The 115,614-nt window shown below is 41.8% G+C and overlaps 1 protein-coding gene across 1 annotated transcript; it reads right to left on the reverse strand.

The window, feature by feature from the left end:
- Nucleotides 1-55,921: 55,921 nt before the first annotated feature.
- On the reverse strand, nucleotides 55,922-99,469 carry SUSD1 (sushi domain containing 1). Its single transcript, XM_065656700.1, has 16 exons — nucleotides 99,394-99,469; nucleotides 97,619-97,750; nucleotides 96,238-96,393; nucleotides 95,462-95,614; nucleotides 93,978-94,154; nucleotides 91,367-91,546; nucleotides 89,291-89,470; nucleotides 80,817-80,911; nucleotides 79,030-79,219; nucleotides 77,948-78,042; nucleotides 76,632-76,818; nucleotides 68,475-68,568; nucleotides 67,127-67,382; nucleotides 62,508-62,547; nucleotides 59,552-59,645; nucleotides 55,922-56,907 (listed from the first exon to the last, which is right to left on the reverse strand). The coding sequence occupies exons 1-16, from the start codon at nucleotides 99,467-99,469 to the stop codon at nucleotides 56,769-56,771; spliced, it is 2,244 nt and encodes a 747-aa protein (XP_065512772.1). The 3' UTR covers nucleotides 55,922-56,768.
- Between the last annotated feature and the right edge of the window lie 16,145 nt (nucleotides 99,470-115,614).

Raw genomic sequence — 115,614 nt, forward strand, 5'->3', positions numbered from 1 at the left:
TTGCCCATGACCTTCTGGAGCTTCAGGAGGGAGGGCTTTTTAGTTGAGGGCAAAATGCTAAGCGAAAATATCCCTATGCATCTAAAGCAAATGGTCATGAATTCAAACTCTGTAGTGCTGGAGATATGTCTTCTGAGGTGAACTGAGACTAAAATAGCTAATATTTATAAAGCTCTCAAGAATGAATTATTGATTGAAATTATAAGAGACCATTATCAGTCTGAACAAGGTAGAATTTTACCTCACCTGTTTTGACATCAAATGAGCACAAAGTGAAATTATTGCCATATCAAACCAACACCATCCTCTGAGCATTTCCCGTACCTGGGAAAACAAACTTGCTCTTTTGGGCTAATGGAAGTCTTGCTCCAAAACCAGCTTTTGCTTAGATAGCAGTTTTTCACAACTCTTCTTCCACTTCTCAAACCTCCAGCCAGACCAGACCTGAGACAGTCCTTGAGATGAACTTGACTCAATCCACTGGCTGTTTCAACAAAATCTCAGATAGTAGACAGGAGCCATTGTGAAAATGCAGCCAAGTCTGCAGCTGTGGTAGCTCTGGACAAGGGCACACAGACCAGATCTAGGAGGGAGAGACTCAGACTACTGCAGTGGCTGTGTACAACATAAGACTGTCTTGTCAGGCTACTCTGGACCTCCGGGATCTCTGGTGGGTTTTGTTTGAGACTTCTGCCCTGTGCAATAATCCCTATTTTTTTCCTAGGATGTCCCGTGACTTCAGAGAAACTCCAGCTGGATAGACCTTTACTGTATTATCAGCAGGCATAACCTTGTGTTGCTCTGGATAAACAGTTCTTTTCTGCCTCTCTAGACCTCAGTGCCTGCTGCTTTATTTCTCCCACTTTTGGACAACCCTAAGTACACTTCATTCTGCAGATCCTCTCTTCCACTATAGCATTTCCCTGCTATCTTTTCACTTTGATGTGTTTTGGAGGCAGGATACATCTATTACTTCATGGCTGTATCACAGGTGGCACACTTTAGAGCATTTTGTGCCTAACTTAATGGTGTTGTCCTTACAAAAGTAATGCTTTTACTAATAAGAACAGCCATGCCAGGAGCCGGGATAGCATGAACCTGGACCCTGTACAAGTTCATCAAGCCCTCTTGCTGTTTCTGAGACTGAGGACAAGAATGAAAGATGTTAATTACCAACATTTGTATGAAACTGCGGAGCATAAGCCAAGCCGCTGTGAATGTCAGAGAACACACTCTGATTGTGATAAGAACAACATTGTGTAATGTCCTTTTATTACAGGCCAAGCTAATAACAGATTATCTCACATTTCCATCAGCTAAACACATGCTCACAGACTGCTACTGCCCTGCAGTGTGATCCCATCTGGCCTTCAGTCTAAACAACTGCTCTCTGGAGGTGGAGAGCAGCTTTCACAGCAGCTCTACCTGATTTGACTTGGCCTTACAGGAGGAAGTACCAAACCTATTGTGCTCTCCTGGCAACACTGTGTTACTTACAAACAGCTTAATGGGCTTTGAAATTAGGAGTACTTACAGCACAACATTAAAATCGGTTTCAGATCAGCTTCTGCCTCATTCTGCCTAGCAGGCAGGAGAAGCTGTAAACAGAGTATTTTAAAGTATTAATTCTCTGCTCTTTGATTTCTTAGATCTGTTTTAGTGGCCTGACATCTCACCATGCCAGGGTGCACATGGGTGTGGGAGAAGATCTGAGCCTGAGGAAATCTGGAGAAAAATGTCTTTCATTTTTGTTTCCAAGACTGCCCTTTTGCACAGCCAGAGACCTCCACAAATGGAGGAAGACCGCTCACCCCAAACCACCTCTGAGCTAACGACCAAGGATGAGCCTTTTCCACTGGAAACAGGGCCACCACGTTTAGGGTGAGAATTTTATACCCACTGGTATAAAAAACATTGGCACTTGCCCTGGGAAGCAAGGTGCAGTCTTTGGAGCAGTCTGACTTTTTCTTTCCTCTCTGACAAAACTCCAGAGGTGAGTGAAGACAAATTAGGTTATCCTTTTATTTTTTCATTTTTGATCAAGGAGTTAGTGCATTGATCAGTCCACATAGCTTCTGCCACAGTGCAAGCTGTGAATGAATCTTGGAGCTTATAAACCTTATTTATGTGCCTATTTCTACCACTTCGACAGCATAAGGACATGGCAAACTGGGCATGTACGTGATGAATATCCACAGGAAAAAAATGTACATGCAGACAAAATGGCTTTGAGTATACTTAATGCAAATGAAAATTGGACTTACAGCATCTAGGAGTTATTCACAGCTCATGATACCTCTCAGCTGCAACAATGATGAATCTCAGCAATTCAGGAGCTCATCAGTTCTTCCTCTTCTCACACTGCGTACTTGTTTGCATAAGGAGCTCCTTGGAACTGAAGAAAAGGGACCACTGAGAAAATAAATGAGTTTTTTCTCCTGTTTTCTTTTTTCAGCATGCAGAAGCAATCTAAGGACCTCTAAAGCGCAGGCTTTTTTTTTTTTTTTTTTTAATGAACAAAAAGGTTTCCTTCTAAGCAGTAAGGCAGTGGAAATAAACAGTAGAAATAAAACAGAAGAGAAAATAGATCCCTGAGTCTGGGTGTTTGTAGCCAGAAGACCCACTTCATCTTAGCTGTTAAAGCACCTGGAGCTGGGTGGAAGAGGAGCACCCACAAGCTGGTGGCACTCAGGGAAGGGCTGCGGTGCCCCATGCCCTGGCATCTGTGGCAGAGGAGGAAGGTGAGTGATAGCAATGGGCTTGGGTGACCACATCCACGGAGGTGGAAAGGAAAGGCTTGTCCCCACCTCCACCCCAGCCGTGGTTCCTCTGTGTCACAGCATCCTCACTTTCCCCCTGTTGGTCTCCATACAAACCAGGACCCTGCTGTAGATCTCACTGCTCCCCTGCCCTTCTTGCACACTGTACCTCCTTCCACCTTTCCAACCTCACACAGGATCCCCTTGTCCAGCTCTTCCCCTTAATGCCATGTCCTTCTCCTTCTTGGCCTGATTCTACATCTTGGTTGGGAAACAGGGCTGGAGCTCTGCAGCAGGGGCTGTGAGAGTGATGGTCACCCTGTAAGTCATGCAAGTGATTTTTGTACCAACAAGTGTCTTTAGCATTACAGGTTCCTGGTGGCATAGGAGCATCTGTCCCTGAACACATCTCTCAGCCAAAGTCCAGCCTCCGCAGGACCCATACGGACCCAGAGGGCTGAGCAACATCCGTAGATTTCCCCTAGTCCCTCTCCCTGAGAGGCCCCACCATCTCTGTTTCACCAGTGCCGTGGTGAGACGAACAGGGACTCTGAAACTGAGGTGGATTTGCTTTGAGGAGGTTCTGTGGGACCACCGTTACACTTGCATGAGCATCCATTCCTCCTTCTGCTACTTGTCTGGTCCATGTTCACCCACAGTGGATATTCACCACGTACATGCCCAGTTTGCCATGTCCTTATGCTGTCAAAGTGGTGGAAATAGGCACATAAATAAGGTTTATAAGCTCCAAGATTCATTCACAGCTTGCACTGTGGCAGAAGCAGGCAAAACATTTAAAACCAGTCTGAAAATATGTATAAATCCCTATTTCTTCTATCCAGACAACATCACTTAACTTCCTACCATGGATAACGATTTTGCCTAAAACTCCTGATAACAATACTTTTTTTCTGTTACTTTGGTAGAACCCTTTGTAGACACCCATGTCCCCACTGCTTGAACTGACGCCACTCAGTAGACGCACAGTTACTTGTTGGTACACTGCAGGAAAGTCCCACCTGGAAAAAGGACTTACCTGGCTCAAACTAGTCGACTTAATTGAAAAGGGGGTTGCTGCACTTTGACAATACCCCTTCCTCCTCACTTGGTTTTTTTTCAGTATCAGCATTTTGCGTGTGCCCCTGGATACCTCTCTCACAAGAAGAGATTATCAGTGGCACAACCTCTGTACTGGTTTAACACCTCCCCAGCATGGCTCAATATGATGGAAGTGGGATGATGCAGCCTTGGCAGAAGCAAGACAGGTATTGCCACCCATTTTTAGTCCTTGGTGTCTACAGCACAAGAAATACTCTGTTTTGCTGCCAGCACTGGGTCACCAAAGAAAGAATGACAGCTTGAAGATCCCTTCAGGAACAGCAGCAAAAATTAATCCTTTGAGATTCCCTGAGATAGCCATGATATTGTGCACATTTCCAGGTGGGCCCTGGTGTACTGGATGGATGGGGGAGACTGGAGGTCAGCAGAGTCTCTTTCAGCACTAAGAAATAAGGACTGTTACTGGCCACACCGCTCATACAGCATCACCAATCTGCAATGGCCAATGGCAATGCTGGGGTCCCATGCTGCCTTCATTTCGACTCTTGTGGAAGACCATCAATGCTCAGATGATTTCCTTTGGGGATCAGACTGCAGGAGGCTAAGCAGCAGGGAACACCCGTGCCATGCTTTGAAGGCATATGGCACTTGGCTGTACGATGCATCGATGCATTCCTCCCCAACCCCAGTCTTCAGCAACCATTTTTGCCATGTCTGGGCTTTGGGCACTGTGCATGAACAGTTTTCCCCAATGACCTCCCTTCCACACACGGGAAACTCGTGTCACTGCAGTGATGTGGAAGCACGAGAAGCAGATGATCAGGGAGAAAAGCCACAGGGTACAATGGGGTTTTGGCTGTTTGCAGGGGGGCAGCTCACTGCACCAGAGGTGGGTGTGGGCTGTCTCTCAGCAGCCTCCTGCACCCACCCCTGCAGCCCCCTTGCAACTGGGACCAAAGCCAGAGTGTGCCCAACCTGTGTTCCAGCGTTGCTGCTGGGGGGGACAACATGCATCCTTTCCCATACATCCTTTCCCATCCTTACCAATAAACCATTTGAGAAGCAGTAACAAGAGCAAGCTTCCCCGTAAAAACGATGCCTCCTTTGCCTGTCCTTTGGCGACAAATCTTCTTGGAGTCTCACCTGCCTGTTTGTTTTGGGTCTGCTCACCGGAGGGCTCCCTGCCTCAGGCAAACCATAAGCTCCGGCTTTGGTGCCTGTGCAGGGACAGAAACCTGTCCCTTGCATAAGTGCAGCACCCTGGGCTTGTAGCCAGTTCCTACAAAAAAGCATGGCAGATCCAAGTCTAGAGGCCTGTGTGTGGTTGTCAGTAAAACGGCTTAATTAAAAATCACAGAATCACAGAATCACAGAATGTTAGGGATTAGAAGGGACCTCAAAAGATCATCTAGTCCAATCCCCCTGCCGGAGCAGGAACACCCAGATGAGGTTACACAGGAGGCGTCCAGGCGGGTTTTGAATGTCTCCAGAGAAGAAGACTCCACAACCCCCCTGGGCAGCCTGTTCCAGTGTCTGTCACCCTCACTGAGAAGAAGTTTCTTCTCAAATTTAAGTGGAACCTCTTGTGTTCCAGCTTGAACCCATTACCCCTTGTCTTACTGTTGGTTGTCACCGAGAAGAGCCTAAAAAATGCTCCCTAAATCAATCCTGGAGGCCTTACCATGGCTTTGTTTAGTCTTCTCATGAGGCAAATATTTCCTAGTATCCGTTGTGAAACGTTGATGTTCACATGGTGAATTTTTTGCAGATTTTGGTGGGTTTTTTGTTAGACTTCCCCTTTTGTGTGCTTAAGTACTGGAGGCTTAAGAGAAGTGTGGTGCAGAGGGAAAGTGTCTGGAAGTGGTTTTAAGTATCAAGGCAGGAATTTGCTGGTGTTTCAGCATTCTCAAAGGCTCCCGATACATCGCTGTGGGTTGTCTGCCTCTTCTCCCTGACCATCCTGCTGTTTGTGTCCTGGGGCCAGGCAGGGCTGTGTGCCCCAGCAGCGCAGTGCATTTTGGTGGGATGCTTTCACCAGTGTGAGTTAGAGCGACCACAGGGCTGCTCCAGCTTGTGCTTTGAGCTGGTGTGGCGCCTGCAGTCTGCAAAAGGATGAAGAATGCAGGACGGTTATGGCACGCCACAAGATAAAGGCCTCATGACTCAAATCAGCTCAGAGGCAGCAGCTGAAATCACAGTAGCTCTGCTGAAGCAGGAATATCACATGTCAGCAGGAGTGTGAGGGAGAGAAAAAAAAAGGCACATTGTAAGAAAAAAGGACAATTTTGTAGATGAAATAAGAAAGACTAATTGCACTGACACTCTTGTCCAAGCAAGGAGTTTTCCTGGCTCTCTCTGTCACGCTCTTTGCTCATCTTTCCTGTCATGCTGGCTGAACAAACATAGCTCTTTTTTCAGTTCCTTCCCTAAAATGGGCTTAAGTGCTTTTCCAGCAAAGCCACGAACAGCAGCAATCCTGAAAAATCATCACCTTGGCAGGCAGATAGCACCATGTCAGAGTTGCGCAGTAACTCCCACGCTGGAACAGCGTCAGATGAGCACCGGCGTTTTATCACATACACGGATATTTCTGTGTCAGTAGGAAAACCCCTTACCTGCCCCTTACTACTGTGAAGTGCAGACTTCAAACACCTACTCAGCTGGTGATCGGGTTGGGAAGAGTCAGGGCTCGGGGCTCTGGCAATCGGGACAGAGGCTTGTCCTGGCTCCCATTAGTGAGCTCCCAGGTGTTGCCCTTCTTTCCCAAGAGAGATACTGGTAGTTTTGGATGGATGGGCAGGGCTTTCTCTGATACAGCAAATCCTAGAAAAGGAGGTACACCGATTCCTGCACCCCTGTGCCTACTCTCACACCACTGCTTCCTTGCTAGCACCAGGGCACCGAGCACTTACCTTGTGGCCTCCACTTGTCTTCATTCAAAATCTTTTTGGAAACCTTTTTCTTTTGACCCACAAAGTGTCTTCTGAACGTATGACAGAATCCTACTGCTGGGCTTTTTGCTCAGCGTGATTATATTAAAGAACTAAAATCACGCTTGGAAACAGGGACTTTGGCCAACAAGAACTTCAGTGTTGACTTTGTGCATAAAGCAGTGCCAAGAACATAGTAAGTCTCAGCGGTTACCACTTAGAAAAATAAGTACTAGACCGTGCGGTCTTGTTGCAGGAACACTCTATGTTACTGTTGCTTCAAAACCAGGAGCTTGAAATAAAACAGAGAGACAAATTTCTCCACATAAGTCAAGCCTGTCTTTGATTCAAAGTACTAGGAGAAAAAAGAGAAAGAAGGAAAGAAAAAAAAGAAAAACAACCAACAAAACAAAAACCAAACAGGCCACTCTCTTGTTTTGTTGGAGATTTACTGAGCTGGAGGGACCCATCCCAGCCTGGCTTCTGATCTTCCCATTTGTGATTGCTTCTTCTGTCAATCCTTTGATTAGTCACTGAGGATATTTTCCACCTCTTTGGTGCCTGCAGTGGCAGTGATGGAGACCAGAAGTTTCTCTGCCAGGACTGGTTCAGATTTTGGTTGTTTTCACCTAGCAGGTTCCTGCAAGTTGGGAAAAATGGAAGGAGGGAGAGGCAGAGGAAGGAAAAAAGCTCAATAACCTTTGTCATTCCTAACTATGACTATTGCATTGTACCCTCCTCCTTCTCTGATGTCAGTAGTAAGCTGAGTTTTAGATTGAGGGGCAGAATGCTCACTGACAGCTCACCACAAATACAGTTATTTAGACAACCCTGATGGAGTGTGTTCAGAAAACAATTACTTGCAAATCTTCCACCCCTCCCCATTGTTCAATGATTTTGTTAAAATACACAAACATTGCATACATAGGAGATCTCAAAATGATACCTAAATCTTAGGAGAAGCGTCAGGCCCTTTAATAAACAACTCAGGGTCTGCCCCATTAATCTTCCTCAGCATTTCACAGAAGTAACAGCATAGCTGCTTCTATGAAGCACTAGGATTTTGCAGAGCTGCTTTCTGTACCAACACAGTAGAGGTGAGGATGTTTAAAATTTATCTTAAAGAAGCAGCTAAAATAAAAATGGCTGTCCAGTCATAGCAAGGGTTATGGACATGCCATGACAGCGTGCAACACTTGTATGTTTAGCAGTTGCACAGTGTAAGCTATAGTGAGCTTGACTCACTACACTTGTCCACACATGTTCGTTGGTGCTGGCAAACAGAGGCATGGGATGTCCATTGCCCCTGTCCCCATTCTGCCACCTGTAACATTTTTAGGAGTGGGCTGAAATATAAGAATTTCACATGTATGAAAGAGAAAGCCTCTCCCTGCCTGTATTTGTCAGCAGTTTTGTCAGAAAATATGTCAAAATAAGCACGAGCATCTTCCACTGGCAAACAATGTTTTCAGCAAGGATTTCAGTGAATGTGTATTCAGAACTGTGGAAAAGAAATGCAAACTGCAGCAGCTGATGCAGAGTAAGCAAGCACATTGCCACCAACCAGCTCTGCTGTTGGCTGCCTGGCATGGGGCAGCATCCCTGAGATGGGCAGATCTCTGCGGGGAAAGCTCCACCATGCAGCAGGGCAGAAGTGCCCCACGGTAGTGTCCCGAGAGGATGGAACTGTTCAAGGGGAGAGAGGAAAGATGAGCTTCCCCATCTGGGGCAAAGCCACCTGATAAGGAGAGCATGACTGGTCCAGCAGGAAGCATCCCCCAGAGAGCATAGCAAAACTGTCAGCCTGGCTTGATGGTGACAGCAAGGAGTTGCGTGAAGTTATTTACACAGACATGTAAGCATAGGCTGTGCAACATAGACTCATAGAACAGTTTAACAAGCCCTGCTAAAAAGTCTGTCCCCATCTTTCTTACAAGTCCCCTTTAAGTATTTAAAGGCTGCAATAAGATCTCCCCAGAGTCTTCTCTTCGCCAGCTGAACAACCCCAACTCTCCCAGCCTGTCCTCACAGCAGAGCTGCTCCAGCCCTCTGATCATGTTGGTGGCTCCTCTGGCCCCTCTCCAACAGGTCCATGTCTGTCCTGTACCGAGGGCTCCAGAGCTGGACACAGGACTCCAGGTGGGGTCTCACCAGAGCGGAGCAGAGGGGCAGAATCACCTCCTTCGACCTTCTGGCCATGCTCCTTTTGACGCAGCCCAAGATACGTGGTCTGCTGCACTTGGTCCATCCCTGATGCTGCCAGAAACCTAGGACTTCATGCTCCATACCAAGGAGAACAGCCTTGGGCCTCTGGATTTGCAGTGTGTGCTGGGCACATCGGTGACATTCACGGTTTCCTGGTACCAGCTTCCTAGGCTGCCTCTGTTGTGTGCATCATCTTTCCAAAGTGAGACATGAGCTTTATCTGCCAGATTGCTGCTGAAAAATTGTTTCTAGTGCTGTCCATCAGCCAGCTACCTTGTTTGGGGAGCACCAAGTTGTCCATACCTTTGCTGAAGAGCATTCAAAGAGGGGGAGAAAAAAATACGTATTACTACTTGGTAATCAATTCTATTTATATAAAATGACAAGTGTTATGAAATGAAACTATGTGACTTTCAAACACATGAGGAGTCTTGCTCAAATCATTCTGATGTGGTATGTAAACACTGCCCCAGGCAGTTTGAGGAAATTAGCTGTGTTGCCGTGTGTGGAGCTCCCAAGAACTGGAACCTCCACAGGGAGGTTATCAGGCAGCCTTTGCCAGCACTGAACAGCAAGGTAGCAGTTTTACAGATGCGAAGGGGCAATGCCACATCCCCACAAGGTTTTTGACACCACACAGTCTGCCAGGGAAGCGTTTGAGCTGCAGAGAGGGACTGTGGCTGGAGTTTTGAAAAGAAGACCCCAGCGGGACAATGTTTGGGGGTTTGGGACGAGGGTGCACCCGCTCTGCTCCACCGGGCTGTGACCGCCCTGTCCCCACATCGCCTTCATGCACAGCACTCGCCAGGCACCGGAGAACGAGCAGGGATTTCTTGCAGTGAGGTCAAACAGCTCTGGTACATCCACAGGGATTTCAAAGCACCCTGTGAGCTTACCCTTCAGAGAATAGACCGTTTTCCATGTCGATGCTGGTGGCCATGCTTCATCGGTAATTCTTCTTCTGAGTTATTTATTTTTATTGCTGTGATTCATGAGCAGGTAGATGCTTCCCTGTGAGTTGTGGGCATAACTCAAAGGAAACATAAGTGCTGACAAAAACAGGGAGAGGCTTACAAGCTTAGCAACCGTGTCATTTTCCGTAGTTACTCAGTCAGGGGTTAGCTTGCACCAGGTTTCTAATTTCTTTTAGGGTAGCAAATGCCCTTTCATTCTTTAAAGCACACAAGTTTTATTGCAGCTGGTCTAGACAGTGCTAAGTATTTAGAACTCCATCCTGAGGTATACCCTGGATTGGCAAGCAAACCTTTGTGCCTGCAATATTTCTGATTTTCCTACCCATATGTTTTTGCCAAAATTTTAAATTCTATTTATAAGTAATTCAGTACGAAACAGATTTTGATGCCAAAAGTTTGGGAGTTTATTAGCCCCAGAAATGTGAACTATTGTCTTAAGAGGAAAGATCTGATCTGTCTAAAAGGGCTTATTGTTTCTTGAAATGCCCCTTTTCTTGACTAAGCTCCAATTCATTATTGTGATGACATTTTTCAAATTATAAGGGACAGAAAAATAAAAAAGAAAGGACTTGTGAGGGAACTGAGAGGAAACAGCTTACCACACATTTTCCTGCCTCCTGCTCTCTCTCCTTTTGTACTTATTTGCTTTGCTTGTCACCCACAGACACCTCCCTTCACAAACATATGTCTCAGGACAAACACAAGAGATTTTTTTTTTTTTTTTTCATTATGATGTTGTGTTTGAAAACTGGGTTGGGAGGGTAAGATCAGGCTTTTTCTTCAGAAGTACAAATATAAAGTGCCTGATTTACACTAGTGAGGGAGCAAGGTTAAAAAAATAAAGGGAGAGAAACCTGGAAATAAATCTTCATGATTTCAGGATTCACTTGAGCTATTTCATGTACATACTTAAGCACTTTTTGGACCTCCGTTTCTCATTGTGCATTTCCTCCCTGATGGCTGGAGGGTGGGGAATGGGATCCAGGGAGGGTGACAGGCTTTGCTGGCTGGGATTCCCAACCAGTGGAGGAGGAGGAAGGTGAAAGGGATGGCAGGAGCAACGCCAGCTCCCCGAGGTTCCCTTGTGACACTACCAGAAGACAGCAGCTCCCTGGTATCCTGGCCCTGATCCTCAGCAATGCTCCAAGGCAATGGAGATGGTGGTTTTGCAGGTGAGTTTGGTGGAATGGGGGATGCAGCATCTCAGGAAACATGCACCTTCCTATCCTCAGTGAGGCAGGATGCCCTCCCTCCCACAGAGCACAGACTAGAACAAAAACTTTTATTTTCCTTGTGAGGATACCAGCCCAGACTCTGCTGTGTGATAGTAAGCCTGCAGAGCCCAACACTGTTATCCCTGTCGAGCATTTGGTGGCTGCTAGTACAGGACAGCAGTACCTGGTCACCATGGTATGCATGGCACAGGGAAAACTATGTCAGTCTGAGCCCTGAGGCTCTTTACAGCCCACAGCACAGGCACAAATAGCTGCCTTTGGGAATCACAGAACCATAGAACAGTTTGGGTTGTAAGGGACCTTCAAAGCTCATCTAGTCAAACCCCTGCCATGAGCAGGGACATCTTCACCCAGATCAGGTTGCTCAGAGCCCCGTCCAGCCTGGCCTGGGATGTCTCCAGGGATGGGGCATCCACCACCTCTCTGGCCAACCTGGGCCAGTATTTCACCACCCTCACTGTAAAAAATTTCCTCTTCACGTCTGGCCCGAATCTCTCCTCTTTTAGTTTAAACCATCACCCCTTGTCCTATAACAACATGCTCTGCTAAAAAGTATGTCCCTATTTTCTTATAGGCCCATTTTGAGTACTGAAATGCCACAATAAGGTCTCCCTGGGTGAAGGGCGTGTTTGGATTTCTCCATCTCTGCTGCGCCTGTTGGGCTCAGCCGTTTGCCTGGCAGGGCTGCTTTCTGGTGAGACTTTCCCTCTCTCAGGTAGCAATGTGGTACAGAACCTCATTGCTCTCTCCTGACAGTAAGCAAAGTTCTGCAGGGAGCCCAGAGCACAAATACAGCTGGAAACCCCCTCCCATGGCTGCTCGCAGAGGTGCACGGATACACACGGGTGGGGGCACATGTGCAGCCCCTGGACAACCTTGCCCACCCAAACGGCCCCTTCTCCTGCCTGGCACACAGCCTTGGTGCCCTTGCCCACCTGAAGCAAAGCAGCAGCCTTCTCTGCACCCATATTTCTCACTGAGCATGTGCTTTCCCCATTCCCAGCAAGCCACTAGGGCATGCTCCTGCAATGCAAGGCTCAGTCTGGGACCAAGGTCTGTCAAAGGCATCTTTGTATTTAGTTAGACCTGCTGTGAACTTCAGGTGGAGACCACCTCCATGAAAAATGCCCCATGGGCTTCCACACAGCCCGCCTTTTGCTGGGGTGGTATGGCGTTTTGTATGTAAAGGGTATCACTTTCTGAACAGCTTGAGCAACAGCTGAATAAACCCAGTCCCTGTAAACACTAGAGATCCATTTCCATTATCAGTGCTGGACAACAAAAAAAGGAGTTAATGGCTGAACCATTTTAATCAAAAGGAATTCGGCAGGACTCACTTCTGCTTTCATCTGCTGCATGAAAACCCCGGGGAACTCCAGATCCTGCCTTTCCTTAACTTGCCTGTGTAAGCAGGTTACCTTGCATGGCTTTTGAAATACTTTATGCCAAATTATGTCGAGCTGAGCAAAGCAGAGCAGTGACCAGGAGTATCTGTGGTCCTCACAAACGGTCATGTTGATTTATTTTGAGTGCTCTTTCATGCTTACAGCAGCTAATGTGTGTTACATCTGTGTATTACTGCTTATTGCAGCTGCTGGCCCTGCAGGAGGGAAGTCCCTACTTCAGCCACAGAACTAATATATCACAGGAAGGGACAGAACAGTCATCTCCAAACTGCCTACACTGCTGTGGCTGAGACCTCACTAGAGGTAACAGCCATCTCTGTGCAGGGGGAGAGGTTAGCACTGGTCTCAGTTCAGCAAAACATCTGACCACACGCTCAACATTGAATCCATAAATTGCTCTGCTAAGCCAGCTGCCATTACCAAGATCTGTCTTTTATTTAAATGTGCCAGTAAACAAGGTTTTCATCGTCTTGGGACTTCCACTCTCAGTTACTTTTCTAGACCTGCCAATAACGTTGCTTTTTTTGAGGCTGGAAGCCAACCTTTGCAGCCGACGCACCCTGGCCTGGGAGGCTGTGAGCACCAGCATGTGGTTGCTGCAGTTTTCCGATCGCTGATTTGCTTCTCTCACTTTCTTTTCTCCCTGATGACTTTGCTCACTTGGCTGCTTCTTTTAATTGCTCTGTTACTACTTTCTGTTTCTCTGAAGACTTTCCGCACAGTGAGCACGATGGGGAGGTGTCCTGCCTGCTCCCTTCCCCGCCACCAACACCCGAGGACATGGGTACGTCTCACCCACAGGCTTGCAGGGACCTGCCTCCAGTGGAGACAAGCACCCAGGGGTTCTCTTGCAATGTTTTTCTTTTCGATTCCCCCGAAAAGCTGCTGCTTTTAGTACTGGAGGAGAAGCTCATCATTTTGAAACTTGGGATGAAGGATAACAACAGTGACCTGCCAAATACAGTGGGTGTTTGTGGAAGTATGAGGAATGCAACCAATGGGTTCAGTTCATCTTACTAACTGGCAAGCCAAACCGCATAAACAAGCAGAGGACACTCCTGTCCTCGGACATTATGATTGCAGTTAATTTTCTTTGTCTTATAATACTTCAAGATTTCAGGCTTTGAAGCCCAGCATGGACAACAGAGTTCATGAGAGCTGCATTAGTGTGCTGCTACCTTAGTCATCCTCTTGATTTTAAGTTGGTACTTAAATATTTAGAAATAAAACCAAATGTGCTGGCGTAAAAAAAGTATTTTTTTTTCTTTGTCCCCCCCAGCATATCTGCAGCTGGCTGATTGCTGAAAAATAGCAATGGAGGAAGGCAAAAGTAATGTGCTCCATGAGCACACGCTTGTTCCTCCCACAGGACTGTACTGCAAGAAGGAGGTTCACAGCTGGGTGATTGTGGGATCGGAGGGGAATGAAAGGCTCAGAGAAGTGGGAATGGCCCTGTCAGCTCCAGAGCAGCGCTCTTCATCCAGCCCAGAGCAAGCCAGGGCTCCATACTGAGGTTCTCTCCCCTGGGCTGGGAAGACCATTGCTGGATGTGGCCACAGCCACAGGGAGATGCAACTGGGCAGCGGCTGCAGGCAACCCAAGGAGGCAGCAAGCCCAGTTTTCCTGCTGAAAACAGACCCAGCACTCCCAGTATTCCAGTAGCATCCAAACTGGTCAGCCCTGTGCAGCATCTTTCTGGTGAAATCTGTAAGGCAAACAAGTGCAAAGAGCAGGGCCACTTGGCACATGGGGCTCCACAGGCTCACACTGGCTGCCTTAGAGAGGCTCCTGCCTTTCTTCTGGATGGTTTTGAGATGCGCATTTTACTTCTCATGTTTCCAGTAGAACCTGCAAGAGCCTGAGGATCAGTCAGAGCATGGACAGGTCTGGAAGCCCACCCACATTGTCCATCTGCTTCTAATATTTCCAGCACGGAGAAACGGAGAGAACAGCAACAATTAACCTCACCATCCTGATGGCCTGTGACTGCTGCTCAGGGAGCACAGGCCTGACAGAGACCCGGTTTCTGCCACCCCTTCGCTGTGTGGCATGGCATTAAACTCATCCGGTGCTGTCTGGGGCTGGACAGGGCTGCAGAAAACCCACCTCCACTTGGGCAGCATGAAGAAGAGTGGTTAGCAGGTCTCTGGAGCATGAGGCAACCTGGCAGAGCAGGGAATCCCCTGTGCTGAGCAAAGGCTGTGTGAAATCCAGCTCTGTTTTAGCCCAGACTACACAAAAAGTGCTTGTGTGACGCTGGGTTACAGCCCTCCTGGAAGTGAGAGCCCGCCAGGACCACACTGGAATTTGTTTATGCTCAGCCAGGTCACAGAGGAACACTATTGCTGTGTTGTGAGGATTTCCCAAGCCGAATTGCCCTGTGAGCCTGTGATCTGCCTCTTCCAAAGAAACCTGCGCGCTGGAACATGCCGCTTTAAGTCCACCCTGCATTCACGTCATGCACTGGTGTGTGCAGTGCACCCGCTGGAGAGGTAGCAGTGCAAGGGGTGAAACACAAAAGGGCCTCATGGAAGCTGTGTTCAGCCTTCTTGCCTGTTTTCTGAGAGCCGATCCAACAACACAGGGCAAGCCTTTGATTTACAGGGAAAGGGCAAACTCTAGCAGTCTGCTGGTGGAGGTCATTTATGTCCACTGAAGTGATGGGGCAACACCAAATTGTAACAGGTCACGGTTTGGCCAAACGTGACAGCTGGTGTCAGGCACCATGGGACAACGGCAATGGCCAGAGGACTCCAGCTGACCTTATCACACTCATGAGAGATCTTATTAGCAAACCCTAGTAAGGTTTATATTTCTAAAAAAATCAGCAAGAAAACTGTTCCTGTTTTCCATATTCAACTCTTCCAACCCAACCTATTCTATGATTCCTTGCCTGGACAGGTGTCTTCCAGACCCACCTACCCACCCATGAGAGAAAAGCTCATCAAAAGTTCAAGAACTGGACACGGGTTGTTTTCTGTGACCTCAGTGAGGATTTTTTTGTGGTCTGTGCCCTATCTCCACATTATTCACCAGATATAAACAAGATAAATAAACCAACCGAATTCGTATGAGACACAAACACGTGCAGGATGATGCCCAAGTTGTGTACTTCAGGTTTTTTTCGGTTGAAGGAAGGATTGCGACAGTAGTCATGCCGCCATTGCAGCGTTCGGCAGTTTTGCGTCACTATTTACAGGTGCCAGATTCGATCCAATCTGACAAGAACTGGGGCAGGTTAAACAGCTTTATTGCAGAGCCTCCGTTACCCTCTGCACGGGGCTGCCGCTGTGCCAAGGTAACACAAGCTCAGGGGTGCCTGGGCCAAAATTAGAGGACGACGATCAAAAATGCAGAAATACGCGGAAGGAGCACAAAACCACAGAAAAGCTATGCAATTTCCGGTGCCGAGAAATCATAGCAAGGAGATTTGTAAGACCTGAATTTTAAGTCTGAATCATTTTTGATTTGGGTTATGAGAAAGGAAGCAAGTGAAAAAAACCAAAGGTAGTGACACCTCTCTGATAAAAGCATAGAATACACATTATTTCCCCAGTCTTAGTCGGTTAATCTTCCCTCAGAAATGGCTACAGTTAGCAGGCCCTTGCAATGGCTTTGTGCACAGACAGTAAACCTCAAGCACTTCCCTAACTACTACACTACAAAACAAAATATTTCTTTGCAAAAGAAAAACATGATGGAACCCGAATATATGCATTTGTACATTTATTTTGCATAAAAACACTGGTTTAGTATGTACACACTGGCGCAAAGATGAATATTTATGTGCTTGTACATTAAGTTTTCAGCTGTCTTTGTTGAAAACATTTGCAACTTAGCACTCTTTTGCTATGTATTGGACCAGGCTTTTCCGAAAGGAAACAATTTCCTAAATTACATTAAAGAAACACTTTGTCAATGTAAGGAATTAAACTGCTTCCAGTGTCTGATGTAGGTGCTTTCCATTCTTGACACACACTTTCACAGCTGAAACAACAATTTGACAAAAACGAATTTCCAAATAGCACTGTGGAGGTGCATGAAAGTGATTAACAAATAGAATGGAGCCGGACTGATTTAGATCTCTTAGGCTATATTTACAGTAAGTTAAGTCAGGATTGATTTGTGCACTGATTCTATCCTTTCCCCTCTGGAAGCCAGAACACCTTGAAGACTTCTATCTCAAGGCAAAACTGGGTATCTTTTTCTGCTGAAGATCTGAAGCCTGGGTCCTGAGGTTAGGTAGCTTAGCAAGTATTTACCGATTTCCTTCTGCAGGCTAGAAAAAGTCCAGCCCAGTGGGAAACATCATCATCATCATATGTAATGTTTAATTACAGTCAGGGGTTAAGTAACACGGGATTTTGTTAAAATGTAAATGGATCTCAACCTGTACATATATTTTTTTAATACGAAACATACCAATCTGAATGCTTACAATTCTTTTTTGATGCTTTAGCACTGTACTCTCAAGTAATTTTTAGTTTGACTGGTTTTCACTCCATGCAGAGCCTGTTTTGCCCAGGTTCAGTGCAAATTCAGTGCTGCTCTTCCCAGTGCCGCTCTTCCCAGTGCCTGCATTTACAACAACGTGCAAATTAAAAGAGGGGCTTCACCTGCAACTGGCAACTGTGGGCACAGGTGGGTGCTAAGCACAAAAAGCAGGACGAGCAAAGGTTTTCTGGAGCACAGCTGGAAGAACCAGTCCAGCACGCACCTCCAAGGTGCTCTCATTCGCTCACCCATCCTCTCCCCATGAGAGCTGGTTTCTGCCCAGCTTCCCAGGAACCAGCTCATCTTCCATCTCTGGTTTCCTTCCCTGGTTTGGTTGTTGCTCCCTCTGAGACCTCCTGTGAAATGCATTCCAGAAACGGATTTATCTCCTGTGTTCAAAGAAGGAATGCCTCAAGCGAGGACACTGCATAATCTAGCACAGGAATGCGGTAAAGCCAACATAACAGCTTGTTTCAAGAGCATGCAATGCAAGGTGACAATGTGTCATCTACACTGGTCTGACCTCCAGAGCAGTTCTGCTGGCTTTGACAGGATTGCTCTTCAAGTATGCTCACATGCTGGTGACCAGGATTAAGCTGCAGTGTGGCTTGATGTTAGCATGGATGAGGACTGCCTCTGAACAGTTAAATATAAAGGGATTGAGAAATTCTCACTCATCTTGGCACTCTGTTTCAGGATATGCTTTTTTCCCCAAAGCTGCAGGCATTTTCTGCAGTGTGCTGCAAGATGCCCGCTATTTGTTTGCACCATCCCTTCAGCAGAAGCAAGTCCTCAGCCAAGGTGACACTTAGAGGGATCATATTCAGCCTGCTGTCGAAGAGAGCAGCAGATTTCTGTAGCATTGATTAGAGTCTCCCAGGGTATCTGGCCTTAGAAAGCAGGGATTCATTCAACTGAACATGAGCTTCTGTTCTGGGAAGGGGGCAGGTGTGGGTTGGTCCCCTGTGGGATTAAAGACTTGGGGAAAAGCCTTTTCTGCTGTCTCCGTCTTCCTTATTGCTTTGATTTATTGCAAGGGAGTGTTCAGCAGTCCCTCGTCATTCGCAGATCACCGATGTTGGGGCTTCCCCTCAAAAGGCAAATGCAGGTGTACCTTCTCAGGGCAGGCAGCCAGGGTTTATGAGGACTGAGGACATCCTTCCACCGCATGGAGAAAGCTCTGCGGTGCGGCGCTTGCGCACGCAGGGACTGGGACCATCCTTCACAGGCGCTGGCATCAGAGCCCAGATGCACGGCACAGGGAAGGAAAAAGCCTGCGGGCAACAGCTCCTCAAACACTCCCTCATGCTGGGCAAGCCCCTTCTGCCTATTTTTTTATTCAATAAAAGTGCTTGTGATTAGAGACCAGACTTCATAACAATGCTCTCCTTTCTCATTTTCAGCTAGGGCCAATGCAATCGTAGGAATATATGGCTGGACAAGACAATAAAAAAAAAGGTCAGCATTGAGCAGAAATGCAACATCCTTAGACCGCATCAGACAGAAGTTGATCTAAACGCACACAAAAGCTGCCAGAGAAGGAGATTCCTTGGTGGCCTGGGCAGCTCTCGGCAGTACTTGCCTGCCATGCTGTTGCAGAAGGCATTTCTACGCTTGCTATCACGGGTCTCGCAGCAAATGAGGCTGGTTACTTGTCTGATTTCTAACAGGCCCTGGGAAAAACAGATCTGTGTTCTCATATGTAACTGAAAGCCAAGTGAAAATGGTGCTGATCTTCTCTCTCCTTGGCAAATGATGACTTCTTTCAGCCTTTCTGTCTGAAAGCCTACCTGTATGCTTCTAAAGCTTCTGTATAGTGTTTCTGCTTTCAGCTAGCTGCTTCTGTTAAGTGCCACATCTCTCATATGTGCATGTCTCACTGCATCTGAGACCTACACACTTCTAAAGTGAAAATGACCTTGCTTGGCTGGGGCATGCCTTTTATCATCCACTCCTCAACCCCTTTTTGCAGCAGCACCACCCTGCTAATACCTTCAGTGTCTGTTGCTTTCCCTCCACCCACTGCTCCCATGCTGCTATGTGAATACTCTCTGCTCAGTTCCCATAGGTGTGTTTGGTTTCTTTTCCAGGCACCATGCAGTTTTGCTTCTCTTGCTTTTCATCCTGCTGACTGTGGCTATGGTCCTAGTGACACTGTTGGTGCAGTTCGTCTGCTGAGATGAAGACAAGCCAGTCAATAAGACATTGACTGACTGATTGCACTGGCCTTCCACAGCCTGTGCCCTTTTTATCCATTTCCAAGCACCTGCAAGCCCCTCCATTTTTTTTTTCTCCTCAGCCCCCTTTGATTAATGGCTCGCACCTTCCGTGGGGTTTGAATAGTTTGAGGGAAACTTTCCCCTTGCATCTGCTCATGAGTTTAGAGGTTAGAAAATAGCTTATAGGGGACAAGCAGGGTCAGCAACTAAATGTGCTGGCTCTACAATGTTGTTGAACCACTCTGTGATGATAGCTGGAGCCTCTGGACAAGAAATAAAGCTGTATAGCACCAAGCAGCAGTCAGCCCTCACCCAAGCAAGACCACCGCCTCCTATATGTGACAGGAGACAAGCAGAACTGGAGGAAGGTTGGGGAAAGCAGAAATAGCAACCATTTGTTCAATGTTCCCCTACAGTGCTGGGGACATGGGACAAGAGAAGCTGGCTGCTACTGGCCACCAGGCATTCCCATTGCTGTCCTGAGCACATCGTCTCAAAATGTACGTCCCAAAGGTGTTGGAGAAACCCAGCTGCAAACAGACTGAGTTTGGTGGCCTCCTGGGGAGCTCCAGGGAAGGGTAGTAAGCTCTCTGCCATGCTTAGGGCACGATCCTCCCACGGAGAAGAAACAGCTTCCAGAAAATTGGTCCTCTGTTCCCCGAACTCAGCTATTTATAGACCTGCACTTTCACTACGAATGAATTTCTCTTTTGCTTCTGTAGCTGCTGGGAAAAAAAAAAAAAAAATTGACTCAGCAGCCAAAGACTGTTTACTGTGGCGTGGAGCAAATGGTTTGTTTGGAGGTGTGCTTTCCTTTTTAAGTGGTTACCAGTGAAGCAGAGAGGAAAGCAGACGAGATTCCCATGTGGGTAACTGACAGGCAAGGGAGGTCAGTACCATGACAGGAGCAGCTGGACCATCCATCCCCCACATTGCGCTCTGATGCCCGCCACAGTTCTGTGGTTTGCCAGGAGACGCCGGTGGGAGCTGCAGAAGCTTTGTAAGACCAGGGAGATGGCTGGGATGGGGCTCAGGAAAGGGTCCTGTCACAGGGCGGGTTTTGGTACAAACTGTCTTTCGACTCTCCCTGTGTTGGAAACCCAACCGATATGTCAAAGGTGCCAGGACCAGGAGGGTCTGCAGGGCAACAGCTTTCAGATTGTTCCCCTAAGGTCATCATTTCTCTATGATTTATTCCTGTTTATTTTGTTCTGAAGGAGCTTCTGTTTTCCCAGCAAGCACTTGAACGCCAGAATGTATTCCAGTCTGCCCTTTGATTCCTGTGCATTTCAAAACCCAGGAAAACCCCCAAAATGGAGAAAGCATGGCCTACATCACAAAGTCTCTGCCACCACACACAGAGTTTTTCTGAGAAAAACACAAGACAGCCCACACCTCCTCCTATGTGGAAACCTACAAAAAAGAATCACCCGACCTACTGATCATTGCAGAACAGTCTTTTGCAAGCATATCATCCCGACACTTTTGTTTCAGCAACTCATTAGAGGAGATCCTGCGATTACTTTGCCCATAAAAGCAAGAAGAGAGAGGGTATTGCTCAGCACCCACCCTCTCAGCAGTCACGGTATTTGCAGAAGTACATGGAGCACGTGCTGCTCAACCTGCTCTACACGAAGGTGATCTGGCCACAAATGGGAAGCAAACCCACCTCCTGGCCAGCATTTCTCTTCTTGTCTGGTACAGGCTTGGGAAGGGACTCGTGATGAGTCAGATGTAGTTAAAGTTATGAATACTCTGTAGATAAATCATGCCAGAGAGACAGTCCCACTTGCCTGTGCAAGAAAAGCGATGCAAACCTGTACAGATAATCTCATCCAAATGCCCTGGGGGGTTGTTAATGGCTCCAGGCACACCAGGGAGTAAACCTGCAATTAAGAGCATGAAAAGCAAAATAATTCTGTTAGCTTCCCATTTGGGGAAGGGGGAGCGAAAAGAGGAGAGTGTTAATTTTATTATCTACCATTGGATGAACCAAACAGCAAAGATCTATTGATGCTTCTCCCTTCTCAAACACATTTTGCCAGTGTTAACTGCATTTGATCAAGACGCTGAGGTCCCAAGCACTACCAGTTATTACCATTTCCATGAAAAGAAACACTTTAATAGGGTACTTCTTCTCCACACAGTCCCCACTTTACAATCTGTTCAGCCCATCTTAGCTGTCACAACATTCACAGAGCAGCTCAGCCACTAGACAGATTAACGAGTTAAAACAGGCTTCATTGATTCAACTTGCTAATTATTGTGAAGCCAGGGAGACATCTGTCCTGCCACCTGGGCTGTGTTACTTGGGCTCAAGTACAGGAAGCAGGGCAAAATTACATCCTAACTGTGAATTGTCCCAGCCTGCTAATTAAGTTATAGGAGGGCTGTGCAAACACATTGCATGCTGTTGCACTGGGAAAGACAATGGGTTCATGGAGAGTCAAGGAAAAGTCAGCAGCCGTCGTTCAGCATCCGTCACCGACACCTGCTGTCAGTGAGACCCCCTGTCAACAGAGGAAAGGCGAGAGATCCCAGAGGACGCTGATGGTGCATGTTGGCACCCTGGTGAGTTACCATCACAGCGAGTGAATTCTCAGGGGCTCTCCTTCTATCTGCATTTGTTTGCCCTTGCTTGCCCCAGAGAGAAGTGCATGCAGGGCACTCACTGTGCATGCATTGCTCTTGTGGGCGACCCACAAAAAATTTGTTCCCAAACCATATCATCACTGTCCTATGGCTATTAGCTCTCCAGATGTTCAATATAGGAGAAGGGGAAGCTCAGACCATCCCACCTTCCCTGAAAGCACCAGGTCTTAACTGCATAACATCCATGTGGTTGTGCATGTCCCAAAATAATCATGAACTCCAACAGCATATACTTCCCATCACTCAAAACTGTTTTGTTTGAAAAGTAAGGCAGTAAGATGACCAGAATAAAAGTGAGAAGGCACTTATCTAAACAAATTAAAGCTTTTTTTTTCCCCCACTCAAAACAAAGCTTCTGCATGTTCCTAAAAAGACATTCCTGCCCCAGAGCTGGTCTTGTCAGGGAAGATGTTTGATCTTTGCTTGCTGGGTACTCCTGAAGGACACTAAGCCACAAGTGGGTAGTTTTCTGCAGTGTTAGCAGGACGAATGGGCTCTGTGCACCGGAACTGGTGCAGGGAGGCAGCAGCACCCCTGGTAAGTGTGGAGGGGAGGTGTGTCCTCAGAGCCCCTGCTTTCAGCTGCAGCCTGGGACCACCTGAAGGGTGTCGTAGAGCTGAAGCCAGGCATTAGGGACAGCCGAGCTCCCCTTGAGTGGAAATTGCTTGCCCCGTTCTCTGAGGGCCCTTGAGCCCTTACACTGTTTAAATGGACCTCTGCAGCTGGGTTGCTGTCCCTTGGTCACAATGTTAGTTAGAAAACCTTTTTAACACTCGCCTCACCCCTGCCCCAAAATCCCTTTCCAGACACTGGGGTTTTGCTCTCTGTTATCTCATTGCAGTGTCTTCCTTGCCGCTGGTCCTGTTACAGCTGTGTTTTGTAACCCAGCCAGGTCAGACAATCACAGGATGGTTGGGGTTGGAAGGGACCTCTGGAGACCATCTAGTCCAACCCACCTGCTAAAGCAGGTTCACCAGAGCAGATTGCACTTAGAGTAAATCCCAGGCTCTCGTGCACAAAGACAGCAAAGAAATCCTTCTGGGGAGAAATATCTTGGTCTTCTTTTAATCTTTCCATGTTGAAATATAGCTGATCCTGTCTCCGTGTACAGACACAGCACATATACCAGGTCTCCGACAGCTCAGCCCCGGGAAGTGGCTAACTCCCTGGGTGAAAAAGGAGCAAACAGCCTTCCAGCAGCTCCAGAGATATGCTGCAAGAGAAAGGCGGGTTGCGTGTAATGGCTTTCAAAATCTGAGCTTTTGTGGTTGCTAGCTGCAAGAAATACCTTTCAGTCCAGGTGCAATTACCTGAGTGCAGAGGTGTTTGTGCTGTGGGAGCTGGAGGAGCTGAGCAGCCTGTGACTGCCCTGCAGCCCTCACAGCCCTGGTAGGCATGGGGAGAAAGGAGCAGGCGAGGAGGGACCCCTGTGAATATGTAGAAATCCCCCAGGAGACCCTTCTTAAACTTTGTTAGGTAAAAAAAGCAAATGCCACCTCGAGAAGGATTATGCTATCGGACAAAATTAAATGCTTCCCACTTCACCACAATTATTAGTGTGGTGCTTCGGAACAGAAAGCAGGAGCGAGTTGCAATGCCATGAAGTGAACAACACCATTTCCTTTCAGAAGCGTCGGTGAGACTTTGGACCTTCCCCGCCCACAGCATCCTTTTGCTCAGAGGTTCCTTTCCAGTTCACACCAGGGCATCACTGCACCGCTGAACCTTGGTGTTGGTGTCACCTCCATAAGTCAGTGGCACAGTAAGATCTTGTACTCTAGCAAGGAAAAATGAATCTCTGGGGAGCTGATACTGATTGAGCTGGGGAAATCGAGTCTTTTGCTCTCTCAGAATAATTTTCTTGTGCACAGGAGGAGAGAAAACAAACAGGCAACTGTGAAAAAGGTTGGGGGAAAGGTCATAGCAGCCAGCATTTGGGTAGTGGAATTACATTAATATGGCAAGCAGAAATTTGTTTATTCTCTTATTTGCTGTCAAATAAAACCCCAAACAGGCAAACAAAAAATAATAGAGAGGAGAGAAAAAGATGAAGGGAGAAAGAATGTAATGTTTCTGACTCACTTGACAAGAACAGTGAGGAAGTTAGTAAAAAGCTTTGATGTTTAAGAAGCGAGGCTTGGCTACGTGGTAAGACTGGAAAATAGCCAGAATGTAACAATTTTCTTTTTGCCACGGAGTCCAAAAAAGGGTTTTGGTCATAACTTGGCATCGAAAGCAGAACAAATGGCAGATGGGATTTTGGTCCTCATCTGCCTGCTTTTAAGATTCAGTGATCCTTCTTACATCTGAACCAAAGGCAGAGTGAGCTTTGGCTTCAAGAAGAGCTGATTTTCATGGCTTGTTCTGATTGTCCACAATCATATCTTTTATTGTTGTTTTTGTTATCTATTCGTTAAGACCAGGCCTTTCTACACCAAACAGTGCCTGTATGTAGTGCCTCACTGTTTCTTATTCCCAGCTCCAAGGATACATGCACTGTCCCCAGCTCAATGTCACCACAGCCTGCCCCCAGGGACACTGAAAGCAGAGAGGTGCAGACAGACACGACCAAATCTACAGCCTGCTTTGGATCTGCCTCAAAACTGATCAGAAGTGAATACTTCTTAACAGGTGGTCTCCCTTGGATTTTGGGCCAGCAATTTTGTTCTCTGATACATTTCCTGCTGCTAACGTGCCAAATGCAAGTGGCTAGGAAAATACGCTGGCTGTGACACCTATGTTCAGATGTCCCTGGTCATGACACTTTGCTCCTTTTCCTCTATCAGCCTGGCTCTTTTGAGCAGTGATCATATGTACAGTAACTTGCCCAGGGCAGAGGCAGGGAAACATGGCATCTCCAGTTTGGACTGAAGTGTGACTACTCCACCATAAAATGTGCCTGTAATAACTTAAAACCAAACCAGTTTACTGCAGTGCTGCTGATCAACAAGGCCAAGTTGCGCTTTTGAAGGGAGCATGCCTGAGGCAAAATCAGTTCAGAGGGCAAAGCACTCAAACAGCGAGAGATATTTCTTTTGCAGTTTTCTACATCTGGACCTCCCACTAAGAGATAGTTCGATGTCTGAGGAGCTTTAAGTAAAAGAAGGAAAGAAATAATATGTATTATTTAACATGCTGAAAACAGAAACAAAGTAAGACTGGAATATTGCTTTGCATGCATATTTTTTAAGATAGTTTAATTCTCCATAAAACAGCTCATAAGGGCCTTAAAAAAACCCCCTCATCTGCATGGTGCACATAGGACAGTAGGAAAATTGATCAGATTTGGCAAATGTATACACAGTTTGCATCCAGTGATTGTCTGATTAGTACCAAGGGTAATTTTGTGCACCAAGCATGAATGATGTCCATCTGACAACATGTATTATAATTTTCCTGGGGATATAAGGTCAAACATAAAAGCTTTTTCCATTAAAGATAAGCACTGTCACTGATCTATAGGCACCAGATTTCTTTTTGTTAGCTAAGTCCTGGCACCAAGGATTGGTATGGCTATACGCAAAACACTGATTGATCTGTTTGAAAAACAAGGTGAGAATAGGGCTGGGGGTCATTTCATGAAAGCTCAGACAAAAAGCCTTTGGAGGATTTGCTCAAATACACTTGCTGATTCAAGAGAAAGCACAGCAGTTCAACTGACAGAATTTTGGCAAGTAAGAGTGATGAAGTAAAAGAGAAACATGAAGAGACGGGTGAAAAAATTTTTTCCTTATTTTCCAAATAACACAAAAGGCAGCACAGACAGACGGAGCTGACTGCTAACACAAATGCTGAAGGGGATGTCTGGGACCTCCTGTGAATCCATTTTTGCAGGTAAATCATCAAGATATATAAATGAAAACCACAATGGGCACCACCATTTGAACAAAAAATCAGGGAACATGAACACACTCACATGCAACAACTTTCTGGTAAGGTGTTTAGTATGTTGCCTTTAAGAAGAATACTCACCCACCTCAGAGGAAGCAAAATGTGCCGGGAGCTAATATTCGAGGTGTATTTGCATTAATCTAATATGCCTTTATAGGCACACAGGTATCACCGAACTGTGGGTGCTCATTCTGCACCAGCATATTATAATTCTGTATTAATTCTGGTAGTCACTGGATGAGCTCCTAGCAAAGTGATCAGGGCTGGGACAGCTCAGAGGACTGAAACACACTGTCCCCTCATGGGGTGCACCCAAACACCATGATTTTCCCTCCCTGGTAGAACTGCAGGGAAATCCTCCCCACCTCTGGCTGTTGCAGCATTAGGAGTTTGCATTCATCTAGCTGTGCCTCTGGTAAGGTCTGCTTGGGGTGGGTGCTTGGTTTTCTTTACAAAATCCTGAGGAAATTCTACCTGGGGCCAAGTTCATCCCTAGTGATGTAAATTCCCCTAACTTAGAGATGTTGCCCTACTACTGAGACTGGCCCCAAATTCCTCCACAGCCAGATTTACTTTGGTCTAAGTTAGTACTCAAGTTATACAGTGCAGTAGAAGAACACCCTCTTCCCCACTCCCAAACCTTCACTAAGTTGTTTTTTTAAGGGAGGAAAACTAACCAAAAAAAGCCTATGGGAAGGGTAGGCTTATTTACAAGCATTAGTAAACACTTTCGGGAAAGACGGGATTTTTATAGCTCAGGCTTTTTATTGTAAATATAAAAATGGGATATTTTTTTTCAAGAGAATACTCTACATACCCAATGTGTGTTTGGATTTCCTGGTCACTCAGGTCATCCCATGCAGCTGAAACCAACATCCAAAGCTTTGCATCAGCCTCATAAATGGAAGCAGAGCAAGTCTTTGCTGCCTGAGACAGGGTTTTCAGCCCCATGTCTCTCTTGCCTATTTACCCTCAGCTGGAGCTCAGCTAGTTGCATCGCCACACAGTGTGACCACCAGCCAACAGCTGATACCCCTGGGGCTTCACATCCTTGTGTGCGAACTGAGGCTAACGCAGGTTCCTCACCTGTATTACAATCTAGCAATTCACCTTGGCAAGTCAGGAGCAAGACAGAGGTGTCAGCTGAGGTAAGGACCACTGCTTTCCAGGGCACCATGTGCTACTGCCTTTGAAATAGGGCAATTTCACCCATAACACCACAACAGTGGGTAGCTCCCTTAGTAATTCCCTCAGAAAACCTTTGGGAAACAGCTGTTCATCTCAAGTACACACCTTCAAGAGATCTGTATGTCTCTGCTGGTGCTACTAGTAGTAAATGGGGTGGTGTGGTGGCTGGGGTTTGTAAACTGGTAGTCTCAGTTCTATTCCTCAGTTATTCTAGTCGATCTGTGGCTTTGTTCAAGTTGTTCAGTTTCTGTATTTCCATTTTTACTTTTGGAAAAGCTCACTGTCCTGGTTTTGTTAAAAACAAGTTTCTCTTTTAGTGAATTTCCCTGTCAGCTAAAGTATTTTTACTAACTGCAGTTTTCTGAAAAGCTAGATACATGTTTTGGTGGACATAGCAATGGAATGCAAGGTCATTTGATAACGATGCATCCCGCGAGATGTGCGAGCAGGAGGTGAACTGAAAATTGACCAACTAAGTATTCCGTCCCATTCATGTGATACTTCATATAAAAGCAGGAGATCACGAGGATCTCATCGCTTTTCCTTATGGGTGGCATTGGGAGAGGACCTTGCGAGTTGTCCCTGCGAACTGAGGCCTGGTGACAGACTGACTCCAGTTCCGGTTGGCTGCAGAGTCCAGTCCAGGACTTCGGGTGCCGGCCCTACATCTGCCGGAGCAGCTGCCGGGACTTTCAAGATTGGTTTTGTATATTGTGTATGGTTTTCTCTATTTTTATTAGTAGCATTAGTAAAACATTTTTAATTTTTCCAACTCTCTTCTCTCTGTCCTTCTTTCCCTCCCAATCGCCTGTCCTTAGTGGGAAGGGGGGAGAGGGAGGGGCTGAAGGGGGAGAGTGGGGAAGAGTGGGCTAACAAGACATCTGCCACGGTTTTATTGTCACCCTGCAATCAAACCTGGACACTCACCCTCCTCTGGGAAGATGCTGCCCCAGGCTACCCAACACAGCCAAGCAGAGGAGGTGTCTCCTCGAAGGGTGCGTGAACGCTTCCTCGCAGGTTGTCTCGGATATGACCAGTGCAAGGGGAAACCATGACCACCGTATGGCATCTTCCCTTCCCTCTCACTAGTGCCTTCACCTGAGGGCCATCGCCACATCAGTGCAAGAGCTTTGCCTGCCATAGGTAGCTGTAATGGCAAGGGCTGCACAACAGGGTGATGCCCGCAGTGCCACGATTACCTTACAAATTGAAATCACAGCTGGCTGAGGACAAAAATACCTGAATAAGGTACGTAACAAGATGAACTCAAGTACCTGAAATGGAAAAAAGAACAACGCTTCTATCAACCTAACACCACCTTCCTTGATGACATTGCTTGCTTGAAAGCGGACCACTCCTGCTGAGAATTTGGTTAATCCCCAACAAAGCCTGTCAGCCTTATTTATCATACATTTGGCATGGAGCTAGTGTAGCTGAGCTGCTGTACTACTTCCTCCAAAGACCCAACCAAGTTCAATCCGCATGAGCGGTCGCTTCTGAATAGCAGAAGGGTACCCACCTTACACAGGCATCACCAAGTGGATGTTCACACCTGGAATGTTAAAGCTGTAAAAAAAGCCATTTTGTCCTGGGATAACAATGATAGACGGGATATCCTCCCAGACATACTAGATCACAGCACATAGGTATGGACTCATGGAGTCCATGGAGTCCATGGTGGTCCTTGGATCATGGAGACAGAGGTCCTTTGATGTTGCCTCTGTTTGTGGCTTTGAGGAAAACTCAAAAACTGTGTGAAATGCAAGGGAATGCATGGATTTCTATGCTTCTTGCTAGTCAAAAATTGAAGGTACTGAGCCTCCTTTCTCTGGCACAGAAACAGCACTAACAAATGCCCTGTGCTGCATTCCTTCCCTAGGAACAAACCCTTCCTGAGCTCTAAAGGAGTTTTGTCCAAGAGCTGACCATACGACTGAACCCCAGCTTCCAGCAATTGCAAAGCACTGTGGCCAGTTCCCAAACCTGCTCTAACAGGAGCACAGTGATGAAAGAAGTGAGGCACCTGAGCTGGGACTGCCAACGATTTGAGGGCTTTTTCCTCCTGTTCTGTGTGAAACCTCTTGCATTTGCCGGGCAGGAGTGATTTCTGTATGCATAATGTTGCTACCTGGACTTTCAGCTGAGCTTTCCCTTGAGTATCTTCAACAGTTCTGTGGCTGTGTGAGGGCTGTACAGGCAGGAATACAGCCAGAGGGCCAAGGGCAGTGATTAAAGCCTTTTCTGCTAAACCTGAAGGAGGATTATGAAGAAGATGGAGCCAGACTCTTCAGCAGAGCACAGCAAAGGCAACTCTAAAAAGACACAGTAAAGGAAGTTCTGGGTAGACACAAAGGCAAAACAATTTGCCATGGGGACAGTGAAGCAGCGGAGCACAATGCTGAGAGAGGCAGTGTGATTTCCCTCCTTGGGAGCTTTCAAAACTGGGCTGAATGAAGCCTTGGTCAACCTGACCTTTCACTGAAGGTAACCCAGCCTTGTACAGGAGGCTGGATGAGAGGTTTCTGGTGATCACTTTCTGCCCAGACTAGTCTGTGCCTGCATTTTTTTCCCTCCTGAAATTCTAAATAGCTGCAATAACTCCTCTCATTAGATCTCTCAGACTGGGAGAGAGGCTTGTCAGGAATGATGATTTTAAACTGGAAATGTCAGCTTACAGCAAGCAGATTTGTTTGTTTAGAAGAAGAAAAAAAATGTCCAAAATTTATCAGAGTTCTTGGGGCAATTTCCATAGCATCTACAATTTCAACATAACCCAGCTGCCTTTAGTTTATTGGGGGTAGAGATCTGGCCCCTCGGGCTTTTTTGCAAGATGGCTTGCCTATATTCTGTCCAAAACACACAAGGTTTCAGAAGTCCTCCACCACAGTCGTTATCAGCCAACTGGTCCTGCACAAAGTTTTAAAGGGAGCGATTATCTTTTTCTCCTCTCCCCTCCCCTCCCCTTCCCTCCCTTCCCTTCCCTTCCCTTCCCTTCCCTTCCCTTCCCTTCTTTCCATCCCACACGCCCTTTTTTCCTTTTTTTTTCCTTTCCTCCCCTTTTTGCCTTTTTTTTTCTTTTTCTTTTCTTATTTCCTTTCAAATTTCCAAATAAGAGCCACAGCAGCGATGCCGGTGGGGCTGCAGGCAGCTCTGTGTCCTGGCATGCAGTGAGCTCAGCAGTGCCAGAAGGGCTGGCAGTAAGTGAAAGGCTTTTTCCCCACACAGACAGCACAGGGAGGTGATGCCACCTGTGTCCTTGGAGATTTCCAGATCTCTGCTGGATAAAACCCTGAGCAACCTCACCTGATCTCATGTCTGACCCTGCTTGGAGCGTTACATTGTTCTAGAGACCTCTCAAGGTCCCTTCTCCTCCCTGATACTTTTGTTTTGTTTGTTCTCTTCTTTGCAAGTCTCCGGAGAGGATCATTACAAAGATACAGAACACATGTAAGCCTTATCGTCAGGCTGTGGTCGGCAGTTTTTTTCAAAGACCTTGTTCTCCCAAGGCTTTGTCAGATGCTCTCAAAGAAGAATAAATTGAGAAAAAAGAGCCTGGAAAGTGTGGTGTCCTTCCCCTTTCAAGTCCGCTTCTCCTTTTCATATCATTCTATTCCAGTACTGCTAGTTCACTCGACATCTGGAAGATGCTAGAAGCAATGGAGCACACGGATTGAATTCTACCCTTTTCCCAGAAACACACAAAAAGTTCCACATATAAGAAAAAAAAAAACAATTTCCTTCTTCCTGCAGGAGTTCTTTAGCAGCTGCATCTGGACTTCTGTAGCTTTTATGGATAGTGCTTTTCTCCAAGAGAAGGATGTTATTTTCACCTTTCTATTTAAAATTAAAATTGTTTTTGCCTTGTCTCCCTTAGGATTTTATGCAGAAAATCCATCTTGCTGTAAATCCACTCTTACACACAGTTTTTTGCACAACAACTAAAGATGCAACAGCAAGTTGCTGGAGCTCTGTAAGTATTTTAATATTATTTTCAGGAGGTGATCACATTATTATCATGGCCTCTGTCAAAGGGATCTTTGGGAAGTTTTCAGAGCTTTATTCGAAAGAGGGAGGGAGAATATCCCAACTCGCTGCTGCCCTGGCAGCTGCTCTTCCCATCTGAAAAGTAATAACTAGCTATTTTTCTGTTGTGGTGGCTTTTTGTTTGTTTTGTTTGTTTGGTGTGGGGGGTTTTTTAAATTGTTTTGGTTGGTTGTTTGGGTTTCTGTTCGGTTTTGTTTGTTTGGGGGGGTTGGGGTGTTTGTTTGTTCATTTTTAAGGAGTTTGTTTTGCATGGCTTAGAGGCTGAATCAGAGAAAAGACCAAGGCATGTTTCTGCCTGGCCATGATGCTGTATCAGTGTTCCAAGGGCACCTCCTGCTCCGTCCCATGCACTGCCTCTGTTTCCAGCACCACAAACCCACCTCCTGCAGCCTGGTTGGCAGGGACAAAACCACTGTTATCTTCCAGGAATGCACATACTTTGCAGCCACCAAGACACAGTGACTTTGCCTCCTCTTGTGGGTGCTCAGAGCTGCACGTGCCCTCTCGTGAAATATTTAGCAACGTCACCACGTGCTGCCCTGGTTCAGTCCTCCTTAGTCCTTTCTACAAGTCACAGCTTTTACTCCTAATATAAGTACGAGTGCATGCAGTCCCCAAATAGCAAAACGTGATCGAGCTAGAAGTGGATACACAGCTTGTGTCAGGAGGAGAGAAAAACTGAAGTGATGGCTAGAAAAGTGGAAATATCAGCTGGGAACCAGCAGGGTAAGGCAACATCTGCTGTGCTACCGGGTGCTGGGAATAACACTGCTGAAATAAACCCAGCACAGCAGATCAGCTGGTGTAAGATGGAAGCAGACAAGGACTGAAATAACAGGATGCATCACTGGCAGGCAAGATGTTGAGCCAACACTTTTCAATGGTGCAGGCGTCACAATCTTGCATTCCTGTCAGGAAATGAAAAAAGAAAAGGCTATTTAATGTGGAAGCATCAAAAATGCTGAGACACCTCGGTCCCACACTGCAGGAACCAATACCAGCAGCGCTGAGATGCTGGCGGGACACAGGAACGTAGGCAGTCATAGGAAAGCCAGAGTGGAAAAACCAAAACCATCCCTCCAAGCCAAGGCTCCTCCTCGATTAACAGCTCGCATGCTGTGGCTGCACACTGCAGCTGAACCGGCACTGAATAGTTCTTATATTAAATACACACTTGGGGACATCGTCCCACCAGGAACATGAGAGTATCTTCAGCCAACGAGCTGGATGTTGACAGCACACAAGGGCTGCTGAGCCACTGCCAGGGTTGCTGCCTTGCCACGCTGAAATTCCTATTTTATTCTTACACAATGTAATACTTAGAAATGAAGGTTAAACAGCAGATCTGCTGACTTTTCCCTTCAGGCAGTTCAATGAAATAGGAAACCCTGGGCATTTTTCAGCTGTTTACAGAGCTGAAATCTCATATCCATCATAGATGCTTCACAAAGTAAATTATATACTTCACATATTCTATGCTAATGCTTGGTCTGCTGATGGCTATGAGGTGATAATTTGTTAGTCTTTTAATATAAACAGCACTGAAAAGACATCACAAGGAGTATTATAACTGCCTCAGCAATTATTTATGCTTTAAATCTCTATTATTTCTGCAGAGGGGAATTTTTTTGTTTTACCTTGATTATTCAGTGGGTGCCTTAAGGTTTGTCTGGTCCCCATATTAAACCAAATTCTTATAAGACAGGATTTATATTTTTTTAATTCTAAATCTAATGTAGGGACAGCAGCTGAGGGTTGGAACAGCTTCTTTGATTTTGCTGGGAGTATTGATTCTCTACGTGAGATAACATGTGAGCTTGGCTGCTAACACTGCGTTTTAAAGCAAAAAAAAAATGTTACGGGACTCTTAACAGCTTGTTCTAGCGTAAGAAGTTACTTTCTGTTAGCAGCCACAGACCTCAAGCTGTCCTGAACATAAGCGACTTTCTCTTTTTCTCAGCACATTTCTCTCTTTATCCTCAGAAGACACGTGGGTGGTTGAATCACTTGACTGTCTGCAGACAGGGAAGCCTGCCCAAAATACAGCATGGTGCACTGCAGGGATGCCCCTCCTGGGAGAAAACTGCTGATCCTGAGGTCATTCTATGCTCAATGTTGTTTGGAAACCTGCTAGCAAAGGCAGGCCAGCTTTGGAGCTGGGGCTGCTGCCTCCTCCGTGACCAGTGCATTGCAGAACTTAGGAATTTATAAGCACCCCAGTGCCCAGCTTGAGCCTGAGCTTGAGCCTGAGCTTGAGCTGCCTGGAAACCTGCTGGGTTTTGCCTGGGGCTGCTCCCTAAACTGACATCCAGCAAATTTTGTCCATTGTTTTCTAGAATTTACCTCCAAAGAGAATGGAAATCAAGTCATTGATTTATTTTATGCTGGTTATCATTAAGTTACTTAGCAAATGGTTGGATATTAAATACAGAAACATTTTTCTCGAGCTATTATTTCTGTTCCTGAAGTTATGAGATTTACTAATTTGTTCGTATCTCCTTGTTAATCAGGAGCTTTCCAGCTCTGCATGGGGTTTTCCCCAATGTCCTCTTCACTTGCATTTCATTTCTGCATTTTCTGTCAGAAGAAAATACCTCAATAACCTTTGAAATAAATCCACCTTGATGTCCTTACAATAAGGAAAAATATCGATGGTCTAGTGAATGTGAATTTAGAATAACGGAGGAAAAAAAAATTCTTTATTAAAACTGCAGAAAAAGGAGTGAAAATCAAATCTGTTTTATTTGTTTATAAATATGTACTTATTTATAGGCTTGGGTGATATATGTCTTCACTTGGCAAATCTTGTATTTACCTTAAGGCCTAGATGCAGACTTTTAGAAATGGAAACTGTATTTGGTGCAGGTTTCGTATCTGTACTTAATAATCAAAAATAATAAAATTTTAAGTAAACACGATCTAATATATAAGAGGGAATTAATTTTTCCAACACAATTGTTTTAAGAAATTATTTGATTTAAAGGTGCACTTTTTTCTCTGAGTTCTGTATCTTCCTGTTAACAAAGTAACAGAGGCAAGGTTTGGTCCTTTCTAATATAACATTTTAATAAGTAATATTTTGTTTCAGTAAGAAGGAATGCAAAATAATGTTACCATTCCAGGAACTAATCAAGTTTTCGTTTGAGCTGTGTGTTTTTCCTTATGATTAAGAGCTTTCCTTCTAAGGACGAATATGTTTAAGAAAAGATGTAGGAAAATACTTCTATTTTTATTTACCATAAGCTAGAGCATTATGTGATGAGAAGCAGCTGGTGACACCATGGCTTTTGCCTAATTCCTGATGCAGGGAGGAAGCGCGTTGCTGTCTCAGCCAGGCACTGTGCCCAGGGGACGTGGGAGCTACACACTGGACTTTCTTCCCTTGGTTCCATCTCTATGTGCTCATGCATTATCTGCCTTTCAGCCTCTCCAACGACAGAGCAAACTGGAGCAGATGGAAGGTTGTCAAATGGAGGAGGTTAGGGGGGAAAAATGCAGAAGTAATAATGGTGTGGGAATTAAGCAAAAAGTGCTCCTGCTCCTGAGCTAGGGCTTGAACTTCATAGCTTGGTCAAGCCACGTGCGATGGCACTAGAGCTAGCAAAATAATAGAAATTAGGAACAGGATCTGAAAGTCGAAAGATGTGTGACTTGCTTGTGAGCTGCAATGGTAGCTGTCCTCACTTAGGGCCACATTGCTTCATCCCCTAAAGGGACATTTTAGGTCTTCTGATGGCACAGTATCTTTAGGGTCAACCTCCTACTTTTTCTGAGGATGTCTCAGAGCCCTTTTTTTTAATAATGTTTCAGACAGAGTAAATTTCAGGTGAAAAACACATAGTTTCTCTTTATATCTGTTTGCTGTACCTGAACTCCTGTATTATTCTCAAGGGGAAAGGAAAAAAAAAAAAAGCACTCTTTACTCTGCTAGCAACATCCACGGTACAGGTTTCCTAACACCAAGGAAATCTTATTAGCAGAAAAAGGCTGAGTGTTTTGAAGAAAATTGCTAAAAGAGTCTTAACACTTTGAGTTGGATCTTCTTGCTTTCAGAAACAGTCTAGAATCTTTAAATAGCCAAAATCTGACTCGAGTGCCTACTAGGTTTTTTTTAATTATTATTTCAGAAGAGTTAAGGTTCTACCACCTCTCTGGACAATCTGGGCAGGTGTTCTACCAACCTCACAAAAAAAATTCTCCCTTATATCTAGTCTAAGTCTTCCCTCTTTTAGTTCAAAACCACCAACCCTTGTCCTGTCACAACACTCCCTGCTAAATGTCTGTCCCCATCTTTCTTACAGGCCCCTTTTAAGTACTGAAAGGTCGCAATAAGGTCTCCCCGGAGCCTTCTCTTCTCCAGGCTGAACAACCCCAACTCTCCCAGCCTGTCCTCCCAGCAGAGCTGCTCCAGCCCTCTGATCATCTTGGTGGCTCCTCTGGCCCCTCTCCAACAGGTCCATGTCTGTCCTGTGCTGAGGGCTCCAGAGCTGGACACAGGACTCCAGGTGGGGTCTCACCAGAGCGGAGCAGAGGGGCAGAATCACCTCCCTGCACCTGCTGGCCACGCTGCTTTTGGTGCAGCCCAAGATATATCTGGCCTTCTGGGCTGCAAGCACACATTGCTGGCTCATGTCCAATCCACCAGTTCCCCCAAGTGCTTCTCAGCAGGGCTGCTCTCAGTCCCTCCATCCCCAGCCCGTATTGATAGCAGGGGTTGCCCTGACCCAGGTGCAGGACTTTGTACTTGGCCTTGTTGAACCTCATGAGGTTCGCATGGACCCACTTCTTGAGCTTGTCCAGGTCTCTCTGGATGGCATCCCGTCCCTCAGGTGTGTCAGCTGCACCACTCAGCTGGGCGTCATCAAGCTGATGACTTACATCCCAAGGGTTTACTAAAGCTAAGTTGCTTACAGTTACACTTTCTGCTTTGCTAAGCTGCTGATAGTGCTGTCTTGCGTTGTTTTTAATGTTACCTGTGTAATACAGTAAGGCTTATTAAAGCAGTGAATAATACTAATACCTCTAAAAAACATGTTCCTTTGTGAGGAAGCAGGGAAACACTTTCTGTTTACACTCTGCCTTGCTATAAAAACTGATATTCACTCAGGAAGCTTTGAAACGTGTTGTTTCTCACCACGGAGGAGCAGAGATGGGATTTGAGTCCTCAGCAGGGAAGGAGCAAAACGGCCGGACAGTTGTTGCCGTTCCCATGTGGTAGATGTCGCCGGCCTGCTCGCCCTCATGACCTGCCCGCCCCATTGTGGAGCAGTGCACTGTGTTTTTTCCCCCCTGCAGCCTACTCCCAGGTGCAAGGCGCACTCCTTGCTCCTTGTCCCAGCGTCACTGTGCTTGGAGCTCCAGGTCTTGCAGCTCTTGCTCTATGAAAAAGCTCACGCCGGTGAGTGCCTCTCTGTCGGCGTTAAAGCTGCAGCCAGCCAGATCTTCCACAACTTGCTATGACAAGGAATTAAATTGATTTCCATAGTGTTTACTTTGGGTGGATGTTTCACAGAAAAAACAAAAAAGAAACAAAAACCCGCCCCCCCACACAAAAAAACCCCAACCAAACAAAAAAAAACCAACAACCAAAAAAAACCCCCAAACGAACAAATGAAACACAAAAAAACCACACAACCAAACAAAAAACCCCAACAACAACAACAACAAAACCAAAGCAAAATAAAAAACAAACAAACAAACCAACCAAAAAACACCCCAAAAGTTGCCACAGGAAGAATCAGAGGACATGACAGCAAATGACAAGCCATAGAAATGTTCAGGTAGAGATGAGCTAGGAGATATGGATCAAACTGGCTCACATAAACACATAGCAGCAAATTTAGATTAAAAAATCAGGTGTAGAGTGAACAGAAACGGGATGACAAGCTAGCCATGCACCTGCTTTCCAGTCCTGTCCTGGGACTGCCCTGTCCTGTGCCTCTCTGTCACAGACCAGGTGTTTCTGTGGGCTGGGCAGGACACTCTACATTTTCCTATTTTTTCTGTTTCGCAGCTGAATGTCAAAAGCAGGAGCCAGACTTATCCCTGCCTCGCCATCTGTTAGTGTTTCTTATCACCTTGGGGCAGTCGGTGGCTGGTGCAGTCTGGCTCTTGATCTTGTTCTGCTTTTCCCAGGCTCGCTGCAAAACCCCTCCTCCCTTGGAAACCTCGAAGCATTGCTGTGCCTGCTCCTCTTCTGCCTCAAGGGCGACACACAACCGTAACGCAACCTACAAATGGCCTGTGCAAGAAAAAGCAAGATGCAGGCAGATTTACTTTGTAAGGGAGGAGTCTTTGGAAGGCTAAGCAATGTTAGCAGACTCCAGAGAGCTGCTTAAATTCGTGACACGGTCAGCAGCGGTACTGTGGCAGCTGAACGCTCTCTGACTCATCCTCCCCCATGTGCTAGGCACAAGCTTTCAAGGCTTGCTGCAACACAGGCCCTCAGGCTCTGTGCAGGACTTGGGTCCGATGAGGCACCCACGGGCTCCTCTGCGACCCTGTCCCCAGCCTCGCATCCCACCCAGCTGCCCCCTACACCTGCCCACCATCTGAAGCTGTCCCGTAGCTCCCTGGTTAAGAGTTGGGGGATGAAAATCCACGTGTGGCCAAGGGGGTTTGTCCCCTCGAGGGATGCGCTAGTTTTCGGCAGTTCCGGGTGACCCCCCCCATGCTGGCCGTGATCTGGGACCTCACGGCTGCAAAGCTGCAGCTGTGGCCGCCCGGTGTCTGCTCCCCTGGGGAAACTCTGGGGAGGCTCAGCAAGTCACACTGTTTTTAGAGAAACTGCTAAGGAGGTTCTAACGCCTTCGTGTAATTATTGTGACATGAACAATTCAGCAGTTCATTTATCTTCTCTTTCTTTTTTTTTTTTTTTTTCCTCATACGCTCATATATTCTCACTGTTCAATACTGTCAGACTTCCTTTCACAGGAAAGCTCATCCCCTTGCTGCCTGCTAGCACACACCAAGTGTAGTAAGTGCACAGACATTTGGGTTTTGAAAGGTTCCCAGAAAATACACGTTTAAAGGCTTGCTGCTGAGACATGCCGACCAGCTCCGTCTCTGAGTAATTTTAGGTTATTCCTAACCTCTTGGGACACCACCTGCATTAGCCCATGACCTTCTGTGTTAATAAACCCCAAACAATATACACCAATCAATATACGCTGCTGCAGGCAGGGTCAGCTTCTGTGTGCAAAGCACCTTGTACCCTGTGCAATCCCTTTCCCTGACACAAGCCAGCCCAGCCAGGTGGCTACAGCTGATGGTCCCCCGGTCCCCCCTCTGCCAAGCCCTAACACTGCCCTGGCTCTGCCTGCCCATGGCAAACCCCGACCGCAGGTGGACACCAGGTATTTTGGTATCCTGGACACATAAACATCCACATGAAGCTGTGGGCCCAGCTTCAGTTTTGCAGATGTAAATCAAAAGTTCTTGCATTACAGGCACAGGGGTTAGCCTTGACTTGGAAACTGGACTAAATGTAGCTGCTCTTACCATAATCTAGATTGCTTTTTCCTCAGATGGTTAAATAAATGTTCTTTTCAGTTGCATCATGCCTGCAGGTGCTCCCATTAATTCAGCCTGGTGACGTAGGAGTTAAACTAGGCTGAAGAAGAACACGATTTGACAGGGCACTGATGCTGCCCTGGGATTTCCCTGGGACACAGAGTTTACTTCTACCAATGGACCCAAAGAGGCTCCGTTCTGCTTCGCCTTACGAGAGCCACGCATGAAAATGTTGTCTTTGCACAAATCGGGAAAACACCTTTGGCAAATACCGCACAAAATTACTGTGATGGGATTTCTGAGGAACATCTTCCCAGAGCTTATTAATGTTGCTGCAGGTCAGAAAATGAAAACGGAGCTGCTGAGGGGTACATGAAACCGAGGCATCTGCAAGATGCTTTTGCTGTGGCTCGTTTTTTTACTTCAAAACATTTCTCAGTCCTCACAATCTGAGCAAGGGAGACACTGCAGCCCCAAAATGAACCCCCTGTTTATGCTACCTGTGATGCTATGCAGGAGTCTCCACCCTTGTCAGCCTTACTGCAGCCTCTGGGACTTTGCAGAGGAAAGAGCCCACAAAGCTGTTCTCAGAGAGCTTCCCTGTCCAGCACCCTTTCTTATTTCTCCTTGATGCCCAGATGTGGTTTGCAGCTTGAATCAATACCATTTCAGATCCTTGCTCTGACACAGAAAATATGTGATGGTGCACAAACTGGCTTCACGTTTGTCACGTGGCTGTGATTTACACTAACCTGTGAGCATGGTGGCAGGTCACTTGACAGTATGTTAAAGACAGAGAGGCCCCAGTCACGGTCCCCTGAACCACATCTCCCTGCTTTCGTCTTTCCCTCCTTCCCTAGGACCATTTTACTTCAAAGACATCCTGGCCTGAGGAGTATTTTCCCCAAGAGAAAGGACTTTTTGTAAAGGAGAGCTCAGTCTGACACAGCACAGGAGCCAAACCCGAGGACGCAAAGCCCACCACTGCCAGCAGAGCTGGTGGCGCAGCACCGGGTGCTGGTTCCCTTTCCATTTTCACTGTCTGCCACATTGAATTCATACCTTTCCTGTGATGAACGGGGTGGTGTGACATTCAGCTGCAGATCAGGAGAACAAAGGCCGCAGTCAGCAGAGTGAATCACATGAGTGGGATTTCCAGAGATGACCGGTTCTGTTGCCAGATAAAACCGAATGTGGGCTGAGCTCTAAAAAAATTAAACAAAAAGGCCCAAGCAAGCCAAACTCATACTGGGTTTTGTTTTCAGATTACTGAAAAGGAGTTAGCAACTTCTACGTTATGCTGGATGAACTGATGAAGATGAGACAAGTGTGCCCTTAGCCCTGATGCTGTAAAGAGACTGGCTGCAGTTTGGAGAGGACCAAGTCTCCTCCTGTCTTGATGGCTTTAGCTAAAACCCTTTTTCATCTGTACTCAGGATTAAGCAGTCAGTCTGTCTGCAGATCCCTTGGATATTGTCACCCGGTGGTATTTCCTGAACCAAATGAAATAATAATAGAATTTTTAAAAGGCAGAATAGAAATCTCAAAGATATCGATTTTTAATTTTATGGAAAATTTGCTGGTCCTGGGATAAAACTACAGGCAGTGTAAGCGAGAACGCGAATTCAGCTTCCTACAGCTTCAAAAGAGCTTGGAACATGTGTGCACATTTGTTGGAAAACTGTTTCTGCCAGACCAAACCATAAAGATGTGCCTGGTCCCTGACAGTTCAGGGGGAGCAGCTGGAATGAGCAGGGAGCCCAGCTACAAGACGTGAGGGCCATGTGGAAGAACTGACCCTCTTCTAGTACAGCTACTTTGCAGCAAGGCTGACAGGGGTGATCAGGCTCCACCAGTCTTCACAGGTATTTCCAGGCATTCTTACCATGTGAAGAAAATGTAGGACTCTCCTGTGAGCCTGCTGGGATGCATTTTTTGGACCTGAACTTTCACTAGGGTCAAAAGAAAAAATGCATTTTAAAAAGAAAAAATACATTTCTCAAAAGAAAAATTTCTTGGGCATTTCTTTGGCAAGGGTCTGTTTCAGAAAAAAGGCTTCGATAGTCTTAACATGTGTACAGCATAGCTTGTTACTACTAATAGGGTTTTCCTAAAAAAATCTTCACTTTGCTGGGTGCAGAAAATTCAATGGTCTCTCTGTGTTTCTAAATGGCAAAACATGCGCCTATGTGATAAGGCTGTGTATCCTAATCCAGAGGGTCTGCAGTGCTGTGTTTGACAGAGGTTTTCTCCACATACCCCACCTCAAGCTGTGTCCTATTTTAGAGTTGGTCCACCACAGGCAGTGGGTTGGTCCACCTGCTTGTATTGTTGCCAGACCAATAGCACTGAAACAATGAAGATGATGTTAATGTTCTCAGGCTAGCATTTAGTCTGTGAAAAAAGCTACGTATATGGGGATGCCTTAACCCTGCCAGGGTCTCAGTGCAATAACAGCCACTTTTGCCCACATTGCACAGAGGGGGAACAGGGACAGGACATATATAAATGCATATTTATATAAGGAGGTGAAAGCTGAAGACTCGTGGAACAGCTCTGTGACTGCTCTGCTGGCATGGGACTCACAATTACCTCTCTCTACTATGTGCTTTAACAATGCCTGTCCTCTTCGGTTCACCCTTTTTAGTGGTCACTTGTGAGACAATAGCTAAAAGTATCTCAGCAACTAAGCTCCTGTATTCACTCTACCATCCTCCCTGTAGTAAGAGAGCATTACTAAGTGCAGTTCTGCATCATACAGAGGTGTTGCAATGAAAATTAAACTACAGGTGCTGTGCAATCAAACACAAGGCAAACAAAGTCATATAAATACATTACATGCAAGCCTAATGCAGGACACAGGTCTGTGATTGTATTCACCATTCAATCCTTCTCCATGTGGATGGATGTATATTAAAGGGACACCGGAAGGCTAATCGTCAAGAAACAAATTTTTTTTAAAAAAATTGCCCCTGAGCAAATATTTCTGTGGTTTCAGCACCATTCCATCTGAGCTAAAGGGAATTGCACTTTTTATGAATGTCCTTTGGTTCACACACTTTGGGCTGTTCTTGCTTTGCTTTGCCCTTTCCTGCTCGAGAGTAAGTAGTAAGTCACTCACTTGTAATGCCAGAACTTTCTAGGCTTTCAATTTTATGCCTTGGCTGCAGTGGCTGTACCAGTCACTGTTGTTTCCAGTTCCTGTAAGTCTTTCTCATCTTCGTAAATACCATTGCGACTTTCACAACTGCATTGGGAAAAGCAGACTCCAAAGTGGTCCAGAGGTGATCAAGCAAAGGCTGTGCCATGGCAAACTGGAGTGGAAAGGCCTCGTTTTCCTCAGCAAGTGCTATATCAAACAAGGGGCGGGCTTTGAATTTGCAGGGGGCACCTTCAGGGATTTTCTGGCAAGACACAAAGTCTCCCCTTGACAACCCTTGGTGGGGCAGAACAAAACATGAAGTATCTCCCACCTCTCTGAGAAATTTGCATTGAAGGACATCGGATCGGTTCAGCAGGCAATGACCCGGAGGCATATGGAACCCGGAGCTCTCCTGGCTACAACTGCACCTCCTTGGCAGCACGGGTACGCACCCAGCCCTCTCAATGGGCTTCCCGCAGCGCAGCTCTGTTCTTAGGGGTGTGGTGATGTGACGTGCTGGTAAAAACACCAATGGAGGAGTTAAGAAAGCAAAACTGCCCCTTCTTTTGCTACAATTTAGATGATGTTAGGGGTGGAAAGTATTTTATGCAGTCAAAAGCCTGTTTTTGCAACAGGAAAGCCTTTTATCAAAATCGAGGAAATGCAGCATCAATATATATATACAAATGTATATTTATATATGCAACTCACAGAGGCTGTCAAACACCCATTTTCTCAGTGCCTGTGGCTATAAAGGATTACTCATCTGCCAGCACAAACGCTCATTAATCAAATATTCCTCAACCACTTCCCTGCATCTCACAGTTTGATGCTGGTGAAACCTGAACTCTTGGTTGGCTTAGTCCAGCTTTTCACCACCTCCACATAGAATCATAGAATCATTTCGGTTGGAAGAGACTCTCAAGATCATAGAGTCCAACCGTTAATGCAACACTGGCACTAAACCATGTCCCTAAGAACCTCGTCTTCTCGTCTTTTAAACACCTCCAGGGATGGTGACTCCCCAGCTGCCCTGGGCAGCCTGTTCCAATGCCTGACAACCCTTTTCGTGAAGAAATTTTCCCTCCTATCCAATCTGAACCTTTCCTGGCGCAACTTGAGGCCATTTCCTCTTGCCCTACCACTTGTTACCTGGGAGAAGAGACCAACCCCCTCCATGCTACAACCTCCTTTCAGGTGGTTGCAGACAGCAATCAGGTCTCCCCTCAGCCTGCTTTTCCCCAGGCTGAACAGCCCCAGTTCCCTCAGCTGCTCCTCATCAGACTTGTGCTCCAGACCCCTCACCAGCTTCATTGCCCTTCTCTGAACTTCCTAGGGCGAGTGTTACTGGAGCGTCACCCCAGACCAGAAGTGCCTCTCCAATTACTGTTACATTCACTTTTACTGGTGGGGCTCCAGCAGTGACAGATGCCACTGATGCCACTCTGCTGTTTCTCACCAGAACCACCTTTGTCTCATCCACAGGTCACAGTCAGCAAGAGCATCTATTGCCCTTGCCTCTCCATCCAGAACAGCTCCAGACACCTCCATCTGCAGGAAACCTAATTTTGTAAGGGTGTAGGTACCCAATTAGATGCTTATGGGCATTTGCCTATCCCCCCGAAGAACTGCTAGCACCTTAGAGAATATCTCGCAGATAAAAAGCCCAACAGAGCAGCTCGTGCTGAGGGCTTGCCTTTGGATGTGAAGATTAAAGCTCAGGTGAACACAGAGATGGAAGGGGTACTATGAAGTTCTGGAGAGACACCTTCCTCTCTCCAGCTGTTCCCTTACAAGGGAACCCTGTGAAAAGGTGGTTTTAAATAACTGGACTTCCATAAAGTTCATACCTGACAAAATGTCTGTTTAATTATTTCAGCAACCTTTCTGTAAAACTGTGTTCCTCCCTAAGAAAAGGAGTATTTTTGCTTACAAAATTACCACCATGCTTGACAAAAATTCCAAAGCCAGTAGAAGCCCTTGGGTATGTAACTACCAACAACAGTTTAAAAGCTGGGAAAATAACATGAGGCTGTGAAACCCAGCTTTACCAGATTTCAATAATCCACATTTCTCACTTAGGGCAGCACTTGGATAAATCAAAGTCACGGTCTCAGGGAGAACCTGTGTGATGGGAGCAAGGCTGCTACAGGTCAGTAGTGCCAAACAGGAGCTGCTTTTTCAGTTCACTGGCATCTCTCAAACAAAGCAAAACAAAACAACCAACCAACCAAACAAACAAAACCCAACAACAACAACAAAAAGGAGATACTTTATTTTAACTTTCAATGTTTTGAACCTCTTTTTTACTGAAAAAAATGTAAGTTGTGAAAGGGAGGGGGGCTACAGTGCCAGACACAAAAGGGATGAGGCATGGTGGAGTTCCATATGGAAACACAATGAGACACTGGTCCCATGAGCATCTGAGGTTGCGGCCAGTCCTCCCGCGCTACACAGCACAGACCCAACCATGCAGCTGGGGTGCAGCTTCTGCCCCAGTTCAGATCGTGAATGTGTTTATACCTGCAGGCTGCTGAAGCATAAGGACTGGCTGTATGCTTGGGTGTAAAAACGGTACAAACACGCTACTCTTGAAAGGAAAAAGGATGGAGCAGAGGGAAGAGAAGAGACGGAGAAGAGAAGGAGAAGAGAAGGAGAAGAGAAGGAGAAGAGAAGGAGAAAAGAAAGAGGGGAGGGGAGGGGAGAGGGGAGAGGGGAGGGGAGAGGAGAAAAAAAGGAAAAAAGAAAGAAGAAAATAAGAAAAAAAAAGAAAGAAGAAAAAGGAAAAAAAAAATTGGAAAAAAAAAATTTGGAAAAAAAAAATACAAAAAAAAAGATAAAAAAAGGAAAGCAGCGGAAAGCCTTGTTTCCTTGAAGGGATGGCAGGAAGCTTAGCATGGAAAGCATTGGAACATGATTTTCTGGCTGGATGGGGATGCACTTTCTACAGTTACTATGCAAGTGTCTAGGATTACGGTATTCAGGGCCTTCTGCAAGGGGACAGATTCAAGTAGAAGCTCCTCCTCTCAATGGGACAAGGAGAAGATGTGACTTCTGATGGATGCCTGAACAACCAGGCTACAAATGGTGCCCGCTTCCCCTTGAGCTTTGCAAACTTTAAGTCAGGGGGAAACTTTCCATACTTCTGGAAGGGAAAAAAAATCCCAGTGTTTCCAGGGAAAACTATGATCTGATGTCTAACCCTGCAGCTTCAGCTGTCCCCACTCCTCCTATTGCACCATTTTTTTCTCCACAGGTAAACATTTTGTTGAGGAAATACAATTTCTCTTGCTTCCCCCCACCAGCACACCCAGAGTGACCATGATGTTGCAATTGCTATGTGCATGCTGCTGACTTGCAAATGTCCTGTCTGGTTGCCCCCCCAAATTGTCTTGGCTGGCAAGTCACTCCCCTCCTTACTCATGTTCTTGTGACTGAGTTGCTTTTCCCTGGCCTCTCTCCAAAGTTTCATGCAGTGGTAACAGTCCTTTCCCCTAGAAAATGTCTGTGTGTTCCACCAGCGACTTTAGTGTGAACCGAAAAGAAAGGTGAGGTGCTAGATGAAAGTTCATTGAGGTTGTGGAGCAAGTTCAGAGAAGGGCAACGAAGCTGGTGAGGGGCCTGGAGCACAAGTCTGATGAGGAGCAGCTGAGGGAACTGGGGCTGTTCAGCCTGGGGAAAAGGAGGCTGAGGGGAGACCTGATCGCTGTCTGCAACTGCCTGAAAGGAGGTTGTAGCATGGAGGGGGTTGGTCTCTTCTCCCAGGTAACAAGTGATAGGACAAGAGGAAATGGCCTCAAGTTGCACCAGGAAAGGTTCAGAGTGGATATGAGGGAAAATTTCTTCACGAAAAGGGTTGTCAGGCATTGGAACAGGCTGCCCAGGGCAGTGGTGCAGTCACCATCACTGGAGGGGTTTAAAAGATGCGTAGATGAGGTTCTTAGGGACATGGTTTAGTGCCAGAGTTAGGTTATGGTTGGACTCTATGATCTTGAGAGTATCTTCCAACCAAAATAGTTCTGTGACTCTGATTGCCAGCCACAGCTTAGCACTGTTCTGCAGTTGTCAATGAGGTGTTTCTCATAAAGTGGGAGAAAGGAAAAATTAAAGTTTTACTAAAGTTGGCTGCATTTATTGTTCTAACTCCTCCTCAGGCCCAAAGGAGTTTCAGATGTTTGTCATGCAGTAGCCAGTGTTCAGATCAGAACCGAATGCTCGAAGCCCAAGCCCCTGCTATTACAGTAGCTGCTTCTGATGTTTCCAGTCTCTGCATCTGTCAGCCTGGACCAGACACTGGCAGACGAAGAGTATCCGAGAGAGCAGATAACCCCACTGCAGCCCCACAACAAGTCCTGTCCTGTCTGTCACCACCCTTTTGGAGCTGAGGAAACCAGGACACTGTGGGTTTAGCTGGTATCTGACGTAAAGCAGCAGAAACTGCGAAGACCACGTCGTGGCTGAGGGGAACTGCACGGGTAACACTGCCCGCTGCTGACAGCGCAGTTACAGAACAGACAGGTTGCTCTACTCGTAGTTTCTTTATGTGAGTAAGCTAACAAACAGATCTAGCAGAGGCCTATGGCTCCCTCGTCTTACCCAGAACCAGTATCAGGCACATAGCTACAGAGTATACAATATTTCAATATTTTTTAATAGATACAATATCCCTCAGTGTAGCATTCACACATATCATTTTCACCAAACACATAAAAAATAAATAATGCATGCATTCCTACAGCATGGAATATTATTTTCCACCTACTTTAAAAATGTATTGCTCTACTCAGAAGCACAAGGTGGCTAAAAATCCATATGAAATACCCCTACTTTAGCAAGCACCGTGTGTAACATTCTCATTCACCAAAGTAATGTAAACCAAATGAAAAACAGGTCATGACCACAGACAGGTACGTGTGGCAGAACCGCCTTCAAAGCCATAAAAGATGGTTATCAGAAGAGAAAGGGATAGCATTGTCTAAATCAGTATTCACGATACAAACCTGACAGTCAAACTACAGTAGTCCTAGGTTTATGTTTTCACCAATTCACTCTGTGGCGGACAGTACAACCCCCAACTTCTCTGTTGCGCACGCTTTCTTATGGTAAAGTGCTTTGAGTTCTTCAGGAAAAAAGATGTATAAAGAAGAGGTAATGAAGGCAGGAACTGACAGGCAGGGGGTGAGATGATCTACATTCAGAATGAGAGGCAAGGTTCTTCATCCCAGTGAGATGCATTCTAAGATAATTTACCCCAGCTAGCCAGCAGAGGAAACATTATAAATGTTCTGTTGTACAAAGGGAAGAAAGAGCATTGGGTACTGACAAGATTTTTCCCAAGTACAAAGGAGAGGCAGCAGTTTAAAAAAAAATAAAGAAGTGAATACAGCAATGCCTAAAAATGCAGTTTGTCCATAACATCTACTTGTTTTGGTTTAGTTTGATTTGGTTTTAAGCAAAACTGAGTTATTTAATAATGTTTTTAAACAGATCTGCATATTGGTTTTTAAAAAAACTCTCACAATATGTGTTTTTTATCAATATTTTTCAAGTGGCTGAATCCATAAATGATTCAAAGGGGCGACAGTGCCCCAGTCACCCAGAGCAGCATAAGCAAATCGGAGTGAATAGAGTGGTTCTGTCATTTGCTCCACATTTCATTTGCTGACCCCTTGATTTAAAATCTATTGGTAAAGATTATCTCAAAAGCAAGTGTCTAGTAACTGCCAAACATGATAGAAAGATCGACAGCCACAAGTCCCAGTCTTGAGTCAAAAACGGTCTGTTAAGGAGTGCCATGGAGAAATGCAAAGGCTACATAAGCAGCAGATCCTGTGAGTCTGAAAAATATGGTGGCAAGCATCCCAAGAGTCTGCACAGAACCACGATAAAGGCAGCTCCAGTGACTGGTAGCAGAGGAAGCAATGCCTTCGCAAAATTCCAGCAGCAAAATAGGCAATTCCTCTCGGTATGGTGTTCCCAGGCAGCTTGGGACAGTTTGCCTCTTTACTGTACTTTTAAAATATTAACTCCCCCTAGCATTTTTTTCTTACATCAGTCATTTATCGTGAAGAATCAGCAAAGTTTTGTCGGTGTCAGATTGCAAGGCAAGGATTGAAATTATAATAAGTTAACATGCACTTCTTCCTCTCTCCCTGGTTTTCCTGCTGCTGGACAGAGAGTTCCAAGTGTACCCATGTACCCTTTCTGCCTTGATTTGGAATCTGAAAGGAACAGTGCGAAAGAGTCACAGCAAGAACATTTGAAATCCTCATCTCTCCCTCAGGCTGGAAGACCTTTTAAATACAATGTTATTTCCTAGGGGTTTAACTGCTGTGATTTGTTTTGTGGGGGTTTTTTTTTGTTTCTTTGTTTTTTGTTTGGTTGGTTGGGTTTGTTTGGTTTGTTGTGGTTTCTGTTTTCTTTTGGTTATGTTTTTGTTTGGTTTTGTTTGGTTTTGTTTTTCCCCCAACAGAAAAGAGCCATCACTGTCCCCTCCCTACAAAGAGGGAAAAAAATGCAGTCATATGCTCCCACGGGATGTTGACTCCATTGGGAAAAAAGACAAAGGGAAACGAATGTAACTTACAATGTAGGAGAAAATGAATACAAGATAAAAAGGTAACAAAGTGAAAATCAAAGAACAGTATGTTTGCTTAAGGATGTCAAGGGCAGGAAAAGAAAGATTCATATTGGTTTTGAAAGCTGCTCATTTACTTGGAAAAACAAGGACTTACTGTAGTGATTTGCACTCGAGGATGGCTGGAAAGAAACCTGCTGCTTCTGCAGCTTCAAGACTCTTATCCGTAGCCTGTGATTTCCCAGCAGCCGGTAGCTGGATTTCTATGGCTTTGAGAAAGACTGAGACTGAAGTGGACACTTCTCCCAGATTACTCATTTCTCACTAAAAATCACAGAATCACAGAATGTTAGGGATTGGAAGGGACCTCGAAAGATCATCTAGTCCAATCCCCCTGCCAGAGCAGGAACACCCAGATGAGGTTACACAGGAAGGTGTCCAGGCGGGTTTTGAATGTCTCCAGAGAAGGAGACTCCACAACCTCCCTGGGCAGCCTGTTCCAGTGTTCCGTCACCCTCACTGAGAAGAAGTTTCTTCTCACATTTAAGTGGAACCTCTTGTGTTCCAGCTTGAACCCATTACCCCTTGTCTTACTGTTGGTTGTCACCGAGAAGAGCCTGGCTCCATCCTCGTGACACCCACCCTTTATATATTTATAAACATTGATGAGGTCACCCCTCAGTCTCCTCTTCTCCAAGCTAAAGAGCCCCAGCTCCCTCAGCCTTTCCTCATAAGGGAGATGCTCCACTCCCTTAATCATCTTTGTGGCCCTGCACTGGACTCTCTCCAGCAGTTCCCTGTCCTTCTGGAACTGAGGGGCCCAGAACTGGACACAATATTCCAGATGAGGTCTCACCAGGGCAGAGTAGAGGGGAAGGAGAACCTCTCTGGACCTACTAACCACCCCCCTTCTAATACACCCCAGGATGCCATTGGCCTTCTTGGCCACAAGGGCACAGTGCTGGCTCGTGGTCATCCTGCTGCCCACCAGGACCCCCAGGTCCCTTTCCCCTACACTGCTCTCTAATAGGTCATTCCCCAACCTGTACTGGAACCTGGGGTTGTTCCTGCCCAGATGCAAGACTCTACATTTCCCCTTGTTATATTTCATTAAATTTCATTAAAAAGCAGCAAACTTTTGCAGAGCCAGGCAATAGGAGAATTAGCACATAAACTACAAGCTGCAAAAATCATAATAAGTTGGAGCTAACACACACAAGGACCTATGGTCAGTAGCCTCTAATACAGAGTCTGAGACGTAGGTACCTGCAAATTCAGCATAGCTCCCAGAAAGAACCTAAATGTGTAAGAACATGAATATGCCATGAAGAGAATGGTTTTAGAGGCCACCATTAAAAGACCTCTGTAGAAGTCTGAGACTCAGAAGACTGAGAAGCCTTTGTTACTTGAATGAATCTAATAATTTCCTCGCTTCACATTTAAAGCCTTCTACACTTTGCTTCCTCTACTCATACAAACACCAAGATTTCGCTTGTAAACCTTCTTCTATGCACTGCACGTTCCCTGGATATTGTTTGTGCTGCATCCACCTTTCCCAGAACACCGGAGCACTTGGAAAACCTGTTCCTTGAGGAAGCCCGAGTCTGCCTGTAATCTCCGTCTTCTGCTTACGTGTCATCATTCTGGACCAGCAGCTACTGGATAAGACCTGCTTAAGGAAGCCTGCACTCACATTGGTTTTTTCTTCAATTCAGAGACACAAGTTTAGACAATGCCACTGCTCTTTTCTAGTAAAAAACACATGATTCTCTATGACAGCTGCCTTCAGCTCCACTGATTTTCAGATTCTCATAATAGGTTTTAAGAATTAACAGACTGCAAATGAGTATTGAAAAAAACCAGTGCTCTATAATTGGTTGCAGAAAACAGCCTGCAGGCATGCTGAAAGAGTTCAGATAACAAGCAGATCTGTGAACACTGGGCCCAGCCAAGCCTGGGTTTCCTTGTATTTGTATCTTGTGATTGACCTGAATTTCTAACAGAACTTGAGCATGCTGTTAAATGAGCTCGGCTCTTAGCAGCACAGGAGACTAATCATATACTAAGCAGTAAAGTCATTTCCACTGCATGCAAGAGACAGAGAGATTTGACTGTATCGTACGTTTCCTTAAGCACAGATAGAACACTTGTAACATCGTTTACTTGTACAGTGGATTCTCTGGTATCTGACAAAAATTTAACTGGATTCTAGTGGATTCTGTGAAGGAGCATATCCTGACTGCAGAGGCTTTAACCTTACAGAAAGAGCATTTTAAGATATGACTAAACACAGGAAGCAATTACTCAATACCCAAGGCAGACTTATGAGGAAAATATCTGGAAAGGGAAATTCCAGGTACCAGATAAGATGACTGGAGACAAATGTATTTCACTATCACACTGATTTACTATCATCTGCTGGGACACGTTTATGGATAAACGCAAACCAGAGTGACATCTAAATGGGATTAAATTGGATCATTTCTCGTATTAAGGCAGAATTCTTGCTTGCTGGTACTCTACCAAGTACTTTGGTTCATCTCTCCTGTGATTACAAAGTCACTGTCACTTAAGCCTTACTTTGTCACTCTAAATGCAATCCCGTTTCAATGCACAAACTCTGCCTTTTATTTTGGAGGGTGAACCTGAGCAAAGCCAGAACGGATGCTTGCATTAAGTCAAATTATCACATAAGAAATACTTGTTATACCTTGTCAAAGACAGCATGGCTTTTCATTGCAAAAGACCAAAGCCACTACATGAAAATTTGTCCAGTCAATGTAGTCTGTTTGAAAAATACACATCAGTTCTGCTGTGGTGATTATTAGGATGGAGGATGAGAAAACAAACTCCCAGGAGTCCCAGCAGAAAGCAGAACAGATCAACAGGATCCTAAACGAACTCAAACGATCCTGTTTAATCTCAAATGTTGCTGAACTGACCAACAGAAAAATCTTTTAAGAAGGAAAAAAAAAAATAGGATGAAATTGCATCTTCAAACAACAAATGGAATAGCCACAAAAGCAAAGTGCAGCTGGAAATTCCCCTCTACCTTGCTTCACACTGACCTCCTGTGCAGAAAAGCAGTGGATAAATAACATTACTGCTGAAGATTCTTAAAGTACTGCTGTGGCCATACTAGGAAACATTCTTACAGCTACTGCTTTCAATCTTCTCGTGAAAACGCACAGTGTACTCATCTGTCTGGTCTCCTCTGTCTGTCTTGAGTTAAAACATAAGAGTAGATTCTAAACTAATGTAAATATGTATCATTGCCCTAAATTTAGAAAGACCAATGTCAAATGGCATGAAGTGAGAGCCTGGATAATTCCATAATTTCAAGGGAATTTCATGAAAATCTGGGGAAGAAAGTTGAATTCCACAGAATAGCTGGATGTCTGTCCAATTTTGAGTCTGTTTTGTTGTAGTAAAAATTAACATCTGGCAGCTTAAAGCCATGAGAAATAAATGGAGCAAGGTAATATTTAACAGAACTGGAAGGAGACATTTCATTTAGCCACAAAACATTCTGAAACATGCTGCATAATCCCACAATAATCATCTTATTCTTTTGCCAGTAACACACTGGTATACTGCAAACACGCAGAACTGCTGTTGAAGCACTATTTATCTGCCTCTCAGCAGATATTTACAATTGCTAGTCATCTGGAAATTCCACATTCACCTGCCTCTGTGTGCCTGAATGAACATCCCAGGTTACAGGAAAGAACTGGCCAACTGTACACATGGAAATAAAATACCTAGAATGGGTCAGAATTCAGAGGAATGCAAAACAAAATGGAACTTCTGGACATCTTCATTAGCCGAGAGCAAAATTGATTAAGCAATTTTACATAGCTGAAAGGTAAAGCCGGGAACCGGCTTGTACCGCCTCTACATTTTTGTTACATCAGGCTTTTTCCAATACAGTGGCACAGCTGATTTCTGCCCGTTATCTTGAAACATCTTCAACAAACTACTCCAATCCATTTTGCTCTCTTTTCACTTCTCCCAGGATGGCTGCAGGAGAGACTCTTACAGGAACTGTCATCAAAGTCAAGCTAAAACATTCCAGCCTAAAAGCTGCTTAGGAAATTCTGGGCCTGTGGAAATTGCCTACTATTAAGAACTGACATTATTTCTGTCATCCTTCCTCTGTTGCTCCCCACTACTATTAATATTTTTCATACTCCTGGGGGCAGAAACTGAACTTCCCCAACCTTGCTGCAAAATTCTGACTATATCTTCAGTTACTTCTTAAATGAATGGAAAAAACAGAACAAACTACATATATATATATATATATATATACACATACGTATATATTGCACATGTATAATGTATACAGTTTTCCACTAAGTGGTGACCCAACGAGGACACCAGGGAACATAAAACATTAACTGCAACTGAAATACATCAATTGTGCTGCCTCAAGGTGGGAAAACACCAATAAAAGGTCACTCTTCCTTATTCAGCTGTGAGGCTGCAGGAACAAAGGTAGTATTTCTAGGAAAAAATACACATAGACATTTGAGGAAAGGGAAGATGCGGAATAACAACTTCAGAGCAAGTCTCCCTTTTTTTGTGACCATAAAGGTACCATTTTTGTTAACCTCAAAGTGGAAATAGCTCCATAATAACCATACCACGAACACTGTCATGACCCTCTGCCTCCTCAGACCTCACCTCTGTCAGAGCCAAAAGAAACAAGCGTCTGAGCTGTCCATAGAGACATTTCTTCTGCTGCCAGGAACGGCAGCCGTGGAGGTGCTGTGGCAATTCTGACACTTGTTCCTTTCCGCTAGAACTCAGCTCTGAGATCACCAGCTGATTTCACAGTCTCCTCAGAGCGTCATCCAAAGGCACCACCTCTGTCCTTCCAAGCAACGCAACAGTTGGATTCTTTGGAGGCTTTTGTAACTTCCCAGCGATGCTGTCACTAGAACAGAAGTACTTCCATCTGTGCGAGAGATCGTGGGTCTGCCAGCTCAGGATGGACTCTGGCTGAACTCTGCTGAATAGGAAATGGCCCTGCAAAATAGTACAAGACCTGGGAAGCAAGAATGCTGATTGAGAACAGTTAAATCTGAGATCATATGCAGAAATAAGGAGCACACTGGGCCACATACCTGGCCTTGTATGTACAATTGATTGAGACTATAACCACCCAAACAAACAAAGAAGCCTGAATGGCTTCTGGCTGTCTCTATCAAAGACATCCCACCAAAAGATTTAAAGGACCCATCAGTGACACGTAGTAGAAAGTTTATTTTACAATAAAATGGTTTTGCATTTGACCCACCATCAAAATTACATTCATAAATGCTGGATTTTTACAGTAATCTGCACGTTATCTCACTATTACAGAAAAAAGTCAAAAAATAGTTTAACTTAAGCTTATATGGAATTGTTTATCCAGGGCTAGGAACTTCCTGTTTCCTCTACAGACAAAAACCTTTCAAAAATAACGCAGACAGTGGTATGTATCTAAACTAAACAGTTTCTCAATATAGCACATCTCAGTATGGCACCATGAATGGGTACACACCAGCAGTAAAAGCAGAGCAGCTTCAGTTGGCTTTACCCTACTTGGCCTGGGTGTGCAACACATATCAGAGGAAGCAGAACAAAAAACATTGGAGGAAAAACTAGAATTTCAGTGTTAACTGAAGGAACAGCAGTAACGGATCATTAGAAATGTCTCTAGAATTTCTCACACCATGAGGGTGTGATTACACCAATGTTGCAGTTAGTCTGGCAGAACGCTATGTATAAAATACAGAGCTGCTAGGTCATTCCATAAATTCGACTACAAGGATTACAAATCTGAGTAACAAATGCACCCCTACAGACACACACTTCTAACTCCAAAGCCCCAGTCAAAATGGGACCTGTTAGGAGTATCTTGTCCTATGAACTATTTTTGTAAATCTGCTGATCAGAAGTCTAAACATTTTGCAGTGAAACCCTTTCTAGCATAATGGCATATTTCCTTCTAATGAAATGTCAGCGAACAGGCCTTCATTAGCAGTACTCTTGACACATTTCACCGTACAAGCTTGTTTCTCTAACAGACGTAAGTAAGTACAGGCACTGTAATTTCATGTTGCTCTTTTGTCCGGTCCTACAATAGCTGTTCTCAGTAGAACTTTTAATAACCTTCTTCTATTCTAGCTACTTCTGAATTTCCTACTGTTTAAAACTTTTTACTTTCCCTAAAAAATAATTTTAAAAATATAACTGGAAAGCCTGAGAGCAATAGAGCAATATTTTTGAAAGACAGAGGCTGTAACAAAAGAACTGTTAACATTTGCACAATTCTCTGAGGAGGGCAAGGCTAAATTATTTCTCTATGCTTCCCACATTAAACTGAAACAGATGTAGATGGAAGGAAGATAAGTACACAACAGATGAAGCCAGGCTCACAGCCAGAGGTCAGGCTGCCAAGAGTAAGCAAGGAGGCGAAGAGGGAAACTTGCAGGACTGTAGCTGTCTTGGAGAACTTAAGATGGCAAGGAGTCCTGCCTGATGGCTTCTCTGTCACCGGTCTGTTCCTGGGTATTAATAAGCTGCACTGCTCTGCTACGCAGAGATGTCCAAATGAGTCAGTTAAATACACTATGTGGATATTTGGTGAAAAGAAACCTTGGTCTGAAAACATTAAGAAGAGACAAGCTAGGTAAGGAAGAGGCACACAGAAAAGAAACTACTTGATGAAGGTTACATGTAGACCTCCAACTTTCCGACTATACCCACTCACACGATGGACTTCATGTTCCTGGTCTTGCATAACGTACTGGAACTGGTTTAATAAAAGGTGGACGATTTTTTCTTTCAGAGGATGGCACCTCTGTCCCTTTAAATAATTTCCTGTCTCTCCAGCTCTCCCTTACTCACAAACAGCTGCTCATGAACTCCACAGGACCAGAGCTGCTGGAAAATGAACCGGAATGCAGAAGTATATACTGCTGTGCCAAACCCTGGCAACCTGTTCCATTGAGAAAGGGAATTACGAGCAGAATGTGTGAGAATGCATTCCACAGCAGAAAAAAATCAAGTACGAGTAACCCAGCATGAACAGTTGCTCTTTCACCAGCGAAGGAAAACATTACCAACTCTTAATCACTAATGTAGACAAAGGAGTTCTTACTCAGCTCTTAACTACTGAAAACTTAACTTGAAGGGCAGATTTAGTGAGCAGTGGAAATGCTGGGTAACAGAAATGGTATCTGCTCAGATTTGAAAAAAGCATCCCAGGTAGATGCAACAGCTAAAAACTCTCTCATGTAACTCTGACTGTAATTCCTCCCTGCTACCAACTATGAAGTCTGCTGTTACACTTTAAAATACCCTTTTTAAATACCAAAAAAGGAGTTACACCACCTAGAGAGACAGAACATCTAAAATTATAAAGCCAGCGGGAATCAGAAACATTTAAAATTCCAAGAAGGTGCGTAATATATTAAAAATGCTAAAACACAAAACATAACTTGGAAAAAATTACAAAAAACTCTTGTTCTTTATTTCAACAGTTAACAGAAAATGATTTTGCTAATATATCTCAAAGCAACTTCTGAGCAGGAGTGGAACTAAGACACTTGATTCTTTCTTACAGAAGAAAAATATTAACTGGGAGTATGCCATAGGAAATTGATTAATTGTACTTTATTGACTCTAACCAGATGTTACGCACCAGCTCATTAACCAGACAATGATTTAATGGCTTTATTCAGCTGTAATTATAGAACAGAAATTAACAAAACTGCACTTAACACAGATAGTTCCTTATTTCGATTAGTTTCACATGCCATTAAAACTACTCAGCTTTTTGGCAAAAAAACCCTGCCATTTTATAGATTGGTATATTATTTGCAATTACTGCTAATTGCTATGAGCAATGACTGCAGTATCTCTGGAACACATCTGTTGCTGACACTATTTAAATGTGACAATTTCATGGCTAACGATTCTGTACTTGTTACTGAAGTACCATTACCCATGACTGATTAAAGTCTTCAACGTTGATACTTCGGAAGTACAATAAGCACTTTATCTGATATAAGGGCTGGTGTGCATTTTCTCTCATAATGGGCCAGTTTCTTTGTCCTAAGGTACCTAAAGTAGCAGTTCATCCTCAGACAGTCTCAACTGAATCAGAGGATTATTCGTGTAATAAAGTACAATACAGACACTTATCATCAGGCATTCACGTGGCTGGACTAGCTGAAAGTTGGTGGCCAACACACAGGACACATGTTAATGTCTCTAACACAAACCTGTTTGTTAAGGAAGGTTTTCCTTTATATATTACGCCATCTGGAAACAAGGGGAGACAACAAACATCTCACTCCCAGTTACAAACACATTCCAGTTGCCCATGCTACAGTACATATGTGTCGTGCAGATACATCCATAACCAATAGATGTTGGCTTTGGTAAGAAAAGTGCATTTTCTCTATGCTGACTTCAGAGGATAACACATCAGAGAAGAGAGGCGTTTTCAGTCTCTATGAATGACGATGTAATCCCTGTTTGTGCCACGTCCATTGTAGCAGATAGATGTACAGCCTCGCAGGCTAAGGCTGCAGGCGGGGAGTGCACTGTGCTGTGGAGATAAGAGCTGTGGAAAGAAAAAATTCCAGTTAAAAAAAAAATACTTCAAAAACCAGTCAAGACTCAAGTGTGAACCTGACAGAAAACGTGCATCATACATGTGATGGAATAAATGACAGAGTTTCTAAAGTTTTTTGAAGACCTGAGGTGCTGGTACAAATTCTGAAGATTGCAGCCAGTGCAAGATGGGTAGGAAGCATTCCAATAGGGTCTGAGGACGACCTGACCTATGTAAACCTTGGCATTGACAACTCATGCCCAATACAGACCTTCAGAAAGCTGAAGTTCTGACACTGTCCTTATGCATCTGAATGGGCATCACATATTAAATGAAGCAAAGGATTAGAAGGAATGAAGACAGGTCAGTGTGTGACAAGGCACCTTAATAATAACAACTATGGGGTAATGCATTTTTAAAATGAAAAAAACCTGATAATATCTAAGGACATCAGCAGTCAGTCAGGCTGTGTGTTTTGTGAATCCAGTGTCAGGCTTTTACTAACTGAGGAACAGTTAAAGCTGCTGTCAGCAACCAAGCTAGTGGGAATTCACAATCTGTCCCACTACAGTAACATAATATTTGAGGAAGCAGACATGTGGCAAGCTGGTGAGCACTTGAATACAGTGGTTCTTTGTGACGGAAGCTGCAAAACAGGAAAGCTTACAGGGACCCCAAGAAATAATCTAACACCATTCACCCCACACCACGGCAGGATCAGCTGTAGCTGTGTAATTCCTGACAAAAGTTTAACCTGCTCTTGCAGACCACCCAGAAGCCATGGTTTTACAGCGTTCGCAGAAATCTGTTCCCATGCTTCCCTTTCCTACTGTTCGGAAGCACAGGGGTATACTGCCGGTGGATGGTCCATGTACCATGGGTACTATGGACAGGAGGAAGCTGGTCTTCCTATAATGGTGCTCTGTGTATTTGTATATCATGCTTCTTCACAGTTTCTTCTCTGCCAGGCTAAGGAACCTACCAGCAGATTAATCCTACTCGCAGTTGGATCAGCCAGGTCTCATGTCTCTCTTGTCAAGTTCCTCTGTCTCTTTTTCCTGATGAGCCACATCTTTCTTGGAGCACAGTGCCTAAAACAGCACCATGGCTTTACAACTGTACAGGGCAGAAGACTGATTTCGCGTTTTTTCGAATTACATTCTTACTCAGAAATGCATTAAGCTGATGATTATTTAAAACTAAAAGAGTATTTGTTATTAATGAACATTACAGCTATGTCTTGTGAGCACTGTGATGAGTCTTATCACAAATGACATCTGGGTTTTCCCTTCTCTGTCTCCTACTGGGATGGGGCAGCTTTAATTTCTGCCAAGGATTCTGTCTCACTCCTTTTAAAAGAAGACTGAAATGGAAGTTCAGGATCTAATCTCTACACTCATTCACAACTGGTTCATATTCACACATGATTCTTCCAGTACTGCCTATTATCTTAAACAGTTCTCCTATCACCATTATGCTAATTGATTTGACATAGTTTTAAAAAGTATTTATATCCCTCTGTCACATTTTCACCAGAGAAAATGAAATAATGGAGAAGCCTTTCACACTATGGCAGCCCAGGGATGCCCTTCCTCCTGCAACGAGCCCTCTGCCAGGAGTGCTAGTTCTGACACCAAGACAGTTATAGCCCCTTCTGCCTCAAACATCAAAGCTGACTATGACAACGCTTTTCAGAACAATCAAGACTGCAAGCTCAAGTTTACCACTGCATCCTATTGCCAAGGGAACCCTGAGATCCCTTTCTTTAATTACTTAAAGAAAGACACTGTGGAATCTTTAATTTGGAATTTAGATTGTAAGAACAGATTTGAAATTTAGACAACTACAAATGATCCTAATTTCTCCAGCCCTGTATAAGACTAGCTCCTTCTATTTCTGAATGCCAAATAAGCAGCTTAACAGATCAATGCTCAGCTTCACAGCCCCCAAGTTGGAGGTTCCCAACCATTCCAGGGACGTAAGTCACAAGACTATTCTTAGAGATAAACATATTAAACCAACAACAAAGACATATTTTAGTCTGATTTTACACATACATAGACATTCACAATTATTTAAAGGCACACTTTTTTTTACCTTTGAAAGGAGGACAGTTATAAAGTTACTGCCCCTGCATGATGGATCATGAAACAGAAAGAAATCAATTTCTTACGAAATTCTAACAGGTTTTTGTTGTGGCCTTTAGCTAAAGATCAACTGCTAGTGAAAAACAATCCTTCTAGACCTTTTGAATAAAGTTGGGAATTGGCTCCTCACCTAAGAAAAGTACATCAATGTTTCTGTTGAAAAGAATTCACTTTTAGAGTAGCACAGGATATAAACTTTGCTTATTTAGTTATCATTAAATCAAAACACCTTTGAACTAAATTCCTGGTGCTACCTACTGTCAGAATCCTTCATTAAGATGAGCCCCATACATTTCAGATGTTTTGCCAGTGATTGCATAGACATAGAGGGCATCAGTTCAAGCAATGGACAGCATTAATGGTCACTGAAGGAATTTTTGATAATAGTTTCTAACCACCTAAGAGGCCTAAACCAAGCAGGTTGGCAAAAAAAAAAAATCTGAAAAGACAAACACATAAGCTTTGTGCTGGAGGACTGCAAAACTGGAGTTAATAACGATACATACCGTGCTGCTGAGAACGACAGGAACAGTATAAGGCAGACAGCAGCAACTGACCCTAATCCAACAGCAGTCATATATTGCAGAGTGGGTGATAAATCTGAAATAAAATATCAAACAATTCAAACGAATGAACATCAAATAGTATAGCTTCAGTCTGGTGGCTGACCAATTAAGTCTGCTCAAAGCTAAAGTTCTGTAACAAAACTCAAATGCTGGACTTACTGCTCAGTTAAGTAGTAATGGAACTTACTATCTAGTAGTTACTGTCCAGTTGAGGAACATTAAGTGGTGTATATCTCAAAAATTTAATTATACTTCTCCATTCCAGAGTACTCTGCCTTTTTTTTTTTTTTTTTTAAATTCAGATACTCAATGTCAACATTTCTGCTGCTCACCACTGGCAATTTCAATCCAAATCATACGCCAAGGTCATCTCTGCTGCCAGAAAATCCTAGTGCTTTATTAAACGACTTGATGCATCTCCTTCAATTTTTTTATGATCTGGGCATGACTGCTCTTCCCCATTCTTTTTTTTTCTACCCCTGACCCCAGCAAGTGACAGACATAAGCCTGGCAATTACAGCCTTACCCAAGCCCATAATACTGAAACCCACCCAGGGACAGAACAGAAGGCTTACAGTGATTTGCTGTCAAACCCAGAATTACTGAGAACTACTGGTGAAGATAACCTGAGAAAATAGAAACTCAATTGCTTCCCACCACCTCCACTGCATCTTCAGCATTAGTCAAAGGTTACCTACATGGTGTTTCAAAAAGATGGACCCAGTTTCAAAGCAGTATATTGGGGTCCATATTTTTGAAATACCCTGTATTTCTTAGTGGATTTCTCACAGGCATCTAGGATGCAACATTCTGCAACTCTGCTTGCTGTCAAATATTGCAAGCACGAGTATTTAATGTTTTAGCAAAAGTTTTAACTTTTGTAAAAATGGCACTTATTCAGTAAAAATACTGTGTATGTCCATGATGAGAATCCAAGTGCCTGAACACCAGAAAAGCTACTTCTTTTACTTAAACTGAACCCTTTTTTGGCTCATCTGAATGCACAGGCACAAAGCTGGCTGGGCATTCACTCAAAACATCCTCGACAATTGATCTGAAGCACAAAAAATCATACAAAGTCATAAAAAGAACCTGGCCAGTTTACCATCTTTGCGTAATACTGCTTGATGAAGCACCACTCATATCTGTGCAGCACCCCTCACCTAGTAAACTTGCTGTCAGTCTGGCAAAATAAAGAATTTCAAACAGGGACTCTACAAGGAAAATCTGTTCAACCTACAAGAATGTTCAGTTTTGGTTAAAGTTATCCCTGTCCTTATAGCACTGTAACACCAGTTTCCATAAGCAAATTATGCATCTGTAGGCCAGATGAGAGCCTTCCATAGAAGTGACAGAACTGTCTTCCCTATAAATTGTAGAGTATATTTGGTGAAACATCCTCAAAATTCCTTTTACTTATTTGTGACAGAAGGAAGTGTGCTTTTAACAGCTTTCTACCACTTTTTATGGCAATGATTTATCATGCAATGCGTAGCTTTGTCTAGACAGCATGTGAAACAGGCCAATTTACTTTAGATTCAATTTACAGATTTGCCTTCCACACAAGTTGAATTAAGAAACACTCCTCAATGGATTCAGTGAGCCAAAAATACTCTTAGCCTCTCCAGCTGCAGAAGTACATCAGGTCACAGATGCCTTTTGGCTGGAAGTTCATTCAATATGAAGGCAAACAGATTTACAACAGAAAGCCAAAGGCCTGACCTGTCCTATTCCCGTCTTCCAATGCCCATTCTTTCAATCCCAAGACCAAAATCCGCCAAATATGTAAGACAGTCTCTGATGATGCTCTGTAAGCTCATAAATGACAAATTCAGAAGAGGACAGTTTTCTGTCTTTCCAGAGTTATTTTACAGCTCTTGCCTGTACAGTTCTAGCAATGGAGCCCTCATATCTAGGGAATCCTTGATACTAAGCCAAGCATCCACAACCACAAACTGCCCAAATTAGTTATTCTAAGTAAATGAAACATGTCACAAGAGTAAACAACAAAACGCAACCTAGAAATAAACATACAGCTGTCACCAGAAGATCAGTAATAGCAACAGTCACACGAGGTTTTGTGAACAGTAGAGGAGATGCACCTCAGGTGCTCCAGGCACCACATGATTTATTATCATTCCAAAGTATTGCTTCCAGAGTGACTGCATTTTCTAACACCAATTTGTGAGTATTTCAACTCAAAGGCAGAATTTAGAGTTTGTAGGGGACTCCAGTGGTTCTACTTTGTCAGGAGAAACTAATGTTTGCATTTTGCAAAGAGAGAGTGAACAGAGTACTTTCTATCATGGTGGAAAGGATGGAAACTTAATGTCTAGTGGATTCCAAACTCCTCTGAGGTAAACTCATTCACAGGCAACATTTTATAGTCAAAAAGAAAAACAAGGATAAAACCATCCTGAGAAATTAATTGGCTTTTACAGTTATGGCAGTATACTTCTAAGAAACTGTACTACCAAGCACAAAAATTAGTCGTTTTTGCATAGCATCTCTTATTTTCTTTAGTTCATAAAAGGACTTAATTCTCCAAGGACCAAACATACCAAAATAAATCATGTGGCTTCTAAAACCTAGAATTTTTTTTTGTTTACAAAAATATCTTTGTATCAATACGGAACTATCTTAAAACAGACCTCTAAAATTTCACATCAGTGCTACAGACCCTTTGTACACAAAAATTGCTGTAAAGATTTAGAAGTGATGCATAGAAAGAGCAATACTGAAAATGAGGGATAAACCAGAGAATCCGCTTTAGAATGGATTACTGAATCAATTAGAATGGAATACCAAATGGAAACAGCCACAGCAATTATTAATTCATGCTGCCAAGCAAAGCCACGAAACTTCTGTTGTCTCATTGAAGGAAAAACTGACTTACTTTTAATTTGTGCCCAAACAGCACAGGACTGTGTTCTCACCTGAAAAAGAAAATATAAAAATCACTGTTTCTCATAAGAGAAATTTATTAACACTATCACCCTTTGCAAGAGCAGCCATCCACAACATAATGTATTTTATTACTACTGGAAATGGAGTTTGTTATTTCCCTGGTAGCAGCCTCTGGCTTGTCTGAAAAGATTATAAAATATAAAGATAAGATTTGAAACAGAGCTTTGACGAAAGTTGGGCTCTAGTCTTTTAGATCATCACTCTTCCTTTCTTTCTACAACCTAGGCACACAAGTAACGTGAAAGGATCTTTGAAGCTGCTTGGATAAGAATTCAGAATTTATTAAATGCTAAGATAAGGGTGAATATGATGTATTAACTCTATCTCCATTTAGAACACATGTTAAAATATGGTACTTAATGGCATTTTTTTCAAACATTAGATGGAGGGTTTCTTCAGTTATGACAACTTGCTTGGTGATTTTTAACAATTTGTATTGAATACTTATAGTAGTTAACGTTCACAATAGTTGAATAAAAGTTTATCAGCAATATCTTTGCATTTGTTTAACAAGTTTGTGGGTTTTTCACAGTAAGCTTTGGCCACTGCAGAGCTTTTCCTCTCCAGCACTTCGCACTCATACATAGACAAGAAGTTCTATTCTAAGTTCTATTGTCTATTGTATAATTACTGAGAAGTCTATTTTTGTACTGCTTCTATGCGTACTTTCCTCCTAAATGACTTTCACAGACATTCATAGAATACATACACATATATTTTTCATGTTTTGGCAAAATGTGTATTATGTTCCTCTGGATAACATGTTTCCATAAGATTGAAGGCTACATTTTGAGGCATTTGCACAAAAGGACAAAGGCAGATTTATAAGCTTAATCTTACTTTTGTGTGTCTGCATGCTGAATTGTGGAATCTCAGTGTTTCTTAAACTAATTTTTTATAAGATGTTTTTGGTTATTTAAAAAGACAAAACACTGACAAAGAAAATCCTCTTAGGAGAGGGAGAAAAAGGAACAAGGGGTGGATATAAAAACTCAACCAAATGCCAAATTCTGGAGGCAAGGTTGTGAGTGCCATCATCTTGAAATAGCTACCTCTGTGGCATGCTGCAGTTTGCAGGAAATCAGTCATCTCCTGCATATCTGAGAAGTTACAGAGGTCCCAGGAATCTCAGCATCGCACTGATCTGCACCTTGTACTAAATCATAAATCCCTTCCTCTGATGAATTAGCACCTTCCCAGAAAGTTATCAGTGAAATTACTCCTCCAAATACTTGAATGTCCATAGATCTCAAAGTCCATATTTCAACCTGGATATTCACAGGTAGCTAAAGTGGAGATAGAAACCCCTTCCACAGCCACATACTTAAAAAGAGTTCTGGAGAAAAGAGAAAAAGTTTTTGCCATGCATATACACATTTCTCATCTGATTTTTTATTAGGCTAATTTTAACATACTCTTCTCACAATCAGGGTCATTTTGATTCCAATTTTTCAAAAAGCTTACAGCATTTTTCCTGAGAAGACTGTGTGTCATTTTCAACTTTCACAGGCCTGCTCTTACTCCTGTTGCATGCATAAATTGTTTGATCCAAAAAAGCTGATGCTGACACTAAACAAAATGTATGCTAAATAAATTAATCTCAAATAAGTTTAGCTAAAGAAATTGATGTCAAATAAGTTTAAACTCCTAACATTTCTTGTTTAGTTCTTGTCCTTCAGTATGAGCCTTGGTTCTCTGCTCAGCATGGAATCCACAAAGTAATAATTGGAGATTAAAATAGGTACCAGATGGGTCTGAGTTATTTAATTAGCAGTATCCCTCATGGAGCAGGACACCTCCAAGGGTGGACAATTTGTTCCACTTCAGTAAGGTTTTCATGATAATGACAGTAAATTCTTGTTTGTTCCCAAATCCTCCCTTGGTCTCCATTATCCCCATAGTCCAACTGCCAAATTCAGTAATATGGAAAATGGTAATTTCCATTATCTCCAACTTCCTAACTGCTTTCCTTCTACATCCTCAACGATCTCCTCAGATCAGCCTTTTAACACATGTGAACATCCTGTACAAATTAAATACGCGTTTTAAATCCTCTACCTTGAAAAATAAACTGAAAATAAAAAAACCACACAGCAGACACCTTTCTTAGGTCCTCCAAATCTGAGACGGGGATTAATGTACATGTTTTCAGTGAAACGGGACAGCTTACTTGTCTCAACTGTGTCCACACAATTGTATCCGATTGCCCACCCTCACCACAAAAAAAAAAAAAGTCAGTTCTACTGAGGAATAATGGCAATAAAAAGTCACAACCAAGCCATGATTTTGCAGCATGTATTGTAGAAATCACACCATTCTCAGCATGAAGGGGTCTGGAGCCAGAAGAGGCTCTGAAGGATGACAGAACATAAAAGTACAATAAAGGCAAGATGAGTTAGGAGGTTATGACCTATATTTCTAATGTGTCTGTATTCAAGTGGAAATGTGTTCACAAGTAAAATACACTACGGAAATGCTGATTTCACATGTGTTAATAATTGAGGGCCAATTAAAGAGCAGTTTGGTTTTTTTTTTAAAGTAGACTTTTAAGTATTAACTCTTGAATACAAATTCAGTTACCTAAGTAATCAGATTTTCGGAAATTCTCAGAACTCAACAACCCTCAACTTATAGATCAGAATTTCTTTAACTTCTTAGTACCAACAATGACACAAAATACAAGGGCATGATAATTGAAGATAAACCAGTAGTTCTGAGCCACATGTCTAAGTCCTATTTCAAAGAATAGCTGGGAACCAAAGCTGTTTGGTATTTGCAATCCTTACAATTATTTATAAATGTTGTATGTAACTTTGTGTACTTCGTCAAGTAATGAAAGTCACACAGAAAAGTGTATACCAAGAAGCTGATGCATTTTAAATGGAAGGAAGCAAAGAGTGACTTCTGCAAATAACAGTAATAATATTCCATTAAATCAGTGGCCTAGAAAAGATATCTGGCAATGCTGGAGATGAAACATCAGGAAATAATTTATATGAAACAGAAAGAATAATGTAATCTAGAAGCAGTTTAACAAAGAGCTGTCAGAGATGCATAAGCAATCTGCACTGTTCTGAGCAAGAAAAGCCTCAGCACAAGTAACAATAGGAAATGTTCCTCAGTATCAGGAAATATTGAAGGGAAAGAGCTAGGGAAACCAGTGCATAAAGCCCAAGTATACATAAACTGAGCCCAAGGATGTATTTCGGAGTGCCTGAAGAGGCTAAACTTGTATACATTTGACTGATTAACAATCCTGCTCCACAGAGTAAATTTCTCTAAAATTTACAGTTGTCCAAATTCCAGGATATTTTGGGCTAACTTAACATTATTTATGAACTGAATGCTTTCAAATGTCATTTCCCTACTTATTCACTCACACAATTAAAAATTTATGACAACAGACTTGTATCAGGATCAGAAAACACCTTATCTGTGCTATAAAAGCTTCTTACACTATTGTTAAAGTAGATATCACAGAAAACATACACTGCACAGACCAGCAGATACCAGTAACAGCTATTACATGTACTTGTTTTACTTCACTCACTTTGGACTGAAGCAGAGTTACATTTCTTAATAGAAGTTGTTTTCACTTACTGAGATTTGGGTGTAGGCTTCCAAGATTGTAGAGAATTATTTACAAGTGACTCACAGATGACTTTTTGCATGCCTCCCTACTTTGTGCTCTATACATAAAGCGCAAAACTCTATTTTATTTTTTTGCGGTGGCAGGGTGAGGCGCTGTTTAAGCGTGTTTTAATTTAGTATAGGTTGCTTTGTTCTGTTTCTATTTTTGACATTCAGGAACTGTATGCACATGAAAAATCTACCACCTGGCCCACATGAGAAAAACTTCCCACTGCTGAGACTTATGTTATAAAAAATTACAAGCTGTTGACCCCTGAGATAGATAATGGCTAGAAAACTACTGGCATAACGACATAATGGGAGGCGAAACACTGGAGCACTAAACAGGTGAGATGTATTTTTGTTTCTAATTAAAATACGTATTTACTTTAAAATTACAAAAAATAATGCTAGTGATATGCTTTTTTTCCAGAAGGCCTTCCCAAGAGAGCTGGAGTTGAGATTCATTGCTACTTGGAAGGTAAGACACACAATAAAATGTATTTTTCCTTGTCATTTGGAGAACCAGAATACTTCGCTATAAAACATTAAATTAAAAAATGGCGGAGTTTTTCATTGCTAAGGAGCAATTTTCATATTCTCATACTAATCTCTTTCATTAACTTCTGGCTCAATAAAGACACTCTCAGTTACTGAGGACAGTGATGGCGCTTCATTTTCAGTTTTTCCAGTGTTTGCCTTCTGGCATCCTAAGTTGCTCCAACATTACAATGACACAAATATCTGTGAAGAATTAGAAGAGTTATTTAAAGAGCTTCAGACCTAATCTAATTCTGTCAACTAACAGATCCTTACAACATCATAAAAAATTTAACACAAGGTGAACATTTTCCTCTTTTTTCCCCAGCAACATTTCATTTGACAGGTATAAAGAAAAGGTTTTAAAACATCCATTACCTTATTCCACTCACTTATTATTCTCAAAACAACACAATACTCTTCTCCCAGCTTTAAAGGAGCATTATAAAACTTCCCATAGTAACGTCTGTCTCCAAGAGCAATTGACAGGTTATCAGCAACATCCTTCGCCCGAAATTCAGCTGCCACATATCCTTTAGCGTCAGTGGTGTTACTAAAGAAAGTTGCAGCACCAAAGGAGTCACAAATAAAAGTGCTTTGCAAACCCAGAGGAAGCACAATGACTTGATAACGACTAGAGTGAAACAAAAAAAAGTAAATATTAGCCTTCATTTCAATGTACTATGCATCAGACATTCATTAGTTCACATTGTCTTTTCTACTTGTAACCTCTTAACTGCTTTTTATTCTCAATGTCCAATATGAACTCATCTTACACTAAAATATTTGTGTGTTCCACTGCATTTTGAAACACAAGCACTGCATGCACAGCTTAGAGCCGATTGTTCTCATTAAATGGACACTAACTTCACATGTTCATTCATGTTGCTCAGAAGAGCAAACTGAGTTATTGCAGGCTAGTTCTTGCTCCTCTCATCTAACACTTAAGTTCACCTGTGAAACTACATCATTGGTCTCTAAAAACAATTCATAGTTTCCCAGAAACAAGATGTTTCTCTTTAAAGAAGGAGACGACAGAATTTGTAAACAATTAATCAAATCTGTCTTCAGACCTCTCAAATCAATTTTTAGTCTACGGTATCCAGCCACAGAAAGAGTAATTACTCGTGCTGTTACACAACTCAATTCCTGAAACATTACTAGCTTTCAAATATTTTCTGCTTTAGTGCAATGTTGAGTTACAATTACCTTTTCCTTCTATCACGAACAGCACTTAGTAAGATGTAAATCCTTTTTCTCTAGAAACACATTTTGGTAGTAATACACTTAATATGAAAACACTACTTCAGAATATGCATAAATACAAACATGGTTCACACTGCCTCTGGCTCTTATTTAAAAAAAATGTACTGCCTGCATGAGTTTGTTGGAAAAGAAAAATTACATGCTTAGAGCTGTGCTTGGATCTATCAATAACAACCTACTGTGGCTTCACTGTGAACAAAGGAAAAAATAAAAAAGAAAAAAAAAATAAAACCAGCAGCGAAAACTCAGAATTATCCAAAACAGAATTTTGTTCCAGAAAGTAGGGAAGAGTCTGAAGCCAAATATTGCTCCGCTAAGGGACAAGAAACTGGGAGTTACAGCTTAAGTTTTCTTTAATCTCTAACAAAAATAATCTAACCCCCAGAAAAAATTCCAGTATATAAGTAGCATAAATCTGCAGAATCTTTCTTGAAAGGGTGAAGAGTGCACAGAGACAAACCTGATCGGTCCATTTCGATCTTCTGCTTTCCGAAGTCTGAGCAAGGGTGAAGAACCTTTTACTGCCACAAATTCTACATCTGGGAAAGGGGGATCTAAAAGGTAAACAAATACCAGTGCTTCAGAGAGGTTTCAGAAATATTTCAGGCATGAGGGTTCCTAGCTATTTTTTTCCCCAAAACTTCTTCTGTCAACTGAGCCTCAAATTCCTGACTTTTACAGTCTGCAGGCAATATAGTCTGGTCAAGAAAAACTAAAATAAAACAAATAAGAGCATGATGGTATGGCAACCCCAACTCGAACCCCTGTATTGGAGTTTATCTGCCAGCTTGGGAAAACAGATATGCCCCAAAATGATGACAGACCGCAAAGAAACAAGACAGGAATGATTTGTTGGAAGAAGCAGTACTGTTTATTACACTAACTGAAATGGTCAAGAAGAAAAAGATGAAACTGTGATCACACAGCCCACTGCAAGAAATAAAATAGTATGAATAAAGGAGAATTAACGCCAAAAACACTTTCAAGAAGGCAACTTCCTTAGTTACTGCTCACAGTCTGCTAGCAATATCCACCCCTTAAACTGGATTTAAATATGGGTACACAGCTCTAATTTGTTTTAGTGAGAATTTGCATCAACACCAAAACTGAACAAACACTTCTGCCTCTAATTTCAATTGCAATGACAGCAGCTGCACGCTGACAGAGACCAGTGCTTTGGTAATGGAAATTACTACTACCAGCCTGGAAGAAAAAAAACAAAAAGAACTTCAGTGTGTACAACCGAGGGGGCAGAGTGCAAAGCACAGATACTACCTACCCCAGAAGTCCGAAAGAACTAGCAGAGATATTTACAGGTACGGCTGTTTGGAGACTGGTCTACCAAGCTCCTGATGTGATATCTGCAGTAGCAAATGCAGTGCTCATATACAGAAAACCAAGGCTAGAGAGCACCGTTAGAAAGAATAAGTGCCATGGAGACAAACCAAACAAAATCGATGCCAATTTGCCGCAGTTAGGTCGCATCAGGTATTGCTTGCTGAGATGCACGTATTTTTAAAACAGCTGGAATACAGACAGCTGCACATATATGTTGAAACATAGGAAATCATTAGTTCAGCAGGAGAAAATGAGGCTTGGTAGAAAAACTCTGAAGTGGGCAAATAACTGGTAAATAACTGGTAAATAGGGAGCTAGCAAAATACAGCATGCTGGAAGCAGAAGTACCAGGGTGCAGGAAGGTTATTAGAGGAGTTCCTCCAAGACCAAACAATTTAAGTACTAAGTCTGGCATTTTGTTAACAATCATCGTGCAAAATCCAGGTGTGTACAGATGAATTTTGCTGCTCAGTGTTAGTGTACAATAAAAGAAGTATGGAGACATTACACAAGAAGAACTGAATCACCTTTGTAGCTGTTATTTTGCAGAACCAGGATGAACCCACCACTAGAAAATACAAGGTGATACACCTGGGGCTACTAACAAGATTTGTTTGCTATATATTGTAAGCTCCTTTGAGTAGTTGGAAGAGTATATTAGTACATCTCAAAATGAGTGTTAGTCACCAAAATCATAACAGAGAACAAAAACAAACCAAAAAGGCTGCGAAACAAGATTTCTGTAACTCTAGAATAGTACCACTAGAGGTACAGAAGGCCCAAGAGTGATCATTTCAGTGTCTAAAGTTCCAGTCACCAGTCCAGCAGAGCTAAGTGAAATCAGTGCACGGGATGACTAAAAGAAAGATCCAAACAAAGCAGAAATTGTCTTATATCAGGGATCCAAAAACTTGTCTTTTTAGCCTATGAAAAATAAATTTGAAAGCCAACATGATCTCTGCTTTAAACCATGAAACATGGAAAAGGAACAACTTAAGCACGGTATGCCTGAAATAAAGACAAGAGGCCATACAAGCATCCCTAGCATGAAAAACTCCACCTTGACCTTGGCAAAAATCATCCTCCAGTGAACCTCCTGAAAGCTTACCTAGCCAAATGAATTGCTCTGGTAGTTCCCCTCACCAGGTCCTCTTCAAAATCAGGCTATGAGTGAACTACCAGTGAAGAAACCAGCCATGAATGCTTAGGATTGAAATAAGACTTGTATCTAGCAAATCCTTAATGTTCTGCAGTGGCTTCCCTCTGTCAGAGGCAGGGTAGTTTCTCAGTTTGGTTTGGTTGGTTTTTTTACTCTTCACTAGTAGAACAGACTAACATATCTGTAGCAGCACCAGGAATACACAGAAGAACATAGCAAGAAATGCAAGCACATTCAGAGATAGTCCCACTCAAAGCACTCCACTGTCATAGCAGTGCTATGTTACTAACACTTGGACATTTCATACTGAGGCTCATTTTCTGCAATAAGAATCCATGCGCTCAGTCTCCCTCTGAACTCAAGGTCAGGCTGCAGGAAAGAAGCGCAGGCCAGGAGGTGCCTATGATTGCAAACAGCACATGGCTCAACGCTGGAGCAAACGCTTGCTCAGTGTTATACTGTAATCACGCGCTTCAGAAAAAGCTATCACATTGGGATCACTTCACTATTACTTATCATGACAGCATTTCGCAATGGAACAGCTACATTTATTTCTTTAATCCTGGAAATATGCTGTTTACTTCTTGTTTTAAAGCCCTGGTTTTTGCCAATAACCAAGGACCACACACGCAAACTGTCGCAATACAAGGAACATGACCCTTTTATGATATTCTCCAGTAGTGATAACTGGAATATTTAAAGCCTTTCTTGTTGTCTCATCCTTTGTAAAGCTCTGGAGCTGTAACTCTGGGACAACACTGTGCTACTTACCTTTGCACATATAATGCTGGCAAGAAAGGTTCCAAGTTTCCTATACACAGACGAGTCAAAAATGAATGCACAAATCCATTTCTGTCCCACCCTGTATATGGATATGCACAAAACCTGTTAAACTGAATGATTTCTGCCTTACTAAAAAAAAACTTTAGCTTGGTGCCAGCATAGCCCTCTCTGCAGCACCCTTTCATCATTTTGTGCTAATGATAAAGCTTTAAAAATAGAATAATGGAATTGAACCTCAAAGTCCAAAACCAGATGGTAACTTTTCCCAAGTTCAGGGAAGTCAAATAGAAGATTTCTCTTAAGGCCAAGTTCTAATTGATATAACCCTTTCCTGAAATAATGTGATTTGTGTGATCTTCATTTCCTGCAAACAATGGTTACTTGAGGGCTTTATGTCCAAAAATTTTATTACTTCATTTTAAAACAAGGAAGTCATAAACACTGCTGTATTTTTTTTTTTAAGGCAGAGGTATTGATGCAATCGAAAAGCTTTTTTTTACCATTTGTATTACTGTCTGAAGAGTAATTAAGTTTACATATTACAGATTAATTGCTTTAACAAAAACTAAGAATAAATTTTTAACTTGGAGAAAGACATTACTTTAAAAAGGGAGAGAAGGAAGAATGTTAAATAAGTCAAGAACACATCTACAGAAAATAATTATTTAAATCTTTAAAGATTGTATCTTAAAAATGGAAATACTAGCAGAGTGTACGTGTGACATTTTCATGTATAAATTCATAGCAAAAAGAGCTTACAATCTATCTTCCTCCCCATTTTAGCCTATACTTGTATTGTTTTTTTCTAGTTTGCATTTCATCTATTTTACTTAATGCTAATTACACTAACCTGTTGAGGAAAACAAAAAGGCTGATGCACATACATCACTATAACTACTTAAAGCTGAAGCAATATGAAAGAACTCCCAGTTCACACAGACAGAAAAGACTGAAAAAGCAAATAACTTTGTTCAGCATGTAGAGCAGTGGCTATAAACTATGCCACATCTATCAAGTGTTTTGTAAACAGATTAACAGATGTGATCAGAATGATCATGACTTCACAAATATTTATGAAAAAATTCTTTATATGAAGGAGGCCAGAAAAATAACAGAGAGGTGGAGTTCACATAAAATTAAATATCATGCATTTGAATAGTCTCTACATGAAAATTAAAAGTGGGTGCATGAACATGTGTATGAAAGTCTTTACAGGATTCTCAGCTAATTTCCTACCTACTTTAAAAAAAAAAAAATCATGTTCAGGTTTAAAATCACTCCCCTTTCCCCACTAGACAAATCAGAAACTCCCTTCTTTGCAATACTTGTGCTCTGAGGCTGCACACTGTAATGGACTGTCCCTCTGCAGGTACATGACGTGCTGTCAGAGCACCACATCTCCAACAGCCTTTCATTTCCTCACTAAGAAGTAGATTTAGTTTTTTGCTCTTTTTCTCAGACCTTAAAGCAGTCCCTTTATGAAAAAATCAGTGTAAACCTTTTCCATCATACAATAGAGAAGAACGACGTGTCTTTTGTGTGTGTGTCTACATCCATGGGTGGGATCACAAACAGATCTGTAATGTCATACATTTTTCACATACTGAGACAAAAGTGCAGAGCTCTACAAGATTATACTCATTATGTGATGGAACTAATTCTTCTAATTCAAGTCACATTCTAGACTCCCTGCTTATGAGTCTACTTTCTGACTTACGTGTTCATACAAAGAGAGAGATGATACACACTCAAGAGTATGTGGCCTGCAGGGATACCCTGGACTAAACCAAAAAGAACAGCTGCTAAGAAACATGGGAACTATTACAACAGTCTGAGGTACACAGGCTCGAGGTCAAAGCTACCCAAACCCACTGGAAATTGCATGTACAAGTATGTAAGAAATGGCAGCATGTGGAACCAGTAAGCATAGAACCAACTCAAAATACACCTTGATTCTAAGCTAAAAATTGAGAGTAGGAAGAGTAATCAGAAATCATCATTGAATCTAATATGAACTATTTTACAAGAAGGAAATGTAATCCAGTAATTCAGTCACAAAAGATCTGTTTCTAGTGTGGAGAAAAATTTCTGTCTTATGATGTCTTAGGTCACAATGTTCTGCTCCAAACTAAAAAATGCTAGGCAGCCACTGTAAATAAGTAGGCATTCATGAAGTTCCCAAGGACCACAATTTTGTCACATCCATTATACAGAATCTATGCCAAAGCAGAACTTGCAAAGAGATTCAAATATCAACAGTATTTTTATGCACCTCAACTGAAGAAATTACTCTGATTTATGACACTAGAAGCAAAACCAAAAGCATTAGCTCTTTATTATTCTGTTTTTCAAACACTTTTAAGTGGTTACAAAATTCAGCCTTCTTAAATTCATATGTGAAAACAGATAATGAAATTAACTATACTTTGCCTAAGCATGCCTTAATAAATGATCTTCAAAAAGGGAAAGAAACAGAGCCATGTTTACAACAGAAATAATGAATGAGAAAGTATACCCGCAAGAGACTCTTTCCTTATAAACAGATATGAACGCCCTTCTTGCTTAAAAGACAATGTTGCTACCATATTTTTACAACTGTAATATAATTACTGCCTAATCATTTTTCATAATTGACTCAAGTTCCTATCTCAAATAGACATGTGCTGAGAGCATGTCTGAAATAAGCTAAGACGACACAAAAGACCTTGCAATATGTCTGTTACTGGAAGTATGAAAGGAGCAGAATTTCAATCATCCACGAAGCATGTACTAGACTTTATTTACCATCCACAAGATGACAGGCAAAATCAAGTTTGTGCTCACCACAGAACTATTTTTAAAGGATGCTACTTGCCAGGGAGAAAAGCAGGCTTCTAAATCCTAAGTTTTAGGGTTTTTTTCTTTAGAAATACTATGAATATAATATATCCTCATTCAGGAGATATATAGATACTCAGAATATAGAAGTAGCTTTCGTAACAAGCATTTACAAATCTTCCTCTTTGAAAAAAGACCCAGCCTTATCTCCAGGATTTACATGCTTATTGTATTCTGAAACAGTCTTTAAGAATTTACATGGATGACTAATCTGTTGTCAGGAAATTAAGTCTGTTACGCAGTACTCATCCAACCATCTGGGACACGTCTCTTCACAGTACTTGAAACTCGACTGTTAAGATTTCCCTAACTCAAAATGCAGGAGGCATGTGCAAGTCAAGGAGATACAACATCTGAACTTGCCCATAACTGGGCAAATAGACCAACTGACTGTACATTTGTTAAAGGGTGCGATATGAAACCTTAGACAACAAATGAGGCCACCTCCAGTACATTAACAGTAAAACACTTTTGTAAGTCTCAGATTCCTTAAAGCCTCTGTGATTAAGCCATATCTCACATTTCTACAGTACCATTTAGCCAGAAAACGACCGGAGCGAGAAAACACTTTTCAGACTTAAGCTGGCAGATAAAACAGAGATCATTTCAACCACCAAACCACAACTGTATGGTTTAACGACATACATGATTACAAAATAACTGGACAAATTAAGAAGCAAATTATACATCCACTCTAAAATTATAAATAGTTTTTATATAAATTAAGTTGCTTGTACAGATAATGCAATTCCTGAAACATAAGGCACAGAAGTCAAAGAGACACTCTCAGAAGAATTATTTCAAATGTATCTTTTTCGTCTTGGATAAGCTGAAATAGCAACAAATATAATATCTTATTTAGATTATCATTATTTAGTGAGCTTTGGAGCGTGATCACTCTTGGCTTTTTAATTTTCACTCAATTTCAACTGCAAGAAGACCTACTTTTTTTTTTGCTTCCATTAAAAAAAAACCCAAACAACAAACCACAACACAATATAGAGTGTTTGCATGGCAGATTTTAGTTCAAGATTCCTAATGACAGAGCAACACATACCTTTTATTTCTCATTGAAAAGATTAACTACCAGATATAAAATGGCTTGTGTTACAGAATCTTTTTTCACAATGGAAATGACCTAACTTTTACACGAAGACCTTTTCCAGGGCATTTGTTAAGCACTAACTCAGCAGAGAGGGAAACACACCAGCTGCCAAGGCACAAATACCACTTCACATAGCACCTGCTGCAAAGTGTTCTCTAGAGCTCAGCTGAGTAAGTGACCTGACGCAATCCTGCAGACTTTAGGAAATATCACAGGATGATAGAGTAAGGAGCTATGGCTTTACTCTGGATATGTATTCAAAAATTACTTCAGTCAACCAAATTCTGAGACAGCTTATTAGTTTTTACAAAGCTACATGTACTCACGGTGGCTAATTTCAAGTGAAAGCTAGGAAACTCCTGGAAAGGAATTATGAAATGATTGCTGTCATTTAACATAAATCCAGGTAATTGTGTTTCCTAAAGATGCTGTTTAGGGTATAAGATATGTTTTGCCTTTGTGAAGCTTAAAACCCCTAGATTTACTGTTAAAAATACTGTAATACTATCAATTTCAAAACCACCAGAAATCCCCAGTTCTTCATAAGCAGTTAGAAGAGAACCGGTTCCATCTAGTGGCTGAACAGTTACAGACACTCAGAGAGCTTTCACATTTCTTACCTATTCCAATTTGTGGCCCCAACGGGAAGAGTGATACCAGCACCAAACGCTGCACTTCACAGCGTAACACTAATAACCTAATACAGAAAGTCTGACAGTACAGGGATGGTGCAAGACTGCTCTGAACAAAAAATGGGCTAAAAAAATGACAGATTTTTTTTTATCATAGCGTTTTAGTGCGATACAAATATCTTGCTAAACAGAGAAGCCAAGACTCTCCTTACAGAACCTTATTTGCTCAAATGCCTTTTATATTTTGCACTCCACCAATGAGACATGAAGGTGTCTGTCTGAGGTACTTGCAGGACCCTCTTTGGGTCCTTGCAGACTTTACTGATATATGTTGTCACAAATACTCATACAAAGTACAGTTGTGCTATACTCCACTTCACAGTGGGAACTTGTACTGAAAAAGTGACTTAGCTTCTAACTGGGCAGGGAATTTAACCCAGCTTCCCTAGACACCAGTCTCATGTCTAGCTCATCAAATTATTTTTTCCCTGATGCACCAAAATGACACTTCAAAACACAGCACACCCATTTCTCTCCCCCTTCTGCTGCTGAACTGTCGATTCTATGAGATCTTTGAAAATAAACAATGAAAAATTTTGAGCATGCAAAGAGAAACTCTGACAACCCAGCATACAGCACTGAGATCCACAATGTTGTTTCACTTCAGCTTCTTGCCCCCAACAGGTGCTTTTGTAAATACATAAAATAAACAGCAGGACCCACCTGTGATTTGTGTTGTCATGGAAACGAGCAGTGAAAAATTCAGTGCTACCATGGAAATATTAACAGAGTAATTGGTGCCTGGCTGCAAATCAAAACAAACTTCTGGAGCCTGCTTGTGTGTGGTAAGGTTGAAGGTCATTTCATGAGAGAACTCCTTCTGATACCAACGCTGGCCTTGTACATGAAACTGTAACGAAACAATCATGGCATGGAAATGGAAATGTTTTAATATTATCACTTGCATTCAGTCATGTCATGCTCTAAATTAGAAGAAACAGCAGAAGAAACCATCGCTGCACACAGAGTGCCAAAAATGTTGGCACTGACAGTTAACTCACATTCAAATGCTTCCAAAATTTGACAGGAATGGCAGACCCTCTTGATCAGCAATGACATTGTCCTAGTTCTTTCACTTCTCCTCCTAGTCTATCCTCTTCATTATTAGTACTATAATTTCCTTCAAGTCTTGATTTCCTGCTAACATATAGGCTTCCAGTAATAGTGCACTTTCATTGTAGTATGCCCTCATGGTGCATGCAAAGTGATGAGTTACACAAGGAAGCTTACATGAACACCTCTCCGGTTTGACTCTGAGGATCAAATCAAAATCTAGTCATTCTGACCTATGTCAAAATGCAAAGTACCCTCCAGGATCTGCCACAGACAGACATGTTTCCAGGTGAATTTACAGACCCGTGGGCTTTTTTTGTTTGTTGCAGTTGGATTTTATGTGTGCTTGTTTTGTTGTTGATGTCCCAAATTACAACAAAGTTATTAACTTAAGGCCTCTGTTAATGAAAACTAAAATGCTTGCTGGATTTTAATCATGTGCTAATTTTCCTTTAAATAGATCCTATGCCTATAGATAGTCTCGGAGCACCTCTTAGCACATGGAGACACGAGACAACAGCAGGTGGTCACGAGTCCTGGCAGAGACAGTTCACGCAAGAATGCCCTGCTGGGAGGAGGGAAGATCGAAGGTACATCACAAGGCAGAGTGGACTGATTCCATAGAATTGGAACAGAGTTGTCTGAGGCCCGAACATCACAGAGTTGAAAGTATAGACAGGGAACGCAAAATAGAGTACAACATGGGAAAAAAGTAAGCAAGAAACAGGAGACTTGTACAAAAGAGCATAGTGGTGTCTTTCTTTCCTGAAGGTTGCTATGCAAGCTTACACCCTGGGTTTTTATGAGAGACATTATTATAATGAGGAACGCTGCTAGCAGTGCGTGTTTGAAAAATTACAGTTTTTTTTCACATAGGCGACTGATATAAATTGCTTTCTGGATTCAAAATACAGATTGTCACTTACTGAGTATCTGTCTTCCACACCAGTTCCCCTGACATTTCTCCGCCATTTCAAGCAGGTATCATTAAAAATTAATACGTTATTGAAAGCTTCCTTTACTGTAGAGACAATAAAAAAGGGAAAAACTTACTACGAAACTTCAGCTTCTTCAACTTAATTGAACTAGAGTAACTGAAAATTTTAAAAACTGTTTTATTTTCTTCTGAGAAGGAGGTAGAATCTTATTTATTTCTGAATGAACACAAACAGTTAATAAAACATGAACATTTTTCAGAGAAAATGTATTTTGGAAAAATGTAAGCACACTATTCAGCAAATCAAGACAGGACTTATTTGTCCAGACCTAGGAAGGTTACAATGACAAGGTCCAGGGCTTCAGAGCTTCTGACAGAAATAAAATTATCAGAGAACCGTTTGTCACAATTGATGCCCCTTAGGAAACAGCACGTGAGAAAAAGCATATTTGTGGATTGCAAAGGCAATTACTTCTCAAGGTCTGTCTCATCGGAATTAGTATGTCACAAAGCAAGCTTAAGAGTTTCCATGACCAAATTACCACAGAAGCCTGCTGCTGGAACATGCCTTTTCCACAACTATTAATTGTCAGAATATTGCTCATCACTGCTAAACATAGGAACATTATGTATAACACTCACATCACTTAAGATTAGTACCACACAGCCCAGCAACAGGGAATTCTCCCACAGGCAGAGAACCAGTTTTCAAGGCAAGCAATAGAAACCAGTAACACTACCACAGACTGAAATTCCAGCACGTAGCCAGGAATGCCACTGCACCAATCCTGCCTCAGCCAGGAGACAAATCCTGAAGAAGCAAGTTTGCCAAATCTTTCTGAAGGGCACTTACTGCCACTGCTCTGTTTGCATATACACTCACAGGGAGCAGAAAGTAAAACATCTTTCAGACAGAGAGAGTGCTGATGGTGGCTACATGTGTGTAAATCAGCATAAAGAATGACATAGTCCAGGAGACACCCTGTTATCCTGTCTGCTAGACTCAAAACGGTGAACTATGCAGCACAGTAAGTTATTCTATAAGCATATAGAATACAAAACACAACCTACCCTTTGTTTGAACTGCTACTGTAACTGAAACAGTGATGTTTGTGGAAGAGATGGTAGTAATATTCACCATGTAGTTAATGCCAGAGCTGAGATCTAAACACACCTCTGGATTATCTTCACTTGTAGTGATGTTAAATATCACGTCTTCTGAGAACATCTTGTCATCCCATCTTTGGCTCAGTATGTGAAACTATGGAAGGATTAAGAAAAATTATGGTGCAATTGGTTGTGGCTCTCCAAAATTCAGAATACTAGTTCAATTAAGCCTTAAAAACCTAGGATTACATCTTTTTTAGAATGTCATCTCAATCAAGAAAATAGGCTTGTGACTGACTGTTTTGGTGCAACAAGATGGTTTAATAAACTAGATCTTTAATTTATTGTGGCTGTTAAAATTATTAATATTTTTTCATGTATTTCAACAATGAACAGAAGGAATCTATAACGTGGACTCCACAAACAAGTCCAACACAAATAGTAAGGTGTAAGTAAATATTCTTTCTTGTTTATAGCACACAGATGGAAACTACATCTGCTTGCTACTTTGTTCTTTTTTTCTAGTTTTTCTTCCTTCCCCTACAGAAGCAGTCCTAAGACTGAATGCCAAACGAAAAGACAAGCTTCCCTAAGATTGTCCCAGTGCAGTGAAACAGAAACCTGTTGTTTGCATGAGATGGACAGACAAAACTCATCCAGTTGAGCTCAAAACAGTCCAGACTGTGTTCTGAACTTTTCTGCATGTACTCTATACCTACATTACCCTCTGTTTTCACTATTCTGAAGTATCTTGCAGATAGCTGAATTCAGGCAAAAACACATGCACAGAGCACACTACACCAGAGATCCATAGCTTGCCAGTTATGACTGGGTACATGAAAAGCACTGGTTTTGAACTGTTTGGCTAACTGAGAACTTGGTTTTGCTATCTCGGCAGTGTTCAATAAAAGCAGTCACACTAAAAATACATCGGTTTATAACAAAGGAGAAGAAAGACAGGCTGTTTTCCCAAATTATCACACAACCTTGAAACATATTTTCCACATTAAACTATCCACCCTGGAGATCCTAAAAAAACCCCTTTTTTATTTTTTCCCTATTTGTACATAATTAAAAAATGACCTTTCTTGGGATGCTGTCATTCTCCAAACATGCAAACACTTATCATATTGTTTTGGCTTTCAGTAACACTGACTGAACTATTAATTGCTGAGAATTTATATCTTGACTCTTATGTTTATAGAGGAAAAAAAAAAAAAGGAGGAAAAAGTAGTTACCAAGGTGGCTTTCAACTGCTATGAAAAACAGTTCTGAAATGTTCAAATATAAGATGGTTAAATGTCTTGAGCAAGACCTTGTATTTCTAAAACAAGTCACATCCAGTATCTGCAAATAATACGCTGTTTACTTGAAATGTTTGTATCACAGATAGGGACAAAGCCCAAGTTTTGCAATGTTTTCTATGTCAATGGGACCTTAGCTTTACCACAAAACTTCACTAAAACATAAACTTGTGCTGAAATGCTTGTTATGGTTTCAAGCAGATGTTTAGTTGATGTTCCTGTGTTTACTGGAATGGGAACCCAATAGCTTTTAAGTTTTTCACTCAACTATAGGACTTGGATTTGTTTCTTTTCTAACCCAGCTACCTTTAGGTTTCTAGGCAGTTCACTGGGAAGAGGGAGACAAATTACCATACAAATAAAACCCACAAAACAAATCTCCACTGCTCACTCACCCAAATTAACCAGGATAAAGCTAGTCTCAACCTCAAATACAGTTCTACTTACTGTGTACATTTCCTGAACTCCCCGTCTTCCAGTTTTCCTTTGCCACTTCACACATGTTTCATTGAATATGGACAAATTACTGAATAATTCCTCCTCTGTGAGCAAAAATATAAACATAGAATGAAAACAGTTACTATTTCTTGTGCAAATCTTAGTATGTTTGGAGCACTTGCCTGTTTCTTCTTCTTTCTCTGTTTTGGTGTTGGTTTTTGCTGTTTTTGTTTCAAACAGGAAAAAATAAAACAAGGTAGGCAGAAGTTAGTAAGTTTTCCCTTAACTGTGTTGGGTCCTGAAATTAAAATAAAAGGCCCCCTGAAGCATGTTCTGAGCTAATGACTGTGAAGTCCTTAAACACACAGCCAGCATTACATACACTGCTATGCCTAATGAAAACAAAATACTTTGCTAGGCTTGCATTTTAATGTAGAACAATTTTAATTCTTTTAATTCTAATGACTTTTTGGCATATCCGAGTGCTCTTCCTCCACATGTAAACATTATTAACCATTCCACAGAGGCCCCATTGTAGCACGTGAACATGACACTGTCACTGAAATATATGAGTACCTTGATAGTCTCTAAAATTCCTACATGTAGGCAGTTATTTAGAATTAAATTGTACCTGTTTCTGCATTTTGAAGCACTGTATTTTCTTTTTCCTTTCTTCTGATTAGTAAAACTATCATAAAACGTTTCCAGTATCTCCCTCTCCACATATTCAACAAACTGATGCCTCACTTACTAGACCTGTTTAACTCCCAACTAATTTTAAATCCTCTATTCCAAACTACCATTAAATATGGAAATTATACTGAAAGCTTCCTCTCCCACAGAAGAACAGATTAATTTGCATGTCCTCTAAAACAAATGTCCTTACAAATGGCTCTGTGATTAATTGTATTCATTATTTGTTTCACAACAATGTCTAAAAACTCCACGGTATTGACTTCTGTACAAACACAGAGCAAAAGAGTATCTTCAGTTGTTGTATTCTTCAAATCAGACACATTTTTATTAAAAGACCAGATGGCAAAAACGACTCATTAGAGCAAGGCCAGAGGGAAAATGTTTGCAAATCCATGAAATCTGAATTAAAATGAGTAGCAAGAAAGGAAAAAAAAAGTCATTGCTCAGATTGCTTAGCAAGAAAATCAGGCACTTGATTCGTAAGTTCATAAAATACTCAGTAAAAAAATAAAGCAAAATAAAGCAGCAAACAACAAGAAAGTTATTATGCCATGTATTCAGCCAAGGAAAGAAATCTTATACAGTGGCCTCCTTGGAGGGAAGAAGGCAAAACTAGTAGTATTTTTTTCTCTAACAACATCAATTTTTCTGTCATACTTTCTGAACTTCCAGAAGGACAAGGCCACCATGCAGTTACCATACATCCAAAGAATAGCTGGCAGACTTTTTCTTACAAGTTTTCACTCTAAAGGGGCAGGAGTGAGAGGCTGAAGAGCTGTAACATGCACAAAGCGAACACCACAGCAAAGTCCTGGGCTTCCTGAGGAGTCTAATTTTCCTCCCTCACTGATCTGTTTGGATAACATACGGTATGTGCTTCGTTTAACATTAATCTCTGTAGCACAAATACAGTATCCAATAACAGCACAAAGGTATCTCTGAAAAAACTATTCTCGCACATAAAGAGAAACAAGTTCCCTGACAGATTATTTCTCCTGTAAAATCTAATGGTGCCAGTGACTTCCAGAGCTTGGGAACTCCCAGCGTCAAATGCACTATACACACGTGGCCTCAGTGGGATGTCTTGGCAGACAGCGTCAGCCAGATCTTCAACATACCTGATTTTGATCAACAGCTTTCATTGACTCACAAATGAAGTGGGAGAAGTGAAGACCCTCAACTTCATCACACTTCAGCACTAGAAATTTCGATTTGTGATTAACCGAGAAGGCCACTGGATGCCACTGCTGCTCCGCTGACCTCCACGTCACCACCCTCACAATCTCCCTCCCGTCCTAAGGGAAGGGGTCCTAGAAATGATGAATGTGTAAATGCCTGGAAACCAGAGCAGACAGGTGGAAAAAGATCCTGGAGAAGTCAAATACTGAAAGGCAAATCTGGGAGGGGGTAGAGAGATGCAAATAGCACCTGGCTGTTAGCCAGGAAAAACAGGTGCTGGTAAACACAACAGAAATGGGAAAACACAAAAAGCAAGTAACAAAGTGATTCAACAGCGCCAACGAGCGTTGGAGGGGGAGAAATAATGCTAGAAAAGCCAAATAAATTAATTCTAACAAGGAAAACAAGTGAAGGTCTCAGTCTTCTTTACTCCACTTTCAAAAGCTCTGCTAGAAAGGAGGGCCACTCTCTGTGCTTGAGTGTGTGGGAAAATCCTCAGAGTAATCACTGGCAGTGCGGAAATGCCTATACTGCCATGCTCTTCTGCCTTAGCGCTGGGCTGTGCAGCCTTAGTCCTTCACTTATCATTCTCCGTGAGTTCAGGCCCAAGTACTCATTATTTGCTGATTCAGGAAAAAAATAACACACCAACAACTCTATGTCTAAACAGTTATTAAAGCCAATGACGTTTTCCACATATACAATCCACTTGTCCTCAGCTGAAAGAGCACCTGACTACCACTGACCTCAACTTGAGATATGTCTTATCAGTGAAGTATTTTTGAACTTGCATGAAAAACCAGCATTTACCAGAAAGCAGATAGAACAAGCTCCAATCTGACATTTCATCTTCTGCAAGTAGCTGAAAGAGCACCCACATCTGCAAACCCACTTGCTGGCCTCTTCCTACCAATCCCCACATATACATGCAATTTAGGGGAAAGAAAAATCCCCAAATTACCTTTTTTTTGGTATGTTTTGCCTGCTCAATTCTGTGTAAACTGTGAATGATGCAGCAAATGCCATCTGCTACTAACATGCACCACACATATGTTCAGATACAGAAATTAAATGACAGCAAACAACATTTCGAAGAGAACTTCTGCTCAAACTGTTTCAAGGCACCTGCTCCATAGCATACAGGCAAAGTCCTCTTGCACAATAGCTTTCTGAAGTATATATGGAATTTATTTTACAAAGACGTATCTTTGAGGGTAGCACGGTTTTTCACATTTTGAGTCACATACTTGCTTCCAGTTCAACTAGCATTGCAAAATTTCAGCAGGTTTTCACCTTCAGCCCCAAACTTTACACATAGAAAATCCACAAGGAAACAGCAAAGCTGCAGGCAGAGACAGTCGTGCACGAAGGAGCAAACAGAAAGCTAATAATTTACTACTTCCTTTGGTCTAGCAGTGTTACTAGGAGACAATCAGGAGCACAGTAATTCATGTATTGAACCAGACTGACAAAAACATGAGATGTAATTGTGAGCGTACTTACAAAGGAAAGATCTATCAATAAAGGGTGTCAGACTAGAAAGGATTAGATGGGCTGAGATCAGAAATGCACATGATCTACTCTGCAGCTGAAAGAGGTTTCAAGACTGGTATTTGCCGTCACAAACTGACTATTAATTTGGTTTCAAAACAAACACCTAAATAGCCTGCAAAAAGCTACACATTTGTTTAACTGTCACTGTGTTGCGTCACTTCAATTTAAGTAGCATCCCTCTTAACACAGACTCCACCTGTGTTTTTCCAGGCAGTTAAAGAAATTACCAGATATCTGGATTTATGTACCAAATTAGGCCTTTACAAAAACTAAGGCCCATCAGATCCTTGTCATTTATTACTACAATTATCTTAACTGTTTGATGGGGTTCTTATTCTTACAGAACCATGGGTTTTGAATCAATGCCCACAAATGTGAGTGACACCTTTTCTATCAAGCTCATCACGGTTGACATGAATTATTTACTCATGGATGTGAATAAAAATTAGGACAGTGCTGCCACCATAAACACATTCCAGCTGCCTTTCTGTATCTCCTCGTATTGTACAAGTGAGGATGTAAAAACTGACATCCCAGAGGATTCCAGCTAGAGGGGAAATAAGTCATTGGGAATATGGACAAAGCATAGAGGAAGAACGGAAAGCGAAAGCAAAGGGAAAACAACTCTAAATAAAGAGAGACTAACTATATAGACACTCGCAGTTGCAGGGAAATTATCTTCATTATAAATCTACAGTTAAATTACACCTGAAGGATGATCCTGCTCTGTTTATTCTAGACGAGATCAAGATTTTGCTTTTGAATTTTTTCAAGTTGTTTTCTTTTGCATTATGACAGAATTATTTTCTTCCGCTGCAATGTTTTAAAGTGCACAGTGTGAACAATCTGCTATGCCTTCTCTGGACCTATTCATCAAACCAGTCTACCTTCTAAACCTTCAAATGTCTGAAGCAAGTATCCTCTGACCTCTTCATCCATTACGATTTTCAGTGCTGGCATAAAACATCAATTTTCCGGGAAAAAGCTCAAAACCTACTAACGCCTTATTTTCTTGATGCTTTGAAGGTATTCCTCACTACCACAATAACGAAGTTTCACATTATTATCTCAAAAAAGTATCAAGGTGTCAAGGTATGCAGCTAAACCCTATTTGTGGATGGGGAGTCACAACACAGAAAAATGAAGCATTCTGAAATAGAGAATTAACCTTTAGTGAAAGATGGAGAGTTCACACTGCATTTCGTAAGAGGTAACATAAAAAAGAGGATGCACACAAGAAGTTAGGACACAGAAGCTCCAAGCTGAGAATCAGATGGAACAGGCACTGGTGTGAAGAATGATTATTTTTCCTTACTTGAGTTCCAGATTCGCAATACATTGGGACTGGATCATCATCTCTTCTGTACACCATGTACATGAAGCCTGCAATGTGCTGACAGCCCTTACTGCCTAACACTATTTGGGAAGCCTCTCACAACCAACTGGTAAGATTGCTGTGCTGTCAGGCCCACCATTAAAGGCACACAGAGGTCAATTTTCCCTTTCCCACTGCAGGAGTTTTGAAATACTTTACCAATAATGTGCATTACTTTTCCATGCAGGCCAGATTCACTCACTCCTCCAGCCTTTTCACATATCCATGAACTTTTCCCACACCTATGCTGCAGGTGCTTCTCTCGCGAGGACAATATTTCATTTAATACATCAAAAAAAAAAAAAAGAATTTGTAATAATATAGAGAAGAATGGTACTGGAGACTTACTTAAACACTAATTCTTTAATGCAGATTTGTATTTGCTTTGGATAAAAATAAGAAAACTGGACAAACTGTCTTTCTTAAGACAAAATACTGTTCCTACCCACACCAAGAGATGCTAAACACACTGAATACTAACAATCTCCAAAGAAAACAGACATAAAGGAGGATATCTCTACGACTTGAGCCTGGGAAATTGAAAAAAACCTTGATGAATAGTAGAAGCAAGTATTCTGCAAACAGGATGAAGAGAGCTGCAGTAGGTAAAGGGACTATTTCCCTCCAAAATCTACCTAACAATTATCCATTTAACATTAAAAACTGCATCAGACACTGTCCCTTCTGTGCACTAACTGACCCCTTCACAACTGTGAAGAAGATTGGAAAAAGTACCAAAAAAAGTTTTAGAGCTGCACATGGTATTAATAGGCAAGGCAACTTCATAAGCACTCAATTCACCCTAATTTATTGTAACTTTCCCTGGATGCCCAAGAAAGAAGCTCTCAGATGTTAAGCTCTCCCTCTCTCTCTCTGTGTATATGCATGCACATACACAACCTACACATATTACAAGGGAAAAAGATTTTCCTGAAGCATTTATGTTAGCCCTTCTGACCTTTTACTTTCAAAACACTTGTATCCAAGCTCAATGAAAGATGAAACCAACTAATTCACACATTTTCATTTCAGACACCCTCCAGTTCCTCTCCCTGCCCTTCTCAAAGTGATGCTCTTCATGGATTTGGTAAAGGCTCACAATATACGTTGCATGATGTGCCATTTGCAAGTGCAGATTTAGGAGCAAGCAATCTTGGATAGATAGCAAAAACACAAATCGCCTTTTTTCTGGCCCTCTTACAGACACAATAAATTAAAAAAAAAAACCCTGATCTGTGGAATCCATTCAAGAATTAAAATAAGAGTGGGAAGGCTTCATTTTAGACTTTTCACTTTAATAAAATATCCAACCCTAAGTCTTATGTTACCTTATGTCCCATTTTGAGCCCACACAGAGAACAACCTCTCTCAGGAAAATATTGCTACCAAAAAAGCTCAGGTTGACAATTTCTCCTCTGAAACTCGCAATGGGAAAACCAAGCTTTTTGTTTCAGACTGTCTTGTATTCCACCACTGCAAGCTATAATGCTTTATAGCCAAAGCCCTTCCCTGAAACGAACTGAAACATTATTCCCACAAAGGGATCTTGTTTTCACTCTGAAAAAAACTTCGCAAATGTACCATGAAATCCCACCAGAGCTCAACACAATGTGTCCCTGGGATAACAGCACTGCAATGATAATAAATGAAACCACACATTCCTGCTCCACAGGGGAAAAAGAAGTTCTTCCAGGACAAGCTGCACAGGATGTCCTGACTCACATATTGAGTATACTGGACAGCAGGTATGAAATTGCTGTATGTTCTCTGCACTTTAGCCTCTTGAGTTTATGTATACAAATCAGGGGTTGGGAAAGCAAGACTTATCCAGATGACTATTGCCAGACCTCAGTGCTGACAGCTTAATCCAATCAATATCTCTCAGTAAAATTAATTTTGTTATTTAAACCAACTACTATTAAATGTACTTACATACACACACACACATTTACCATATACTCCAACAGACAATGCAAATAAAGAACATTCCATAGCAATCACTGCCTAAGAAATACAGAAATGATTACTGGCCAAAGGGAACATGCTCAGGGGAAATTCTTAGCTTCCTTACTTCTAATGAGGTTTATCAGCACGTAGGAAAAGACGAATGGTTTTCTGACTTCTATCAAGTTATTTTGGAATGCTACATGATTTTCTTTCATTTTAAGGGGAATTACTGGGGAATTACTGATTAATCACACACACCTTAAAGATCATACACATCTGAAAGGTATTACTGAAACTGAAATTTCATTTCATTTGAAATGAATTTGTTACATTGGTGTGAAAAATGCAGAAGCTAAGAAGCTGAAGACCCTTGTATTAATTTCCTATTCTTTTTTATTTTTTCAAAAGGGGCCTGGACTAGTTAAGCTATTTTTAAAAGCTTCTTTCCATTATACTTTACTGTAGCTCTGACATTTTTGGCCCTCTGATCCAACAGCTAGAGCTGGAGTCTACGTTTTTGCCTCTGGCAAAGCGCTTGGCTGAAATCCATGGTAATCCTGTGAGTGCACGCTGCAGGTTCAAGCCCTTCAAAGCTTCAGAGTGCTCAAGACAGAAGTCTCAGCACTGCAAAGACTGACATACCTGATTAACTTAGCCACTCTACACAATGCCAGCTTCAAAACCAACTCAGAAAGTACAGCTATGCAAATTGCCTAAATGAAATATGAATTGTGACTTCTAAGGACAGCAGTTCCATTTTTATCAGGGCACTATAAAAAGTGAGAGAACTGCTTATCTGCTGCTCATTTCATATTATGTCACATGTTTTATATTCACAGTGAATGCTCAAGACATCAAGTGAGGCAGACAGGCATCAAGTGGCAACTCTTTGTGTAAAGGCTTGGTCTGTGAAGTGGTAGCAGTCAAAGACACACTTTCAGTCCTTTTGAAAAACACATGGATGTCGCGAAGCTACAGGAACATTACCATCTGCAAAAGACAGCAGTGCTACTTAAGAATAAGAGATGCATAGTCATAGAACGATCTTGTGACACCACTTTCTAAGGACACCCAAGAACATGAAGGAGCACAACAGCCATAGTCCATAACATATGCTAGTTTTTTGCTATTATTAGAATGTCAGTACATCCTGTCTCCAGGCTCACAGTATGACAACACCTTCATTAGAGACCTCCTTTCACAGGACTCACTCTTTCATAAGAAAATCCTCTGGACTGAAATTCAGACAACTAGATCCAGTCTAGAAAGGCAACCATGAACAAATTTTACTTTGGGCATTGTGAGAGCATTAAAAAAAAAGGAAAAGGAGTTTTGAATTCCATTGCACCTACTTTCATCACACTGCACTTTACAGTACTGGCCCCACAACAACAAGATGTCATTAAATGCCTTCTACTCATCTGGTGATGTTCCCCTGGCTTTTAAAGCTGGAGGTTCTCAGTGCAGCAAGGAAACTCTAACTTCATTAGTCCCTTTCTTTTTGAAATAAAAAGCAAGACAGCTGTAGAAAGATCTGAGGCATCCAATAGAAATTGTTGCATGGCTAACATTCTCTTCCATCACTCTTCCATCCAAAACCACCACCATGTTCCCTACATCATAAATTAGAGATTTCTTGCCTTCATCCTTCCTCCTGTTCCTACCTTCACAACAGGAATGACAAACTATTTAAATAGCGCACCCCACAGTAACTTCCTACAGTAATATTTACCTTTACATATGTATGTAATATTCTCCCATGATTGATCTGTTCTGCATTCTGAAAAATTCTTGTCTCCATTAAAATAATATCCTTCTTTACACTGATAGTATACTTTGCTCCATAGAGTGGTAGAGTTGTCCCAGATCATTTCTGTGTGTGGAATCAGCAAAGGTCTGCCACAGTCTATTTCTGAAATGGAAAAAACAGGATAGCAAAACCTGAAAATGAAAACGGGCAAGGTGTATCAAAGTGTTTAAGAGAGTTAAATTTTCCAGCAACTAACACTCCACTTTTTTTCACTTCATAGTCAGGTCAGCCATTTAGAAATGAGAATTTTTTGACTGGACACTTTCTAGCAGGGTGGAGCATTTATCCTTCAAGATGATAAAGAAAATAGTGTCTTGTTTAAAAATGAAGAACAAGGATCTCTATGCAAATTTTCACAAGTGGATCTATACCTGTTATTAGTAACAACAGACCTGAAAAACAACACATGGTCCAAGCATGGAAGAACAGCATGAAGGTTATATTCCTTTGCTAGTGGATTTAATTCAAGCTTTGAAAAAAAAGGAGAGGCTGCTATGGACAAGCAGCACTTCTAGGGGAAAATAAGATGGATTCTTCAGACCACTTTAGACTTAATTAGAAAGCTGAGATAATGCACTTAGAAATGAATTCATTTGCTCCGTTGTTTTCTGGAGCTTCATAATAAAATCAGGTAACAAAAAAGAATAAAGAGTAAAGATCAAATCAATGGAAGAATACTATTAGGGTTAAAATTTCTTTTCAAACCCACAATCAACATTATATCCCAATAAAAGATTATTCATCACTTCATTTATAAGAAGCAAACTACATAATAATTAAAATCTTACCTTTACTAAAGCTTATATGCAGAAAAAAGTGCTTTTAAAACTGTTTAATGAATAGTCTTAAGCAATTCTGAAATTCTACTCAAAAAAAGGAAAACAAAGAAGTAAAAAACAAAGTGTATACAATCATGACCTGTACAACTCTTAAACATATGTCTTGCAACAGGCAATAAACCCACCATCATGACTACCTTCATTTTCATATCCCAGTGTGTATGACTGTATGTACCTATTACATCGAGAACAAGCTTTAGAATTACTAATGCACATGAAAACAGTACGTTTAATTTATAGAAGGACAGTATGTAATGAGATTAAAAAAATACTGCTACTTGACTTGAGCTATCTGCCCACAGTCACCCTGTAATCAGATTGAAAAGTAAAAATGCAGAAGTAGTGAACCTGCTATTTACACTAGTAACCCAGAATATTAAATATTCTAAAAGTAGAGAGTGGTTGTAATGTAGACACGGCATATGCAAAAAAATTACTACGTTTGATTGCAATGAACACAACACTCAACCCCTCTGGATCAAGCCCAAAAGATATTATCCAGTGAACGGAAAATGAAGTTGTGCCAATGTAAAAACTGACTAAAGACTTTAATTATCCTGAGGTCACATTAATTAATAATTATGAACTCAGAGTAATAATACACTAGAAATTTTGTTGGCCAAAATACTTTTTTTTAAATGTACCTTTATGTTTCTTCTTACCAAAGAACTTCTTAGGCTACATTCTTCCCATTCATAATAACAAAAGGAATGTATAACTCCTCTCAAGTAACAGTAGCATGCTTAAGCAATGATAGTTTGAAACTGGAAACTGTCTGAATATCAGAATTTTAAGAGGATGCTAACTGCTAAGAGTGGTTCAAATCCTGAGTAATGGCTTCAACCACAGAGTAGATACTGAGTTGGAAAATGGCAGCCATTTAGGCTGAATTTTCAACTCAGGGAAATCCCAACGCCTAACATGCATTGGGCTTGTGTCCTTAGAATGTTAACTTTTAACAATTTATTGCAACTTCATTAGCAACACAGATAAAAAATGCTGTTTAATATATGGCTTTTGGTTTGCGACTGAACTTAATATGCCAGAAAACCGTATAACTAAATGCCTAAAGACAAAGTCTCTAACTGATGACTCCTATTTATTATGGTGGCTGAAACAGTATTTATGCTAAATAAACCTGAAGGCAGATTTGATTTACCTTTGCACACCAAATCAATACCATCCCACTGTCCTTCTGCATTGCAGACTGCAGTCTGATTACCGCTTGCAATAAAGTAACCATGAATACAATGGTAAGTAACTTCACTTCCATATGTGGTCCCACTTACAGATGCTGGATGTGCATGTAAAACAGAAGGTGGAAGCCCACAATCCACACCTATGGAAAGGAAGAAAGAGGAAGATAAACTTGTTTGTCAAGCAGCAGAAGTAATGACGGCTGCACTTGCATGAGAATTTCTTTCACCATCATCAACTGACCCTCTTCCCTGTGGTAATCCAGCACTCCTGATGTCCTCTGTGACATCCTCACCGTGACTGAGAGAGTTACAGCTACTCCACAGCTGCTTCCAAATAAAATGACTTCTGCCTTTCTCTCAGTATGCCGTGGTAGATCTGTGACTTCTTCCTCAGCCTAGCTGCTAGTATACAGAAAATACCCTGGTTTTTTTTTCAATCTTTAAGATTCTCCTGCTTTTACAAAGGTGGCAAGCTAGTTTGATACCATTTGCAGTGAGCAACAGCCAGAGGGAGGCAGACAAGCAGAAATCGCCTTTAGGAAGCAAAATTTTTAAAAGTGCACAAGGACTAGAAAATGCAGAAACATAGAAAAGGCTGAAACATACAATACAAAAGCTTCCTGCTACAGAAAGCATCTACACGGTGTTCAAAACACGTTGCAACGGTTGCTCTATTCAAAAACATACTGAGTTGTCATTTACAAATGCATAAAACAAATAAGTCAAGTAGCACAAAAAAGCAGTTTCTTTGATGTGATGTCTATTTTCTAAAGTACAGTACCATTGAAAAGGCTTTCATGTTAGCATGACACAACACTCATGTTCAATAGTTTAACTACTCCTTGTCACATATATCACATCTTCCCACTAAACTATCTGACTTTTCACCTCAAGACAATTTTTAATAATATTCAAAGGAAGCTATACTCTCTAAAGACATGTTACATTCATATACTGATGTTTAAATAAAAAAGGGGGATCTGCTCCACTTACAGTAACCTGATGTTAGGTCACATACATTGCCAAGTTTGATCTACCTTCAATTACCAGTTTTATCATGACTACAAAAAATAAACTCCTAAATTACCATAGGAGGGTAGACAAAAGACAAATTTATTCATTTTCCTGAAAATTATTATAAAACATTACACCTGGTCATGAGAAATTCTTAAATTAGCAATAAAGACATATCAGGCAAACTCTCAGAGTTTAAAGAACTATTTAAAGGTGCCTTTACTAATATTAAAAAAAAAAAAATCAAGACTTGCTGGTTTTACAAAAAGGGAAGTCTTAACTGAAATCCAGGAAAAGAGCTTGCAATACAAAGTGAAATAAGTTTGTCATTTCAGACTCATAGGCAGTTTCTTGGTGTTTGATGTATTTTATTTCAGTTAACCACGAAAGATGTGCTCAAAAACTCCAACCTGACCTACTGTTTGATTGTAGAAATTAAAAAATCACATGAGAAAGCGAGCGCTAAAAAAATATAAAAAAACCAAATGTACAAAGTGTACCAAAACAACTCACAAGGACTGCATTCCACAAGCCTTCAGGGACCTCTTTAGATTTTGGGCACTTCCTTTTTGTTTTCACATTCATTGTCCTTTATTTATTTTGGTGAAAAAATGTTATTTCTTTTTTTTTTAATGCCAATAATTTGGTCTCAAATTGTCTTATGTTTTCTTTCTCATGAATTTTCTGGTGATATTTAATATTTCACTTTTCCCAACCATACTGATTTAGCATCCTTATTCTAATTTATTCACCTCCCATAGACATATGTACAAATGTTACACTTCTACCCACTCTCAAAGGAAAAAAAAAAAAGAGAAAAAAGAGAGAGAAGAGAGCTTTCATATTTTTCAGAAGGAACTCTCCTCACTAAGTGACAATTTTCAGAATTACAATTCTCCCCTGTAGCATTGTTACACACAGTGTAGCTTCTGTTAGCTAGCACTTCAAGTGTCATTTAACTAATATACAGACTTTCTAACTACTCATAGGAACACAAAATCCTGCACTTGTAAGCAGCAATATTTCAACAGGATGGGCAAAAAACATCAAAGCAAGTGCAAGTTTTAAAGATCCTCACAGGAGACTTTACACTTCAGAGATGTGAACGTGTTTGCTCTTGCACAAATGCTCTTAAAAATGAAGGCTATCCAGAGACAAGGGGTGGTGTGATGCCTCTCTTCTGCATCTACAGTCAATTTTAGGAAAAAACTTCACAAGCTGTGCAAAAAATTGTTCTTTTCATGAGAGGTCAACTAATACCTTCTAACTCAATGGCCTGTCCCATGAAATGCTACAGAAATCTTGTTGTTTTCTAGGCCCTGGTTCACAGGCAGAAGGACACGCTGTAGTGCCTGTAAAAATGCAAGGAGCATCATCAAAAATGTTATTACACTAAGAAGAAGAGGTGGGATCTTTTTTTTCTTTTTTGCAAATAGCCAGATCTTGAAAAATTATCCTTCAGATTGAGGAAACAGTCTACTGTGTTTCACAAACACACTCCCCCATGCATAAACACCCTTAATAAAGAATTTAAGAAAGATTTAAGACTCTTTTCACCTTTACAGCTTAAAGTGGCAGGCTCCCAAGTTTCATTTGCTGTGCAATATGAGAACTTTCCCTCATTGCTGTAAAACCCTTCTTCACACTCATAATGAACGACACTTCCTGGCAGCAAGCTGTAGTTCCCCACAATGTAGCCATGCTTCATTTCAGGAGGGGACCCACATCCAATTTCTGCAAAGAGATTCAGTTAAAAGATTTCACAATACAAAAATCACAACACACAATCACTTTAAGGGATGCTGGACTAGGTGGTCACACACACCCAATCTGATGAATCTGAGGAGTTGCCAAAGGGGTATAAGATTAGAGTTGAAGAGTTGTAGTGGCCACAGCTGGAGGAACACAGTGATCCAGATATGGAGCTACATCTTTACTAGCATACAGCTGAAGCCATTCACAACACCAAAGAGGAGATACTGTAATGTGATGGTGCTTTGCATGTGCCAGGCTCATTACTGCAATGGCTGAATGATCCTTCAACACCAGAGGAAAATTTCAGGCCCCAATTTGCAGCTTTATTTCACTGTGCATGGGAAAGGTGAAGCACTGCAGATAGGCTGAAATGAAACGGCCTGACCCTCAATTCCTCCACCCCACTGAACCAGCCTGCACAAAAAAAGCTACATTCCTTCTGCGCAGCTGCTTGACAGGTCTCCCTTGTCCAGCTCTGCAAGTGACACTGTCAGTACAGACACACTACTTTGCCATAGCATGTGGAGGGGGAAGTTCGTGAGACAAGCAGGCTTATCAGCATTTCTGACATAATGAAGTTGAGCACTCCAGTCAGAAAAAAAACAGATGAACTACAGGCAGTGAGCTTTATTAATGGGTCTTGCAATAATTCAGAAATGAGAGCTGGATATAATCGAGGCATTTCCTTCCACCCGGGATGCCTGGGTTGATTACATACTCTGGCAGCTACAGCTTACACTGCTAGCACTTTGCATCTGTGAAAATTTGTACTAGAGAGGAAAGGAACAAGGCTTCAATTTTTTTTTTTTTTAATGGCAAGATAAACAGTTTATTTATGCAGGTGGTACAGTATGTAATAAATAACTAAACTATTGGTTTACAATTCCTGTCCTCTAGGCTTGTTTCATTCATTTGACCTCTCTTACCAGGTATTTCTCCACTCTTCCCTTCCCCTTCACGCAGTGTGATTACATAAGCAAGTGGATTATACCACACTTCCTTCCTATTCAGAAACTAATTACACCACCTTCATCGTATTAAGCTTCTCTGACCCTGTACACCTGAACCACTGGTGAAAGCCTGTAAAAATCACATGCAGTGTTGACCCTACCACCCAGACATTACTGGAACAAACTGAACCCAAGAAGGAAAATCATACAGCAGACAAAGTCCACAGAGAGGACTTCTGCCCTGCACACTTAAAAGCACAGGTCAGAGCAGGTACTACTACGCCATATAAGATCTGCTTTTATCTGCTAGCAAAAACAGCATTCAAAGACTCTCACCTTTGCATGAAACTATGTTCCCATCTGGATGAAACGAAAGCTCTCCATTTTTTAATTTATAACCATCATTGCAGTGACACTCGTAGCTTCCTTCAGTATTCACGCATCTTGCATTGCGACCACACAGCCCAGACTCCTCACATTCATCTATATCTAAAAATTCAGATTAAAATGTATGCACTTTGTAATATTTTCTAATTAGTTAATGTAGGACCAAAGCTTAAAACCAATGCAGCATTCCATGAATGGGTTCTACACAGTTTCTTATGGCTGTCCTGGGAAATGAAGGAGCTTATCACTGCCTGGTGTTCAAGCATCTGGAAGGAAGAGACTTGCAGTTTTGTACCTAGCTGTCTTTCAAATTGCTTCTGGTTTACCTGACAAATAGTTTGCAATGTTATCTCCTGCTACAACAATCCCAGAAAAATCCCATATCTGCACATATCTTAATCAATTACAACAGTTCATCACTGTAACAAGGAACTGGCTAATATTCTACACTAAACACAAGTATGACATTCTGGGATAAAGATAAGTATAATCTTGTTTTCTCTAATCTAGCTTCCTCTTCTGGAAAGATTATTGCTTGAACGTGACTGTGAAGCAATGATTCATAACACAGCAAAGATTGCAAAATGGAACTAATTCACAGCTGTTAGAATCTAGTTCTGATATAGTATTAGAAAGTAAGTTCTAAAGCAACTGAAAAAAAACATCTGTGCAGTAGAAAATTAAGTTCTGGATTGCTGGTGCTCAAGATTCTTTGCGATGTCTACCTGTACAGTTCGTGCCATCATTGGGAATAAATGTCTTGTTGTTGTTGGAGGCTCGGTATCCATCAAGGCAAACACAGTAAAAACTTCCGTGTGTATTATGACAGAGTGTATGATTTCCACAGATCTTGCTGGCTCCAATCTGGCATTCATCTTTATCTGTCAGCACATTTAAAACACATCAGAGAGAGATCAGGTAAAGTAGAATATTCTTCTGTCCTCACTCACTCTTGTGTAACCACACCTCCTGTTACGGTTTTTCTCTGTATATTATTTGGGATGTAGACACTGCTAGAAAGCTGGAGTACCTAGACCAACAGATGCTGTTGTCCCTGGATGAAACTGTGAATAAACATGACACAGCTTGAGCTGATATAAGAGCTGTTGAAACAAGCGGGTCCTGCACTCCACTTCTGCTCTTCCTTAGGTCATCCACTGGCTGCAGCACTTGATGAAGCTGATCTTACCCAGTTGACCCAACTGGCACAGAATTAACATGGTAAAATACGCAGCTTGTCTTCTCCCACAATAATGAGATCACTGCATCAGGCCCCAGCAGGTGCCAGTGCTTCTGAAGGAAGGAGATTGGAGTGGAAGAGATCAGAGGTGGAGGACCTTCCCCTTTAAGCAGTGGTAAGCTATTACATACAATCAGACAGTATTTGACATCATCCATTGAATCACATATTGATTTGTCATGTGTGAGATAGTATTGAAAGGACACCACCAGCTACAGTAATAAAACAACGCTAAACAACACTTTTCACATAACACATTTGCACTTAAGAAATCTGTGTATATATGCACACTGTTATTAAGAACAGATGTTTAACTTATGAAATTATTTTTTAATTACACAGTAATCTGAGATTACTGCAAAATCAGCACAAAGGGACTGATTTTAATGGTCAGTTTTGTTGTCTAGTTTTCATTTCACTGGTACATAGCTAGAAAATAATAATAAAGTGAAGCCCAGTATATTTCATTTATTTTGCTGAAGCTAAGATTAAAAATATTAAATAAACCATTCCAATAAATTTTATTTTTAAGTAAATATTTGATAAAACCCTACATTTTCTAAGACAAAATTAATTGAAATCCTTCATTATATAGCAGAAGCTGAGTAAAACAGTTAAGCAACTAAGTACAAAACAATACTTACACCAAGTACAAGTAAAGTACAGCTCATGGCCAGCCGTTAAAACAAACAAACAAACCACAAAAACAAAACACCACCACAAGCCACACATATTCTAGGTTCTGGAAATTCTACCAGGAAATGACAAAGTTCTACTGTGTTTTGAATAATTTAGTAATATTACTTGAGAAGGAACATTTTAGGAATGTACACGGTTTCTTGCCATTTCACCAACAGGCAGCCTACCTTGACAATGAGTTCTTCCATTGCCTACAAATCCATAGTTACAGATGCAGACACTTTTTCCTTCAATTTGATGACATGTAGCATGAATGTGGCAAGTTGCACAGACATCTGGAACTGATCTGTTCACAAGTGCTTTAAGAACAAAAAGATGCAATTACCTTTTTTTTAAGAAGGAACATAAATGTTGTCTTGGATGAGTAACTGGCACAGAATTTGAAGTGGAGATAAAATGCAGATTAAAACACATCAAACAATATCCCATCTCCTCCCATCGCATTTTCAAACTCGCAGAAAAACCACTGCCAGAGTATTCAGAGACCAAAAATAAAACAAAACAGAAAGGATTAAATAAAACTACACTGAACAGTTTTCTCCAACCATCTATTCTTTGACAACAAACAAAACAGCTTTTCAGCAAGCAGCAAAGCTTACGAGACATATAATAAATAGCTCTACCCAATATTATTAATCTTCTCTATATTAATTTACTTTCCTTTTTGTCTTGATTTTTGTCTACTCATTTATTCTATTATTTTGTTTCTGTCATTTATGCATAGACATTTGGCCTATTTACCAATCTATGATCAACATGTACATGGTATAAATGTTATTCATAAAAATGATGTTGAGAACGTTGCCAGCCGAAAGACGACTTACAGAAAAGTCATTTTAGAATTGAGTTTATACTAGTAGCAGTTTAGCAGTGTATGACACACAACCTAATTCACTGTAAATAAACTTCAGAATGGACGGCCTGAATGTAGACAAACCATGTATAAGCTTACGACTTTTTTGTATTTTTAAAGAAATAACTAACACGCACAGGGGAAGTTGTCTCATGATGCTGGACATAGCACTACAGAATTTTTTACTCTTCTAAGACAGCTAAGATTGATAAGGATGGTGTGATTCTTATAGAATACGAATGTTACTGTATATACAGCAGCTCTGACAAAATTCTGCCTGCCTTTACAGGGTGTATCAATACATAACTGTAACTGGAAGGAGAAGGCAACTAAACACTCTTGCCAGCTTGCTTTATGCACCAAATTTATAGGTGTGATGGAACTGCCCTTCCACATGCACAGTGTTTCAGTTTTACTCACTGTGCATTTCCAAATGCCTTAAAACTGGCACGAAGCATCATAGATTACTACTCCTAATCTCAATGCTTTTATATACCTTTTGTGTGTGTTCCTAATAAGACCACAAAACAAAAACCATCAGCATGCGATGGTAGCCAACGTAGATCAAAAAAATTAAATTTAAAAACAGCCACAGGAAGAACTTTCTCATGATACCTCAATCTTCTGATAAGACATGGGAGTGTCCTCCTCAGATTGCTGCTCCGGGAGATAAAAAACGGTTTCTCCCCCACACACACCCCCCACTCCCCCGCCTTTATTACTACGGGTAAAACTTTACGACTTCTTTAGCCTTAGTAACGTGAAATCTTTCACTCCAGCAATGAAGTCACCTCACGGTTCCAGCCCTGCCCGGGCGCTCCCTCTGGCCCGCTACGGAGGGCGAGGAGACGCACCCGCCGGTGCGGATCATGGCGCCTGCGCCCACCCAGGCCTGCCCGCCACCACCGCCGCGCCTCGCCCTCCCGCTGGGGCAGGCGCCGGCCGCCAGCCCACCACCCTGCCGCTGCCGCCGCCGCCGCCGCTCCCCTCGTCCCAGGGCCGCCAGCCCCTTCCCGCCCTTCCCGCCTCGGCCGACGGGCGCCGCCCTCACGGCCCCGCCGGAGGGACCCGGGGAGGAGCCGTACTTACCCCGCCGCCCCGCGCAGCGCAGCAGCGCCAGCAGCAGCAGGAGCGGCCCCAGCGCCCGGCCGCCCCCCTGGCTCATGTCCCCGCGGCCGCCGCGCCTCTGGGTGCTGCGCGGTGCCTCCGCATCCTCCCCACGGGCGGAGGGCGGGAGGGAAGTCCGAGGGCGTCGCGCTGCCCGCAGCGCCTGCCTCCCTTATCGCCGCCGCCGCGCCCGCCCGCCCCCGCTTTCTCCTCAGCGAGGCCCCTCTCCCGGCCGAAGAGCCCTTGCCCGCAAAACCCTCGCATTTCTTCCCTTTTTTTTTTTCCTCCTTTCCCTCATCCCTGGCACAACCCCTTTCCTTCCCCCGCTCTGCCCCGGCCGGGCGAGTGGCAGAGCCGATAAGGGCTGTTGCTGCCTGTAGCCACCGGCCCGCAGCCCAGAGCGGGAGGGAAGGGTTATTTATGATTCCTGGGAAAGGCGACGGGGAAGTTACACCTCTGTGTAATAACAACTCTGTGTAATGGCAAGTTGAACATGAGCCAACAGTGTCCCTGGCAGCCAAGAGGGACCGGTGTCGTCGGTGCACCCAGCACAGCATGGCCAGCCGGGCAGGGAGGGGATTGTCCTGCTCTGCTCTGCACTGGGGCGGCCTCACCTGGAGCACTGTGTGCAGGGCTGGGGACACAGGGTAAAAAGGGTATAAAGCTGCTGGAGAGTGTCCAGAGGAGGCTACAAAGTTGGTGAAAGGTTTAGAGCAGAAGTCGTATGAAGAGCAGCTAAAGTCACTTGGTTTGTTCGGCCTGGAGAAGAGGAGACTGAGAGGAGACCTCATGGCGGCTGCAGCTTCCGCACAAGGGGAGGAGGAGGGGCAGGCGCCGAACTCTTCTCTTTAGTGACCAGTGACAGAAACCAAGGGAATGGCAGAAGATGTGCCAGGGGAGGTTCAGGTTGGACATTAGGAAAAGGTTCTTCACCTAGAGGGTGCTGGACACTGGAACAGGCTCCCCAGGGAGGTGTCACGGCCCCAAGCCTGACAGTGTTCAAGAAGAGACTGGACAACGTCCTCAGACACACGGTGTGAACTGTGGGGTTGTCCTGTGCAGGGACAGGAGTTGGACTCGATGGTCCTTGTGGGTCCCTTCCAACTCAGGACATCCTATATAAGCACTTCCATATAAACTGTGCTGGGGTCCTCCTGCCTCGGCAGCAGACAGGACCGAGTGCCACCTCCAGGTTGATGTGGTTGGGGAATGGTGGCCACGGGCCAGTGTTCGGCCTGCAGGGCGGTGCTGCAGCCCCACGCTGAAGGGCCCGTGTCCCCCTGCGCACGAGGGAGTCGGAGCCCAACAGCCCCGCTGGACCCCTCTGCAAGCTTGCCTGAAGCTGGCACATCAGTTCCACAAATGTGTGAAAATTGCATAAGGGTACGCCACCAGCCCTTGGTACTTGACAATAAGTAGCACTTTCTCACTGTAGGCCTTTACCGTAGTAGAGGTGAATCCCAAATCTTCCGTTTCAATCAGTACCAGCAGCACTGCCTCCAGCATTTTCTGCTGTAGAAGAATGGTAATCCTTCTAAAGCTCACTGTCCTCATTCCAGTCTGCAAGCCTGACTTTTATAAAGCTGCATAAACTTGTATTTATCTACAAATGCAGTTGCCTGGTTGTCACAACTACAACAGAGGAGTGCCACGGAGATGAATGGAGAAAGCCTAACACAGAAGTAGATTTAGGCATCTTTCATGTGCTCTAATGAGCCTCCTGGAGAAGTTTTGCTCATATGCTACATTGGCTTTACATTAGTGCCCTTTAATGCTAACACACTCGAGTCCTACATCACGACTGCGTTTAAGTGACATAATTTGATGTTTTACTGCTGTGTTATAACAGCAAAGACCAAATAATCTGTGTCTGATTTCAATGGCAACAAAACCCAGTTAAATAAAACTATCAGCTTTATTGATTTATTTATGTAAGTTGGTCTGTTCCAGTCTTTTTTAATTACTGCTCTGCCTACTTAAGCATGCATATATTTTTAACCAGCTTCTGCTACCCTTATGCATTTTGACCAGAATCCAAAGTGACCTGATTCTCCAGCAGTGGCCAGTTACATCACAAGTGACCCTGCTTTTGGGATAGCTCACTCCTGATGCTCACTCCTGCTTATTTATATCTGAAATTACAGAAATTGGAGGCATGTATTCTCAGTGGTGGTAAGTACTTTATTACGGTAAGAAATTATTCAGAGAGAAATTGTTGTGCACAATGTGCTAGAAATTATCTGGAAATTACATTTTTTCTCTCCCTTAGCAAGCCCACTAAGTTGCAGACCCACTAATCACTGCAATTTCTACTGTTCCTTTCATAAAAAGTAGTGGGAGCAACTGTATGTAACCATAAACACCTCACACAGCAAAGAGGAAAATATTTTTGGCAGCAAACCTGGAGAAATATTAATACATCACTACATTTATAAAGAGAACAAGTTTAAAAATGTAATATAAATATTTGTTAAAGAAACAAGGAAGTGTATCAGTTGAAGAAAATACAGGACCTAGACTGGAACAAACCTCCTTGTTTTGTTCCAGTCCAGTATGTCCTAAACATCTGATGAGTTGCCGTTTAAGACATACTTCAGTACTGAATAATTAAATTATACACAAAGGCTACTTTAAATTACACATATGTTGTTTGCATATTTAAATTCAAAGCACAGTCATAGGAACCTAGTGTCAAAAAGAAGTTGGGAGGTCATCTGCTGTGTTTTTCTGCTCTTATTACAACATCAACTCTGCATAAATTATTCCTGACATTCTTGTCTAACCTGCACTTTATAGTGACTGTGATATAGAATTCAGAGCATTCCCAAGTGATCTGCTGCAGTACTTTGCTCCCTAAAAATGGTAATCTAAGGTTCAACTTAACTTTTAGTTAAATTGTTAAGTCTTTGTTCAGTTCACAGACTGCCAACAGCCTTCATGATCTGTACCCAAGTTTGAATCAGCCACTGAGACAGGCCACAGATCACTTCTGCACTGAGGTCACTTGCCCAACTCCTGAGTTAACTTATTTGGAAAGACAATTAAAGGTTCACGAGGGTAAGACAGATCAGTGTCCCAACATGCTGATCCTTACACCTTACACAAATTTATTTCACCTTACACACACTTATTTCATACAAAAATCTGTCTAATGAAAATATAGGCCAGCATCCATCTAGATTTTCTGTTCTGGATAAGGTTTTTAATCTTTTTACTGTCAAACTTCAAAGCCCTAGTTTGTAATTACAATGTTTCATTTGTTCCTAATAGCATTAGATCTCACTACTCAGAAGGCATCTGTAGCAGTACTTGGTTCCATTTTTCTTCTTTGTGATAAGAAAACAGTTGTGATGGTCAAAGTAATTGAATTCATCCAGAGACATTTGGAAGTTTCTTGTGCAGTTTCTTCCCCTGTAGCTGTCTAAAAGGAGATAACTGAAAATCAGAAAAGCAAGGGCGATTAAACATCTCCTCAGCTTTCTGTATTTGTTCTGTCTCTTTTGCAGACAGTGAATGCCACTATGTCATCTAAATCACTTGGATTTTTTGGTAAGGATGTTTGGCATAGATTACACTACTTATTCTGACATAAACACAAAATATTTCATACTAATGGCTCTTTCATCAAACAGATTTTTAAAAACACAGCAAACATCTTCAGCCAGACCGAATAAATGTAATTCATCCTTGCTAACAGATCACTCAGCTATTCATAGTGCAGTTGCACTCCTGAACAAGCTTGCTATCAAGCTCCTCTTTCCAGCTGGCACTGAAAAGAGTAACTGTAACCTGATGGCAGGTTCCTTCCATCTGAATTCTGCCTCTCTTGCCTATTGAAAATGAATCAGATTAATGACTGGTTTTTCGTCATTCACTTAATTTCCAGAATAAGCAACAGCAATAACTGAAAAATTGCCTGACCCTCCTCAGCCTCTAATGAAAATGCTTCAGTAAGTATTGCGCAGAAGAAAAGCATTCTCTTGTAATGGATTTTGCTACAAAGGAAATATTACCACTCAAATTGTTAGTAGCATTTCTGTCTGTACTCCCAGGTGCCCCTATGCCACTGTCTCAACTCCTGGCAAACGAAATCAAGATGAAAAAAAAGAAATGGAATTTCTGCAAAAGAATTAGAGTGAGAGGTACTTGAATTTGAACCTTAAATATTGAATGCTTGTATACAATTTCCCTGGAGGATAGGCTTTGGATGAAAAAGACACCAGAGCATGCCATATACATCTCATAGCAAAAGCATGGTAGGTGATAAAGCCTGCTGACAGTTGCTGCTAATCAGAAAAGCAGCTCTACAGAGCAAAAGGGCTGCTATCTGTGGGTTTTAGCACAGGAGCAGGAGCCCAAACTGAGCTTTGCCACAAACTCACTGTGACCTTTGATAAGATAACGCCTTTCTGCCTCTCTCAGCTTCTCCCTCCCACTTAGTTGTGAAACTAGGATAATATTCCTACATAGGTGTTTTGAGGCTTAATACCATAAAAGAAAGAATGAGATGATGCAATGTAAACTTCTCTGATAGAAGCTTTGATGTCACTACAATCTGCCCCCGTTTTTTTTAAACCGCAAGGACATGGCATCAATAGGTTTATGGGCCAGTGTCCTAATGTTACTGGATCTTGGAATATCGTGTGAGAAGGCTGCTGACTAGTCATTGCTTCTAGTTGTTCCATGCTGTTATATACAAATTGTGTCATTATTTTGAGGGTTATGCTAACTGGAGGCAATAGTTAAGAGGGCAGGCAGGGAGTCACAAAGGAAAAGAAAAGAAAAAGTAACAGCATCCCCTTTATACATTATAAAAAGAAAAAAGTTTAAAAAGAAAAAATGTAGTGGTGTGATTTTCTTGTCTCCAGACAGATGAATAGGCATCTTTTCCTTTCTGATGCTAGAATACCTGCTAAAATAAGAAGAGAAAGAACTGAGCAACAATCTCAACGCTTCCTTCTCTGCCAGGCTCCCGAGCTCATCCACAGGGTTGCTTGCCTTGCCATTGCAGCTGCACAAAACATAATAATAACATATGTCTATTGCAACAATTAATGATAATTCCTTCGATAGGTACAGGAAGAAAACCAAATCCCACTCATTGTATTAGCCTTCTCTCACCATTAGCTTTGCCATATTTTGAGACAAGATCAGTCTAGAAGTGCTATAATCATTAAATGGGGAATATGGCGACTTGTCAAATTCCATACACCCATCTTATGGGAAGGGAAAACCAAATATTGACTAGAGACTATGAACCCAACAGTTCTCCTCGAGCTGTTCAGGCAGCTGGGCATTCTTTTCCTGTGGCTTCTTTCCCTACAGGCCAAATGTATGTTGTCACCTGGCAATCTCATATTTGGGAAAGAAGAGGGGCAGAATCTTAATAACCAAACCTTTCATAGTATAATAAATACCTTAACTGTCATGGTCTGAGTTGTTTTGTAAGCAATTCAGCTTTCACATGCTGTTTATCCAGTTTAAAGAAACAGTTATGTCAATTAGAAAGCATGCAAAGTTACTGTATTTTTAGACTCTGGGAACACGAAGCCAGGAGGATGAGTTAGATTTCAGATTCGTAACAGTATGCATTCACTTTTGGCATACAAAGAGCATGCTTTTGTTTGGTTACAAAACCAGCACAAGCTCTGCTCTTTGGTCTTTCAGAATTCAATAGGTATAAGTCTATTATTTCTACCTTTACTGGCAATCAGGAGAGAAAGAGACCCTGGGTGATGACATTCATATGTTGTCATAAATTGTAGTAAAGACCTAAGATTGACATTTCTAGAGAAATAAAAGGTCATTTAGTCTTTTTTATTCATATATTAATTGCAAAGATGAGAGCCCTGTTTATCTTCAAATAGTTTACAATATTCCCACAAGACCTCTCAAGACTATCAGTAATGCTGCTATCCAGAAGTTGATTGGCAATAAGAGACTATTTGCCACAGTAATTAAAGGCTGAATTCTGTCTAGTACTGAACGCTTGTTATTGCACCACAAAGATGCAGTAGCTAAATGACAGAAATCATTGACCTTTACTGGGATTTTGTATGCTACCTGCTTCTTCCCACCAGGAACAGAGTATGTGTTACTCAGTACAACCTAACTAAATGTTAGGAATGAGAGATATGCTGAAAGATGACGGAAACTTCTCTATAAAAGCAAAAGAAAGTATTTCAGGGGTAGGTGTTCACGCTCTAAAGGGTCCTAAAAAATTGGGGCTAAAAACTCAGACAACTAGACTGGACGATTGTTTCATTTTATCTAGAGCCCAAATCAGGTAGATTACTGTACATCTCTGATAACAAAAACTTCTCTGTGAGAATGCATTTTTGTATGTGCTGGCTTTGGGACAGTGCTTGTCAAACCATAAAAACACAAGTATTTCATACAAGTATTTGTTGGCTTTTAAAGAGATTTTTTTAAAGCGCTGTCTAGGATGAAAATATTTCCAAATATTAAAAAAGTTTCCAAATATTAAAAGAAATTCCAAATTAAGATATTTCCAAAATGAAACTGTTCTTTAAATTTAATAAACCCTGCTTTAACCTGGCAATTTAGACAGGTAAGTGTCACTGTAATGGTACGATAGCTAAGGAACAGGGAAAATATATTTGAATCTTGGCTGCTGCTTAATTGTGATCAGTGTGTAGTGAAATGTTTGAAGAAACAAAGCAGTACTGGCAGAAAAACAGTCAGAGATATCTGTGTATTAGAAGTGTAGAAACACCTTTAGGCATTAGTAACTTATCTTGTGCCTAAACAAAACCAGCTACATCTTGGAAATAATTAAATTTAGAAATAACCTGCTCTGCCTTCATAGTTGTTTTTTTTCCCTCATTATATAGAAAAAGCTCCCCTAAATGAAAACTTGAGAGTTTCATTGTTGGTTTTCACAAAATTAAAATATGGTACACATTAACTGTGCTTTTGTAATAGTCTCTGAATTATAGATTTGTCCAGCACAGCCTTTCTTCTCAAACAGCAACTTTTCCAGACCACAGAAATCCAGATTTCTGGCCATATTTTTTACTCAAAACAGTAATTTTTTTTTCCTCAAAAGTTCAACTTTCACTTCTACTTAGTGATCCTTCTACATTTATGATTCTAAAGACAATTATGCATGAAGTGAACACTTGGACCCATAGTAAGTATCTAAGACCTAGAATAAAAATTTTCAGTATGTTTTAAACTTCTTGCAGCTTATCTTCCTAAGGAATGCATGGCCAACTTGCATTCTAGAATATTCTCCCAAAAGTAACCTGGACAAGGTCGTCAATAACCGTATGATGCATTAGTGACTACTCTTCCTAGACTACTTTTCTGACCTTGTAATTAAAATATACTTTAGAGTTGCAGAAGACGCATTGCAATTGTTTTTGGTCTCCTGTGATATTCTTCTCCAAACTCCTGTGTAGTATTACAAAGAGGGAAACTAAGAAAAATGAAACTTGTCTCAGTCCACAAAATACCCACAGATTAATCTGAACAAGAAATGAAAGTTTGTTTCACAGCGCACATCAGTTGTAACCTTTAAATCGGTAGGCAAAAAAAGTCCATACAAAAATATAATCTTTATCTAGAAAAATGTATGGAAAACCAACAAACAGATAAAACCCCCTCTCTCGCTCCCCAGAACAAAACTTGATGTCGGTAACATATGGCTACTGTGCATCTCTAATGAGTAGTTAATGAGCTGATCCCACACTTAATCCTCTTTTTGCCTTCTTGGAGAACTTTCTACATACCAGAAGAGCTTAAGATTCAAATCATGTAAGTCTGTGGGAACTAAATGATGACTGCCTATTTAGTCTTGCACTAGGCTGAATAGTTTTTTCTTGCTATGTTCTACATCAACTCACTGTCTGATTACAATTACAGTATTTTTTATTTCATACCTATTTGAAGTACAACTATTTCATCTGTGACAGTATACAGCTACATAAATCAAATATCTGACTATATAACTGTCTTAATAATGTAACACCGTGCATTAACATAGCATTAAGATCCAGGTAAGTGACTTTACATTTGCTTCCAGTCTTTAAAACTCCAAGGGGTGTGTTTTAAAGCTAGGCTGAAGGTACAGGCCCATAATTGGGAGAAAAAAAAAATGAAGATTAGTCAGCGGGATTTTTCAACTTGCATTCAGCATCTTAATCAAGCCCATTGTTTCTATGCAATTGATCTGCAAAGTTATTAACAATTTTCCTGTTAGATTACATGACACAGTAAGTGACTGAGATATCCCAGACAAGACAGGATATTGTTGGTAACATCTTATGGTTGTGTCAGACCCTTCAGAAGTAATTTCTTCCTTGCCTATTTTCCTCCTGATGAGTGGCAATTATGACAGTGAAAATGTTTTTCAGGGGCCTTGATTAAAGTCTGATGCATCAAAATAAAAACTAAGTGAAAAATGCGATCTTCCCATAATACAAAGTTGAGAGAACCTAAGCCCCACAGATTAAGCAGCTTGTATAACAGCTAAAGGCACATAGTAATTGAATGCTATCCTCAAATAAAAGCAATTTTAACAAGCAGCAGTCATAGTCCTGCACTGAGTGCTGAACGAAGGGCTCCATAAAGAGTTCCAGGAAGTTCTTCGGGATTCTGACAAGCATATATAGCATGTCCCAAAAGTGAAATTAGCCCAGCTCATCTTGTGACGGGCAGGCTGTAATCAACAGTGCCAACCCAGAGCAGAAAGAGAGAAAAAGGCATTTAAGCCATTGTAAGTCCTAGCACCAAGAAGCACTGTGTTGTGTATTAACTTCTATAGCCCTGTGGTTGAATCAAAATCAAATGATCTTATCTTAGAAGATGCTGAAATCCAGGAACTCAAATAGCATAATGCATTGTTCTTTACTGTTGAGACGGAAGGCACTCAATTGTTGGGACATGTCTCCTATAAAAATCTTTAACCACCTCAGTATTTAATAGACTAATGAAGGCTCTGAGAAAAAGGATAAGCTTGTTGAAACACATACAGGAAATCTGTATGCTTTTGACAAGATAATTAAAGCCCCAGCAAGAAAGAATTTGAAGCTATCCACTGACACTGAGAACAAACACAAAAAGTAAAATAGTATGTCACACAGCCAAACTTCATATATGAAGGAAGGTGTAGAAACAACTTTTAGTTAAAAGATGTGACAGAAGAGAGTAGTCAGGTAGCAAACTCTTTTCAGAAACCTACTGTGCTCTTAAATAGAAAAACTACTCTCACAGCTTTGTAAAATGAGGAACCTTAGTTACACAATTCACAAGATATTTCCAAATCTGTTGAGCAGATGAGTCAAATTCTGCATATACAGGAATAACATTGTGCTGAATGTGCTGTACAGCTGCTATTAAATCTCATACTGCTTTTGAGCAATTTGTCCATGAGAGAGAATTGGAAATAAGAGGAGAGGGAAGGAAAGGACAGGTTAGAAATGCTGAAAAATCAGCCAGTGACATTACCATGTTCTTTGGTAAGAACTTGTCACGGTTCCTCTTATCTTTTCCCCATACGGGCCACCAATAAATCTGACAAAGTTTAATGCAAGGCGACAATAAACCATGGCAGATGCTCTCTGTTAACCCTCTACCCTCCCTGCATAGGAAAGGGTGATAAGGAAAAGGGAGGGAGACTTAGACTTGCAAGTTAGAAAAAAAAGGATTTTAAATGCTTTACTAATGCTACTAAAAAATAGAGAAAATAATACAAAATATACAAAACCAATCCTGAATATCCCGGAGTAGCGCAGGGTTGCTTGTTTCCCCTCCCGTGGTGGATGGAGTTGGCGTGGCTCCAGCAGCTGCAGGGCAGGCACCCTGAAGTCCTGGGCAGGACTTCACAGCAAACCGGAACTGGCTTCAGGGATGCAGGGTGTCAGGCCTTGGATCACAGGCACAGGTGGCAGCATCCTCTTCAGATGCCTGCCATGGTCGAAGAGAGCGAGACCCTCGTGATCTCCCTCTTTTATAGGGTGTATGACATGTATGGGATGGAATACTCCGTTGGTCAGTTTTAGTCACCTGTTCTCTCTGCCTCTCCTTGCAAATATGTCCTGTTATCAGAATTCTTGGTTTTTATAGCAGTAAATGTAAACATAAGCCTTCTTCTGCATCCCTTTGGTCATTCTTATCAGTCTAGAGCACAGTGTCTCACAAAACATGTAGCTAAATTCAGAAAAGTACAGTTACTTGGAAGGTACTTAGAAGAACTTAGCTAAAAGGAAAATTCACTAAAAGAGAACTGGTCTTGTTTTTAACAAAACCAGGACAGAACTAAACCTGACAATTTCAATATTTTGTCAATTCTTGACTTGAAAATTTTTAATTAGAAAAGAACCCACAACCCTCCCTCCAAACACCTACCCACATTGCAGTGACTAAAATAGTTCATGGAGCTACAGAAAGTTCTTTCCAGATCATCAACAGAATTTATAGTCCTGAACAGAAGAGTTATCCTGGTATCTTTAGCTTTTGAGATAGCACTAAGTGTCATTTTTTGTGTTAAGATCATATATTAAAAAAAAAAAAAAATCTTCATTTTTATTTTTAGAGGCAGTGATACTCACAAAACACTATAAATACATTCTCTAGGTGTGTGCTAGGTACCACCGTAGCAGGGTAGAAATGTCCAACCAGAGCTGCAAGCCTGCAGCATTATGCAATGTTCTTCAGTTAGTCCTCTTTTGAAAGTTTCCAAGCATAGAATAATGTGGCTTTTCAGACTGAGATGTGCTCTGGAGGGGAGGGGGGGAGGAAACAAAACAAAACCAACCAAACAAAAAGCTCAGTAAAAACTTTTATAAACCCTTCATCATATAAGTAATATGCACACACATGAGAACCAGTTAAACAACACATGGAAAAACACTCTACACAGTACACTTTATACAAGTACTACAGAAGGTATGCCTTTGCTTTTCAACTAAATAATTTTTAATGATTGCATTAAAACCTGAGAGTCTCTCTCAGATGGACACTGACTAGCTGTACTTGAAGCAGACTGGAAACAAAAATCAGGACCTAAAAGCATTACCCTGACAAACTGACTTAGACTAAGCAGCAATAATTAAGGAGTGGGAATGACCACTAACCTGAGACTGAAGTATTAACTTTCCTCCTGAGAGCTCTTTTTAGTCGGGCAACCCATGTTGCTACCCTACACTACCCTAAAGAGGTTCATACTCATTGTCAATGGACAATTTCTCTCATTTTGTTGTTGTTGGGGTTTTTTTCAGCATCTGAGCTGAGTTTATGGCCAGCAGAAAAGCCATTGGTCTGGAAATGGTCTCTGGAGGCATTCACTTCTCTGAGGTCTCTTTTCTTCTCTGCCTCTACCTCACGTTTCCTTTCACCTACATATTCTACCACAACTTTCAATTTCATCTCTTTTGTTTAGACATCTTTGTACTCACCTGCTACACTCTGAAGAACTCCAGGCCAAACATCCAAGTGCACTTAAGAAGATGCCAAGAGGGGATTTTTATTTTCTTTTTAAAACATACATGAATTTGTTTCCAGATTTGTAAATGGGTGAGCACTGCGGTTGTAGAGTAATCTTTTGGGACTAATCCAAACCATATGAGATCTCATCTGTTGGCAAATTTCACTAGTCACTGCCCTTTCTGTTTCAGCTTGCAAGTAACAGAACAAATTCTGGTATCAAAAATTTTATAACCATGCTATTTAGGAGTGATTTTTTCATTTTACAGGATGGGCACTCCTAGTAACTACTTGGGGAAAAATAATTGCTTGCATATTACAAGCAATTACAATATTACAGGGCTACAACAACAGCAGACAAGAATTTGAAATGGGATTTATTTTTTGGTTAAGCAGGTAGGGGAGAAGACACCAGGTAGGAATTCTGCTCTTCTACTACACTTCCTCAGGCAGACTTTGACAAAAAAAAGAAGCCAGATTTTGGCCACCAAAATGTATCATTTTCTCCAGAATACTCATCAAGTATTTAAGTATCAAGGATAAAATCAAGAGTTACAGTTAGGGACTGCCTGTCTAGCCTTCAGAGATTAAGCATTTTGCTGAAAGCTGCAATCCAGTCTAAATTGAATTAGATTCTACTCCCTACAAAAGCATCTACATGCAAAGATTGGTAACAGCATAGTTTACATGAGGTTTGATGTGTGCTCCAGTCCTATGAGACTTCAGATTCTTGAAGATCTGGACTCAGTGGCAGAGAATTAAATCTTCACCAGATTGGCTGAGAGTTTTAGCTCAGAAAGAGGCACTGCACTCCCCATATCACCCACGTATTTGTATCTATTTCTTTAGACTACCGCCTGTTTACTATCAGTCCTGAATTTTGGATGCAACAATAAAAGGCTCTAAATTAGTGTTGTGTCACACACAGGACAAGCAGAAGAGTATGAAAGAAAAGCAACCAACAAAAAAGTTGAGAAACAGGAAGGTGAAAGCAGACCATATTTTTCAGCTATTATTTACATTTTTTAAAAATTTTTGTGAAAGTTATATGAATTGAATCATAAGGCTTGAAAGGCATAAAGCATGTCAAAAGAGAAAACAAAAGTATTCTCATTGATGAAGCCCCAAAGCTTGAAGTCTCTCATCCCCATCTCAAAAAAATGAAGCAGTCTTCAAGTGCTGTATTGGCTTAGGGTTGTAGAACAGATTTCCATCCTACTGAAAATGAGACTTTCTACCCTGCCCAGGGGAAACCTGGGGTGCTGCTAAACTTCAGCTGTTGTTGAAGATGTGCATTGGTTCTCTTAAAATACTTTTGATGTATAAAGTTTTTGCTTTGATAGCCATGTATGCTAAAGAAAAAAAAAGGCAAACCCAAACAAAACCAGAAAATAAGACATTATTAGCTGCACAATTATAATACAAGAAAAAACCAAACCAATAGAGAACAACACAGGAAAAGTGTAGTGGGTACAGCTGTAATGACCTTTATTGAAAGGCAGGCAACAACAACTGGAGTTAGGAAAAGAGTTAGGTATAGGTATCAAGTAACCAGCAAATACACTAAACTACACAGCATAAACTAAACGACTACACAGTCAGAAAATGTTTCTTTAATATTACATCTTTTCAGTTTTAAGTTTTCAATGGACATGGAATCCTTTCTCTGCAATGGCACAAGATGCTTTACAAATTAAAGCTGTTGCTTATTAAAATATACATTTTTTTAATATTAAAACATTTTAAACTTTCATTTTTCCCCAAAACACTTTATGCTCAGTTAAAAAAAAAAATCCAAAACATGATGTTACAAATATTTACAGCATGTTCTTGTGTTAGATAAACCTTTTTATAAACCGAAGGGGAACTTCTATGAATAGATCATGTACAATGAGGGAATGTCAGAAATTCTTAGCCATGCTTTTTGTATCTTGAATACAGTACTAAAAGTAGTCAAGTAGTCCATTAACCTTCTGCCTTATATCGCACCATTTGGCTCACATTATGATCTCATTTTCCACTGTGTTTCATCTGCCGGTAGCTGTCCCAAGTGAGGGCCACTTTGCATTGCATCTTATCATCAGAAAGGAGCATGAGAGAAAATGCAGGTTTTCCACAAAATGTCTCAGTAAAACCAGAACGGTCAGTCTTTGGTCAAAGAGTGAGGTGATGTTCTGATCCAAGAACCTGCTTGGTTAGCAAGAACCTTTGTCTCGTCCTGCTGTGGTTTTAAGATGAATATTTGCAGAAAGTGGATAACGTATTCAAAAACAACTGGGAAGTGCTTAAAATGAATTAAGTACATAGATGGTAGCTTCCCACTTATAAATAATGCACAGTTCCCAAGAACCAAAAAACTGCTTACAGAGATGATGTGAGTCTGCTACGGTAAACGCTTTCTTCATCCATCAAGGACGTTCAACTATGCAAGCATTTCATTTCTTTGGGACTGCTTCAGGCACAGCATGTTATTACTATTTGAAACTGGAAATGTGGGTTATGCTTGTATTTCTGCATATTACAGTAAAAAAGAAAAAAACCTGCAATAGTAAAGGCAGAGGGATAAATAAATCTGTATTGAAAGAGCTCTAATTCACTTCTTGTATAGTCAGTGGAGAATATTCACTTTTAACAATATAAATATACAATGTCCAGAGGGAAAGAGTATTTATTATACTTAAGACAGCAATAGATATGAAAAAACCCTACATGTAAAACTACTGAAGGCACATAAACGTTGGTCCAATTTTGTCACTATCCCCCATCCCACTGCAATAAAACCTCATAATTTTTCTATTCTTTCTTGAAAGAATTCACAATTCCTAACTATTAGGATTTGCTTTGTAAAGAGCAGGCAAACAGTATATAGCAAACAAATCTTCCAAAGACAGTTAGAACATAAAGTTAATTTAAAGAAAAAAGTTCTGTGCAATCTGACCAGTGTCCTTTCAGCACAACAGTAACAACACTGAGTCTGGTAGTTCTGCTCCAGTTAAAACATACCAGGGCAAAAGGTAAAGGCAAAGCAATGCTTTTTGTAAGCACTTGACCTCTCATTTGAAAACCAGCAGTATGTACAACAGTATACAGTGACAAGTTAAAACTCCACATGCCTTATAAAAAAATAAATCATCACTTTCCTTCTGACATGAATCGGAGGAGGGCAAGATATTTGATCACACAAACCACACTGGCAGTTTTATCAAAGGTGAACAGTGTTCTTGTCATACAAACAGAGGTTTTCCATCTGTAATCAGAAAATATCACGTATAGGCAAATCTCAGATCTGTGGGGTATCTGAGGCATAAAAAAGGACTTTAATCAAATCAGTGCACAAAAAAGTGCAACTTGATAGAACGAGCAGGCAAGGCAACTGAGTCAACTTATGAATCAAAGTTTCAGAAATTTGTTCTGATGTTCAAATACATTTGAAGAAATTCAAAGCAGCAAAAGTTTTACGACTATGCAACAGATGACAGGTCATTTGCAAAGGCACAAAGCTGCTCCTGGGTTGTTAGAAAGGCCTTACTACACTTTGAACCAAGTGGGCATCCACGAAAAAAAATGGAGCTGGAGGTAAATCAGAGCTTTTTTGTGGTCTTGACATATACCTAGGCAGAGAACTCCGCCCTCAAGCATTTCCAGTACCTGTAGTCAGGATATAAGCACTAGTGGTTTAGAGTGCAGGTTCTGGGTTATACTATGCACATTACCATATACTTCACAAATGATTTAATCAGTGCCTAAAGGGGGCCTACAGGAAAGCTAGAGAGGGACTTTTTACAAGGGCATGTAGTGATAGGACAAGGGGTAATGGCTTTAAACTGAAAGAGGATAGATTTAGATAGATATAAGGAGGAAATTCTTCAACATGAGGCTGGTGAGGCCCTGGAACAGGCCATCCAGAGAAGCTGTGGATGCCCCATCCCTGGCAGTGTTCAAAGCCAGGCTGGATGGGGCTCTGAGCAACCTGGTCTGGCGGAAGGTGTCCCTGCCCATGGCCGGGGTGGACTAGATGATCTTTAGGGTCCCTTCCAATACAAACCATTCTGCGATTCTGTAAAACTGAGAACCTATATTAAAGAAATTATGAACCTATCTTTAACAACTTAAGGCCACAGAATAGAGAAGATGGACCCAGAATCTTCTTGGGAGTAGCGCAGTCAGCAGGAAAAGGCAACAGATATAGGACGCGGTATGTTTAGAGCCTAATTACACATTAGGGAAAAAATTCACAATGAGGGCAGTCAAGCATTGGAACAGTGAGAAGAATAGAGAATTTGTGAAATCTCCATTTTTGGAAATACTGAAAACTTAACTGGACAATCCTCTGAGCAACTGCTTCAAGTTAGCCTTAATCTGGGTGAGAGGTAGGATTAGGGCCTCCAGAGGTTCCTTTCCAACATACGTCATTGTAAGAATGTGTAAAATAATCCCATTCTTTCCCAAATCCCACTCTTTTCACGGACATCAAGAGGTCTGCTCATATATGCTTCAGAGAATCAAGAACTGAGATGCAACTGTGCTTTTGCAGCCAGGCACTAATGAGTCAAACACAAAGTATAAGAATTATTCTCTTTGTCCTGAAACTTTACTAGCAATGCATTATGATAAACTAAGGGTTACATTTTCGCTTGTAATTATTCAAGGCAGAATACTGCATGAGATAACCTAGCCTTAACTAGTGCCTTCATTCTGCTAAGCAAACATTAAGATGTACTGTTAATTTTAAAGCTTGTCTGCACTTCTTGTAAA

The sequence above is a fragment of the Caloenas nicobarica genome, chromosome Z (assembly GCF_036013445.1).
Source record: "Caloenas nicobarica isolate bCalNic1 chromosome Z, bCalNic1.hap1, whole genome shotgun sequence".
In the NCBI taxonomy this organism is placed as follows: domain Eukaryota; kingdom Metazoa; phylum Chordata; class Aves; order Columbiformes; family Columbidae; genus Caloenas; species Caloenas nicobarica.

Bases quoted from the DNA above. Each gene is read 5' to 3' on its own strand.
- SUSD1 (XM_065656700.1), bottom strand. From the start codon at position 99,469: ATGAGCCAGGGGGGCGGCCGGGCGCTGGGGCCGCTCCTGCTGCTGCTG. The intron at 96,394-97,618 runs GTAGGCTGCCTG...ATGTGCTGACAG, and splicing joins TGGAAGAACTCATTGTCAAG to ATAAAGATGAATGCCAGATT. The intron at 62,548-67,126 runs GTAATGGATGTT...TTTCTTTTTCAG, and splicing joins TAATAAGTGAGTGGAATAAG to GTGAGAACACAGTCCTGTGC.